The 139,897-nt window shown below is 45.8% G+C and overlaps 3 protein-coding genes and 1 long non-coding RNA gene across 6 annotated transcripts in view; 1 reads left to right on the forward strand and 3 right to left on the reverse strand.

The window, feature by feature from the left end:
- Positions 1-43,495: 43,495 nt before the first annotated feature.
- Positions 43,496-65,953, reverse strand: LEO1 (LEO1 homolog, Paf1/RNA polymerase II complex component). The gene is made up of 12 exons (XM_083412008.1): positions 65,718-65,953; positions 61,550-62,326; positions 60,766-60,870; positions 57,636-57,730; positions 56,232-56,377; positions 55,547-55,631; positions 53,478-53,572; positions 52,259-52,393; positions 50,727-50,862; positions 49,031-49,217; positions 48,628-48,725; positions 43,496-43,779 (listed from the first exon to the last, which is right to left on the reverse strand). Exons 1-12 carry the CDS (start codon positions 65,773-65,775, stop codon positions 43,672-43,674), a joined length of 2,025 nt encoding a protein of 674 aa, XP_083268134.1. The 5' UTR covers positions 65,776-65,953; the 3' UTR covers positions 43,496-43,671.
- Positions 65,954-68,876: 2,923 nt separating this feature from the next.
- Positions 68,877-119,838, reverse strand: LOC310663811 (tropomodulin-3). 2 transcript variants are annotated; one of them, XM_083412244.1, is made up of 10 exons: positions 119,726-119,838; positions 102,420-102,625; positions 101,511-101,667; positions 88,947-89,069; positions 88,460-88,549; positions 84,632-84,762; positions 83,186-83,293; positions 81,849-81,992; positions 79,181-79,325; positions 68,877-73,309 (listed from the first exon to the last, which is right to left on the reverse strand). In XM_083412244.1, the coding sequence occupies exons 2-10, from the start codon at positions 102,543-102,545 to the stop codon at positions 73,275-73,277; spliced, it is 1,059 nt and encodes a 352-aa protein (XP_083268370.1). In that variant the 5' UTR covers positions 102,546-102,625; positions 119,726-119,838; the 3' UTR covers positions 68,877-73,274. The 2 variants fall into 2 exon arrangements, with proteins under 2 accessions (XP_083268370.1, XP_083268371.1); XM_083412245.1 differs by lacking the exon at positions 119,726-119,838 and adding an exon at positions 116,087-116,109.
- On the reverse strand, positions 80,219-81,805 carry LOC310663950. Its single transcript, XR_014504709.1, has 2 exons — positions 80,795-81,805; positions 80,219-80,424 (listed from the first exon to the last, which is right to left on the reverse strand). It is a non-coding gene; the product is annotated as an uncharacterized lncRNA (long non-coding RNA).
- A 10,393-nt stretch (positions 119,839-130,231) lies between the features above and the next one.
- The window catches only part of LOC310663814 (tropomodulin-2), a 58,623-nt gene continuing 48,957 nt past the window's right edge, over positions 130,232-139,897 (forward strand). For both annotated transcript variants that reach the window (XR_014504600.1, XM_083412248.1), the window contains exon 1: positions 130,232-130,432. The gene's annotated coding sequence lies outside the window, so the exon portion shown is untranslated. The remainder of the gene's footprint in view (positions 130,433-139,897) is intronic.

Below are 139,897 nucleotides of genomic sequence, written 5' to 3' on the forward strand. Positions count from 1 at the left end.
TGGTTGGACAGTGTTCTCGAAGCTACCAGCATGAGTTTGACCAAACTGCGGGAGGCAGTGGAAGACAGGAGTGCCTGGCGTGCTCTGGTCCAAGGGGTCATGAAGAGTCAGACACGACTAAACGACTAAACAACAACATTTGTCTGGGGCATTGCAAAATTCAGAGAAGTGCAAATTTCAAAGGATGGCTGTGTTCCTTTTGGCGTTCCATTTCGGAACGTGCAAATTAGTTAGGTTTTGCCTTTAAGTGCAAACTGAATGCAATTTCTCCCTCATCCCTGCTGTGGGAATAGGACTGCTGCAGGCGTATCTCGATTCTTATCTGTGAAATGTTGGGAGGTTGCACCCTTGCCTTTCCAAATCACACGTGAGATACACCACAATAACATTTATTTTGAAACAAGTACTGAACCTCGTTGCTTGGTTTCAGTCTCCCACTTCCTGTGCCTGTGAGACTGTGAGCAAATTGTAATTCACCATACCTCGATTCAGTTTGACCAGGCCGAATCACATTTTGGCAATGGGGATGTGTGAGATGATTGCCCATCTCTGGAATAAGACAAAGATGCCTGGCAGCGGCCCCTGTGTATTGCAGCCTCTGCTAAATATATGCTGAACTTGATTGATTATTGTTCCAGGGCGACCACGCTGGGCTGAAGAGCAGTGTGTCCCTGCTGCAGAAGTAAACAAGAGTTATAGAAGACTCATTAATAAGCTGCGTGTGGCAAGGATGCAGTTTAGGACTGGTGCTCCAAGCTTATGGGACTGCCTAATGACCTATTCATTAGTCTCATTGTAGACGAAAGGTGTTCAAAGGGTGCCAGCCTCATACTGGCGCTTATTGTCCTGGTTACTAAGAGCTCTGGGCATCTGAAAGGAAAGATAAAGCACCATGGCAGGTGGATTCCAGGCAAGTCAACTCACCTGTGATTTGCTCGATTTGGTGACTTGCAGTGTTGAGCAAAGACTACAACACCTGGAGACTTGGCGACACAGGTGCGTTGGCTGCTGGGCTTGGGGTGCTTCAGACTGAAAGGTGGGCAGCATCCATAGATTTTGTATCTAGGGGTCATGATAACTATATAGGACACTTACATAGAACTCCAAGGAGTTCAAGGCGGAGTAAAGGTAAAAAGGTAAAGGACCCCTGGACGATTAAGTCCAGTCAAAGGCTGGGGTTGCAGTGCTCATCTCACTTTCAGGCCAAGGAAACCGGCATTTGTCCACAGACAGCTTTCCAGGTCACGCGGCCAGCAGAACTAAACCGCTTCTGGCGCAATGGGACATCGTGACGGAAACCAGAGCACACGGAAACGCCATTTACCTTCCCGCCGCAGTGGTACCTATTTATCTACTTGCACTGGTGTACTTTCGATCTGCTAGGTTGGCAGGAGCTGGGACAGAGCAACGGGAGCTCACTCCGTCATGGGGATTTGAACCGCCAAGCTTCTGATCGGCAAGCCCAAGAGGCTCAGTGGTTAAACACTCTCTCATGTACCGTACATAATCCCTCACCCCTGCATTGTATCTTTACAAACACTGTGAGGTGAATCAGGCTGGGAGACGGTGAACTGGCCCAAGGCCTCATGGCTGACTCGAGATTTGAACCCTGGTCTCCCAGATCCCAGCTCAGTGCTCTAGCCACTAAACCACCAGTGCAATAGATAACTGGATCTGCTACCCACCCTGAGCCCTTAGGATAGGATGAGATATGAAACAAATGTAATGAATACAGTTCTGTCTGGGCTGGGTCAATATTTTATCTATCATTTTGGCTTTATTTGATTTTTTTTAATTATCTGGTTTCCCTCCACTTTTAACTCTTTGCAACTACAGACTAACAACATTACTTCTTGCAGATCTGTTGGTTCAGGATCTTTGCTCTTTGCTTCTGACAAGGCCAAAGAATGTTTTAAAAGCAAACAAATGATGCTAAGAATACCTTTTGTGAATATTGTTAACACAAGAGAGCCACAACTCTAATCAACTAATTAATTACAACCTATGGTGTATTCAGTATAATTTTTAATTCCATGTACAGGTTTAGGAAATGCAAACCCCCATTTTAAGTGTCAATTCTTGCGAAACCGGCAGATATTATGCCCTCAAACTTTTAATTAAACTGCTCAGCAGGTAAGTAACATTGCTGTTGTTGCCCAGGGCAAAAGTCCTAAATTTATCATAAACACGGAACTTAAATCAGCACAACTGATAAAAGGAAAACATTTTAAGAAGGAAAACAAGTTGATTGTGTGGCATAAATCTTACTGTTTGCCCACAAAGAATGGGGGGCACACACAATGGGTAGCCACTAGTGCAATCCTAGGGTTGCCGTTTTTGCCGGGGGAGAAACAAAAGGTCAACAACTTTCTGTCCAAATTTTCACTGTTTGAAATATGGCAACCCTAGAATAACACAGTCTGTCTTCTCCAAGTGCAATGGTTGCTGATGGTCTAGCCCTGTAAAGGACTGTGGAAAAGGAGAGTTAGCTAAAGGAAATTGACAGACGGTTGCAGATTCACAGCATGTACTGCATAACTCTGTGCATCTTCAGGCCAAAGTGCTCCATGGGGCTCCATGTCTGGTGCTCCCAATGCCATCAGACATCTTGCAGTTTTGGACAGTGACTGGGTGATGCACTGAAAAGGGTGGGGTGCATGAATGACTAGCAGGAAGCCGTGTGAACACCCCACAAGTCAATCCGGATGAATGCTCATTGTATGACTTGTTGGTTCAAGTGGGAAAAAAATAGGTATAAAAGGAGACTTCATGTATGTCAAGATCAAAGTGTGGGGCAACGACTCTTTGGCGAGAGAACCCAAGCAGCGATTTAAAATAACAAAATATGCAGTAAAGCGTGGAAATATAGGCTGTTAGATCTTCAAAATATGCACTTCTAAGTTCCTTCCAAAGTTCCCCACTTCCCCTAGCTTAGAGAAGGACAACACATTTGGCAAGTTAAAAATGGTTTACTTACAAACTCTCCAAAGGTCAGATTAATGTGCTTTTCCAAACAGCATTCAGAAGAGGTTGCACAGGCAATAAAACTTGGCTTCAGGAACTTGGTACAGGAACTCAAGAGTGGCTTGGGAGAGCCATGTGGGTAAACTAAAGCAACCAGCTTAGCCTCTTCACACATTGAGTTCATCAGGTAGACTGGGGGAGAACAATTGGCTTGGTTACCCATTTCCTTCCATGGACATAGCTAAGCTGGGAAGGGCAGCTCACTCTGTGGTATTAACCTCTTTGTGCATTAATTAAACTTAAGCATGTTGGTTATATGAGGCTGGTGATCCCATATAGCCACCTCACACACAAATCAAAATGAGTGTTTGATGAAAACTGAGCATCATGGAACCTCTGAGTAAGCTTTGTGCAAGCAAATAAGGATTTATGATCAATCAACAGGCCATCTGGAGGAGCCTTCAGACAGTTCAAAGCCACTTCCTATGTCCCCATGAAAAGCAGTATACAGTGGTGCCTCGCAAGACGAAATTAATTCGTTCCGCGAGTTTTTTTGTTGTACGAGTTTTTTCGTCTTGCGAAGCACCACTGCATTTAAACACTGACAACGGCGGGGAGGGGCGGGGAGAAGCGGGACAGCTGCTGCAGCCAGTACCTCAGACTCACCCGCGCGTTGTGGCCACCGCGCGACGCGGCTGCTGGAGGGCGGCGGGGCACAGGAGCGCGACTCTGGCTGCAACGCTGGCTGCTGGCGGCAACGGCTCTCTGAGGGGAGCGCGCGACGGCGGTTGGCAGCGGTGCGAGGCAGCCGGAAGGTCGGAGGGAGCCGGAGGAGCGGGGAAGCGAGCATGCGTGCGTGCAGTGACCGTCGCCATGACACGAGAGGCAGGGCCGTTTCGTCTAGCGAAGCAAGCCCTTAGGAAAATCCGTCTTGCAAAGCACCTCAGAAAACGAAAAACCCTTTTGTCTAGCGAGTTTTTCGTCTTCCGAGGCATTCGTCTTGCGGGGTACCACTGTACAAGTACCATCAGTCAATTAAACGTGCCAGGAAACAGAACTGCCCTAGTAAACAAGGATAGTTCAAGGCACAGAATCCTTCCTGCCCCAAGCTAGCCCAATTTAATCGTTCTACCCTGCCAGCCCGCACACCCATGAAGGGATCTGAGCCAATCCCCACACCCCTCAAAGGCAGCCCTTGCTGCAAAAGCCATTAAACACAAGCCGCTGCTTGCTTCATTAAAAGAAGCAACACTTTTCAGCCAAAGTCTGCCGTCGAGCATCACGTTTCACGGGGCTGTGTTTGCTTACCAGGCATGTAGCAGCCTGGCGTGCCTAGGAGCGCTCTCCGGGAGCACATGAAGCTGTTAAGTGCAACGTGACTTTCTCAGGTGCTCAAGGAAATCCATCGCAAGGAGGGGGAAGCACCAGGAGGGAGGATGAGCTGATCAGCTGCAAAAAAGGAGGCCTGAACATTTAATAGCGGTGTTGAAGAGGGAATTTCTGCAGGGAGAGCATGTAAGCAAGCTGGAGGAAAGATGATAATGCTCCTTGATTTATTAAAAAAAGGGGGGGGGGAGAGGAAAAGAAATGAGACACCACACAGACAATTAGCAACTGCAGGAACAGATTCTTATAGTTAATTGCAGGCGTGGACCCTGGTGTATGTGGTAGGGAAGGGTAAGGACTGGGGAGAAATTTGACTCAGTTTGCGCTTAAAGGCAAAGCAACCTAATTTGTACTTTCCAAAACAAGATGAGAACCAAAACACAGCCATCCTTTGACACTCACACTTATTGGAACACTGCAATGCAGGTCTCCAGCCAAGTAATGTCTAAAAAATGCCAAAGTACAGTGGTACCTCTGGTTAAGAACTTAATTCGTTCCGGGGGCCTGTTCTTAACTTGAAATTGTTCTTAACCTGAGGTACCACTTTAACTAATGGGGCCTCCTGCTGCCACTGCGCCGCTGCTGCACGATTTTTGTTCTCATCCTGAGGTAAAGTTCTTGACCCGAGGTACTACTTCCACGATAGCGGAGTCTGTAACCTGAAGCATTTGTAACCCAAAGCGTTTGTAACCCGAGGTACCACTGTACCAGGATATATGCATATATTTCTGTAAATAATATGACCTGGAATTTAACATTCCACAGCTTCCGAGCATGCTCAGTCCCCATCAGGCAGCTCTCTCATCCTGGTTTGTTTTATTCATTCATTCATTCATTCATTCATTCATTCATTCATTTTAGGACTTACACAAACCACAGTGACCTCAAGTTAAATGATAGCACCTCTCCCTGATTTCTCAGGATTTGGCTCCAAATCTACTGGCACTCACCATCTGTGTTTGCTATTAGAGGGAGTGATCAGTAAAATCATAGGGTATCATAGAACTGTAGACATGCAAGGCACCACAAGGGTCATCTAGTCCAGGGGTCAGCAAGCTTACCACGCCTCAGGCCGGTGTCTCCAGCGCCGATTGCGCGGTGGGCTGGAGGGCGAGGGAGCGCGTGCCCATACACGTGCACACATGCTATTTCCTGCACACTACCGGGTCAGAGGAGCACCGGAAATAGCTTGTACACATGTGCACGGGCCTCCTCCGATCCGGATGTGCACCGGAAATAATGCTTGCGCATGCACAAATAACGCTTGCACCATGCGCACAAGCTACTTCCGGTGCTCCTCCAACCTGGAAGTGGGCAGCTGCGCAGTGCTGGTAAGAGCAGGTGGTGGCAGCGGGCAGCGGATATCGCCGCAGGCCGGATAAATGAGTCCCTCAGGCCTTATCCGGTCCGCGGGGCCTTTGTTTGGGGACCCCTGATCTAGTCCAACCTCCTGAAATGCAGGAATCTTTTACCCAACGTGGGGCTCAAACCCACAAGCTTGAGATTAAGAGGCTCATGCTCTACCGACAGAGCAAGGCTCAAGAAAAGCAGGTTAGCTTCATCCGCAGTGCACTTTAAAATGTAGCAAAAGTATACAGTGGTACCTCAGGTTACATACGCTTCAGGTTACAGACTCCGCTAACCAAGAAATAGTGCTTCGGGTTAAGAACTTTGCTTCAGGATGAGAACAGATATCGCGCAGCAGCAGCGTGGCAGCAGCAGGAGGCCCCATTAGCTAAAGTGGTGCTTCAGGTTAAGAACAGTTTCAGGTTAAGAATAGACCTCCAGAACGAATTAAGTTCTTAACCCGAAGTACCACTGTAACAGCAAAATATTAACATTCAATACAGTTTTGTTAATGTATTGCACAGCAGGGACTCAGCTACACTGGCAAAGAAAAAGCGCTTTATATGCATTGTTTACGCATTCTAACACTGTGACACCAGCTGCAAATAAAACATTTGAGGTGTGCTTTAAGTGCAGTATACAATGTGACACTAGATGGTGATGGTTGAGCCTCATGGAAAATTCAATGTATTTTAAAAAAACAGCTTTTAAGAAAAGCATTTTCACAACTTTTTTTTTTAATATGTGTGTAGATTTCACCCCAAAATTTGCATCGCGTTTAAGTGAAATGCTTCCTTGATGTGTCTAGATCCAACCCAGGAGACAGTAGTTTGTAGGCCTGTCTGAATTAGGAATCAACGATAGAATATCTGCAGGACTAATTGTGTGTGAGATCAGGCATATACACCTGTGGTTGTGCATGTGTGTGGTTGTGTAGAAGGGGAGGGAAACAGAGACAGTAGTAGGTAGCCACTTCTGCATAAAGTTGCTCAGGGCTCCCAGGAGACTTAAATTAATTAAGGCCAAGCAGCACTCTCACGCTGGCAGTTCCTTTGTGGCCCATTAATGTGCCTCAGCCAAACAGTTTGGAAACTACTGCACAAGAAACTGATTGACTGCCTGGAAAGATACTCTAAAGGCCAGAGGATGAGAAAAGACTCTTGCAAATAACAGAGACCTATTTACTTGCTCATTTCAGCAAATAATGAGTGACAAAAAAATACAAAACAAAACACTGGAGCTGCAGAGGGGCTTCAAAAAGCAGTGGTTCTCTCTGTTGCAGGAAACCGCCCCCCCCCCCAATAACGTATTTTTCCATCTATAAGATGCCCCCTATTTGGGGGGACTCCAATTTAAGAAAAGGGGAGAGATAGCTCCATGTATAAGACGAGCCACGATTTTGAACATTATTTTAGAGTAAAAAAAAACAAACCCTGGTCTTATACACGGAAAAGTACAGTAATTATTATGGATTTGAAGCACCTAGTTTCAAGTATTGTTGGTTGCTAACTTTGCATCATTCTTTCCCCCAAAGCCTTTATTTCTGCTGATTAAACGGATTCACTCAATCAAGTAGAGGAAACCAAGGAGTGGCTGTTCTTGAGTCATATTCCCTCTTTCTCCTTACGGAGCAGCTCTGGCACACAGTTTGCTTAGTAAGTCCTTTGCCTCTTCCTGCAGCAATTCATCAGAGAGCCCTGGATTCACTTGAAGTGCATGTATTTCTTTTTCTTTTTCACACTCAGGGTCCTTTTGTTGTTTTTAATTCAAACTGCCTGAGAAGCTGAAAACAGAGCAAAGCTTCTGTGCCAAGGAAGGGACATTTCAAGGTTGCCTAAAGTCGAGCTGGTTGGAACACAGTCAATATGAGACAAAAAATAAAATAATCAATGGCATTTGCAATATAGGGTTGCCATTTCTTTTCTTGATGGGAGCTCTTAACAGCTGTGTAGCGGACAAAATCCACCTGGTGGACCAGGGAATGAAGAAATAGTCCTCTTTTACCATTGTCCCCAACATCTTGTGTTTGGAAATGTAGTAGGGTTGAAAATGAAGGCTTTGTTTAGCTATTGTGAGTAATCAGCCCAAGACATGTTGCTGCCTGAAGTGGAGCCCAGATTTCATAAATACACCCTACTGCAGGGCCAAAACTTTGAAGTGAGAGTCTTAGTGGGACAGGTTCCTAAATGTGTCTACTCAAAAGTAAGTGCCATTGAATTTGATGGCACTTACTCCCAGGTAACTTACTCCCAGGGACGCGGGTGGCGCTGTGGGTTAAACCACAGAGCCTAGGACTTGCCAATCAGAAGGTTGGTGGTTCGAATCCCCGCGACGGGGAGAGCTCCCGTTGCTCAGTCCCAGCTTCTGCCAACCTAGCAGTTCAAAAGCACGTCCAGCGGGAAGGTAAACACTGTTTCCGTGCACTGCTCTGGTTCGCCAGAAGCGGCTTAGTCATGCTGGCCACATGACCCGCAAGCTGTATGCCTGCTCCCTCGGCCAGTAAAGCGAGATGAGCAACCCCAGAGTCTACCACGACTGGACCTAATAGTCAGAGGTCCCTTTACCTTTACCTTTACTCCCAGGTAAGTAGGTTAGGAATGCAGCCTTAGTCTGTTTACTTCAAAGTCACTGGTTTGCACACTCTTACAGAAAATCTAGAGAGAAAGCCTAGATCTTTGGCAATCCTATACTTACTTACCTTGAATTCAATGACACTTACTTAATACCCTCCAACATTCCTCCAACAGGCCCAAAGCAGAAAACATGATAACATTATTAATGTAAAGACCTGTCATTGGGGGGGGGGGGAACGAACATGAATTGAATTGTGATTTGTTTTGAGAAATGCAAGAACAATAAACTGGTAGAAAGACCTTTCCTTAACAGATACATATTGCGACAAAACTGACAAAAAAATTACATCCCTACATAGTAATGGGAGTGAAATCTGAATAAATTCCTATTCAGAAGCACTTTCTGAAATATTAGGTGAACGGAAACAACAGCCAACCTTCAAAATTCACACTTCTCCAAATTTGGCAGTCGAGTTCTCTGGTCAAGTAACATGTACTAGGATAAAGTGTACATATCAATGCATATGTTTGTGAAAATAATATAAATAATTGCATTATATTAAAGAAAATGACTGCACATTAGGCAAAATTGCATGTACACATTGAGATTACAGTGGTACCTCGGGTTACATACTCTTCAGGTTACAGACGCTTCAGGTTACAGACTCCGCTAACCCAGAAATTGTGCTCCAGGTTAAGCACTTTGCTTCAGGATGAGAACAGAAATCGTGCTCCGGCGGCGCGGCGGCAGCAGGAGGCCCCATTAGCTAAAGTGGTCTTCAGGTTAAGAACAGTTTCAGGTTAAGAATGGACCTCCGGAATGAATTAAGTACGTAACCAGAGGTACCACTGTACACTAAAATGCTGAAGAATTTTCATGAGGATTTTTTTTTAATGCAAACTGATATGGTAATGTGCAGAACTGAACTTAATATTGGGAGAAAATGAGAAAGGGAGACAAACAGAAATTGATAGATTCACTCATCCCTTGAGTTGCAGTCCAACATGTGGAGAACATCACTGGCTACCCCTGCTATAAATTCTACAAAACCTGCTGCCGTCCATCTTTGCCATCTGCCTGGAAACAAAGCGAAGCAGGATGAAAAGGGTTACACTCAATTGTTAGCCTTTCGGTCAGATGCGAGTGATATATTTGTTCAAACACGCTGACGTGTGTCGCTCCCAGGCAGTGACGACATACGTGTGGCTTTCTGTGTTTTCTTTTTGCTCTTCTGCCTGCGCACTAGAGTGAGCTATTTATGAGGCACCCGGCATTGCAACAGACAGTGTTTGCTGTTACTGAATTAAAAAGGAAAAGTCCATGGAACTGGCGGAAATGACTGGCAAAATCCGAGACCAGGGAGAAGAGTTGGTGGAACAAGACCGGGAAAAGTTTAAAGATTATTTACAGAAACACTGCAAAATTAATGAATGTTAAAATGCTGGAATGAAGTTATATGGCTTTAGTAGAAATGTTATAAGGTTTTAAGTATAAATAGATTAATGGAATTTTAAAAGTAAAATAAGGTTAGAATGTGTTAAGATAATTGTACGACAGATAACAGAGGAAGATGGAAAGGAATTGCTGAAACATTTGACAGAAGTGGAATATAAAAAGGGAGGTGTGAGGAGGTCGGTGAAAGAAGTGAATGAAAGATATGATATTGAAATTGTTTGAGTGTTTTATATTACCTTGTTTGGTTTTGTTTAGTTTAATGTGTTTAGTGTTATGTAGTGTCTTTATATTGTATTGTATTGGTTTTTATTTTTCTGTTTATGTTTGGTTTTGTAATGTTTAAATTGATCAAAAAGTAATAAATATTATAAAAAAATAATAATAAAAAGGAAAAGTCCAGGGTAGGTTTGGACACAGTGGCGTAGCGTGGGGGGTGCAGGGGGGGCTGGCCGCACCGGGCGCAACATCTGGGGGGGGGTGCGCTCGCACTCGCAGCTCTCTGCCCCTACCTGGCTCACTCACTCTCTCTCACTGCAGTGCTGGCTGTGCGAATCCGATCCGAGCCGCCGGGTCGCCGCCCACTGTGGAGGGAAGGGTGCCAGGCGTGCGGTGCGGTGCGGAGAGAGAGCGAGGGACTATCTGGGGGAGGGACAGTGCAGCGGGGGGGGGGGGCGCAAATTACTTGCCTTGCCCCGGGTGCTGACAACCCACGCTACGCCACTGTTTGGACATGTGACTGGGCAGAGAGCATGCTGCTAGCTGACTTGCTGGCGTCTTGCCTGCCCAGGCCGCCTCCTTCCCTGCCCAATAGGAAGAGACATGACCTTGTGAAAACCTGGCACCAGGAATCATGCACATCATTCATTTTATTATTTAGGCCCTATATTTCTATACTGCTTTTCTCCCCAAGCCCTCAAGGCACTTTCACAATTTTTTAAAGGATGGCACTCAAAATGAGAAATGCATACCCAGTGCCAGATTTATGTATAAGCTAAACAAGCTATAGCTTAGGGCCCCACTCTTTTGCCCCCCCCCCAAAGGAACCATATAACACTGGTGCTAAAGGATCTTGGCTGGCTCCCGGTACTTCTCCGAGCACAATTCAAAGTGCTTTTGCTGACCTTTAAAGCCATAAACGGCCTTGCCCAGTAGACCTGAAGGAGCATCTCTGCCCCCATCCTTCAGTCCGGACACTGAGGTCCTCCTCCAAGGGTCTTCTGCTGGTTCCCTCCCTGCAAAAAGCGAAGTTACAGGGAACCAGGGCCTTCTTGGTAGTGGCACCTGCCCTGTGGAATGCCTTCAGATGTCAACAAGAAAAAGAACCACACAACTTTTAGAAGACATCTGAAGTCAACCCCGGATGTTTTACTGTGTTTTTATATATGCTGTAAGTCGCCCAGAGTGGCTGGGGAAACCCAGTCAGATGGGCGGGATATAAATAATAAAATTATTTATTATTATTATTATTATTATTATTATTATTATTATTATTGCCAGCTCAAAGGAATCCCTCCAGTCATCACTGGCATTAATGGAAGGCGAGAAAATACAGCTTCCCACAATGTCAAAATTCTCTTAAATAAATTAATAATACTCCCCTGTTGTGTCTGGAAGGTTGGCTGAAGATAATTGATCATAGGGAGAAACAAACAGGAAATTACTCCGCCTGGTATAACGGATACTTGGTGTCTAGCATAAATTATACATGTGATGAAGCACTTCCTGTCTTCTATTAGAACAACGAATAGCTTCTTCCCCCTCGGCGTTTTCTAGAGACGGCAACTCACATTTCAGCCCACTGTTGTTATTATCTGGGCTTACTTTGGGGCGGGAGCAGGCAGAAAAGAGTTATCCAGGATCAAGACTGTCTTCAAACAGCACCCATTTGATCTGGAAACCCTTTTAAGTGCTCCAAGGTGAACATGAAAGAAGAAAATACCCACAGGATTAGACCAAAGGCCAGCATCCTCTTTTTCAGAACGGACTACCAGATAGTTCTGGAACAGAGGAGGCTCCCAATGGCCGGTCTTTCCAACCATTGACCTCCTCCAATCGCGCACATGATGCGCATTGCCACATGTCCACCGAAGGCCCAGCACTCTGTCACAACCTTTGACAAGCCCAGAGCACCAGTGCCAGACGGCAAGCCGCATGGTCTCATCCGCAGGCTCCTGCCACAGTGCTAGACCTGCCTCACGAGCGGGCCAGCCAGTTGAGGACTGAGTATGCTCATGGGGTGCAGAATACTGACTGTTGGAGAGTGACTGGCATGTGAGGGAGACACACACACACACGCTAGAGCATGGGTAGGCAAACTAAGGCCTGGGGGCCGGATCTGGCCCAATGACCTTCTAAATCTGGCCCGTGGACGGTCTGAGAATCAGCGTGTTTTTACATGAGTAGAATGTGTCCTTTTATTTAAAATACACCTCTGGCTTATTTGTGGGGGGTTGCCTGGTGTTTTTACATGAGTAGAATGTGTGCTTTTATTTAAAATGCATCTCCGGGTGATTTGTGGGACATAGGAATTCGTTCATATTTTTCCTCCAAAATACAGTCTGGCCCCCCACAAGGTCTGAGGGATAGTGGACTGGCCCCCTACTGAAAAAGTTTGCTGACCCCTGCGCTGGAGAGAGAAATGGCACCCTAGGGAATGGAGTAGAGCATGGTTAGGCAAACTAAGGCCCGGGGGCTGGATCCGGCCCGTGGACGGTCTGGGAATCAGCATGGATCGGCATGGATCTTGTCGTTCAGTCTGCGCCAGCGCATGCGTTCGGCGGCACCTTCTCCCTCCCTCCACCCACTCTGCCTAGAGCCGAGAGAAGGGGGCTGGGCTTTGTTGGTGCCAGAAGCAGCAACAGCATTAGCGCTCGAGCGGCCGCCATTGTAAGCAGACTCGATTCGGGCTTTGTTGCTGCCAGCCCCTCTCCAGAGCCCTTTCACGTGCTGCCCATTGTCTCCCCGCTGCCAGCCCCTGCTGCTTCCAAGACACAGGAAAGCAGCCACTGGGGCTTGTCTGGTGGTGTGGAAAAAGGAGGGGAGAGTCGTGGGGTGGGGTGGCTTACTTAAGTACAGGTAGGTAGCAGCGTTGGTCTGCCCTAGTCGAAACAAACAAACAAACAAAAATTCCTTCCAGTAGCACCTTAAAGGTAAAGGTAAAGGGACCCCTGACCATTAGGTCCAGTCGTGGCCGGCTCTGGGGTTGCGGCGCTCATCTCGCTTTATTGGCCGAGGGAGCCGGGGTACAACTTCTGGGTCATGTGGCCAGCATGACTAAGCCGCTTCTGGCGAACCAGAGCAGCGCACGGAAACACCGTCTACCTTCCCGCTGGAGCGGTACCTATTTATCTACTTGCACTTTGATGTATTTTCGAACTGCTAGGTTGGCAGGAGCAGGGACTGAGCAACGGGAGCTCACCCCGTCATGGGGATTCGAACTGCTGACCTTCTGATCGGCAAGTCCTAGGTTCTGTGGTTTAACCCACCCGCAGCACCTTACAGACCAACTAAGTTTGTTTTTGGTATGAGCTTTCGTGTGCATGCACACTTCTTCAGATACCATCAACCTAACAATGAACCAATCTATGCAAGAAATACATTTTTTGGACACTAGTATAAAAATACAGGATGGGCGTATAGACAAGTTACCTAAGTAGAATGTGTCCTTTTATTTAAAATGCATCTCTGGGTTATTTGTGGGGCCTGCCTGGTGCTCTTGCATGGAATGCTGTGTCCTTTTATTTAAAATGCATCTCTGGGTTACTCGTGGGAATTTGTTCATTTTTTTCTTCAAAATATAGTCTGGCCCCCCACAAGGTCTGAGGGGCAGTGGACCGGCCCCCTGCTGAAAAAGTTTGTCGACCCCTGCGCTGGAGAGAGAAATGGCACCCTAGGGAATGGAGTATCCTGGAAATAGGCTAGCTGGCATCCTGTCAGAAGCACTCCACGCTGCGCCTTGTTTCTTCACTGCTACCCTAGCTGTCTTCCAGCACAGCTTTGGGAATTACTGCTTTCACAGTTGCGCAGAGGAGAAAATTCCAGCAGATGCTGTATTTCTCAAGTCTCCATGACAAACGGTGCCTGCCAAAAAAAACCCCATCTTCTCAACATGACTGTGAACAAGGCACTGGGGGCTCCTGCCCACCTTGACATATGGGGAACACTAGGAAGTAAATCCCCTCGTCACAACAATTCGCGCCACCGATGAGAGAAAGTGCTGTTAAAGCAGCATCTGATGTTAAATACCCGCCTGTGCAGAGTTGCTGGGAGAGCCATGTTCCCCTCGCAGATGCCTAGTTGTCAAAGTGCCAAATCCCCCTTTCCAAAGAGCTCTGGGAATGCGAGGGGATGGGGTCTCCTAACAACTCTCAGCACCCTTAACAAACTACAGTTCCTCTCATTTGGGGGAGAGAACCTATGACTTTCTGAGAATTGTAGCAACAGTGGTACTGCGGGATGCGAACGGGATCCGTTCCAGAGCCCCGTTCGCATCCTGAACGCAACATAAGCCACGACGGCGCATCTGCATGGGTCACGTTCTGCCACTTCCGCGCATGCGTGTGACGTCATTTTGAGTGTCTGCGCATGCACGAGCGGTGAAACCCAGAACTAATGCACTCCGTTACTTCCGAGTTGCTGTGGAGCGCAACTCGAATGCGCTCAACCTGAAGCACATTCAACCCGAGGTACGACTGTATTTGATTCTTTGGAGGAAGCTGTAGCCGTTTAAGGCAGCACGATACTGCTTTAAATGTATGGTGCCAATGGGTCTTTGGTTAATTCTGCATCCGCTCAAGGGATTTTCAAAATCACCTTTGTAAAAATTGCCCTTTATTTGTGTCCCCCCCCCCCCCATTTTTTTTTAAAGTTGGTGGGGATGAATAGGGTGTCAAAGAAAAGGGGGGCCCTCTTGGCCCATACAGGAATTGAAACTGTGACTTTGGGCTCATAGGTACCATGCTCTAACCCAGGGAACTACTAACCAGGCCTCATTTCCCTCACAGAGGCCTTATTTTACTACTCTAAACAGGAAGCCTCTGGAGGTGAACCTGTTGCTAGGCAACACAGGCTCATACTGAGCATGTACCACAGCATACCTGATTGCCAAACATAGGTTAGAATAGGCCAATATTATTATTATTGCACTTAGAAAAAAAAGTTTTTATTAAAGGTTTTTTTTGTGTGTGTTACAGAACAAATAGATAAACAGGGAAAGGTACACCTATCACCTCTACTTTCAGTTATAGAGTCTTTTTCACACTTTGTTTACATTTAGTGAGAGACACTTTTGTCATAGGCATCCTGAGGTTGGGGGGAAAGGGAGGAGGGGAGGCCCGTGGTGTGTCTGCAAAAACACAATTAAAAATCATACAGAATTTAGCGCCACATATTACAATTACTGTGAGGCATAAAAAATGATTAAGTTGTCCCCCAAGACCCTCAGCAGTTTTCAAGCAGCACAGGCAGCAAAAAGTTTGAGAACCACTAATTACACGAAGAGCATGTTCACAGGAAACAGAAGTGCAGGAAGAAGATGGAGAGAGGAGCAAGAGGTGGGAAGGCAGAGAAATGCTATTCCGTTTCCATGTCAAGGTGAACCCACCTGAATTGCACATCCCCAAACTGAAACACAGCCAACCCTTCAAAAGTAGCATGTCACTGAATTTTGCAATGCAGTTCTCCAACCAAGCAACATGTACAAAAATGCATCTGCTAAGGTAAAGCGTGCATGAAAATGCATAATATTTTTTTTTTTAGAACGATGTGTAAAATACATAAAAGGTGTTATATTAGGCAAAATTGCTTTGTAAAAAATGAGTATATCATACAAAATTGCTTACTAATGTGTATGTTAGAACAATGGCATAGCATGGGGGGGGGGGCACAAGGGTGGCTGCTATGGGTGCAAAATTGTTAGGGGCCCAGATTTCAACATCCGGTGCTACCTCAATACATTTCCATCGCTGGGCTTCATTGAAAACAGCTTCTCCATTCGAACCAAGAAGTGACCTCTCCACACAACAGAACCACTCTTATTTTCTTATCTCTGTGGCTGCTATCTCCTGGGTGACACTGAAGCCATTAGGCAGTTGAATGCGCTTGTGCATTCTGTCCATTTCCCTCCCTCCCTCCCTCCCACCCACCCCTCCGCACTGCCCTGGGCTCTTGCAACCCATGCGATGCCACTGGGTTAGGATAAATGTTCACTAAAATGTTAATGAATTTTTAGGAATGCAGGCCGATGAGGAAGCACGAAGCACCTATTTTAAGACTGGAGGAAAAAAATAGAAACTGCAAGGAACCAAAGCTGAGAGAGCCACCCATTCCTGAGAAAAGGAGAAATTGCAAGGGTTCTCAGGGATACACACAAATAGAAGCAGGAAGGCTTGGGGAAATGCTCCCTAATTGACTTCAGTGGCCGGACTTAACGTTGCCTTTTTGTGAACACAATAGCGGGTGTGAGATGTGGACATGCAAACAGTTCTCAGCTAATCAAAGCGTCAGCTTTACTTTACCCACTGAAGAAGTTCTAAAATTAAGCCAGCTGGTCCGTTTCCAAAACCATGCTGCGGGCGAGTACATTAGTCGAAGTAGTCAGGAAACGAAGTGGCAGGAAGCAAGTCCGTTGATACTGCAAAGATGGATCAAGAAAGACGTTCTCAAAGAAACAGGAGAGAAGAGTCAGAAGCCCAACAGGGGTTGGTGTGAGAGCCAAACTAGTTATTAAAATGAATGAGTGAATGGTCACATTTAAGGATCCGAGGGGTTGATTCAGTAGACCTTTAAAGGTGACTATCTAATCCACACTTTCAGAAACAATATGAGATCCGACTGAATTTTGCAGGGTGGTTCTCCCCCTACCCCATGTTTACAAAAAAGCATGTATTAGGGGGAAGCATGCATTTAAAAAAAAAATGGGACACGGGTGACGCTGTGGGTTAAACCACAGAGCCTAGGACTTGCCAATCAGAAGGTCGGCAGTTTGAATCCCTGCGATGGGGTGATTTCCCGTTCTTCGGTCCCTGCTCCTGCCAACCTAGCAATCTGAAAGCATGTCAAAGTGCAAGTAGATAAATAGGTACCACTCCAGTGGGAAGGTAAACAGCATTTCCATGTACTGCTCTGGTTCGCCAGAAGCGGCTCAGTCATGCTGGCCACATGACCCGGAAGCTGTATGCCGCCTCCCTCGGCCAGTAAAGCGAGATGAGCGCCACAATCCCAGAGTCAGCCACGACTAGACCTAATGGTCAGGGGACCCTTTACATTTACCTTTATGCATAAAAATGAAGATATAAGCACAAATGACTAGGTAGCCTTTGAGGCCCCTTCAACTAGAGGATTCTCTCTCTCTCTCTTTCAGTCTCCATTCATTCAATGGACTGTTGATCAGTTTCAAAAGCTGCACTCTGGAAAGCTGGAGGGAGCAGCTGGTACCTCAAAGCGATTCACCTGGCCATTACCACACAAAGCTTCCTTAATGTCAAAAGTTCATCCCTCTTGCATGCAAAAAAACTTTTCAACTCCACTTGATATTTAAAGGGCACACACCCAGCTAAATTCATTTATCCCTTGCAGATTGAAAACAACAACAAATGAAAACTTAATCTGCAGGGGGCGGAGGAATAGCTGATGGGGTAACTCTTAGTCATTGCCCAGACACCACTCCTAGCAAAGACCACAGCTTTTGTCTCCATGTGCATCTACACTAACGTGCCCGATTGCTTTCCGGTGAGGCAGCGGCAAGCCACATGACAACTTTCTGTTGCACTGAGCGTCTGAGTTTTTGCCTGGAAAGTTATTTCCCCGTGCAGTTTGCTTTAAGGCATTCGTTTGTTTCTGTGACTTCATTATTCTTGGCATATTTCTGGAGACTAGGTGTGGCAATTATCCTTTCCCTCTCTCAAATCCTGAAAGCAGTTGTTTGGAGAAACTGTCAGTCAATCTTCAGTTCTTTATCCATTGAAAAAAGAGAAAGCTTTGAGCACAAGCTGGATGAGACCAAAGCCTACCTCAGGTGAACCCGAGATCTGAGGCTGTCCTCCACACCTATCTGGCCATTGGGACTCTCCCCAGACCACATCCCGCCTCCACATTGGCCCAGCCCCACAACTACCTTGAGGGTTTCGGCCTAGCTGGAATGTGTCCTTACACCCTGATATTGCCTCCTACTTGCCGAGATGGAGAGGGTATGAAAGTCTGTGTAGAAACCAGCCTGCTATACAGAGGTAAAATTTACATTTGTTGCTCCACCCACTTTTGCTCCTGGCTCCACCCACCACTGACATGTGCACAGCCAATCAGAGTTACCTCCGCAAGGCTCATGGCATTCTGACTAGTTGCTAGGCCACAGCTCCTTGGTTGGCTGTCAACAAAATTAACCCTTAGGATATTAACTGAATGATCCCTGTTGCTGTTCTTTCAACAGACTGCCCTGAGACTTTTAAGTATATAGCAAGATCCCTGTCTGTATTCCAAGCTCATGCCTGACCAATCACCCAAGGTCCTTTCCCTATTTTTTAGCGAGGGGTTGAGTTCAGAAAATAGGACGCCTATTTACCTCATTCAGTCACAGCATGACCTTTGTTACTGGTGTATGCAAGATTGGGGTGGAGAGGTGTAGATAGGAAAACAAGATCAGCTGCAGTGGGAAATGTGACATTTCTGTCAATTGACCTCATCTGGGTTAATGACATCCACTAGCAGCAGTGCTTAAGTATGAATAAATAAAGCCACCTGAGAGCTACTACTCTGGGCTGGTATCCGCCAGTTCAAAACACCATCTATCTTGTTTTTTTAGGGATTCAGAAAGAAACAAGGCAGAACGTTGTTGTCTAAGTTATTACCCACCCATTACCAGCAGATTCCAGAGCAGGCTAACATAATTTAAGGTTCAGTATTAAAAGCAGTGAAAACAAATGAGTCACAAGAATAGGGTGGATGCCTCTTTAGTATTCTGTCCAGGCCGAATCTCCCAACATTCAACATCTTTGGACATCCAACATTATGAGCAGGGCTGGCCCAAGACATTTTGGCACCTCAGGCGATCCAAAAAATGGCATCCGTCCCCGCCACCAGGGAAGGAAGAGCGGAGATCTACACTGGGACAGTGGCATAGCATGGGGGGTGCAGGGGGGGCCCGGCCGCACCGGCCGCAACATCTGGGGGGGGGCGCTCGCACTCGCAGCTCTCTGCCCCTACCTGGCTCACTCACTCTCTCTCACTGCAGTGTTGGCTGTGCAAATCCGATCCAAGCCGCCGGGTCGCCGCCCACTGTGGAGGGGAGGGTGCCAGGTGTGCGGTGCGATGCGGAGAGAGAGTGAGGGACTATCTGGGGGAGGGACAGTGCAGCAGGGGGGGCGCAAATTACTTGCCTTGCCCCGGGTTAGGGGGCACAAATTACTTGCCTTGCCCCGGGTGCTGACAACCCACGCTACGCCACTGCACTGGGAACAAGGGACAGAATCAAATCAACCTCCCCAGACGGTTGAAGTGGGAATCAAAGGCTGCCGCAGCGAGACTGGGAAGGGATCCACTCTGAATTATGCTGGGAAGGTGTATACCCCAGCAGAAGCAGAGCTAGCTCCTTTGGCACCCAGAGCGGTGCACATACTGTGCACCCAGGGGCAGGGCCATGGGGGCGGGATGAGCGTCCCAGGAGGGCACCGTGGCGAGTTTCCCAGGGGGCGAGCCGCCCATGGGGTGGTGGAGTGAGCTGCCCATGGCATGCTGCTTCCTGGGGGGTGGGTGGGGAGTCGCCACTTTGCCAGCAGCCTTCCTCCCTTCCATCTTCCTTTTGACAGCAGGGGGGAGGCCTCCCTCCCAGGAAGCAGCCCGGGAGCGGGGGGCAATGGCACGCTGCCTGCCCACGACTCCCAAGCCTCCCCTGAACTGTCAAAACAAAGGGGGAAGGCTGCTGGCAAGACAGCGCAGCTCTGTCCCTTCCCCCGATGGCTCGGGGTAGGCTTGGGAGTCGTGGGAGGGCGGCACACCGAATGTCACCCCCCTCAGTGATGACACGCGGAGCGGAATGCCCCCACCGCCCCCTTCCTCTGCCCCTGGACCCCAAGAGACCCCAGAAGGAGCTGCTGAGCAGCACACAGATCTGTCCTCCAAGGAGCACATCACAGCCATCACTGTCATCGAGGCAGCATCAGCATCAGTAGGAAATGCATTCCTTGGAGTTTGGATCTGCTGCCCCTGTGGATTCTGCCACCCGAGGCGGTCTTCTCGCCTTACCTCATGGGTGGGCCGGCCCTGATTGTGAGATTAGGGAAGGCAGAACGTTCTTTGTCTTTGTGAAACCTTTAGCGTCTTGTGTCCAGTTCTCTATCCCCGCCATAGCAGGGAAACGTTGGTCTTTTGTTTAAAATGGTTTATATGGAACTCTCCACCTCTCTCCCCCCCACCCTAGTTTTTCCTCAGCCTCAGCAAAGACTATGAAACCTGCCCTTGGCAGATACTGATCTGGGGCGATGCCAGGTTGCTCATGCAGATGGAAGCTGCCTTCACCTCTCAGAAGCTACTGGCTGCCTTCCCTCCTTCTCATGTGCAACAAGGCATAACTCCAGCTGCTGACATCAACTGATTCAAAGGTCCCAGTTTAGACGCAGAGAGGAACGCTGCCAGAGGTGTCGTGGCAAATGTTGAAACGCAGGAGCTCACCATGACAGCTCCTGTTGTCATGTCCCCAAGGAGAATCTATAAATGCAGGCAGCTATGTTCATCCATTTCTGACTCTCCTTCATTATACATACACATCCTGCCAAAGAGAAGTAATACATATCATAATACCCAGTGTGTTAGGATAAGAATGACCACAGTCTCATGCCTAGTTTCCTGGGAGTAGACTCCGTTAACCTCTGTGGCACTTTCTTCTGTTCTGGCTGGAGATATTCCACTTGTAAAACACACCGAGCTTTAGGAAAAGATTTTCAGCCAGCTGAAATACAAACTTTAGAAATGCAAATGACCTTGCAAATAAATGTTCTGTGAAGTCGGACACCCATCAAAGAAAATGAAAGAATTTCCCTGCCTCTGTTTGATTGTTTCTCGCCCGACTTGCACTATGCTAATTTGCCACAAACAGACTTGAAAGTCTCATTATCATCACATTCATTTGACAGATCAAGGAGGAGCCATCAATCACCGTGGAATTCTGCAAAATGATGTCATTACTCACCTGACCCACTCACCTGTTTCTTTTCCACTATACAACTGAACACTGCAAGTTCTTTTTTATTATTATTGATATAGCGAGAAGGAAAAAAGAGAAAACACAGATACAGAATTACACACAGGAATAACAATAAACACAAAAGTTTCTTAAACTATAAAACATAAGTTGGTCTTAACATTATAGACCCGACCTCCCGTCTATTCCTCATTTCAATTTCATATTACTTAATGCCAATACACACTTTTATCATAATTTAACTTTTTCTTAATATATCTTAACTCTTATGTCTAACTTGCAGCTATTACTGAAGTTCCTCAAATGCTGTAACAGAGTTTAAACTACTATACAGTATTTATATTTCAAATATTCTTTGAAAACCTCCCATTTTCAGACAAATTCCTGTTTTGATTTATTCTTTATTTTTTCTATTAGACCATCTAATTCAGTCAGCTTTTGGATCCATTCATGTATAGAGGGAATTTCAATACTCTTCCATTTTGCCGCGATAAGAACTCTCGCTGCCGCCGTGGTGTATAAAAAGATACCCTTCATTTTTTGCGGAATATCCAAATCTGTAACTCCCAGGAGATAGGCCTCTGTTGTTTTTTTTATTAAAGAACACTACAAGTTCAAAGGCTGGTTAGGAATCTATATTAGCCCATCTGTGTGACAAAGAGCTAAAAATTAAAATACAGGTTCCAGGAAATGTGGAGAGATGAATCCAGGATGCTAACAACTAAGAGTGTGCAGCAGTGGTTAAAATTCCTACAACTTGGAGTTTACTTGGAGACGACATAATGCAGGAAGCTGCCTTATACAGAGTCAGACTACCATATTTTTTGCTCTATAGGGCGCACCTGACCATAGGGCGCACCTAGTTTTCAGAGGGGGAAATCAAGGGAAAAAATATGATTCCCCCCAAGCTCTGGGAGCAGCGGACAGGCTCCGTGGGACAGTCAGTCCCTTCTCCCTCCTCGGGAAAAAACCCACAAGAGCAGGCGCTCTTTAAAGGCTGCGCAGCTCCTGCGGGCTTTTCTACGAGGTGGGGGAATTCCCCTGCTTTCCCCCACCACCAGCCTCAAAGACCAGACTCTCCTGGCTTCAGCGAAAGCAACACAAAGCTTCTGGAGCAGAGGCTTCGCATTGCTATCGCTGAAGCCAAGGAGCCTGCATTCGCTCCATAGGACGCACACACATTTCCCCTTAATTTTTGGAGGGGGGAAAGTGCGTCCTATAGAGCGAAAAATACGGTAATTGGTCCATCTAGATCAGTACTGTCTCCACTGACTGGCAGCAGCAATGCAGGTTTTCAGACAGGGTTCTTCCCTAACCCTACCCGGAGATGCTGCGGGTTGACATTAGGAACTTCTGCTTGCAAGGCAGATGTTCTACAGAGCTATGACCTTTCTCCCTCACTAAATCTCACCCCAGCCAAACTCCCAAGGTTGGAAGGATAGAATTGGGTAAATCCATCTACCGTGTGCTGAGCTTCTTGGGAGCAGAGCAGGATATGGATAGATACAAGAAAATCAGGGATAATGCAGATCTTTTGAGATACTCAAGTGGTACCTGCAATGAAATGTCACTTTGTGGAGTGCTTCTATTCAGGATATGTGGGTGGCGCTGTGGTCTAAACCATTGAGCCTCTTGGGCTTGCTGACTGGAAGGTCAGCGGTTCGAATCCCCATGACGGAGTGAGCTCCCGTTGCTCTGTCCCAGTTCCTGCCAACCTAGCAGTTCAAAAGCATGCCAGTGCAAGTAGATAAATAGGCACAGCTGTAGCGGGAAGGTAAACAACGTTTCCATGCACTCTGGTTTCCATCATGGTGTTCCATTGCGCCAGAAATGGTTTAGTCATGCTGGCCACATGACCCAGAAAGCTGTCTGTGGACAAACGCCAGCTCCCTCGGCCTGAAGCGATATGAGCGCCGCAACCCCATAGTCGCCTTTGACTGGACTTAACTGTCCAGGGGTCCTTTACCTTTACCTATTCAGGATATTATACAGGATATTCCATTCCACCCCAAAATCCAATTTTCCATGGCTCCCTCTGAACAACCAGTTAGCACTCGGTGGCCACTGAGCATGCTGCTCAGTCCTCAATAAATGGATTCCGAGGGCATTGTTGTATATCACAAAAAACCCAGCTCATTGAAATCACAGTGCGATATTCTAATACAGTGTGCCTACTGAAATCACATCCAAAATGTATGCACATAAAACATATGCAAGACTCCATCTGCCATCAGACCCAGCCAGCATGGCCAATGTTTGAGAATGGTAGGAAATGTAGAATAGAAACATCTAGAGAGCCACAGGTTCTTCACCCCTTATTTAAAAATTATTTCCAAATTTTAGTCTAGTGTATGGAGATTTTTGGAAATTAGCGCTCTCCTTTTCTGTAAACCATTTTGTATTTTCTTGGCAATGCCTATGACAGGCATCCCCAACCTGTGCCCTAATATGTTTTGGCCTACAACTCCCATGATCCCTAGCTAACAGGACCAGTGGTCAGGGATGATGGGAATTGTAGTCCAAAACATCTGGAGGGCCAAAGGTTGGGGATGCCTGGCCTATGTGGCCAGCCTGTAACCATTCACCTCAAAGAGGGCCTAAACATTGGAAACCAGTGCGGTCAGTATCACAAGATAGTTACCTGCTTAAGAAAACCCGCCACCCTTGTCCCCAGCCCCAAATTCTTGCTGCTGCAGTCGTATGTGACACTGCCCCAGTTATCTTGACATATTTGCTTTATGATCTAAGACGAGAACTTGGAGTGAATCTGAGGGCAGGGAAAGAGAAGATCAAATGCTGAGCAATGAAGAAGTCCTGGGGAGAGAGGAACACAAGTCAGTTTCGCCTACGGGGAAAAACAGATTAAGGATTGGAAAACAATATTCAGAGAGTTGGCAGGGATTCCACCCATGGTGGAAAACAAACACATTCTCAGGGATGGAGGCTAGAGATAGAGCTGGCCCCATCCTGCCTCCTCGGAATGATGACTCGCAGAATTGGGCCGGTGGAAGCAGCTTAGGAAACACGCTTCAAAGGACTGACCTACTAAGCAAGGTGTGCATTTCCAAGTGGGTTAGATTTGCATTTCGGTTGCGTTCCAAAGGGAGCTGCCCAGGCTTCGAAGTTGGGAAATCGGAACGGTTTCAGAAGAATGGGAGCAGTCATAGAGGCTTAACCAACCAACCAGCATCCCCAAGTGACTCAACGGTTGTTGGCATCCATCTGTCTCGAGAGACAATGGAGTGCACCTCCGAGGGTGAAGTCAAACTGCTGCATTAGCAGCACTGAAGTGCCCTCCTTGGGGCACAAACCTGGGCAGTGTGTCTGGAGGTCCTGGGTTGCCCAGACAACAAGGCCCCCCTCTCGGCTTCACTGATGTGGTCAAAAGGAAAGAAGAGCGATACTTATGGCACCAGTTTGGCTGCAGGAGTTGCCAGAAAGAGGCGTATCAGGCGCCACCCAACCATTTTAGGAAATCTATTCCAGATTTATGCAGGGTTTAGTCCTTAGCCTGCTCTTAAAGATAGCCCACAAGGCAGCGGGAGCACAACTCAAGGGCAGGGAATCTCATTTTTCCAATATTAAGTTCAGTTCTTCACATTTCAACGTCAGTTTGTGATTTGTTTTTTTAATGTCCTCATGAAAACCAGCATCTCCTCATATACACATTTTGTGTGCAACATTGCCCAATACAGTGGTACCTCGGGTTACATACGCTTCAGGTTACAGACTCCGCTAACCCAAAAATTGTGCTTCAGGTTAAGCACTTTGCTTCAGGATGAGAACAGAAATCGTGCTCCGGCGGCGCGGCAGCAGCAGGAGGCCCCATTAGCTAAAGTGGTGCTTCAGGTGAAGAACAGTTTCAGGTTAAGTACGGACCTCCGGAACGAATTAAGTACTTAAGAAGAAGAGTTTGGATTTGATATCCCGCTTTATCACTACCCGAAGGAGTCTCAAAGCGGCTAACATTCTCCTTTCCCTTCCTCCCCCACAACAAACACTCTGTGAGGTGAGTGGGGCTGAGAGACTTCAGAGAAGTGTGACTGGCCCAAGGTCACCCAGCAGCTGCATGTGGAGGAGTGGAGATGCGAACCCGGTTCACCAGATTACGAGTCTACCACTCTTAACCACTACACCACACTGGCTCTACTTAACCTGAGGTACCACTGTATACACAATTTTTACAAAAAAAAACCCTCTCCTATAATGGATTTTTGCATGCTGCTTTCACCCATATATGTATTTTTCTACACATTGCTTGGCCTTGCAGAATTCAGAGAAGCATATGGGCAACACCTGGATCACAAGAGTGATTTTGCTCACCCATTGGACTAAATGAGCAGCGTGACTTTAGAGCAGGGGTCTGCAACCTTTAAGACAAAAAGAGCCACTTGGACCCGTTTCCAAAGAAAAAAAAACTGGGAGCCGCAAAACTCGTCATTATAAAAATAACTTTTTTGTCACTTTTTTATTATTTCTTTGTTTGACCCCTCAGAATTACTCCTCCTCATAGAAATAAACGTTAAATTAACAAGTTAACTTTTTGTGTGTGTGTTCTTCACTCCCCTTCAAAACAGTGACCAGCGTACATGCCCCCTTTCAATGCAGTGACCAGCGTACATGCCCCTTACAATGTAGCGGGCGGGCGGGAAGGTGACGTTGGGACGGTGCGTGACTAACGCACGCACCGCCCCCATGCGACGTCACAGCCAGTACAGCGCCCGCCACAGTGGGGAGTGTCGGGGCGCACAATGCACCTCCTCCCCTCGCTAGTATCCGCCCCGGAGCCGCGGCAAAGGTGTAAAAGAGCCACATGCGGCTCCGGAGCCGCGGGTTGCAGACCCCTGCTTTAGAGCATTACAGTGGCTACTTCTCTGAGTGGAGCTTTTCGTTCCCTTATTTTTCAGTTATTTCTACCCCACCCATAAAACAAGCTTCCCCAGATCTCCTTCACAATAAAAATAGAGACACAACGAAACAAAACAAGGATAATAAAATTCATGCAGCTAAACAAGATCTGTAACGAAAGCAGAGCATCTTAAATACCAATCAACAGAGACTTTAGAAAGCCTCACAGTTAAAATGTCTGAGGAGAACAAAAGCAGCCCTTGGCACTGAAATAACCTCACGGCGCGACAGGTGTTATGCAAGTTTCACCAGGAGGCCTGTTCCGCAACAGGGGGCCATCGTTCTCTTTCCAAGACTCTCTTCATCTGCGACAGAGGGGGCAAGAAAATCTCAGTGAAGAATAGAGATATATATTGGCTTCCAGCGCTTCCTGCTCAGAGAAGTATTCCCTGGCAGTCTTCCACGAGCGCCTTCTCTGATACTGACATTAGTCAAAATATCAGTGAATACCTTTAAAAGACCCCAATAGCTTGGTTTCAGGGTACCCGAAGGATTCCATTCTGCCTGCTCCCTAAGATCAAGAAAAGTCTTTTTCTGTGTTTCTCCCTAGGGTGGAGGCCAATTGTTAAGTTGTGGGTGAACATATCAGACGACACAGCGATTCTTCAAACAGCTCTTGTTTATTTACAGGCCAGAACACAACTGAACTGAAGGGTTCAGTCAGCCTGCTTATATAGAGCTCCAGTACAACGTAACTGTAACAATTTTCTTAAACTATCCAATCACTGAACGTCACTTTCGATACCTTATTTGCATAACTATCTACAGTATCCCCCTGCTGGCCCAGGGTGAGAACTTCAGTACATAACACCAATGATGATTAGTAACGCCTGAACCTAGTGGGAGTGGCCTGTGGCCAATGAGTTCCTGTGGATTCCTGTCTCTGCTCTGTGCTCTGTGTCTGTTTCTTCCTCTTCATCATTCATCATGCTCCCAGCCTCCAGTACCTCCCAGCTCATTCCGTCCTCTGGGGTGCAGCCAGTTTCCCACCACTAGGAGCCCAAGTCCAGATCTTCTTTTTTAAAAAATAATATTTATTAAATGTTTTATAGTTATAAAAAGAAGAAACATAGAGAAACACAATACATAAATTCAACAGACAATACATCAACAATAAAAAAGATACAATACAACAAGAAAACAAGAAAACAAAAACATTTAAACACACATCCAAGTTTCATATCCATATCTTTCATTTACTTATTTCCTCGACTTCCTCGCACCTCCCTTTTTTGTATTCTAGTTCGAATTAGCTGGTTCAACAAATCCTTTCCCTCTTCTTCAGTTTTCATTCTCTGATTTATCCTAACACGATTTAACCTTAAATTTTCCACATTGGCACATTGAAAATTAATTTTCATATAATTCTTAATAACACTTCTGCTAAAACCATGTAACTTCATTCCAATATTCTTCTAACATTCATTAATTTTACAATATTTCTGTAAATATACTTTAATTTTTTTCCAATCTTCCTCCATCGACTCTTCTCCCTGGTCTCGAATTCTGCCAGTCATTTCCGCCATTTCCATATAGTCCATCAGCTTCATCTGCCATTCTTCCCGGGTGGGTAACTCTTGTGTCTTCCAATACTTTGCGATCAGTATTCTTGCTGCTGTTGTGGCGTACATGAAAAAAGTTCTATCTTTCTTTAACACCAATTGGCCGACCATGCCCAGGAGAAAGGCCTATCCTGGGTCCAGATCTTCTCCCTCTGAGCTTTCCCAGTAAAGTCACATGGGTGGGACCAAGGAGATCACATGGGTGCAGCCAATTTGCTCTGATTTTCTTCCCCTCCTCCCTTGCAAAGGGGTTGACTCTTTGACACCATCTGCATTGTGCTCCGAACAGTCATGGCTTCACCCAAAGAATCATGGGAACTGTAGTTTAAGGGTTTTGAGGGTAAATCAATCTCTCTTTCCAGGGAACTCGGATATTGTAGCTCCGGGAGGAAAACAGCCGTCTCCTGACAGCTCTCAGCTCCCTTAACAAGCAACAGTTCCCAAGATGTTTCGACTGTTCATGTGATATAGGTAAAGGGTAAAGGGATCCCTGACCATTAGGTCCAGTCGTGGCCGACTCTGGGGTTGCGGCGCTCATCTCGCTTTATTGGCCGAGGGAACCAGCATACAGCTTCCGGGTCATGTGGCCAGCATGACTAAGCTGCTTCTGGCGAACCAGAGCAGCGCACGGAAACACTGTTTAGCTTCCCGCCGGAGTGGCACCTATTTATCTACTTGCACTTTGACGTGCTTTCAAACTGCTAGGTTGGCAGGAGCAGGGACCGAGCAACGGGAGCTCACCCCGTCGCGGGGATTTGAACCGCCAACCTTCTGATCGGCAAGTCCTAGGTTCTGGGTTTAACCCACAGCGCCACCCGCATCCCTTCATGTGATATAATACTGCTTTAAATGTATGGTGCAGATACGACCTCTGTTATTCAAGCAAATGAAGCTTAGCCATCAAAAGATTGGACTCAGGGATAGGTCCAAATAGAAATAAGATTAGTATCATTTGTCTGTTTCTTTCCCTGTAATGTCAGGTCAGTATTGAAAGAGAGAAGGTCAGACAAGGATGGTCAGCCAAACACCAATTCATTCACAAGACAAGAAAGCATCCTTTTAAAACCCGAATATATTTTGTTCAATAAAAATAAAATAAAAATCCCTTTTAATTTGTCTGGCTTAGCCTTTGCTTTCACTAAGATTACTACATAACCCTTGTTATTTTCATTCAACTTTTCCAACTGTTACATAAATGGAGCCTGAGAAAATCCTGCGTGAAAGCAGCCAAGCCAAACTATGTATATATTGGCCAAAGGATTAGCCCTGTGCTCAGCAAAGGCTTACATTTTAAAGCTGGAATAACTGATTGCATAAAACGTTTTTCTTCCATCCAATCCGGTGAGAGGCGGAATTAAGGGCATTTGACGGAACAGACAAACAAACTGAAGCAAAACCCCAGTCATTGAGGATTCCAATATTTCCTGGGCTCAGGCCTTTTTGTCATTCAGGGGTCGAAGACAAGGTCACTCGAGTTGAAACAAATAAAATAAAATAAGAATCCACCACTTCCAGCAGCCGGGGTTATTTTCTAAATTATTATTATTAGCTGCAAAACGGCTAGGTCAGCTTGGAGCAGCTGTACCTGAATAAAGGAGATGTTCTGTAGTTCAAGATCCCTGACTTCAGCATCTTAGGCTGAAAAGTAGGACATCAAATTAGCAAGCAGAGGTTTTGGGGGAACTGGGTGTCGAAATGCTCTTCATTTCAAACAAAACACTCTCTGCACCTACAAACCTTTGCCTATAAGTGAAAAACCTAATCTAGAACCTATATGTTTGTTTTTATATGGAATAGTAGATGATCCCTCCTCCCCAAATTCAGAATGCAGCAATAACTGCACCACCCCACTCTGCAAAATCCCGACTGTAGATTTCCATTTTCGTTTTCTGATGCTTTGGGACATGACAGCAATGAAAAGCTCTAGCAAACATCAGGTCTTGATCACGGCTGAGATGCTGCAGAGTCAAAATGCCTCAAGGATATCCTGCCACGGTGGCAAGTCTAAGCAGCTGGGGCAGAAATGCGACCAGCTGCCAGGAGTTCCTATTTGGAGAAGAGAGTTTAATGGGTTTTTGGTTTGCCAGTACTGCTTAAAAACAAAAACCAGACCCAAAAGGTGCTGTGTGTTTGCTGCAGGAAGCTTCCCTGCTCTGCTGCCACTCATTACGATACACTGAGAGTCCCTGCACACTTTCTCTCTGTACTCTGAACATAATGTTCTATTGTTAGATCAGATATGAGCAAGTTAAACCCTATCTGGGCCATTTTAAACAAGCTCCCCTCTCTCGCTGTTCAGAACAAACCTTTCCCATGTGGAGCAAGGCCAAGCCGATTTGTAATCATGTGAGACAGAAGCAAGTTTTCTAACTTCCCAACAGCCGGCCTGCGACCCTCTTTCGCCTTCCAGAGGCTGTCAGCTCCACCTGCAGTGCAAGGTAGAGCAAGAGGACCATCTGCTCTGGGATTGGTGGTATCAACCCCACCTGCTGCAGTTGGAGTGGCAAGAAGTCAAAGACTCGCCCTGTAAGATTCACAATTTCCAGGTGCATTGCAATCACATCCAGAAAGGCATATTTCTCAGGAACCCACCCAAACCTGTTTTTGTTATTGTTTAATAAGGAGCAGTCCATTTCCATCTAATCTAGGTGTTATAAGAACCTTGAAACATTAAGGATTGACACCCTAGTTTGCTTTCTTTCTTCTTCCCTCCCCATCCCTTTTTCCTTTTCTGCTGTGTCTTTTTATTTTGTAAGCCCAAGAAAAGCGATACTGTTATTTTCATGGATCTTTTTCGCTGGCTGAAAAAGCGTTTATTGCCCCTTCTGCCGAGTCACGTACACCCCACTTGACTGTTGATATGCTTACAATGGTTTACATTTTTAGTGAATCATGCTGCAGGAATTATGTATGTCTAGACTGACCTTCCCCCTCCCCAAATGCTATTTTCATGGAGGCTTAATCTCAAACCTGAAACTGAGCAATGCCTCATGTGGCTTCGAAGTCTAATTTGCAACAATTAAATTAAAGCCCTTGGAAAGTATGCATAACCTGAAATTGCTGTGCAATTAACTTTCTACATTCTCCCGGTAATGCAGAGTTATCTGTGGCCCAGTTACAGGAGAGAGAAAAGGGAAATGGGTTCAATTAAAACCTATTTTGAAAACAGCCTCAGCGGTTTCCCAAGAACGCACACCTTCTGAATGACAAAAAGAAAAGAAAAAAGTCATGAACGCTTTAGGAATCTCATGAGATCAGGTCTGCTTAAGCTCTCTCAACATTCAGTTGTACGTTTTCAAGAAAACATTTGGTCCTATTTCCAGTGCAGGGGGAGATTTAAAATTATGGTCTGCCAAAAGGTGCTGTTACAAAAGCCCCCAGCTTGGAAATGAGCATCATTATGTGCCAATATCAATTAAGAACAGAAACACTTAAGAACATGGAAAGCTGTTTTATATCACATCAGATGCTTGGTCCATGTAGCTCAGTACTGTCATAAGAGGAGCCCTGCTGGATCAGACCAGAGACCCATCGAGTCCACAATCCTGTTCTCACTGTAGCCGAACAGATGGCTACGGGCAACTCAAAAGCAGAGCCTCAGCACAAAAGCACTTTCTCCACCTGCAACTAGTATTCAAAGGCACAGTGCTGTCTCCAACAGCGAAGGCAGAACACAGTCTCATCCACACTGACTTCTGTTGTCCAATAAAAATTGGCCCAGTATACCTGAAGGAGCGTCTCCACTCCCATCATTCTGCCCGGACACTGAGGTCCAGCACCGAGGGCCTTCTGGCAGTTCCCTCCCTGCGAGAAGCCAAGTTGCAGGGAATCAGGCAGAGGGCCTTCTCGGTAGTGGCACCCGCCCAGTGGAACGCCCTCCCACCAGATGTCAAAGAGAAAAGTAACTACCAAACTTTTAGAAGACATCTGAAGGCAGCCCTGTTTAGGGAAGCTTTTAATGTTTAATAGGTTATTGTATTTTAGTGTTCTGTTGGAAGCCGCCCAGAGTGGCTGGGGAAACCCAGCCAGATGAGCGGGTATAAATAATAAATTATTATTATTTCGCTTTAATACTAACACAAAAACTTCCAGGGCCAGATCATGTGTTTTGCATGATTCCCCAAGAACCATTGTTTGGGGGTGACTGATATACAGAACAAATATTTATCAGATTGGCCTTCTGCAATCCTGCTTTCTGCAAGTCTGCTGCCAGCTGCTTCTGGTGAAGGGACTGCAGAGTTGCAGATTCCTGCTTGAATACCTTGCGATTTCTCGAGAAGGAATCATAAAAGCAGGGCCATCTTACACATATCCGGTGCAGTGGTGCAAAGCTCCTTCTGCCACCACCCCCCCTCGTTTCCCAGAGTCTTTTTAGGGAGGACGGCGCTGCCAGCAGGGCTGGAGGAGGCGGGCAGCGGCTGGAGGGCGGCTCCTCCGGCGGGGAAGAGGTGGAGAAGGCTCTAGGCGCAGCGCTGCTTCGGTGCGGGCGGCATGGCGGAGGCAGGTGAGGGCGGCGAGCTGATGCCAGCTTCCGCCTCTTCCTTGGCACCCTCCAGGCCCTGGCACCCTGGCGCCACTAGCCTCTATGGGTAAGATGGGTAAGACACCCCTTCATAAAAGGGACTCCACCACTTCTGCCTGAAGTTGACCGGATCAACTTGCTGTCCTACAGTCACTTGATGGGAAGGGGCCATAGTTCAGGGGTTGAGCATCTGCTTTGCACCAAGGAGGTCCCAGGTTAAATCCCTGGGATCTCCAGGTAAGGCTGGGAGAGATTCCTGCCTGAAACCCTGACAAGTATCCAAACAAACCCGTGTTGCAAAAGAGAACGTCAACAGTGTTTAGGCAACACGATGACCGTATACATACGTAATAGACAATCTTCATAGAATTCCTTCAAACAATAACAAGTTCAAAATGAAATCTTAGACTTAAAGTCTCTGAAAGTCTTTGAATGAAGGGAGGTACCAAACTTTGTACGACGAAAGATAAGCTGTGAAGCTTTGTGTGTTCAGCAAATACAATGTCCAACACTGGACAGAGATTCCGGATATTGACTGCTGTTTTGTAGATCTTCCTCAGCATGGTGGGAGAATATAGAATTGTTTCATGAACCCATCTTATTTTGAATGAATATATGTGAATGAAAATATCAAATGCTGTGGAGCAGTGCTCATGTAATAATGTACCATGCTGACAGAGATCTACTTGGGCTGCAGGTAACCGACTCTGCCACTGTCTCATGCCTGATTTTCAGCCCATGCCTCCTCTAGAGCACGCCCAAGTCCTCCACAGTCTTGCGGCCCAATGGGGAAGATCAATAGTGGCAGGCAGGCTGACTTTCAGGAAAGCTCACCTGCCATTAGTGATCTCATGGAGGAATCTCCAGTCTTCTTCTTTCTTCTTTGGCGATCACTCGTAGCTGAGTAAGATTGTCTTCCATAAACACGGTTTTAACAATGAGTCCATAAGTGACTGTGGAGGCCAATTCTGGATCCACACATCCTTCCACAGTGGGGACATTGGTTTCCAGGCGGGAGTTGATCATGGTGTGGATTTGTCAAGCGTGCCTTCCTCTTAGCATGTTTCTCCCTTTCGTCCTGTGTTTGAGTGTCTTCAAAGCCCATGACACCTTTGGTAAAGGCTGTTCTCCAACTCCAGTAGGCTTCTGAGGAACACCACGTTTGCTCATTTAAAGAAAACCACATACAGGTGGAAAACTGTATTTTATATGAAAGAAAACTGTAAACATTTGAAAACGTTTGTAGGTTTGAGTTGAAACGTTTGGTAATGTGAAAATAAGGAGCTGATTTACATATAAGGAGGTGAATGTCAAAAGAAGATATTGGGTAAAAAAAGTGGCTATAGAAATGTGAAGAATTTGTAAAAGATGTTTGGATGTCAGAAAGAGGGAGGGAAGGAGGTTGATGCTTTGTTTGAGCAATGCTTTAAGTTATGGGTTTGTGTATGAAAATGTAATGAAATATGGAAAAATCAATTAAAAATAGGTGGTTTTTTTTTAAAAAAGGAAAACCAGTGTGTTAGAACATGTCGTCCAATCTTTTCCCAATTGCTCACATCAGTACAGAGCTCCTGTGAGTTGAAAGATTCGTGAAAGAGTCGCTAGTGTCTTTTTCAGCTCTACAAAAGGCATACATGCTTGTGCGGAAATGGAAAACATCCTTATTGGGTTGTGTTATGTACTGAGTTGAATAGGATCCAAACTGCAGCAGTCTGATTGGGCCTAGAACAATGCAGCAGTATGGTCGGCAGGAGCCACCCAATCCAGCTCCAGATAGAAGTGAATCCACAACCTGATTGGCCTACAGGAGAATTCCGGAATTAGCCAATCACGTGCAGCCCATTGTGTAAATAATGTATATAAAGCAGATACTTTGAGGGGACTTTCATTCATTCCTCCTCACCACTATGAGCTGAATAAAGAGCATGAAATCACTTTGCGACTCTGAGTATATTTCAGGTTGACGACCTGGAATTCATGCAGCTGAGCTCCCCAGAGTAAGTTTTGCTTTGGCATTTGCTCTTTTTCTCCCATCCCAAGCGATCATACAAAGGGGGAGGGGGACAGGGAAGCTGGGCAGGGCAGGGGGAGGCGGAGAGAATTGCCATAGTTAAGTTGGCTTGTCAGCACCTTTCTTTCTCCAAAGACGCACAACTCCTTGTTCAAAATGCAACATGACCCATTGGAATCTGAACAATACAGGGAGGAAAATGGCACCTTTGTACACTTCTTAATGGCAAGCATCGCACGGTTGGGACCAAGGTGCCAAGACAGAGGGAGCGTTGAACTTGTCTGGCGCTGAAATTCAACCCGATTCAGTGGGGCTCAGAGATTACATACTCCAGCAGCCTTAAGCAAATAAGCTTCCTGGAGACTTTTTATCTTATCACTGCAGAAAGCATCATAGATGGCTAATCATTATGCTTTAATTTAGATAGGATGTTCTGCCATCCAAATGTCTTGGACAAAGTGCAGATTTCTTCACTTTAAGGAAGTTACCTTGATTTTTCTTATCAAAAACAATGCTGTTGGAACTTCTGATATGATACCCCCAGCCATCCTCTGTCCCATCAAGGTGCATCACCTTTGTACAATCACCTGACAGGCCTTCTGGGCAAATGCACACCTTTAGTGAATCCCTACACTGGTTTGTTGGCCACTTCAAAATCCTGCATTAGGGGATTGTGTCCAATACGGGGATGGAAGGATCAATCAGTTTCAGTTTTCTCAGTTTCTCATTTTTCCAGTCATGATTTCAGTTGTGCAGGATTTCTGCAGCAATTCACTATTATTATTATTATTATTATTATTATTATTATTATTATTATTATCCTCATGGAAACTCATCAGTGTTTTGGTCAAATTTCTGCAAATAAACACATTTTTGTATGCAGTTTTGACTAACGTACACATTTTTACAAGCAATTTTCTTAATGTGATGCATTTTTGTATGTTATTTTCACTACTACATTCATTTCCATGCACCCTTTCCCCTAAATACATGCATTTTTTGTAAACAATGGTTGGTTGGAGAACTAGATCGCTAAAGTTGGGTGACGGTGAATTTTGAAGAGTGGCTGTGTTTCAGTTCTCATGTCCGAAAGTGCGAAGTTGATAGATTTACCTTTAAATGTGAACTAATCCATCCACCTGGATAGCTCAGTTGGTTAGAGTATGGTGCTGATAATGCCAAGGTTGCAGGTTTTGATCCCTGTACGGGACAGCTGCATATTCCTGCATTGCAGGGGGTTGGACTAGATGATCCTCAGGGTCCCTTGCAACTCTATGATTCTATGCTCTATCATGCGCTACTCCTCTGTTAGTCCTACTTAGATTAAAGGTAAAGGGACCCCTGACCATTAGGTCCAGTCGCGGCCGACTCTGGGGTTGTGGTGCTCATCTCGCTTTATTGGCAGAGGGAGCCGGCGTACAGCTTCCAGGTCATGTGGCCAGCATGACTGAGCCACTTCTGGTGAACCAGAGCAGCGCACGGAAACGCCGTTTACCTTCCCGCCGGAGCGGTACCTATTTATCTACTTGCACTTTGCCGTGCTTTCGAACTGCTAGGTTGGCAGGAGCAGGGACCGAGCAATGGGAGCTCACCCCGTCATGGGGATTCGAACCACCGACCTTCTGATCGGCAAGTCCTAGGCTCTGTGGTTTAACCCATAGCGCCACCCGCATCCTACTTAGATTAGACACACTTAAATTAAAGGACTCAACTAACCTAGATTTTAATTTCACTTGGTCAACACTGCCCAGGACTTATTGGCATACAACCCAAGCTCCTCACCCTTCATTCATCCTTAACAGATAGCGACTGAACGAGGGCACTCGTTTGCATGCAAAACATGTACTCCACCTAGGGATGCTCAAGGATTTTGTTCCGTCTGTATTTTTAAAGCAAACTGACCCGATTTGTCCTTCCCGAACAAATGCACGGATTGGAACGCAGTTGTTATCCTTCAGTCCTCCAAATTTCACAATATCATCATTGGCTCCAAAATGCATACGAAAACGTGAACCAAAAATGCACGCTCTAGGACAAAATGCATATGAAGGTGTGTATTTCAGAATGAAAAGCATTAATAAATAATGCAAATTTTCTTATTTTTAAAAGAAATATACACCCACCCTTGAGAAGGACGTATGCATGACGTCGGCTGGACTTATAAATACATGTGGAAACCCATCAAGCCCTACCTTCAATGTCTTTCCTCTACCCAATGTGCAGCGTCACTCCCCCAGCTGAATTCGAAGGCTGAATAGTGGGTTGCCTCCCATGTTAACTCCTGCTCAGAGAATGGATGGATAGTTGGAAGTCACTTCTATAGATCTTTCTCTCTCTCTCTGTTTTGTTATTATTCTTATCTTTCCAACCTTGGTATTCTATTATCATTTCTATTATCATTTTATCTTACTGTATTTGGGTAAGAATTGCAAGCAGATGAAGGGGATGTACAGACCCTGTGTGAGAGACAGGGAAGGGGAGATATCTCAGTGCAGGAGGCCGGGAGATGAGAGAGAGGTTCCCAGGTGAGAGCTGGGAAGACACTCTGTGTGGGACAAAAGTTAAGATTTATTGTTAGAGACGATCCCTGGATTCTTCTATCTTTTTCCTTTTCTTTTTTCTGATTCTTTGTGTCAATTAGCTTGTCTTTTATAATAATAATAATAATAATAATAATAATAATAATAATAATAATAATAATAAATTTATTTGTACCCCACTCTCCCCGGCCAGAGCTGGGCTCAGGGAGGCTAACACCAATAAAATCACAGTAAAAACGTAATAGGGGGAAAAGGGGGGGGGACCAATTTAAAATACAGGTTAAAATGCAATTTGAAATGCAGCCTCACTTTAAAGTAGCCGATAAATCAAGGGGAAGGAAACATTAGGGTCAGACCAAGTCCAAACCAAAGGCCAGGCAGAACAGCTCTGTCTTGCAGGCCCTGCGGAAAGATGTCAAGTCCTGCAGGGCCTTGGTCTCTTGTGACAGAGCGTTCCGCCACGTTGGGGCCAGTGCTGAAAAGGCCCTGGCCCTAGTTGAGATCAATCTAACCACCTTGAGGCTCGGGACCTCCAAAGTGTTGTTCTTTGTGGACCTTAAGGTCCTCCGCGGAGCATACCAGGAGAGGCGGTCCCGTAGGTCCGTGGGCCCCATAGGTAGGGTGGGTCCTTTTGTATTCTGAAAAGTGTTAATAAAACTTTATCAAAAGAAACAGGGAAAGGGAAAGGAGAGAGAGAAGTCCTGCTCAAAGAAGATCCGCTGAAAAGAATGGGCATTAGAAGCTCAGCTCCTTTGGGTTGCATTCGACAAAGACATCCCGTTTACACCACAACTTCTACCTGAGCTTCCCCTTCTCCTCCCCCTGCAAGCCTGCCCCCCAAATCTGCTCCAGAAGGTTGGGGGAACCCCCAGAACAGATCTGGGTGGTGCACAGAGGGAGGAGAATTTCGGCTGTACAAGCAAAACCTTTGCGCAGATGGGAGAGTTTCACGGGCTACAACCCAGTGCCATGAACGAACGGACTGGGAACCTTACATTGCGCCCCAGAATCACCTGCAATGCGCAGGGTTCCATCGCAAGGAAGCATTCGCTGAAACTATAAAATGATTACCTGCTATAAACCAGGCAAGCCAAATACTTTGAGAGAAAAGGGAGTTTCTACCCCCACACCAGCTCAGCTTATATAAGTGTTCAGAACGCCCAAGCGTTGGCAAACGAGAGCGATCGCTACCCTACTGACCAAGACTGGTCTGCAGCTTTCCGTAAGCTTTTCATGTTCAGGCAAGTGTGAAGAAATGTGGCCTGGAATAAACTAGGAAAACATGTTCCTTGGCCTTTCCGCCAGGGATTAGGGAAAGAAAGCAACAGTTAGAAGCTCCTGCCACTCGAGGGGAGAGAGAGAAAGAGATGGAAAAATGATTGCTCGAGTCTTAGAGTAAGTTCTCTGCTAAGCAACAGCGGTGGCAGCAGCCAGAGCCTCTTTTAAATTCTCCAGATTATTCCACTGTTTATTTCTTCAGCCGTGCCTAGGCAACTTCATTTTAAAGGCACATTATCTAGACACCAGGGACGCGAGTGGTGCTGTGGGTTAAACCACAGAGCTTAGGACTTGCCGATCAGAAGGTTGGCGGTTCGAATCCACGTGATGGGGTGAGTTCCCATTGCTCTGTCCCAGCTCCTGCCAACGTCAAAGTGCAAGTAGATAAATAGGTACCACTCCGGCGGGAAGGTAAAGGGCGTTTCCGTGCACTGCTCTGGTTCGCCAGAAGCAGCTTAGTCATGCTGGCCACATGACCTGGAAGCTGTACTCCGGCTCCCTCGGCCAATAAAGCGAGATGAGCGCCACAACCCGAGTTGGTCACGACTGGACCTAATGGTCAGGGGTCCCTTTACCTTTACCTAGACACAGGTGCCACATATCACCCATTTTGCATTTGCTAGAACTCAATCTTTTTAGTGCAGTTAGCACCTAAACTGCGGAACTCCCTGCCGATTGATGTCAGGCAAGGCCCCTTCACAGAAAGTGGATGCGAGTTTTAATCTGTTTTAAGTTTATTGCTATTTTAACTTTTCAAAAGTTAAGGGGTGGACTGTCTTTCCTTGGAGGTTTTTAAGCAGAGTTTGGGTGGCCATCTGTCATAGATGCTGAGATTCCTGCATTGCAGGGGGTTGGACTAGATAACCCTCAGGGTCTCTTCCAATTCTATGAAATTATTGTCGCTAATCCTTATTGATAATTGTATTGTTTTATCCTTTTTGTAAACTGCTTTGAGTGCCCCTCCCCCAACAAGCAGTGTGTGAAATTTGTGAAATTACAGAAATGGCAAAAACCCAGGTTTGCCACTGAAAGGACACATAACTGGAAGGTATCACTATGATCCATCTTTATGCAAACACAGGGATGCCCCCCACAACTTGTCCATATTTTACATATACTAGTATACATTTACTATTATTATTTTATTATTATCATCATCAAAGTGTAAAATCAGGGCCTACGCAATTGCGAGACACAGGGTGGCACTTTTGTGTTCAATTGTGTATGCAGCAGTCGATTCAATTTAATGTGAAGCTTAAAATTGGAGCAGGATTAAATCTGTAATAATCAGAACCTATTGCTACCTTTGAATTCCTAATTTGCTGCCACTTGAAAAGAACCTCAGATTCACTGATTTACCAATGTGTTTTGTGTAAGCAACTGTAAGTCATCTTCCTGTATTTTTATTAACAATTGTATTTTATTTTTTTAAGAAAAGCTAAACAATGTTAACACTGCGGTTTTCAACTGATGGAAACACACCACTGGCAGATTTGTCTATTTTATTTTATTTTTAAAAAGAGAGAGAGATGAGAAAGATTTGGGGAGGGAAGGAACACTGCAGAGAAGAGTTTGGATTTGATATCCCGCTTTATCACTACCCTAAGGAGCCTCAAAGCAGCTACCATTCTCCTTTCCCTTCCTCCCCCACAACAAACACTCTGTGAGGTGAGTGAGGCTGAGAGACTTCAGAGAAGTGTGACTGGCCCAAGGTCACCCAGCAGCTGAATGTGGAGGAGCGGAGACGTGAACCCAGTTCACCAGATTACGAGTCTACTGCTCTTAACCATTACACCACACTGGCTCTCTTATAACTTATAATTATAACTTATAATTATATATAATCTTATAATTATAACTGCAATGTTATAATGGTTTGCTATGGGTAGATCTGCACATGGAGGGAAATGCAATAAGTAAGTCAGAAATTAAATCGTCGTAACAGAAGAAGAAAAATGCTATGGAAAATAGCATTTATTTATTTTTACGCTCTAGCGCATACTTGGTGTTGCATGTTTATAACGCATTCTAATGTAGCTGCGTCCTAAGTCAACTGTCAGGGCTTGCGATGAATCGGTCAATAAGCTTAGTGCAGGTGTGGAAAACCCTGCTTTAGAAGATCCCTACAACTACATACCACACACGGTGTGTACAATTGTCAGGAATCCTTAAAAGGCAAAATAATGGCTATTAAACCAGTATGTCTGCTGTGACGAGATGCCCTGAGAAAAACAGGAGGAAAGCAGAGAGGAGGAGAAAGAGGGGCACTTGAATTTGAAGAAAGTTAAAGGGGAGCCCATTGATTCACTGGGGCTAGAGAGCGTCTGGCTTGTAATGCGCTTGGGAGCTTACTTGTACACCAGAAAGAGAGAATAAGTAGCAGACTCAGCATCACCTTGATATGTTGTGCCATATTAATATAGCCTCACCTGTTGTAAGAATTGCATCCAGGTGATTAGGCAAGAGCTGGTTCTGTTTTCTTTTTCTTCTGAGTCACAGTTGGCAAACATTGGAATACATGGAGAGATGCAAATAAAAAGAAGACACGTGTGGGTGACTCCCGGGTCCTGCTGCTGCTATCACCATCTTCTGTTATTATGGTTACAGCCCCCTCTGTGTCTGTACTGCTTTATGGAGCACTGCATAGAAAAAGTGTATCTCTGCACCCAAAGTACAGTGGTACCTCAGTTTAAGTACTTAATTCGTTCTGGAGGTCCGTTCTTAACCTGAAACACCACTTTAGCTAATGGGGCCTCCTGCTGCCGCTGCACCGCTTCTGTGCGATTTCTGTTCTCATCCTGAAGCAAAGTTCTTAACCTGAAGCACTATTTCTGGGTTAGCGGAGGCTGTAACCTGAAGCGTATGTAACCCGAGGTACCACTGTACTGACAATCTCAATTTAGAAATGGCAGTTGGGAGGTGTTAAAGAGGACAACGGATTTTTTAAAACTTACAGTACAGTCGTACCTCTTAAGTCAAACAGAATCTGTTCTGGAAGTCCTTTCGACTTCCAAAACGTTCAGAAACCAAGGCGCGGCTTCCGATTGGCTGCAGAAAGCTCCTGCAGCCAATTGGAAGCTGCGGAACCCGCGGTGGACGTTTGAGTTCCAAAGAACGTTCGCAAACCGGAACACTCACTTTGCAGCGTTCGAGAGCCAAAATGTTCATATTGCAAGGTGTTCAGAATCCAAGGTACGACTGTAATTTTTTCCCCCTCTAGTGGCAGTAGTCTAGAACTCAGATGGCTCTAGGGAGGAAAATTAAGAGAGTATTCTATGAATCTAAAATAAGTATAGAGTTTTGCTGTTAGGCACGGTACTCCCTGTCGTGACAGTCAGAGTGTAAACAAAAACGGGAGAGAGAGAAGTTTCTGGTCCTCATGGTCCTGAAAGTGTGTGGGAAATGTCTACTGAAATCACAGTAACCAGAGTTCAAGGGTTTGAGAAACCGAAAATTTCCAATTGTCCTGCATAGGTTGAACAGTGTCCTGTGAACATACACAAACAAAACGAACAAGAAAACGTTATTCAAAGTTAAAATCCTGAGAGATCATAGGATTGGACTCTGCAGTCCAATCAAGTGTGCAGGGCAACTGTAATATTCCACTGAGGTCAAGAGCTTCCCCTCCACACTCCCAGCACAATTTCAACACGGATATGCGCTGGGGTTCCTCTACGAACATAGCAAAAAGGCTACATTAAATCTGTATTACATAATGAAGCATCAGCCTCTTCTGAGCTGGCTTCTGTTATGTGAAAAGACCAAAGTAATACCTAAGTAACCTCACTAAGGGGATCAGTGCCTCTGCTGATGTCACACTGCTAAGAAGATTAACAGGTCAAAATTCCAGCAAGTTATAAAGCAGCATTATTTTTGAGGGAGGGGGGAATAAAACCCTAGTGGAAAACGCATGAATTTTATTAGATGGCATTACAATTACACAGAGGGACGTCATAAGGAGAGCTTCTCAGGTTTCAACTGATCACAAGTTTAGGGTAAATTAACAATATAGGTAAAGGGACCCCTGACCATTAGGTCCAATCATGGCCGACTCTGGGGTTGCGGCGCTCATTTTGCTTTACTGGCCGACAGAGCTGGCATTCAGCTTCCAGGTCATGTGGCCAGCATGACTAAGCCGCTTCTGGCGAACCAGAGCAGCGCACGGAAACGCTGTTTACCTTCCTGCTGCAGCGGTACCTATTTATCTACTTGCACTTTGACGTGCTTTCGAACTGCTAGTTTGGCATATATTTTCCCCCAAAACTAAAGGAAATAAGGTATGTGGAACCACCCAGCTTTGATGCAGCGGGTGTGTGTGTGGAATAAAGAAAAAACAGGCAACAGGTGGAAACAAAGATTTGGGAAGCCTTACACGGGATGGTGAAAATCTCAAGAAAAGTCATGGAGCTGACCATGATGTGGCCTAGAGACGATGAAGTTGAAGGAGCTGGAAATTTTTGGATGGACAGAGAGGGACGGGCCTTAAATGGGAATCTCCTTGATAGGCTGAGGCCACATCCTCACCAAATATTTACAACAAGACTATACCACTTTACAGATTCATGGCTTTTCCCGCAAAGAATTCTGGGAGCTGTAGTTTAAGTGTGCTGAGATCCATGGTCCCCTTATAGAGCTACAATTCCCAGTGGTTTAACAATAAATCCCGCTTCACCAGAAACTCTGGAAATTCTAGCTCTCTGAGGGGACTAGGGGTCTCCCAAGAACTCTTAGCACTTTTAACAAACTACAGCTCCCATAATTATCTGGGGGAAGCCATGACTGTGCTGTATGGTGTGAATGTGGATTGAGGTTCTTTTGCCTGTAAGACCAAGCAAAGTTTTCTTCATAGCTAAGACAGCAGCCTTTCATCCTTCCAGACCAGAACTCACATTTAAACCCAACATGTGTCCTACTTTTAAACAAATTCTGTCTTATTTTGGTCTGTTTCTATATCTAGACCAGTGGCGATCAGCAACGAAAGGTCTTCGTGGCTAAACAGGAAGAAGAACCCAGGTCTCCCCAGGTCTAGTAAGACACAACTGACCACCTACACAACATCCACTCGTGTGTGTCTGCAATACAGGATCCAGCCATTTGATTAATGTAGCTATTTTTTAAAGTGCTAATCCTTAAATCACTTCTTCACCAGGAACAGGGGCCTGCCATAAGGAAGCAGAATCTATAAGGCACCCACATACCCTGTCGGCATAGTAGCTTGTGACTTATTTAATTCAGATTTGTGTGTGCAGGTGTGTGTATATGTATGTGCTTGTATATACGTGTTTCCATGTGTGCACATGCTTGCACATGTGTCTGTTTCATCTGCACCAAGGGTGGTACATGTTATGCCTGCCACCCTCGCAGCAGCCTCGCATCTCTACCTCCAGTTCTTCTCCACTGTAGATATGCAAAACATATGATACAGCAGCAGCAAGTTGCAAGTTTTCCTGTCCCTACGAGCAGCAGCCAGCAGGTTATGGAAGGGGCAGGGAACCTTACGGCGCAATGGCATCGTGCCACACACTTTACCCAACTGAACATTACAAGGGGGAAGAGGAGATGCTGGATCGCTGCTTCTTTTGGTGGCAAGATGTGACCCGTAACATTTCGTTCCGGCTTCATAAAAGTCAATGATCCAGCAACAACTTAGCATTTGCAGAGCACAGTGTTTGATGATGAAACGGGTACAGATCTAAAACAAACCTGCCGCAACATATTCCAGCGGAACAAAGCAATCACCTTTTAAAAGAAAAGGAATTTAAAAGGGTCCAACAAAAATCTTTATTCATTTTAAGACTACAGATCTGAATGCAAGTTTCTTTTGTAAAAATAAAATAAAAATCCTCATTAGGTTTACTTACATCCTGGCTGCAAAAAGAACAGTGCAGTCATTATATATATTTACATGAGTCTTGTAGACTTTCAGGCTTGCATTATGCATCCTCGTCCTCGTCTTCCTCATCACTGATCACATACTTCTTGTGCTTCTTGCTCGCCTTCTCATCATCTTCTGCTTTTCTTTTACCAGATGGCTCACCCTCCTACAGGAAAGCAGATCGATTTTAAGCCAAAATGAGCATTTCTCTAGGTGTAAGTGACTAAAACTGCAATTTGGATCATCCACGCACTAAGAAACAGGCATTTAATGCTCCCAAAGAAAATGATGCTCCCTCCTTGGTTAATAGAGGCAACATTTAATAATAATAATAATAAATTTTATTTATACCCCGCCCTCCCCAGCCAAAAAGGGCTCAGGGAGGCTAAAGCCAGGTATAAAAACAATTGACTGAAATACAATGTAGAGGGGAAAGAGCCTATGGAAACAGAGGTTGGGCTAAGGAAGAACGAATCTTGCAACTGTTTACGCTCAGCTATCTAAAGATGCAAACAGGACAGAGGACAGCTGAAAAAACCAGCCACATCAACAGTACCCGAATCACGTTTACTCAAAAGTTAAATTCCCCAGAGCTAAACGCACCAGGAGTGACAACTCAAGGCCTTCCATATGTGCTGTGCCAGGAAGATTTTGGGCATAACACAGCGACAGAATCTCAAACCAGCCCACATTCCCAGCATGTTCACACACTTGTCTCAGAGACGACTACGCTGGCTTGGTCATGTGCACAGAACCGGAGATGGCAGGAATCCCGAGGATGCGCTCCACGGGGAACTGGCTTCAGGCAACAGGCCCACTGGCAGACCAACTCCGCGTTACGAAAATGTCTGCAAACAGGACACGAAGGCTGGCAAAATAGACCCTGCCGTGTGGGAATTCCTTGCAGGCACCTGGAGACAGTCAGGTCATGAATCCATAGCGGTGACCAGAGGAAAAATGACGGCTGGGAGGAACGTAGAGAGAAGAAATGCCATGGTCCACCTGTCCCAATGAAACAGGACATCGCCATCTGCAGTAAAACATGCCTCTCCCATCTCTACAGTCACAGCAGGCACTTAATGTGTTTAGGATTGCAGCTTTGTTGGGGCTTCCAAAAAAGGGACAGGAAGCAAGTATCCGAATGCTCCCTGCATAAAATCTCCTGCAAGTCCCCCAAACTAGGCACCATTCATTGTTGTGGGAATTCACATAGTTTCATGATGTCAAGACATGAGTGTCACTACACATCACAGAAGGTGTGAACTCAACACAGCGATGCCCTTTTAAGTGGCAGCCTTACATCCCGCAGAGACTCTGGCCCTGCCTGATGGGCATATTACAGTAGTTATGATTTCAGGCTAGATCTCAGCTAACTGCTTGTTGTTAGCAAAAGGTAATGCATCTTGTTTGTTTTGCCAAAACATAGACACTGTGCAAAATCTGGGGGGAAAGCAAACAATGTGATAATTATAATTTGCTCTTAATTTTCAGGTAAGTATCCTGTTCTAATTTACAATGAAACCACTTCCCATTTTAAGACAGAATGCATTAACAGTGATGAGCTTAAAGATTTCTCTTTTTCCCCCCAGAGAAGATCTTGTATCCTAGTACAAAATACTTCAGCAAATGGCACCACCTACCCGCAAAAAAACAAAACCGACCCAAATGCATTCAAGTTTAATGTTTTTCCTTTAGCTATAAGAAGCCAGAAGTGCTACTGGGTGATTTGGGACTTTGGGTGAAAGCTAATTGCCATCCCCTACTCCCTGACTATTAACACACATCCAGGTTTTGTGCAAATGAAAGATCAAAATGAAGTCCTTGAGAATTTCGAAGTCAGCCTCTGCAACACATGCTTCAAAAGAGGCTGGTGGTTATTTTAATGAAGTAATCCATAATGTGTGTGTCTCTCGCAGTTAAGTAGAATTTCAACAGCTTTCTACCAACTGGAAAATTACTTGCTTTTTTATTAATGAACCCAATTACTTGATTCATTTTTCACTATAAAGCTTAACATAATGGAACCTAGGACACCCATTCAACATGGGTCCGGGTTCAGGGAAGTGCCTGGGGTGCTAGATTTTTTTTTGAGGGGGGGGGGAGCAGGAGTGGCTCCTGGGTCAAGGGCGGCTGATTCAACCATCTACTCAGAAGCTGAAACAAACAGTGCAAACAGTTCATAAGGCATGGACAAAAGTTGAGTTCATGCATGCAAACTGAGCATCCATGTCGTGAAATGATATGACCACAATAAAAAAGGCTTTTAAAAGAGGGACAAATTGAGGGGATGCCGAAAATGTTTCCTTGCCTGTAGGGCTGCTTGGTCTGGGTCAGGGATGAGGAATCTCAGGTGCAGGGTGTGAGAGTGTGTGTAGAAACTAGCCTACCATTCAAGATAAACTTTCCATGCATTGCCCCTCCCACTTTTGTCTCTGGCTCCACCCACCACCAGCATGTGGCCCTCAGAAGGTGGGGCAGAAGAGAATTGCGGCCTGTGGGCTCACAACAGTTCCCACCTCTGGTCTAGGCACAAATTAAATGCTGACCGTAATAAGACTGACCTCCTAAATAATGATGAACTTCTACCGATTGAATTCAGCCAAGGTTCCCGCCCCCCCCCCCCCCATGCACATCAACTGATCTCGATGCAGTACAGAATTCTTCTTTTGGACTTCTACCCTAATTCACTTCTCCACCTCTTTCTGAGAAGTTCTGCTGAACTCCAACATCGCTAGCGCAAAGAGAGCGGTCCTCTGGATCATTTTTGGAGAGCAAGGGCAGGAAAATGGTTGCAATGAGATGCATACCAAAGTACAAGTCTGTGCAGCCCATAATTTGTGGTCCATGCAGATGTGCTACTCTCTTAAATACTTTTTTTAATGCTTAAGCGCCACCATGTGGTGAAGTTGAACGTTAGCAAACTAAATTGCTTTTAAAATGGGGGGGGGGGGGGAGTAAGCAGAAGTCATGGTTTCGTTGTCTTTCACAGAAATGAGAAATTTGCACTGGCAGGATCCAAGACCAGGGGGAAGAGTTGGTGGAAGAAGATTGGAAAAAATTCAAAGCATATTTACAGACATATTGCAAAATTAATGAATGTTAGAAGAATGCTGGAATGAAGTTATATGGTTTTAGCAGAAATGTTATAAAGAATTAAACAAAAGCTGATTGTTAATGGGCCAAAGTGGAAAATTTAAGGTTAGATTGTGTTAAGATAAATTATAGAACAAAAAATTGAGAAAGATGGAAAGGATTTGCTGAAATAGCTAATTGAACTAGAATACAAAAAAGGGAGGTGTGAGGAGGTCGATGAACCACTAAATGAAAAGTAAAGATGTGGAAATATTGGATGTGTTTTTAAATGTTTTTGTTTTTCTTGTTGTTTTGCTGTATTGTTTTTTGTTTTGTTTCCCCCCCCCCCCGATGTATTGTAAGGTATTGTTTTGTTCTGTTAAACTCTTTATTGTTTCTTTCTTCTTTTTTCTGTAACTATTAAACCTCTAATAAATATTATTTTTTAAAAAAAAAAACAGAAATGAGAAATTTGTGGCACCAGACAGAATTCCACTTGTAGAATCCCTTTGATTGGAGAAGGCTTGGAGAAGGCTTTTCTTTGATTGGAGGCTCCCTTCTTCAATGCCATGTCACCAACCACTTTTGAAACACAAGACCAAAGCCTCTTTGGGCACGCGGGATACTGAGCCACTTAAGTAAAAACATGCAGGCGTCTAAAATTACAGCATTAAACAGATGCTTTCCAGTTACGATCTTAAGAGACAACAATGTTTTCAGACTAGAATCTGTGCGAGCCTGAAGGATGCTAGCAGGCTTTGTGAAGCAACTTTTTATCTCAGTCCATTACCCTCAAGTAGTTGAGCCCTGACTCCCAAGTTCCAGTCCAACACTGTAAACCACTGCACTACACTGGTTTTAAAATGACATTAAAGTCAGAGCATTCTGGGTAAAACAGTAAAAAGAAAAGAAAAGAGTATGACAAGTCTCAAGAAACATCAGGTCATAGAAGAAGTCCAAGGTAAGAGAGCTTGACTAGTCTTCAGGATTTCAAACTAACATGTACAGCAGAGACAGATGTTGTAGGATATCACCATCCCTGACCTTTGGCCTTGATAGCTGGGGATTCTGGGAGCTGGAGTCCAACAACCTCTGGAGGCCTTTGGTTCTCCACCCCAATGTACAGAGTGGTCTATACTTCAAACCAATTATAGTAAGCCTGGGAGTCATTCTGGACTCACAGCTGTCCATGGACGCGCAGGTCAATTATGTGTCCAGGGCAGCTGTTTATCAGCTCCATCTGGTACGCAGGCTGAGACCCTACCTGCCCGCAGACTGTCTCGCCAGAGTGCAGTTATCTCTCGCCTGGACTACTGCAATGCGCTCTATGTGGGGCTACCTTTGAAGGTGACCCGGAAACTACAACTAATCCAGAATGCAGCAGCTAGACTGGTGACTGGGAGTGGCCGCTGAGACCACATAACACCGGTCTTGAAAGACCTACACAGGCTCCCAGTACGTTTCTGAGCACAATTCAAAGTGTTGGTGCTGACCTTTAAAGCCCTAAATGGCCTTGCCTAGTATACCTGAAGGAGTGTCTCCACCTCCATCGTTCAGCCCGGACACTGAGGTCCAGCTCCGAGGGCCTTCTGGTGGTTCCCTCGCTGCGAGAAGCCAAGTTACAAGGAACCAGGCAGAGGGCCTTTTCGGCAGTGGCACCCGCCCTGTGGAACGCCCTCCCACCAGATGTCAAAGAGAAAAATAATTACCAAACTTTTAGAAGACATCTGAAGGCAGCCCTGTTTAGGGAAGCTTTTAATGTTTAATAGGTTATTGTATTTTCGTGTTCTGTTGGAAGCCGCCCAGAGTGGCTGGGGAAACCCAGCCAGATGGGTGGGGTATAAATAATAAATTTATTTATTTTATTATTATTATTATTATTATTATTATTATTATTAACACCTGAGCCACTCAAAATAGACCCCTTCACCATTTCTCTCACCTCGTCACTGTTGAGTTTCTTTGCTTTCAGTAATCTCTGCGTTTTATCTTCATCTGAGCCCTCATCGCTGTCTGAAGAATAAATCCTAGCGCGCTCCTCTGAAAGGGAAAAATATATACAGTGTATATGCATTTCTCTCCAAGAGCTAATCTAGAAAAACTGACCGTAACTTAGAAACTGGCCGCTTAGAAGTGACAATCCTTTCCCTCCACGAAGCACTATCAGCGTTCTTTATTTGCTTGTCATCACTGGCCATTGCAAAACGAAACAAACAAAATAATCACATATTATTTCCAAAAGGATTTCCCGCCATCCTCCTCTTTTCCTTTGTGTGAGAAGCCTGAAGCAGCTCCCTGGACTTAAAACCAGATAAATCCAAGACTCCGCGCTAAGCCGACCATACCTCTTATTCCACCTTTATATCTGTTTTTAATTGCTGCCAGGCTGATGGCTTCTTCTCCTTCGTCCTCTTCATCGTAGCGGTCAGGCTCCAAGTAGCTGGCGCTCAGTCCCCGCTGGTGCTGCTTCTCTCGCATTCTCCTCTGCTGGGACTCCCTGCGAATGGAAGCTCGCAGCCTCTCCTCCTCTTTCTGCAGGGGGAAATGGCAACAACATAGGGGTGTGCCAAGGATTTCTCAAAACAGGGCTCAGACTGTGCGCTGCCCTGCACATCACCCATCACTAATTTACACCCCTCTTATCGCCCAAGCAGAATTCAAAGTGGTTTTCAAGGTACACCAGTTACATGAATATTAGAATAGAAGCATCCATAATTAAAACACCCAATAAAACAATCCTATTAAACAAAACATTAAAACAGGTCAAGATCGTAGGGGTGCCTGTGTAAACAGGTGCATCTTCAGAAGCCGGTGGAATGCCAATGCAGATGAGGCTTTGGCATTCTTGCAGCAGTTAAGTCTAGTTCTACTTTTATTCCAGGTTCTTTTTCTGCTACATGCTGCAGCAGAGAGCAATGTGGCACAGGTTTCATGTGCTCTGTTTCATGACTTGCTCTGGCCTGGATTACACACCTAATAGATTAGAGAGGGAGGAAGAAGGATCCAAGTAAGGTTTTTTTGTTTTGCTTCAGACTAAATTAACTTGAATGGGATGCGGGTGGCGCTGTGGTCTAAACCACTGAGCCTAGGGCTTGCCAATCGGAAGGTCAGCGGTTCGAATCCCAGTGATAGGGTGAGCTCCCATTGCTCTGTCCCAGCTCTTGATAATAATAATAATAATAATAATTTATTATTTGTACCCCGCCCATCTGGCTGGGTTTCCCCAGCCACTCTGGGCGGCTTCCATAGAAACAAAAAATACAGTAAAATATCACAGATTAAAAACTTCCCTGAACAGGAAGATTGGTCTTGCCAACCTAGCAGTTCGAAAGCACGTCAAAGTGCAAGTAGATAAATAGGTACTGCTCTGACAGGAAGGTAAACAGCGTTCCCATGCGCTGCTCTGGTTTCGCCAGAAGCGGCTTAGTCATGCTGGCCACATGACCCAGAAAAACCATCTGTGGACAAAACGTTGACTCCCTTGGCCAGTAAAGGGAGATGAGCGCCACAACCCCAGAGTCATTTGCGACTGGACTTAACTGTCAGGGCTCCTTTACCTTTTTATGTTAACTTGGCTCCCAACTCAGCTCCACCATTTCAACAAATAGGGGGGGAAATGTGTTTTAGTCCACTGGCAACATAGCAGCGAGGCACTGCCCATTTTACCTAGCAGTGCTGGTGATACCATAAAATGATTGCCAGATTCCAATGCTGAGTTTTGCAGGATATGGCAAATAGGAAGTTACTCTTATCTCTTCTGCTCCTCCCCTCTTGTTCTTTTCTCCTCCCCCTTTTCAACTGTTTGCAGGCTCAAAAAAGCCCCCTGGCCACCCACAGAGATGCCAAGGTAGGTAAGGTTGTTTTCTATGGCAAGTCAGACTCCTGTCGAGCAAGAGGCTTGCTGCATTGAGGGCAGTAAGTCTAAAGATGCTGCTGAGTCATGCATACAAACAATATTTTAAGATTTGCATATAAGGGACAAATTTAATAACGGCTTAGAAGGCAAATTTTGATTCCAGCTACCCCACCCCAAAACTATACCTTAATCATTTCTGTTCGCTGGGACTCTGGATCACGGCCAGCCATGGGCAAGATACGAATTTTTTGTGTCTTGGAACATCTGTCTGCGAGCGAGAGAGTCATCTTTCTGTGTGTGGCACTGTCTGTTGAGTGAGGCCTGCGGTAAAATTGTTACTGGGTTAAAAAGCAATTCTTTCAGGGAACTGCAGGTTTGAGAAAACAATTGCACATGACTGAGCTGATTCACACAACACGCTATGCCAACCAATAGCCAAGACCATCTTGTGGGTTGATCATCGGTTGCAGCAACCTCCTTCGAAGAAGCCTTTTCAGTGCCACGGGCACTAGGAGGTTGCCTTCACAGAGGCTCCCTGTGAGCAATGATCAGTTGATTCTCAGTTACAGGGAGCCCCTTTGGAATCTCTGCAGAGGGGGAAGTGCTCCTAAAGGTAGAACATTTCTCCCTCTGCAGAGAAAGCACTTCGTATCCCTGGAAAGAACAAAATCTCCATTTTAAATTTCCGCAATTTTCTCTCTCTCTTGAGAAAGTGGTTGCATCAGGTACTTCCTAAAGGACAACTGATTCCAGCTGACTGCCAGGCCTTTGGCTGTGCAGCGCTCTCTTAAAGCCAGGCATTCAGCTGATTTGGCTCCTGGGCCTGAGGTTCCCTACCTGACACTGTTAGAAACTGAGATATAAAAGCTATTCAGCATATGGCCCCTTAAAGCTAGGTTACAGGCACTCTAACAGAATGTTTGGATGCATATATTTTTTAAAACAAGATCACAAAGCTGAAAATGAATTGTGTATATTCTCAGCTCCAGCGAAAATCTGACTCGCGCCATAGCATGGCAACAAAAAACCAACAAACACTACTGTCCACCAGCCAGTCAGATGGTGATGTCAGGTGCCATCCTGGCGCCCAGGCATCTTCACTTGGTTGCAAGTGACTGATAGCCAGGTGCAAAATGTGCCTGGCTAATTCCGAATACTGCTACCTGCTATAGGCCATAGACAACAGTGACCATAATAAAATGATTTAAGAGTTTTGTGGCACATTAAAGACTAACATATTTAGTATAACATAAGCTTCTGTAGACTAGAGTCCAAATCATCAGATGCATTACATATTTTCCTGAATTGGAAGGTAGACAGAGACAGAGAGAAATAGATAGATAGATGATAGATAGATGATAGATAGATAGATAGATAGATAGATAGATAGATAGATAGATAGATATGGTTGAGGGTGGGTGGGAATTGTAAGAAGTGAAATTAAAAGGGCAGAGAAGTAGATTCTGAGCATTATGTTAAAGTTTAAAAGGTATGTAAAATCGTCAGTGACCACAACAGCACTGATGAGAATAATCTAAACATCCTGATGCTGGTCAGTTAATTAATGCCTGTAGATGAGGCAAGTTTCTATGTTCCTGCTTCAACATGGCTACCCCCCTTGGAAATAATTAGGCAAACCACCTTGTATCCTCTTTCACATTCACTATGATGCTATTACTTGTAAATATTTTCAACTCAATGGGATCCACATGCTTACCTGAAGGTTAGCTTTGTTTTGAACACAGCTTGCCCCTGAAGACCTGTTCCTTGTCTGATGAAGAGATGGTTGTGATCCCCCTGCAATGGTGCTTTGTACACATCGAATACTTCATTCCCCAAATGTAGTGACATGCTTCAAAAGGAAGGAGGATTGCTTTGATTAGCACACAAGCCAAGAGCCTTATTTGCTTTGCTCATACAAGTACATTAAGCCAACTGAATACTTCTACTTCCTTGCTCCCATTTTACTTAGGCAGGAAGCCTTATTGCAGCAGCAGCCTTTGAGTTATTTTTCTGTTTAATGGAAGGCGCCCAGTTGATACAAGTGAACTAGATATAGGATGTTATTATCTGTTTACAGAGCAGTGAAGAAAGAGTTATCCCACAAAATTCTGACGACTCCTTACATCATGGATTATTATTTTTTTACAGGTGTTACAGAATTTGTCAATGCCTGTGTGAAACTTGCTAATTCTCCCAATATATAATTATGCTCTCCTTGGTTCTGTTCCTAGCCTGTCTTTTATCATGTTTATTGTCAGCTTTCTTTAACGTGCTATATGGATATGTTTTTCTATGTATTCTTGCCTACTGCCTCCAGGCCCTCCTGCCATAACACAGGTGCCCTAACAAAATTGGAAATAGCAAAGGAGAGGGATATGGGGCTTCTTAAGCTTCACTGACGGCACCTTGCACTTTCCTCTCCCTGTGGGTTTTTATATGGGTAGCGACATCAACCATTGAGCAGCACATCCACCAAGGTGTCTACCACTGGAACCTTCTCTGTTCCAAAGAGGGTGGGAGGCATTAGTTATTTTGAGCTACCTTGGTAGCTTTTCTGACCTTTAGTGGGGCAGCTCATTCAGCCTGGATCATAGCAACAAAAGCAGCTGCAATACGAACAGCGGTATATACATATTTAAATAAATAAAATGAAAGGCGTCCAGAAAGGTGAGATGCAATGAGGCTGAATGAAGGGATAGGGCAGAGCTCTGTCCCAGGTAAGGAACTGAATTGCTTAAAAGCTGGCCGCATGATTCCTTGCAGGAAGACTCAGCCCCTTCATGGATGCGTGCCCTCTTTCACTCAACTCAGAAAACAGAACAATAATAGTAATAACTGGGTGAACGAGACCCGAGATAGAACTCTATGCAACACAACATGTTTCCTTCTACAGTTCAGAAGCATGGGTCAAGCGGGATCAGGCACAAACTGACCTCCCATCAGACCATTTGACTATCCGCGCGTTGCTTTCTCGAACCTCGCTCCCTTCTTCATCTCGGCGAGTTCGCCAGCGTATCGTGTTCTCCACCTGTGGGGACACAAAGTTGCAGGAGGTATTTCTTGAGAGAAATGTCACAACGCTTGCAAGAAATAGAGTGTGGGGAGTGGGGGAATAATGCTGGTGGGAATGTCATACACTGGTATTCTGAATTGCTGAATTCATGTTTAACTATTAACTGGCTTAACGTATTAGTGTTGTGAATCAATGAGCAGAAAGACAGCTCAGTGTACCATGAGGGATTCAGCAGGGGGGCGGGGAGGAGAGGCCACCACTGCAAGCTCAGACCTTTTCTGCTAAAACTTTAGCATAACATTTTAGTCCTCACATATAACATGCATGCAAACCTGAAATTAACTTTCTCTCCTCTCCATTCCTCTCCACTCCCACTGTTGCTTCCCATGTGCCCCATTTTAGAAAGTAAGCTCCTTCAGGAAGGAACCTATCTCCCTCCCTGTTATGCTGAAAAGTAATAATCCATGTACACTGGTACCTTGGTTTCCGAACTTAATCCGTTCTGGGACTCCCAACACAGTTCAAAAATGGAGACGCGGCTTCTGATTGGCTGCAGAAGCTTTGTGCACTCAATTGGAAGCCATGGAAGCCGTGTCGGATGTTCAGCTTCCGAAAAATGTTTGCAAACTGGAACACTTACTGCTGGGTTTGTTGTGTTCGGGAGCCGATTTGTTCAACAACTAAGCCGTTTGGGAACCAAGGTACCATTGTACATTGATGGAGATATAAATAAACAAAAACCAAGGAATAAACCCCAGGTGCTCTAACTGGCACAGAGAATGTTATCGTGCATATACTATGGTGGTGCTCTGGAGTCAGCCCTATTGATGTTCCATAGAATGTCATATTTTGTGTTTAAATAGTAATTTGATCACTTTCAAGAACTTCACATAAGTCATCGTGGTCATCATCATTTATTTATTTCATTTACAAATCACTTCCCAGAGCGACGGATGTTTTCCTAACAATGGCGTTGTAAGGTGGGTCAGTATTCTTGTCCCCCTATTGCAGATGGGGACCCACAATTGGCTGGGGTGGGTAGAGAAGGCTTGCTTAGGGCCACCTACTCACTGCTCTTCCAGGGAAGAAGTTTCTTGCAATGCTCAGCTTCATCTGAACCCTCCTGTAACTTAAGCCCATTTAATCTAATGGGCATCAGTTACGGTAGGGTACCTTTCAGCTGAACGTTCTGAGAAACCTCTTGATGGAAACAGGAGTTGGACCATGAAACCAATTGCCTGGCCTCTTCGAGAAGAGTCTGGGCAGCTGCCTGTCGGAAATGCTCAAGTTGTGGGTTTCCTGCATTGAGCAGGGGTTGGAATAGATTACTTAAAAGCTTCCCCTTCCAACTTTAGGGTTTGATGGGACTTCACCGCAACAGTGGATTTGAGCTGACTTCTTGGTGCACTGCTCCATCTCTCAGAACTATGCTACACAAGCTCTCAATGTTTAAAGAAGGGATGGGGAACCTCTGGCCCTCCCAATTCAGCTGGACCACAGCACTCACCATCCCTGACCATTGGCCGTTCAGACTGGGGTTCAAGGGAGATGGGAGTCCAACAACGGCTGGTTCCCCAACCCTGATCCAAAGCATGAGGCTTGACAGAACTGTGTTCCAAGACAGAGCAAGGAGTGTTTAATAATAATAATAATAATAATAATAATAATAATAATAATAATAATAATTTTTATTTATACCCCACCCTCCCCAGCCAAAGCCGGGCTCAGGGTGGCTAACACCAATAAAATCACAGTAAAAACATAATGGGGGGGGGGGGGAGACCAATTTAAAATACAGGTTAAAATGCAATTTAAAATGCAGCCTCATTTTAAAAGTAGCCGATAAATCAAAACCACAAGGGGAGGGAAACATAAGGGTCAGACTGAGTCCAAACCAAAGGCCAGGCGGAACAGCTCCGTCTTGCAGGCCCTGCGGAAAGATGTCAAGTTTGCATGTTGTGTGGAGGCAGAATTTAAGGTATACGGTACCTTCAGTTTTAACCTTGTTCTACCTTCTTCATCCAGCATCTCCTCATCTTCAAATTCATCCTCATAATACTGTGGATCAAAAGGCCTGCAATAAACCGGAATATGGGTTACCATGGATGTCATCCTTTCCTTGCAAAACAATTTGGTACCAGGACTGGAATTCTCACACAAAATCCCAATTATGGGTTTGTGGCCGCAGTTCCTTTGTACACATGGTAGGGGGTGGGAGAGAGAACAGAGAAGGCGAATGAATATTGGAGAAGGGCTGTAGAACATCTGCCTTGCATGCAGAAGGTTCCAAGTTCAGTCCCTGGCATCTCCAACTTGTGTTTTTTTACATACAGTGGTACCTCGGGTTAAGTACTTAATTCGTTCTGGAGGTCCAGTCTTAACCTGAAACTGTTCTTAAGCTGAAGCACCACTTTAGCTATTGGGGCCTCCTACTGCCGCCATGCCACCGGAGCACAATTTCTGTTCTCATCCTGAAGCAAAGTTCTTAACCTGAAGTGCTATTTCTGGGTTAGCGGAGTCTGTAACTTGAAGCGTATGTAACCTGAAGCGTATGTAACCCAAGGTACCACTGTAGTTGCAACTCACCTGTGGATAGCACTACAGATTGGTTTTCTGTTTCTGTTTTTTAAGACCCTGGAACACTTGTTTCTCAGACTGAGCCTGTGACTTTTACCTGGGCTCCACACTGAGGAAGTTGGGAAGCTTCACAAAATATAAGTCATTTCCCAAGTCTGTGTTGACTTTAGGAATTTCGACTTCTATCCGCGTTTCAGGAATCGGTTCCTCCTCCTGTTGATCCTCGTTCAATCCATTCTCGTCCTATTCAGTGGGGAGGGGAGAGAAAATCAATTAGGAAATGTAAATATACAGTGGTGCCTCGCAAGATGAAAAGAATCCGTTCCGTGAGTCTCTTCGTCTAGCGGTTTTTTCGTCTTGCGAAGCAAGCCCATTAGCGGATTAGCGCTATTAGCGGTTTAGCGGCTATTAGCGGCTATTAGCGGCTATTAAAGGCTTAAGGGATTAGCTGCTAAAAGGCTATTAGCAGCTTAGTGCCTTAGAAAAAGGGGTTGGGGAGCGAAAAAAAGCCCCCAGGAATCGCAAGACATTTTCGTCTTGTGAAGCAAGCCCATAGAGAAATTCGTCCTGCGAAGCACCTCCAAAACGGAAAACCCTTTCGTCTAGTGGGTTTTCCGTCTTGCGAGGCATTCGTCTTGCGGGGCACCACTGTATAAATATAATTCCATCTCTTCCATTTATGCATATGTGTGATTTAACCATACAGAGAACATACATTTTATCAACATTATGCCTGCTCAGGACATCAGCATAAGGCAAGCGTGGGGAACTTTTGGCCCTTCAGATGCTGCTGAACCACAACTCCCATCATATCCAGCCGTTGACCATGCTTGCTGGGGCTGATGGGAGTTGTAGTTCAGGAACTTCCGGAGGACCTAAAGTTCCCCAATCCTGGCATCAGGATAGAGGGGGAAAGAGACCTTCAACTTTCAAAAGTCCCGAATGGAATACACTTATCTGCAACCCCTTCTAAAAGGATCACAAATCATGATCCCACTTTTTCCTAATGCAATTTGAGAATACAAATCTTAACATACATGTAAGCATTAAAATATTAGTGGTCATAAAAGGTAAAGGTACCCCTGCCTGTACGGGCCAGTCTTGACAGACTCTAGGGTTGTGCGCCCATCTCACTCAAGAGGCCGGGGGCCAGCGCTGTCCGGAGACACTTCCAGGTCACGTGGCCAGCGTGACATCGCTGCTCTGGTGAGCCAGAGCCGCACACGGAAACACCGTTTACCTTCCCGCTAGTAAGCGGTCCCTATTTATCTACTTGCACCCGAAAGTGCTTTCGAACTGCTAGGTTGGCAGGCGCTGGGACCGAACAACGGGAGCGCACCCCGCCGCGGGGATTCGAACCGCCGACCTTTCGATCAGCAAGCCCTAGGCACTGAGGCTTTTACCCACAGCGCCACCCACGTCCCTATTAGTGGTCATGTTGTCAGGTTAAATCCAACACTGATGCAAAAGCAGGACCTAACAGACCAACAAAGGTACTTACAATAGGTTGCCCTGGAGTTGGGGGCTTGTCTTCCCCATCGCTCCCCGAAGATATGTCATCTGCTCCTCCAAACAGATCCATTGCATCTTTATTACCTTGCCCAGAAAATAAGAAACAGAAATCATACTTAGAAGGTTGGAAACTGGAGGTGGGGAAGGACTGGCTTTGTTTTTAAGAGACACCTTATTTATAGAAAATATACTCCACAAGGGGCATAAAAATATATATTAAAAATAAAATAAAATTGTCCAGTAGCACCTTAGAGACCAACTAAGTTTGTTCTTGGTATGAGCTTTCGTGTGCATGCACACTTCTTCAGTTTCTTCGTTGAATGTAGAGAGCTGGTTTATACCTGGCGTTCCCTGTGACGAGAGATTGGTTGTTAAACAGAGCTGCAAATTGCAGCTCTGTGAGGGGAATGGGGGTCTCCTGACAATTCTCAGAACCTTTGACAATCTGCAGTTCCTGGGATACTTTGTGGGAAGTCATGACGGTTAAAGTGGCACAATAGTGCTTTAAATGGATGGCTCAGGATGCGGCCCGAGAGGGTGGCAAGCGGAGAATGACATTCAAACTCCCAGCCAGCCATAAAGCTTATGAGGCTTGGTGTGACTATTTTCCACCTCGTCATTTTGAGACTTTGGCACACCCTATATGCAAAATTTGACAATTCCAAAACACAGACAAGCTTTCACTTTTGCAAGATTGAATATACTGCCTTCGGCTGTACTTGAGGGTCGATTTCAAAAAATCCCACTGGAAAAATGGTTATGTCCTTATGGAGATGGCAGTATAGAGTCAGTGGCTCAGGTGCTTCTGGCTTGCACTCTTTATAAAGATTTGAGGACTGAGGTTATGACCCCTTTATTACTGTCCATGCCGGGTTGCTCAACCATTCCTACTGTGTCCTTTCTTTTAGCAGGTCAAGATGATCAGGTGACAGCAAAAAGTGCAAGGTTTTTAGCAGGGGCAATTAGAAAAGATCTATTATTTGATTATTGATGTAAACCCCCAAAATGTATTTTCTATAGTTAAGTTTTTACCTCTATCTTCAGCACATTTTACTTTCTTGCCACGGCTTCTGGCTGATGCAAATAAAGATTCTTCTAATTCTGATTCTTTTCTCCTCTCAGACAGGGCTGTTGTGAGGATTTATTTAAAAGGGTGGGGAAATCAAGATTCCCCTCTTTTTAATCTTAATATTTTGATAATTTTATGACATTGACTTCTTTTTAAAATCTGTTGGTTTTATTGGCATTTTCTTATGAGTATTTTATATTATTTCATGTAAAGTTTTATTTTATTTCATGTAAACCATTCATTATTAAATTGTTATTTCTTTATCATATGTGTTAAAGTCACTTTTCTTACAAGGTGGCCCAAAGTGCCTTACATCCTTGTTTATCCCTTCCTTACAAACAAAAACAAAGCATTTTAAAAAAAACAAAAAACTAACTACCAAGTTTGCCCTCCAGCATACCTGGAGAGATGGAGGCAGGCAAAGACTTTCTCAGAGCCTCCTGCTCCAGCTGGACTCCTTTGCCCTACACAGAAACCTTCTTCCTACAACTGGCCTGTGGGAAGGTGTAACAAAGTTATCAGGTAGACTTGGCAGATGGACGTGAGGTGTGCATCTAAAGCAGCCAGTTCTCTGGCAGTTGGAACTTTGTCAGTTGGGAAAAGACAGTTAGATCTCCGGGGCAAAGAGTCACAGAAACCGAGAGAGTGTCAGAGAGGGAGTGAAAGCGAAACTAGGTGATCTCAGCTAAGCCTGCCCACCCGGTCATAAAGATGACCTGTCCTTTAAATGAGAGTTATTCCACCTTGGGGGTCCCCACCTGTTGCTGCGCAAGACCCATCGTTATCAGCCAGTGTGGTCAATGGAGAGGGCATGATGGGAGTTGTAGTCAAATGGGGACCCAAGGTTGAAGAACATTGCTTTAAAGGACTTTAGTGATAAGGAACGTGTAGCTAGACCGGAAGCAAGTTTCTTACTTCTTAGTCTTTAAGGTGCCACAAGAATCTTTGCCATTTCAGTAGCAGGCATGTATCTTTTGGTTTTGAGACTTTGCTCTGTATGCCTTGCCCTTGTTTTATTTCTTGCTTATCAATGACGTAAACCCTTCCAGGTATTTAGTGGCGTGCTTCAGATGCCTGAAGCATCTACTGGGGATTTTCTTTTGAAACTTAAGGGTGGTCCATTCTGAACTGGTCTGGCAAAAATTGACCTTATCTCCTAAACTGCTCTTACAATGAGACCTAGAAAATTATATGCACCACAGAAGGATACCAGGAGAGGGTGATCACTTTGGCAGCACAGATACTAAAATTGGTTTCCAGGAGAGGGAGCCAAACATTGTTAACACTAGGTACCTGGGGTTGGATTATTGCAAATTGTTCAACTTGGTTTTAATACTGTAATTCTAAATGTTTATACCCAATTTTAATTTTGTCTTTCTGTAGTGTTATAACTTGCAAGTGTAATGAAAGCCAGTGTAAACTGTTTTAACTCATTCTAACAATGTACATTTATTTTGTTGTAACCCACCCTGGGACCTTATGATGAAGGGTGGAAAAAAATCCGTAAATAATAGTATTATTTTTTTTTGGGGGGGGGGGGGGAGAATAAGTAAGTATTAGGTAGCTCTAGACCAGATGAAATTGTCTCAGGTGCCAGAGCCAGTCCATGGAGCAACATGGAGCCAATCCTGGTTTATAGGAACTTTCTCACTGAAGCACTTGACCTCCTTTGAACCCTATAAAACAGGGACAGAGGAAATGTGGACTTCCAGCTGCTGTTGGGGCTAAAACCCCCTTAATCCCTGGCCACTGGCCTGCTGGCTGGGGGGGTGATGGGAATCCAACAGTATCTGGAGGTCTACAGGTTCTACATCCCTGCTCTAAAGCAAGTGACAAGAGATGACCCAAAATACTGAAGTCAGAGCTACCGTGAAAATAATCAAACATGTAGATTTGTTGTTAAACAGTTGCTTAAATAAACTGTTGCAGTGACAACTTTTGATCTATTGCAGTGGAGGATGTGAAGGGGAGCTTGGCACTGCAAACTGCTCAGATGAGTTTTGGCTTTTGGTTTTTTTACTCCCAAATGACAGGAAGAGGGGCTGCTTACCTTTTTGTCCTTCCACATCACTATCCATTTCAGAATCTGAGGCAATTTGTTTCTTACGCTTCGTTTGCATGACTTCTTCATCACTGTCACTGCCTCTTGCCGATTCTGCAAAAGCAAATATCAATCTTGAAGCCCCCTCATAACTGTCTATTATTATACTGTATATATTTCCATTAATGTATTTCCATTAATATATTATTATATATTACACAATCCAGACACCCTGAATAAAACACAGCGGAGAAATGTCACTTTGAAGAATGGCATTCGTACCAGTACTGTTGATGAAACCACACGGGTGCTAAAATAAAAATGACCGAGCAATGCAGTGGGCATATATAAATGGAAGATACTCAAATCCCTACTTGGCCTTGGAGCTCCCTGGGTAGGCATTCAGCAAATTTTTCAGCCTTACTGCTATCAAAGGTTCATAGTGAAAAACAAACAAACCCCCCAAAACATTACAACCTATCCTGAAATTTTGGGGGAGTTTAATTTTTTTATAAAAAGGTAAGTGGAAAAAAGTGTGAGCAACTATTAAACCCAAATTCCAAGAGATATTCTAAAGGGACAACTGCTCTGCAAACTAAAGATGGATTGTGCTAGACTTGTTGATTTGGGGAGGATGAAAAAGAGTAATCGTAGCCTTCAAGATATGAGTACTAAGCCAAAGCTCAGTGGTAAAGCACATGCTTTGCATGTAGAAGGCTGGGAAAGAATCTTGCCCAGACCTAAGGTTTCCCCAGCCCTGTGTCTAGACATTTGCACCCTCAATTTTCCATACCCGATTTATGTTCATGCTCCTCTTCATCCTCCGAGAGCCTCCGCTCTTCATCATCGGAATGCTGGGGCCTCTCTTCGTCAGAGTTCTGCATCTTTTCCTCGTCTGAATGCTGCAGCCTTTCGTAGTCATCATCCGAGTTCTGCATATTCTCCTCGTCAGAGTTTTGGGGTCTTTCCTCTTCATCAGAAACCTGCAACCTCTCTTCGTCATCATCCGAGTTGTGCATTTTCTCCTCGTCGGAGTTCTGCAGCCTCTCTTTGTCATCAGAAGCCAGAGGTCTCTCCTCGTCGTCCGAGTTCTTCTCATCGTCATCCAAGTGCTGTGGCCTTTCTTCGTCATCCGAGTTCTGGAGCTTCTCCTCATCGTCTGACTGATCACTTCTGTCTTCCCTTTCCCACTTTTCATCCTCAGAGTGTGCTTTGTCAGAGCCTTCTGCCTCAGAGTGGTGGCTGCCTTCCTCTGACCTGTGATCCTCTTCATCCTCATCCTCCTCATGAGCAGCTTCAGAGCCACTGTGCTGGTCCATATCTGACTGGTCATTATCCTCATGTTCAGAATGCCCTGAGCCTTCCGAGCGATTGTAGGATCGCTCAGACCGGTTATCGCTCCCACTGTGGTGAGAGGCGCCATCATCCTCGCTGTCGTCACCAAACAATTCTTTGTTACTGGGTTTCAAAGCCTCTCGGTCGTCATCTCTGTCACTCTCGCTACCAGAAATATTACTGATGGAGCCAACAGGCTCCTGGTCAGAGTCTGAATCTGACCCAGAATCAGAATCTGTGAAAACCAAACAAACATAAAAGGACAATGTTAGCAAGAGGAAAAGGGTCAGATAACATATATAAAAATCAACTGACCAATACCATTTTACAGTGGTACCTCGGGTTACATACGCTTCAGGTTACAGACTTTGTAATTTCGTTGTAAGTAATTTCGTTGTCCCCGAAGGGGGCAATGACAATAAAGATATTATTATTATTATTATTATTATTATTATTACTTTGCTACCCAGAAATAGTACCTCGGGTTAAAAACTTTGCTTCAGGATGAGAACAGAAATCGCGTGGTGGCAGTGCGGCAGCAGCGGGAGGCCCCCATTAGCTAAAGTGGTGCTTCAGGTTAAGAACAGTTTCAGGTTAAGAACGGACCTCCGGAACGAATTAAGTACGTAACCAGAGGTACCACTGTATTTATGTTCACCTAGTCAGAAGGAAGCAAATCCATCAGATATATGCAATTTGAAGAACTAGTCACTTTGCTGAAAACACTGACAGCAGTGAAAAATCATAATTAAGTAGTAGTCCAGGAACAATCCTGACTGAAGTACTATACATATACAGAAGTAAAGCAAATGTTGACTGAAAATGGGCAAAACAGTAAAAACAGGTTCAAGTGGATAGCTGTGTTGATCTGTCAGAGTCATAATAAATAACAAGATGAAAGATGAAAAAATCTTTTTTTAATAATTCCAGTGGCACCTTTAAGATCAACTAAATATAAGCTTTCAAGGTATGCGCTTTCATGTGTAATACACACTTTGTCAGATACTCCGATGCAGAGGTCGCTTCAACCTTATAACTGCTGATGGCTGTTACGGCAGTTGGTTCCATAGGGAAGAACGAGGGATTTTTAAAGGGTGATTTTTAAAGATGACCAAAATTAGCTTTATCATGTATAATGGGACATGAATCCAATATCTCTGTTCAGACCAGGTCTCTCCCATAGTTTTTAGTTTGGTAATGAGTTGTAATTCAGCAACTTCTCTTTCAAGTGTATTTCTAAAATTCTTTTGCAGTAAGACAGCTACTTTAAGATCTTATATAGAATGTCCTGGGAGATTGAAGTAAAAACAGGATAGCCTGAACCCTTATATCCCAGCTTGATCACTAAGATCACCTGCTGGAGCGTCACTTTTAAATTGTCAACTTTAAATTCTCTATACAGGCAATTAAGACTGCATCTTTCCACAATGGTTAATTAACGTCCATTTTAACTTTTTAAATATGATTTTTATTGTATGTTGTATGTATTATTGCTGTAAACTACTTGGGTATTTTTCTTTTTACCGTATAGTGTATAAATATTTTTAGAAATAAATAAAACAATATTTAAGGCGCTGCTATGCCATTGTTTCAGAAACACTGCTATGAACTGGCCCATAAATAGCAGCTCTCATGGTCATCTGTGCAAAGCAAGAATCACCACCAGGTGACCACATAAGAAAAATATTATCCAAGCTGGCTTACCCCCAGCTTTTAAGCCACGTATGACTGGCATCAGAATGCGACAGATAGGTAAACTGGCAATTACTGTATTGGTTAGTAACTTTTGTGGGTTTATGAGGATGCTATAGGCTGACTCGAAAACAACCGACACGGCCACAGCATTTTGGTGCTGGCGAGGGCTGACAATAGTTGTAGTATAAAACACCTGTAGGGAATCAGTTTGAGGACGGGTGACTTAATGATATTTGCATTTGGGCAGAGATTACATTTTTTATCTTGCACTGCACCACTCTGCTTGCCAATATGACAACCACCACACATCGAACCCTAAACAGCCTGTCTAAAAAAAGATCTCCCTTGCCCATTTTCTTCTTCTTTCTTTCTTCTTTAAAAGACACCAAGACCTTAGATCCAGTGCACAGAACCAGGTACTGAACAGCTTGGAGATCACCACAATAAAAATCCCTTGCTTGATAGCGGCCTCTAGTTTAATAGATGGTGGGTCTGCCCAAAGATTTTCATCACCAGATTTGAAAGAGTAGGAAGACACACACATCTGTTTCTGAGAAAACCTGATTCAAGGTCCACAAGTGCTTCATGGAGAACACCAGTCTCCTGTGAGCTGAGAAAAACCCCCACAGCAAACCACTATGTAAAACAATATACGCTAGCAGCATTGTTTAAGATGTTCTTGCAGGGTACCTAAAATGAGGAAGAATTTCAGAATAGATGTGCATGGGTGAGAAGGGGGATGGAGACGAATGAACAGACAGAGACCACAACATTGTGACCAGATGAAAAGGAAATTACAGTCATACATTGGATCCTGAACGCCTTGGTACTCAGATGTTTTGGCTCCCAATTGCTACAAACCTGGAAGTGAGTGTTCCAGTTTGCAAACAGTCTTTGGAACCCTAATGTCCAAAGTGGCTTCCAATTGGCTGCAGGAGCTTCCTGAAGCCAATCAGAAGCTGTGCTTTGGCTTCTGTTTTGGAAGTCGAACAGATTCGACTTCCAAGGTACAACTGTATTGTACCTTTAACAGTGGCACATAAGGATTGCAGTGTTTCTCAAACTTCAGTCCCCAGCTGTTGTTGGACTGCAAATCCCATCACCCCTGACCCTTGGTCCTGCTAGCTAGGCATGATGGGAGTTGTAGCTCAACAACAGTTGGGGACCCAACTTTGAGACACACTGGATTATAGTAACCATAGCTTGTGACAAAAGCATGAGAAACATTCACCCCATTGTCACACAGCTGTTAAAAGGTACAGAAACCGTGCCTTCCTTTGCACTTGCCCCATTCACATGTTGCGAGTTTTGATGTTTCAAACCCAGCGGTGCCTGGAAGCAGTCTCACAAGCCCCAACTTCCAGAACGATGAAAAGATGAAACTGGGAAGGGGGGGGGGGGGACAACTGAAATCTGATTGCAGGTAAATCTGCGCTCAGAGGTGTGTCTGGGGAGAGACACTCTGGTAGGATTCACCCCATCGCTCACTGTCAGCCTAGCCTCCCTCACAGGGTTGCAAAATGCAACACACCACCCTGAGCAACTTGGAAGCATCCAGTCCCCTTCTCCCACCTTATCCCAGCTGCGTTGCGAATATGGCACTTTGTTCATGCTCAGAGGAACTCTTTTCCTGCATGGCACTTTGCTCATGTTCAGAGGAACTCTTTTTGTGCATGGCACTTTGCTCATGCTCAGAGGAACTCTTTTTCTGCATGGCCGCCTCTCGTGCACTCTGGTACCAAAACAAGGCTTGGGGCTGAGCTCCGGGCGCGAACAAGAAAGCGAGGAGAGAATTTCCAAGGAATCAAAAGGCGGCGGGGGGGTGTGGGGAGGTTAAGAGCAAAGGCCTCCTTCCGCGCATGCGTGATGACACAATGCGATATGCCCCCCCCCCCACGGCGTCCGTGTCCCCCGCCCCCCTCCCCCGTTACCTTTTTGCTCCGGCTCGGTGTCAGCATCGCTGCCGAACAGCTCCTCCATGTCCGCCATGGCGAGGGGGAGCCCAATTTCCTCAGGCCACCTCAGCGGACCCGGCGGCAGGGCTAGCGGAAGAGGGCGCCTTCTCGTGACGTAAAACAACTGCGACTCAGGGGGGAGGAGTCGTGCCTAGATTTACAATAGAAGATGACAGATAGAACGGTGCAGGGCCTGCACTTCCGGTTTAAAATGAAAACCTGTACAGTATCCACTTGCGTTAAACCGGAAGTGTCCGCGTGGGCGGGCGGTAGTGGTTCGCATAGAGATAGAAAATAAACAGAGTCATCTCAATCTATATAGAGATAAAAATCTGTGCTGCAATGGGTCAGGGCGTCTGGCTGTTAACCAGAAGGCTGGTGGTTCGAGCCTACCCAGGGATGGCTGTGGGAAGGATTCCTGCATTGCAGGAGATTGGACTACATGACCCTTAGGCAGTGCCAGATTTACGTATAAGCTAAACAAGCTATAAGTTTAGGCCCCACTCTCTTGGTGGCCCCCCAAAAAAATTAAAGGGAAAAAAACCTGGATGTACATTTCCAAAATATAAGATAAAAAACAAATAAAATAAAACCTACATACAGCAACAGTGTTTTGTGTTGTGTAGGCTCTTATTTCTTATGTGCAAATGGCTTTAGATGCCTATTAGGTCCATGAATTTTGTTGTTGTCGTTTAGTTGTGTCCGACTCTTCGTGACCCCATGGACCAGAGCATGCCAGGCACTCCTGTCTTCCACTGCCTTCTGCAGTTTGGTCAAACGTATGCTGGTAGCTTCAAGAACACTATCCAACCATCTCGTCCTCTGTCGTCCCCTTCTCCTCGTGCCCTCCATCTTTCCCAACATCAGGGTCTTTTCCAGGGAGTCTTCTCTCCATAAATTACCATATAGCATATATTCAACACAAAAAACAGCAGCAATTTGCTGTTGACAAAGGACAGCTGGACTTATAAAGGGCCCCATTACCTTCAGTAGCTTAAGGCCTCATCAAACCTAAATCCAGCCTTGTCTCTGCTACCTGAGAACGTGTGAAATGTAATTGTTTGATTGCACACTGAAATGGAGAAATGCCTGTGTGTGTACTGCTGAAGCGTTTAACATTGGAAAACTCCACTGGAGTATACTAAGCTAGAAGAGAGCTCTTTCGGATCTAGCTGGGGTGATCCTTAACTGTTGTTGTTCTCTGCTAGCTTTCACGTGGTGTTTAATTTTAGATTATGTGAAGATATTGGAAATCTGTGGCTTGAAGGCAGTTGCCTATTAGCCTTCCTCTGGACGCCACAGAGACAAGGATGTGGTAATGAAGCCTCTCAAGATAGGGTTGCCATATGTCCGGAATTTCCCACACATAAACGCTATACTGCTGTCTGTTGCATTGCCTGAGTGGAAATTGGTAGTTATCCGGGAAAATCCGTATGTATGGCAGGCCCATGTCGGCAGTGCCAATTTTCCATAAACAACTTTGGGCAAAGCTCAACAACTTTTCTGTCCGGATTTTCACTCTTTGAAATATGGCAACCCTATCTCAAGGAGCTAGATGCAGGCTAATGCAAGCTAAAGGGAGAGAGATTTGATTTTTACTCTGACCATAATTATGCTATGTACGTATATTTAAGAAGAACATATGCTCGAATATGCATATGCCTTATACATCTTTTTGGATGCATCATTTATGTTTTTGTATCTGTTTTTTTAAAGAAGTCCTGGTTAGTAAAGCTTTGAATCGTAATTATGGGTCTGGACAATATTTTCTTCCAAAAGGAGTCAGCTTTTATGCATCCATGCTGCACAATATTAATACCTGCAATAGAACCACGCTGCTAGATCAAGCCAATGGCCCATCTATTCCAACATCCTGCTTTCATGGTGCCAACCAGAAGCCTACAGGCAGCTCACAAGCATGGCCAGCGGGCAAGCACCACCTGTGGTTCCCAGCAACTCAAGGCCTATTCAGAGCTTTATTGCCATTATTATTTATTAAATTTCTATAACGCCCTTCATCCGAGGATCACGGGGTGGTTTATAATATAAAAACACAAAAATACATAACATAGTAACAGAGAGCAATAACTCCCTGCCCCAGTTTAAAAGGCCATATTTCTTCTATTAGTCTTTCTAGTAGTCAAAAGCCTGGGAGAAGACCAACAGATGTCTCCAACATCTGGAGGGCAACATGTTGACTGCCCCTACCCTGATGCCTTAAAAATATACCAGTCCTACCGTCTTCCCTCTTGTCTGATAGCCCAATGCAACTCATGTGCTTGGTAGCTGTGAATGCAGCCCCATGGAGTAAAAGGAAAGGAAAGCTTTGATAGCTGGTTAGAGCATGGCGCTGATAATGCCAAGGTTGTAGGTTCGATCCCAAATGGGACAACTGCATATTCCTGCATTTCAGGGCGTTAGACTTGATGATCCTCAAGGTCTGTTCAAATTCTATGATAAAGGGGGAATGTATGTCTTCTTTCTGCATGGTGAGGAAGGGGAATCCCAATGGTTGGTTATGAAAGTTTTGTCTGACTTTATAGATGCTGAATATCTCCCTTAGCAATTTAATAACAAAGCGGTAGTGGGGTTGGAACGCAAGACGATCCACAAGGTCTATGTGCTTCTTTTTTGACCCATCCAATCCCCAACTGAACCAAGTTGGTCACCAGAGTGACATGTACACGAAGCATTTCAGGGTGAGAAAACCACTGCAGTGACTACCGTACTTTTTGCTTTATAAGACTCACTTTTTCCCTCCTAAAAAGTAAGGGGAAATGTGTGTGCGTCTTATGGAGCGAATGCAGGCTGCGCAGCTATCACAGAAGCCAGAACAGCAAGAGGGATTGCTGCTTTCACTGCGCAGCAATCCCTCTTGCTGTTCTGGCTTCTGAAATTCACAATATTTTTTTTCTTGTTTTCCTCCTCCAAAAACTAGGTGCGTCTTGTGGTCTGGTGCGTCTTATAGAGCGAAAAATACGGTACTTGGGAAACACAAAGATGCAGACCATGGACCTCAATTTCTTTCTTTCTTCCTTACTTGTACCTCAGTTTCTGATATAAAGGAATGCCTTCTGAATCACATGAAACAATAAACCTACTTAAAGCGGGAGAAAAACCACCTTGTAATAATACTTTGAAAAAATCATTTGGATATTTTTATTACAATAACAGCAGCATACAGCGCTGGCATTCCTATATATTCCCATTCATGTTTTTTCCCCACAGAAACTTTGCCCAAAGATTCGAGAAAGTTTATAGCTTACAAACAGTATTATCTGTATCAAAAATAGTAAGAGAAGATAACATTTGTAAACAGTATTAAGTGGAAACACATTATTTTGTCATATAGTATGAAAACATTCTGTTCAAGATAAGTGGAGCCTAAAGCCAAGGGTTGTTTGTTGTTGTTGTTGTTTTAAAAAAAGGGTAAGTGCATATATTTTAAAACATAAAGCAGTCTCTCACCTCAGCAAGAACCATTAGACTAAAAATGCACAAAACCTTCACCTTTTCGGGAAATGGCCCAGTTCTACAGTCATTTCTGAACCATCGTTGTATGTAGACTTTCACGATATGTGCCCTTAACACTAAGCTTTGTGAACCGGAATGAAGTATGAAAAGTCAGACAATTGCACTGTATTATAGTGTGCAACTCAGAAAGCTTTACGTTCCAAGGAGTAGAAACAGGAATGCATACAGAACTAGAAAGAGTTAAAGTATCCTCAGAAGTCCTATCTCAAAAGGACAATTTGATGGCTTAGACCAAGTTCCCTGCCTCTTTTCTCTACGCATAGATTGCTTGGCATTAAAAGGATGCCTGCTTCTACTCCACTAGGACAATGATCACTGGACTCTCAGGCTGGCTACCAGCTCACACAGACCTCTAAATTTAGGTGCTGCTAAATGCTCATATCACCATAATACTGATGGTTCATCTGGGCCAAAGGGAGCCAAGGTGATTCTCTCCAGGTGCTTCTTAACTCCTGCCACCTCCAGCCAGGGTGGTCAATGGTCATCTTGGATGGTCAACGGCCATCAATGGGAGGTGCTACCCAAAGCATCTACAGGGCACCCCACTGACCACTCCTGGTCCGAAGCACAAGAGAGCTTCACACTTTACTAGCTTCCTTCATCTTTAATTGAACATTTTCTGACGGTCATCGAGGCACCAGTGAACTCTGCACCTGATCTGACAAATATGAAACCAGCTCAGAACCCTCCCTGTAACAGAAAAACAGAGAAACATTTACTCTCTCTCTCTGTGTATGTGTGTTTTGACAACTTGTATATTGTATTAGGCACTACAGAAATGGAAAACCATCCACTCCACAACACCTCTCGATCCTAATATGATGTAGGCAAACTCCCATGCAAGGCCTATTGAATTGAATGGAGGTCATGCAGTAGCAGTGCTTTCTGCACCCCATCCCTCGAGTTTCAGACAGTGCAATACTGTACAAGTATTTATTATGTTTTGGTCAACTTAGTATAGCACCACTTGTTGAAACACACCCATGGAACATTCCTGCCCACGCAGTGTGGCTTGTGTGAGCCAAGTACCCAAGTAAGTGCAGGGCTGCAGTCTCAATAGATAGATACGTATTTTTTTAATGCATGCAGATGATTTGAGTTCATTCTTTAAGATGATTTGAGTTCATTCTTTAAGGGGGCGAGAAACACCTCTAAAAAAAGCCCGCCAGTTTGCAGTCTCAGCTCTCTTATAAAAAGCCATTCCTGTTTTGTGGCTCTTCATATGTCTGAAGCAGGCTGTTTTGGAAGCCCCCCCAAAACTAAACTGGGTGTATCAGCCGCCTGGCAGGCTGTAAACCTGACAGGCATTTTGTCAAAAGAGAAAAAATAAGGGGGAGAGAAAGCTACTTAATCTTTGATTTTTCAGAACAAATCTACACTAGCTTCTAAATAGGTGCATTGTATTTACACACTGAAACTTTTAAAATGCATGTATTTATACGGAGGCAACTACCTTCTCTCCCGCCCCCACCCCCCATTTTTTTCTTGTTGTTGGGACTGTTTTAAAGCTTTGCAAGTGAGAAAAGAGATTTGGATTTGTTTTCCAAAATTGTTTTTAAAAATGCACGTTTCTGTTTTACACACCTAAGTGCCAATAGGAAAAAACATGTTAATATGGTTTCTTTAATGCAGTCTTTGCATACAATGCAAAAACGAACAAAAAAACCCACCTCTACCCTATAGCACCCTCCAGGTAGTATGTACTACAACTCCCATCAGCCCTTCACTATCATGGATGATGGGAGTTTTAGTCCTAACATCTGGAAGACACCTGTTTTAGGATGACTGCCCTACAGAAACACACAACTTTAGCTTTGGTATTCTCAGTGCACTGACTTGGAAAAACGTACCACTGATTTCAACACAATTTCCTTTAAGTTAAAATGTTTGCAGTTACGGTCCATATTCAAAGAGACAATGATGTGAAAAATAGCACATCAGAGTTGGGCAACTTTAATCAAAATGCTTTCATCCTGGCCTGATGCTCTGCTCTGTGCCATTTAGTTTTGCACTCAACAAATCAAAGAGCCAAAAGATGTCAGAAAAATGAAGGAAAAACAAGATTGAACCTGGCCAGAGTTGTTTCCTAGTTTTTCTGAAGATAGAACCCTGAACTAAAAAATGAACCTAAAATCCTATTCTATATACTACTACTGCTTGTACTCCATTGATCTTTATCATGGTTTGCATAGGAGAAGCCTGACGGATTGTGTCCAATATGCATGATTATTCCCTGTACCACGTGAAACTGGAGATGTAAGTCTGCAGCAGGCATTAACATAGTGGCATTAAAACGGTCCTTATTTCACAGTGGGAACCAAGCTCAGGTCATAAAACCATCCTGTTAGTTGTAGCTGTTGTAAGGTTAAAAGTATGTGTTTTTATTAACAGATGTTTGAAAACTGTGGGTTTTCCTTGCCAGCTGCACCAGAATTGTGAAAGAATAAAAATTTTCCTATGCACATGACGGATGTAGCAGAGTAAGGGCTGGAGCCAGGGTTGAGGGGGGGCCCTTAGTAAAAGACCATTGGCATTTTAAGTCAGCAAACCCCTAGTGGCAAGGTTGGACAACTGAGAAGCAGCCATTAAAAAATCCCCACAGCATCTCAGAGCAGCCAATGTTTTGCCCCACAGCATCGTGGGAAACTAAAAGTGGTGGCGCCCAACTGGAAGCCATTTTAATTCCTCACAATGCCCAAGTGATGCTCCGCTGGCTGCCCTGGGGCATTGTGGGTAATTTAAAATGGTGGCCCATGGGAGGCACTGGTGAAAGTGGGCCCTGTTGAGATGCTCAGAGGCTGCAAGGCCGCAGCAACTGTCTGTGGGTGCTGGTAAGTACAGAAAGCCTGAAGTTTCTAAAAACGTGCCATGTCACACTGGTCAGAACTCACAGCCAAAGAGCATAAAACTTGGTTGCCATGTGTTTTGGCCTATACAAAACAGCATACCAGCGGACTGCTACTTGATGCTGTGCTATGACTCAGATGCCGTTTGTGTAGGTTTGGCATGCTGCCACTGAAGAGTGTGTGTGTGTGTGTGTGTGTGCACACATGCATACACACACACATATATATACTTACACACAGAGAGAGATTCCAAGGAATATAACTCAAGACGACGCGGATGAAACAAAAACACCAAAAGGTCCATAAATACATCCAGTTCAGACATAACAGAACAAAGGTGCCGAAACGTCATGTTCTGTAAGTTGACAGAAAAGGAAGCCAACCAAACACCAGATATTGCAAAGGCCGTGGGCTTAAAATACCAATCTCCATTTCTGTCGGCTTCACTTACCTCCAATGAGGTAAGAGAGTAGAAGCAGCCCTTAAAAGTGGGATAATAATCTCTTATAAAAAGAAGTTTCAAGCTTAAATCTCCATATCAAGAAAGCATTCTACATGGTCAAAGCACGTTAAGAACCAGAGGAGTAACTGCGGCAGCAGTGATTTATCCGCATCCCATACAAAGTTGAAGTAAGTGGTCAAAGCCCTTTGTTTTTTCTTGGAAGGGTCTCTTTCCCTCCCCCACCCCCACCCCACCCGAAACATTTGTTTTCTAAAAATATGGAGTCCGTATTTTAAATAAGGACTCCGGGTTTCCTGCCTGAAAACTTGCTCCCTGCGGGTTTAAAACCGTCTGCCGATCCTTGACTGCCTGTCATGAAGATACTCCGTAGATGCTAGAATTGGTACTTATCTTTGTGGAAGACACACACCCAAGTTCTGAAATGAAAGGCTGTTCAAGAACTGATCTTGGGCAGATGTAGTTACAGGGCTTTGAACATACATGTGTTGGATATCACACATACAAATATACATTTACAAGACAGACACACAAAAACAGAACACCCGACAACAGGAGGAATGGCGATTCCAGTCTTTTCCCTTCTACCCAGCTAAGAAGTAATCTTGAGGTTGCCGAAGAAACCATCTCAGCAGATGCACCTGGAGGAGCTCCAAATTCTCCATGCCACACACATCTGGAAGCCGCGAAGGTTTATTGATGGTCTCCTTCCACTCTTCTTTTGCGAACTGTGCCCAGAGAGGTGGGGGAAGAGAAACAAGACATGAGACAACGCTGGTGTAAGGCTATCATGTGACGTCTATTAACAGCCAAGAACTAGGAGGACTAATTGCAGCATCTGTCATGCACATTAAAAATGGTGACCATGACTGAATTCTCCTACCCTTTAGCGATTTTTTAAAATTTCCTTCGTTTATTATGGGTTGGATCCAAAATTCCCTTGAGTGAGCACAAAGGCACCTCTGCTTACACAACTAGTCTCCATTTCACATTCCATCCATCCAGTGGCGTAGCGTGGGTTGTCGGCACCCGGGGCAAGGCAAGTAATTTGCGCCCCCTAACCCAGGGCAAGGCAAGTAATTTGCGCCCCCCGCTGCACTGTCCCTCCCCCAGATAGTCCCTCGCTCTCTCTCCGCACCGCACACCTGGCACCCCCCCTCCACAGTGGGCGGCGACCTGGCAGCTCGGATCGGATTCGCACAGCATGTGTGAGAGAGTGAGTGAGCCAGGTAGGGGCAGAGAGCTGCGAGTGCGAGCGCGCGCCCCCCCCCCAGATGTTGCGCCCGGTGCGGCCGGCCCCCCCCTGCACCCCCCACGCTACGCCACTGCATCCATCGCTCTCTCTCCCACTGCGCTGCTCCAGGCCACATCCTATGTCATTCCAAAGCATCCATGACTGATGGATGGTCCATTCTCAACATCCAGCAAGGCAAATTTTAAAAGCCCCAGCGAACCTGAAGGACAGCTTGTAATGTGGCAGTGGCTATGCGATGTAGTTAACAGAACAAAACCACATCCGTGCTGCAGCGCATTGGGACTGCGGAGCTGTTGCTGCAATTACTCTTCCTGTGCCTTTTGCCTGCATAGCAAAGATACTTGATGTTATTCAGCACTTTTTAAAACGGGTCTGGAGTCTTTGCTGTACCAACAGAAGCACAGCACAAAAACACAATTCTTAGCAAGCAGGTCATGTTGCCCTGAATTGGTAAGAGATTAAAAACACAGCATATTATGGAACAGTTCAAGGAGGTCTCCTACTGCAAACCTTGTTTTGTTTTTTCAAACCAGGCAGGGAGATATTCATTCCAAAACAGTTAATTTGATAAGCCAAAGATTTAACTGGTCAATTTTGCACACACAATTCTCTGGCCTTTTTGTTAGGTTAAGAAAACACGTTAGTCCATCAAGTCAACAGTGGAGAGAGTCCAAACAGTTTTGTAAATATTTCCAGAAGGTTACTGAACATGTATATTAAGCAAGGAGGAAAAAATATGTATCAGCCCGGTATTTTGAAAGGAAACAGTTCTTCAAAACTTCTAAGTTTAAATGTACTGAAAACTCATTTTTTGTAAGAATTGGTAACTAAGAAGCTCCCTCCATTGGTGCCGGTCAGACCTAGGCTTTGAAGAATCCAATTTGCTTTTTCTAGAACCAGCTGGAGTGCAAAGCAGCAGCTCAGAGGCACAGACACACTTATTAATTTAATGAAATTTATATAGCACATAAGACATTAACTACATATCTGTGCCTTTTAACTGCAGCTGCTGGTTTGATTCCACAACTTGCAGGCCTAGGGAAAGCAGAAGAAGGTAAAGAGTTGTTGAAGCCCGTTTATACTAGGATCCTCCTGGACATCCTGAACAGGCAATTCATGTTTTTAAAAAGCCCTTCATTTTAACCAATGCGGAATGCAATGGCGCAGTTGATCCCAGTTGGCTTGCGCAGCTGATTGGTGGAGGCAGCAAGCACAATTGCGAGTGATGTTATGGGACATCTGGAGAGAGCATTTGTGGGAAACAGCCTTGCAGGCCAAAGTGGGACCTGTGCTGGGTCCAGTTAGGTTTGTGGAACAAATGTGCCCCCGTCCCCGACTTAAAGGCAATGATAAGCCATTATCATTGTGTAGCTGGGCCCAAAGAATTAAGGAACAAGGAGCCTCTGAGCACATGGCCCAGTACGTTTTTTAATTCGGTACTGGAAATAAGCTCACAGTCCTTTCACCTCAAAATCTGATGCCCCTCTCCACCTTTCTTCATTGCAGCGTCCGAACTGGGAAAGAACAAAATAGCCCAAAGATTGGATTATTGGAACACGTTCCACTTTGGAGACGACTTGAAAACCTCCACTGGTCCAAAATGCAGTGGCCAGATAGATTACCGCCAGCGGTTCTGTTCAGATCTTACCTAACGTGTTTTAATACAAGCGCACTGGTTGCTGAGTTTATTTCCAGGCCCAATTCAAGGTGCCCATGTTAGTGTTTAAAGCCCTACAGACCGCTTTGGGTGTTAAGATTGAAGAGGAGACCCTATTGGTTGGTTTCCCATCCTCAGAAGCTTGGGGCTGAGGTGGCTCGGAAAACGGCCTTCTCTGTGGCAGCCCCAAAATTGTGAAATTCTCTCCCAAAAAGGGTGCCCCAGGCTTCTCCATTGTACAGGTTTCAGTAAATACCAAACACGCATCTCCACCCTGGCTTTTGACATATATTTAGGACCCACCTCATTCTGTGTTTGCAAGATGGTTTGAACTGTTTTTAACATTGTGTTTTAATTGCTGTAACCTGCCCTAAGACCTTAGGGTGAAGGGTGGGTAATAAATACATAATAACACCGTATTTTTGGTGGTGAATGTAACCATGAATTATGGGAATTACCCTAGAACTTAGTCTAATGTTGATTTTATTTAACTGGATCAAGGAGGGTATCCCAAAGGAAGTGAAATCTTTTAATAATAAATTATTATTTTATATCTTTAAAAGACATCTGAAGGCAGCCCTGTTTAGGGAAGATTTTAATATTTAACGCTGTATTGTTTTTAACACTCGATTGGAAGCCGCCCAGAGTGGCTGGGGAAACTCAGCCAGATGGGCGGGGTATAAATAATAAATTATTATTAAATTATTATTATTAACAACAACCTTGTTAACAGCAGCACCCAAACGTGTTGACATGCAAGTGGAAAAGTCCACTTGTTACATTTATTTTGTATTTTTCTCTATTCCGCACCCTATGCTTTTGAGCCCAACCAGCTCTGAGCCTGTTCTTTAAAAACAGCGACCCATTGTGACACTATATATTGCAACCCATTGCTGCATGAAACTGCCTCAAGAACAGAATTGTACAGTGGTGCCCCGCAAGACGAATGCCTCGCAAGATGGAAAACCCGCTAGACGAAAGGGTTTTCCGTTTTGGAGGTGCTTCGAAAAACGAATTTCCTATGGGCTTGCTTCGCAAGACGAAAATGTCTTGCGAGTTGCTGCAATTTTTTTTCGCTCCCCACCCCCTTTTTCTAAGGCACTAAGCTGCTAATAGCCTTTTAGCAGCTAATCCGCTAATCCCTTAAGCCTTTAATAGCCGCTAAACTGCTACTAGCGCTAATCCGCTAATGGGGTTGCTTCGCAAGATGAAAAAACCGCTAGACGAAGAGACTCACTGAACGGATTCTTTTCGTCTTGCGAGGCACCACTGTACAGGATTTCATTTACGCCTCCCTAATTAATCATGCTATTAGAAAGGAATTCCAGAGCCTCCACAAAATGAAAAAAAGCATGCAGAAGAGTGTGATGGAAACATGGAGCAACAGTGTGCACACAAAGAGCTGTTAGGAGACTCATACAGAGACAAGGAGAAGTTTTAAGAGAGTTTCTCTTGCAGTGTTCAGCACCCAATTGGGCGTTTGCAATAACCTGTCTCAGAAGCTTCAGGGCTGAAGAGATGAAAGGGGATTTGATGACATTTTTACTCCTATACGCCAGACTAGGAAAGCAAAATAAAAAAGCAAGATATAAATAGATGAGAAAAGATAGACCATCCAGCAATGACATATCACAGCTGGAATTTGGGGCAGCGGTGGAAAACAGTGAAGTTTACAATGTGCTGAGCGGCTTTTTGAAAATGAAAGTAAGAAGAGGCCAAGTTATATTTCCTTAGAAGCATAGAGTCTTTTCCTGCAGTGTTGAGGGCACCTTTTGCCCTCCATCCCACAGGTGCTTTGCCTGTACAGTGGTACTTCGGGTTACATACACTTCAGGTTACAGACTTCGCTAACCCAGAAATAGTACCTCGGGTGAAGAACTTTGCTTCAGGATGAGAACAGAAATCGTGCTCCGGCAGCACAGTGGCAGCAGGAGGCCCCACTAGCTAAAGTGGTGCTTCAGGTTAAGAACAGTTTCAGGTTAAGAACGGACCTCCGGAACGAATTAAGTACTTAACCCGAGGTACCACTGTACTCTTTCTTAGTAGCTGTTCAAGCAACTCTTAAGCTCAGTCAGTAGAGCATGAGACACTTCATCTCAGTACAGGGTCATGGCTTTGAGTCCCACATTGGGCAAAAAGATTCTCGCACTGCAAAATGCCCTCAGCCAGCTCTCTGCCCAACCACCTTCCTGTTTACAAACAGCTGGTCAGCTCCGCCTTAGCCTCAGTGCTGCCCTTTCTAGAACTCAGCGGGGAAGAGGACGGGGCCAAAACTAGAATGGGGTTGGCTCTCCCTGTCAGTGGCTCAGGCACAACAGACTGTTTGGCCTTTGGCCCTGCCACTCCCAATGGGCAACATCTACTACCCAGGACACTTGTGGTTAAACCTGCTTGCTTTCCTCCCCATTTCCTCCAATTCCTCTTCCCTTGGGTTTGTTATAAGTCTCAGGGGAGCCACTCTGGAAAACTTTACAGTTAAATAGCAGCATTTTGTGGAAGGAGGCATTTCTTGTTCAGTTCTGTTTTATTACATACAGTGGTATCTCGGTTCTCGAACATAATCCGGAAAACCGTTTGACTTCCGTAATGTTCAGAAATCGAGGCGCAAAGGGCAGTCTGCAAATCACATTGAGAAAATCGAAAACAACCAACCCTGGAAGTCAAATACAACAATAATATTTCGTTCGTACAGTAACAAACAGCATTTAAGGTTACATGTTGTTAATTCTCACTACATGATTGAAATTTGTTTTTTTGGTATTATTTTATGCTCTTCCTGTGCTCATTGTACAAGTAACAAGAACTGTATTACTGCTTGTTAACTGTATTTATTTTGTTAACTAATAAAGCATTATTTTTTAAAAAAGAGAGAAAATTGAAAAACACGCAGGGGAAGCTGTTTAACTTCTGAGGTGTGTTCGAAAATGGAAGCATTTTCTTCTGGGTTTTCGGTGTTCAGGTTCCGAAACGTTCGTCAATGCAGATGTTCGAGAACCGAGGTACCACTGTATTTTGTGTTCGCATTTTGTATTTTTCTCTTGTGAACTGCCTTGGGGTCTTTGGATGAAGGGCAGAATATATTATTATTATTATTATTATTATTATTATTATTATTATTATCCTTTAACTAGGTAAATCAATCTGGTTGGCCATGATGAGAAGCTAGATGCAGGATTAAATAGGCCAGAGGTGGGGAACATTTTGCAGGCAGAAGGCCACATTCCACAGCAGGCAACCTTCTGAGGACTACACACGAGTAGTATGTGGGGTCCTAAGGCAACTGAGGGATGGAGCAATGCACGTGACTCTTAACCTTTGTTCGGCAGGTTATATTCCAATTATACAAATCCAGCAGTTTCACACCCACCTTCATCCAGGAAAGTAAGAGGCATGATCAGAGTTGAAAGACACTTTCCAGTCAGGCAAAAGCAGAAGGAGGCAAGATAAGAGCAACCTAGAGGGCCACATTTAGTTTGAGGTTCCCCACCCCTGAGACAGGCCTTAGGCCTGATCCAACGAGGCTCTTGAAGAGGAATCAATGTGTAGGGGGAGGATACCAGCTGGAGGGGCTGAACTTTTGGTGTCAGTTTTCCTTACAGGCATATTCTTACACAAATTATGCCAAGTAGCCGCCACCACACTCAGTGTGACTGAGGCCTGCTCGTTCTGCAGCAGAAAACGCCTTACCCAAATCGTTGTTTTTCGTAATTGCATCCGCTCCTCTGGCTCGCGGTCCCTGCTGCGTGAAGTGATATCCGAACTTGAGGATCTTTGTGTTCTCCTCAAGCATCTTCACGATCTCCGTTTCTACAGGGGTCCCCAACTGCTGCCTCTGGTGGAATCAGCAAAGCATTAGAAATTCAGCAAGCGTCGGTCCAGGGTTGCCCAAAATAAAGACTCTAAGCACCTTGGGATTTTTAGATCAGTAGATTTTTAGATCACACTGAGATGGGTGATTTGACCCTAAAAGGGTCAGTTAAGAGGAGTTATGTTTCGAATTCAGAAACTATTAAACTTTCAGGCACCAAATTAAACCTCGAGGCAAATCATCTCTTGCTTTCACTAAGAGTCAGATACAGTAAAAATAAAATTATTACTATCATTATTAATGCTTTGATACTGCCTTGGCAGCCTCACAACTCACAGTAAGAGCTGTTTGGCAGTCAAACAGACTCCCACGAGAGGTGGTGGACTCTCCTTCCTAGGAGTTTTTTAAGCAGAGGTTGGATGGCCATCTGTCATGGATGCTTTAGCTGAGATTCCTGAATTGCAGGGGGTTGGACTAGATGACCCTCTGGGATCCCTTCCAATTCTATGATTCTATGAACTGACACTGCTTGGGAATTTTAAAAGACTAATAAAAACTCCAGCAATTTTAAGAAGTCAGTGCCATTTTGAAAGGATCGGTCTGTCATCTTGATTCAGAATGGTGCTCAGTTTTATCCAAACATAGATGAAAACCAGCTTTCAGAAACCATCATGGTTACGGTATCTTAAGAGGTGTCCATATGCACAGAGAGAAGAACTGACAAACCATTTTGTAAAATATAAGATATCAGAGCATGTCTAATTATTTTTTTAAAATGTAAGCACAGGACAGATATGGACTATGTGTGTGCAGAGATTGCAAACCGCATGTTAAAAACAATAACCACAACATCCCTATCTCAACTGTCAAAACTAATTTGTTTAATAACTAGTATGTAAGGAGTAGCTAACATTAAAAAAAAAACCACAGCTATTTTTAGTCTCAGCAATTAAAGTTATAGGGCAATTACTGTCATTGGAAGGCGGCTGTTCAAGACCAACACAGAACTAAGCGGGGGGGAGAGAATTAAATTCATGTTGTAGATTAAAAAATGTTACAGGTAGGTAGCCGTGTTGGTCTGCTGTAGTCGAAACAAAATTTTAAAAAATCCCTCCAGTAGCACCTTAAAGGTAAAGGTACCCCTGCCCGTACGGGCCAGTCTTGACAGACTCTATGGTTGTGCGCCCATCTCACTCAAGAGGCCGGGGGCCAGCGCTGTCCGGAGACACTTCTGGGTCACGTGGCCAGCGTGACAAGCTGCATCTAGCGAGCCAGCGCAGCACACGGAAACGCCGTTTACCTTCCCGCCGGTAAGCGGTCCCTATTTATCTACTTGCACCCGGGGGTGCTTTCGAACTGCTAGGTTGGCAGGCGCTGGGACCGAGCGACGGGAGCGCACCCCGCCGTGGGGATTCGAACCGCCGACCTTTCGATCGGCAAGCCCTAGGCGCTGAGGCTTTTACCCACAGCGCCACCCGCGTCCCTGGTAGCACCTTAGTGACCAACTAAGTTTGTTATTGGTATGAGCTTTCATGTGCATGCACACTGTTGCCCAGATGTATAGCTTCAACTTCTGTAGGGATCCTCACACAAGAACCAACTGCACTGCTGTCTCTCTATTTCCATCTGTCTGCCAACTGCTTTCCCAACTGCTTTAATCAACCAACCAACCTACCAACCAACCAACCAACCAACCAACCAAACCTCGGGCTAACCCCTTTTATAAACAGGTAGGCTCCGCCTCTGGCTTTCTATTGGTCTACCTATTAACTCTTTCTTTCCCCCTGTACAGACATTTTCAAAAGAACGGGCAAACGCCACATCCCTCCCAGATTAAAGAAGTTTGATCAGTAGGGATAACTGAACAGAGGAAAAATTACTAACTGTCCATGGTTAACCTTCATCATCAGGTCTGATCAAACTTCTTTAAGGGGGGAGGGAGCCAGGATAAAAGTTAGAGCCGGGATAAAATAAGACTAAGAGGGTAAAGGGTAACAGCGTTTTGAATGCATTTAAAGTTTATTTCTACCTCCCCTCACACAAGAATCATCGGGTCTTCTTGATAAAGCATCGGCCACAATGTTTAGTTAGTTGGTTGGGAAGAAGCAGTTGGGAAAGCAGATGGTAGACAAATGGAAATAGTGTGCGTGCACACGAAAGCTCATACCAATAACAAACTTAGCTGGTCTCTAAGGTGCTACTGGAAGGAATTTTTTAATTTTAAAAATTCTTCAGGAAAGGATTAATTACTCCAAAGGCATCACTCTTCTGAAGAATAAATCTGCCTAATTTGTCCCACTACAACATTCAGGCTGAGAGGAGACTTTCAATCTCTCAGCCCTCTGAGTGCTCAGTAGAAGGTCTGAATGCAGAATCTATGCAGTTACAGCTTCCACCAAACAGTGTCATTTGAAAGGTGGACCAATAGCTCAACCTTCAGCCTCACCCCCACCAATCTAGATTTATTCATTTTTCACAACAAAGCCTTGGATCCTGGCTAGCCTGCACTTTGACAGTTAACGTTGCATAAGAAGCAGCTGAAGTTACCTGGTTATCGATCTTTATTTCGGTCAGGGTTTCGTTCTCCTTGAGTGCTTCGACCAATGCCAATATGCCCACACCGGTGATGAAGTTGGATTCAATGTTTAGACTCTTCAGTGTTTTGTTCACCCTCAGCATGTCGGCAAAAGCCTTGAAATACAAGAGAGGTCAATGAAAGAAGCCCATATGGAAAACCAAGGCAGAGTGCGACCATGTCAGGCATGAATGAAAGCCTACACCATAACGGTCAATACCCAAAAGGCGATGAGAGTGACAGTGTCCTTGTTCAAGACTTCCCTTCCACCAACATCTTACAACCTGGCTAAATTCTACAGCGCAACAGTATCACCTAGGCTTCAGAAACTACCGGAACACTGTCAGCTGACCAACCCCTGGCCAATCAGAGCCCACCAGGCCCTATAAAAACCCTAACATCCAAGTCAATTTCTCAGTTTGAACAACTCATTATTGTGAAAAGCTGCTGAAGGGACTAGTCTTGCCTCATCTCCCCCTCATTATCATTTTATCATTTTTCATTTGTATACCACCTTTCTATCTCACAATACTCAAGGCGGTTTACAAGCTGAAGAAACAAAAAATGTACATCTTATAACAATCTAATGCAATACAAAAATGTGATAATAAACCATAACTTTAAAATAGGCAACCTCCATCAAAAAAGTAACATTCAACAATTATTGGAATACAGTGGTGCCCCGCAAGACGAATGCCTCGCAAGACGGAAAACCCGCTAGACGAAAGGGTTTTCCGTTTTGGAGGTGCTTCGCAGGATGAATTTCTCTAGGGGCTTGCTTCGCAAGACGAAAATGTCTTGCGATTCCTGGGGGGTTTTTTTCGCTCCCCACCCCCTTTTTCTAAGGCACTAAGATGCTAATAGCCTTTTAGCAGCTAATCCGCTAATCCCTTAAGCCTTTAATAGCCGCTAATAGCGCTAATCCGCTAATGGGCTTGCTTTGCAAGACGAAAAAACCGCTAGACGAAGAGACTCACGGAACAGATTCTTTTCGTCTTGCGAGGCACCACTGTAGTATAAAATAATAATATCAACATATAAAAGTTAAACAGAAATCCACTCAACAGTTACAATAATATCTAAACTATAATCAATAAAACAACCTTCTCGTGCCCCTTCTAACTATGTCCTCTGGTTCTTGCACCAGAATGAGACCCCTAGTGTCAGCCTTAGTCTGAGCTTATCCAAGGCACAACAGGTTTTGAAAGCATCTCTCCCTCATGCACCACCTTTTACCTTAACTCAATTGTTTTGAGTGCCTCGTGTCAAGACAACACCCTAGATTAGCGAACCCTGGAATCTCACTTACGACAGCAACAGGGTCGTTGCTCCGAGTAGCCGCAAGGCTGAAGCTCTTCACGTAAGTATTTGTTTCCAATGCCTTGGCAAATTCTTTCAGTGTTGGAATGGGAATGTTCTTCAATCAAAATGAAAAGAGAATAAGACACAATTAATATTTTGATGGCAGTTCCCTCCTTCCTTCAACTTGGGAGAGGTGGGGCCCTCGGTCTATTTTCACGAGGGAGGAAAACGAGGGGAGAGGGTGGCAGAAAGAGAGATGCCCCATCTGCACTAAACATATAAATAATAATAATAATAATAATAATAATAATAATAATAATAATAATACCCCACCCATCTGGCTGGGTTTCCCCAGCCACTCTGGGCAGCTTCCAACTTTAAACAGTCATGGCCTCCAGCAAGTAATCTTGGGAGCTGTAGTTTTGTTAAGGGTGCTGAGAGTTGTTAGGGGGTTCCTTTTCCCTTTCAGAGAGCTAAAATTCCCAGAGTGGTTCACAGTGTATCCTTCTTCCCAGGGAACTCTGGGAACAGCGGTTTCCTAACAACTCTCAGCAAGGACAGCATGTGCCACTGTAAATATCCACAGGTAAAAAAACCAAAATAAAAACAATACAGTCATACCTTGGATCCCGAATGCCCTAGAACTCGTACGCTTTGGCTCCCAAATGCCGCAAACCCGGAAGTGATTGTTCTGGTTTGCGAATGCTCTTTTGGAACCCAAACGTCCAACAGGGCTTCCGCAGCTTCTGATTGGTTGCAGGAGCTTCCTGCAGCCAATCAAAAGCCGCAATTTGGTTTTGGAAGTCGAACGGAATCCAAGGTACAACTACAGTGGTGCCTCGCAAGACGAAAAGAATCCGTTCTGCGGGTCTTTTCGTCTTGCGAAGCAAGCCCATTGACAGAGTAGCGCTATTAGCGCTATTGGCGATTTAAGGGCTAAAAACTGCTTTTTAAGGGGTGGGGGATTAGCGGTTTTGCTGCTAAAATGCTTTTAGCAGCTTAGCGATTCAAAATAAGGGGTTTTGGAGCAAAAAAAAAAAATTCAATTTTTTCCATCATTTTTCATCTTGCGAAGCAAGCCCATAGGGAAATTCGTCCTGCGAAGCGCCTCTGCAAACGGAAAACCCTTTCATCTTGCGGGTTTTCCATCTTGCGAGGCATTCGTCTTGCAGGGCACCACTGTAATTAAATAACAATTTGCATTGTAGTTAGTTAAGCACACTATTAGCCATCATAAAACACTGGAGCCACATTGCCACGGACACAGAAATTCCAGTCATTTTGAAAGCTACATTTCTGGACTCCAGGAACAGGCACCTGTACCCCACCGGATGCTGTTAAGACTCCCATCAGCCTTGGCCAACGTGGTTGAGTCAGGGATCATGGGAGTTGTAGTCCAGCAACATCTGGAGAGCCACTGGATTTCCATCCCTGCTGTTCTCTTCACAGTTACCTTTATGTTGTTCAAGTTGACTTCAACAAGGCGCGAATCGTTGTCTTTAATCCTTTGCAAACTCTCCTCTACGTTTGTGGGATTTGGTGGCTCATTGAAGACGGGCATGATCTTTTCGCCTTTGACCACATCTGAATCGGAGATAGGAAATGTGAGAAACACGAACATTGAATTTTTCAATCACACCCCCCCCCAAACAGTGCTGGTACTAGTTTTAAAATGCAGGTTCAGGTGTTGCAACATTTTTCTGTCAGGGCAAAATGTCAACTACAGTGGTGCCCCGCAAGACGAATGCCTCGCAAGACGGAAAACCCGCAAGACGAAAGGGTGTTTCCGTTTGCAGAGGCGCTTCGCAAGACAAATTTCCCTATGGGCTTGCTTCGCAAGACGAAAAATGACGAAAAATTTTGAATTTTTTTTGCCGCTCCAAAACCCCTTTTTCTGAAGCGCTAAGCTGCTAAAAGCATTTTAGCAGCTAATCCGCTAATCCCTTAAGCCTTTAATAGGCGTTAATAGCCTTTAAACTGTCAACAGCGCTAATAGCGCTAATCCGCCAATGGGCTTGCTTCGCAAGACGAAAAAACCGCAAGACGAAAAGAATCGCGGAACGGATTGTTTTCGTCTTGCGAGGCACCACTGTACCATCAACAAAATTCCACAGGGAGAAGTCTGTAGTATGGAAACATAGGGATAAACCAAAATACACAACCCAGCCTCCCATATCTTGAGTTCTTTAAAAAATATATTGCCCATGCCAATGCAATGCAGAAGGAAACTCAATTCTATTCCAAATCAATTGTAAAAAAAAACTAATGGCTAAAATGTTTTCATTTGAAAAACAGTTACATTGATTAATTTACTCCTTGATGGTATCTGATGGGTGCTTATTTTATATGTTTTATTACAAATATTGTGTGTGTGTGTTTTAAATTTTCCTTCTCTGATTATTTGTGGGAGGTTATTGAGGTTTTCTTGTTATTATTTTAATTATGTATTTTGCGTTTTTATATTGTGATTTTACCTTGTGAACCGCCCTGAGACCTGTGGGTATAGGACGGTATATAAATTTTAATAATAATAGTAATGGAAACGCTTCACTGGAAAACCAAATTCTTAACAATGCTCTACCGCTTCCTCAAGATGTCATGTGTTACTGATATTGGGAGAACTTTAAATGAAAAATCTGGAATGGTAAAAAGATAAATTACAGGTTGTATCCCACTAAATTGCACTCGTGGTAGACCAGCTGAAATTAGGGGGGATCTGCTCTGAATGAGTCCGATACAACCATACAAACAAATTGTTACATCCCTTTATGTGTACTATGTTGGACTGCCAATAGGCTGGCAATCCCAAAAAATCCTTCCTCCAGCAGAAAGGATCTTGAGCAGAGTTCCCTGGGAAGAAGGACTGACTGTTAAATCACGCTGAGCTCTGTTGCATTGTGGTGGGGAAGCCATGACTATTTAAAGTGGTATGACACTGCTTTAAATGTATAGTGTTTGGGGGGGGGGAAGGGTGATTGAAAAATTCAAAGTGTTGGTGCTGACCTTTAAATCCCTAAATGGCCTCGGCCCGATATACTTGAAGGAGCGTCTCCGCCCCCATCTTTCAGCCCAGACACTGAGGTCCAGCGCCGAGGGCCTTCTAGTGGTTCCCTCACTGCGAGGTGAGGTTGCAGGGAACCAGGCAGAGGGCCTTCTCGGTAGTGGCGCCCACCCTGTGGAACGCCCTCCCATCAGATATCAAGGAACTAAAACAACTATCTAACTTTTAGAAGACATCTGAAGGCTGCCTTGTTTAGGAAAGTTTTTAAATGTCTGATGTTTTATTCCAGGCTTCCTCAACCTCAGCCCTCCAGATGTTTTGAGACTACAATTCCCATCATCCCTGACCACTGGTCCTGGTAGCTGCGGATCATGGGAGTTGTAGGACAACAACATCTGGAGGGCCGAGGTTGAGCAAGCCTGTTTTATTGTGTTTTAATATTCTGTTGGGAGCTGCCCAGAGTGGCCGGGGAAACCCAGCCCGATGGGCGGGGTATAAGTAAACTATTCTTATTCTTGTTCTTGTTCAGTTGCTGGGAATTGCAACTGTGAGAGGTAAACTTCAGTGCCCAGGATTCTCTGAGGGAAAGAAGGAGGGTCAGACTCTTGGCAGCTGCCTGAGGTTGCCCAGTGGTGCCCTGGGCCTGGCAGAGAGAGTGTTCCTGGAGCCCAGAGCCCATTGGCTCCCGTCCTTGGCCAGGCTCTGACCTCACAACCAGCTGTGGAATCCTGGGGAATGTTTTGTTTCCTAGGAGGCCAGGTGAGTTGCTTGAAAGGATCCCTGGCTAAGCTGAAAGCCAGTTGGACCAGTTAGCAGCCCATAAAGCAGCGGTCCTTCTTTTGTGGTCTTGAAAGCTGTTTGACTGACTTTCTGGACCTTTTTAGTTCTGAAGATCTTTTGCATGATGTGCTGCTGGTGGAGTAAAAGGTAAAAGTTATGGGAAAGAGGGGAGGCACAGTGGCGGAGGAAAGGGGTGGGAGTGTCATCACTTGGGGGGGGGTGTGGACAATTTTTTATTTTTTTTTAAAGGGCTCACAAAACTTTTTAGGAGTGATGTGGTGGCTTAGGTACCTGCAGGTTCCGCGCTGCCTGAAACAGCAGAGTGGGACTAGCGTCTGCCTACTGCCTCTCCCTCAGCCGCCTTACAGCTGTGGAATCCTGGGGAATGTTTTGTTTCCTAGGAGACCAGGTGAGTTCTTTGAAACGATCCCTGGCTGAAAGCCCAGTCAGTTGGATCAGTTGGCAGCCATTCAGATCCCTTCTTCTGTTCTTGTCTTGTCTTGAAAGCTGTTCAGATGGATTGACTGACTTTCTGGACCTTTTCGGTTTTGTTCCCCCCATGGCACAATGTGCCGCTAGTTGTGCAGAAGGTAAAGTCATGGGAAAGAGGGGAGACATCCTGAAGATTTGTGCCCCCACCACATGCCCAGTTTTTAAAGATGCTCCTTGGACCAATGTTAATGTTTTATCACTTTAAAGGTAAAGGTAAAGGTACACCTGCCCGTACGGGCCAGTCTTGCCAGACTCTAGGGTTGTGCGCTCATCTCACTCTATAGGCCGGGAGCCAGCGCTGTCCGCAGACACTTCCGGGTCACGTGGCCAGCGTGACAAGCTGCATCTGGCGAGCCAGAGCAGCACACGGAACGCCGTTTACCTTCCTGCTGGTAAGCGGTCCCTATTTATCTACTTGCACCCGGAGGTGCTTTCGAACTGCTAGGTTGGCAGGCGCTGGGACCGAACGACGGGAGCGCACCCCGCCGCGGGGATTCGAACCGCCGACCATGTGATCTGCAAGTCCTAGGCGCTGAGGTTTTACCCACAGCGCCACCCGCGTCCCACTTTATCACTTTAGTTTTTTATTATTATTATTATAATTCTGTTGAGAGCTGCCCAGGGTGGCTGGGGAAACCCAGCCAGATGGGCAGGATATACATAATAAATAGTTGTTGTTGTGCAGACGGGGCATAAAACTGCAATTAAGCCTCACAGGAATCTTATGACGCGAAGAGTCTATTGGACCTCCTTAACAAAGGCATAAGAGACCCGCCAAGTCACCTCTCACAACAGAGTAGCCTTGGGACTCCGAAGGAATCCTATTAAGCTGCTGCCTTGTCCAGGACAATAGCTTAGGACACTTTAAAATAAAAATGGCACACAAAAATAATCCACCATGCGTCTGCATGTGCTCAATTGCATTAGGAAACCCCAATGCAATCAGCGAGGCTCACTTTCAGTCGAACCCACAATGTTGCATTTCTGGACTTTCAGCATGAAACTCACTTGAGAAACTTTCATTGGCGACACCGTTGCTACTTCCCACAATATCGCAAAACTGAGAGTTGCTTATCAAGTTGTGCATTCCCAGGATAGCTGTTCAGGAGAAAGGAGAAACCAACAGCGGTTAGGTTTTGCAGCTGGGGGCGACGGAAACATGAATCTGCAGCAGAATTTCCCAAAGACCAAAGTCATTCTTACGACTCCATGTACAGCGCCACTAACATGCATGCACTGCTTCTGAGATATGGCTCACACCATCATCATCTATGCCAGAGACTGGAACCTGTAGCTCTCCTGATATTGTTGGGACTTCCCACTCCCATCAGCCCCAGCCAACATGGCGAATGGTTAGGGATGATGGGAGTTGTAGTCCAACCATTTGTGGCTTCCCATCCCTGTTGTAGGAAGAAGCCTTAAGAATACGTATATGCAGGAGCATGCTTTTAGAAAAGCTAAATCAAACTCAACACACACATACACACCAACCAACCTGCAATGTCACATAGTTCAGTGTCTGTAGCACTTGTCAATGCTTCCTCCAGTTCTGGATCAAGACTCACTTTTTCTTCTGTGTAAGACTGTACTGGCTTTGGCTTTGGAATAAATACTTTCCCTGTTCAAAAGAGGAGGACAGTTGTTTTAGGATATTATCGGTGCTCAGCTTTCGACAACCTTGCAGGATCTTGAAATCACATTGCATGACGATCAGTAGCTTACAAAGTCAATACAGTGGTACCTCAGGTTACAGACGCTTCAGGTTACAGACTCCGCCAACCCAGAAATATTACCTCAGGTTAAGAACTTTGCTTCAGGATGAGAACAGAAATCGTGCAGCGACGGCGCAGCAGCAGCAGGAGGCCCCATTAGCTAAAGTGGTGCTTCAGGTTAAGAACAGTTTCAGGTTAAGAACAGACCTCCGGAACGAATTAAGTTCTTAATCCAAGGTACCACTGTACTCACCAAACCAAACCACATCGCTAAAGGGGTAATGCCTCAGTCCTGTATACCTGGAGTGTCTCCACCCCCATCACTCAGCCCAGACACTGAGATCTAGCATGCAGGGCCTTCTGGTGGTTCCCTAACTGAGAGACGCAAGGTTACAGGGAACCAGACAGAGGGCCTTCTTGGTAGTGGCGCCCGCCTTGTGGAACGCCCTCCCATCAGATGGCAAGGAAATAAACAACTATTCGGCTTTTAGAAGACATCTGAAGGCAGCCCTCTGTAGGGAAGTTTTTAATGTTTGATGTTTTGTTATGTTTCATATGTGCTGGAAGCCACCCAGAGTGGCTGTGGCAACGCAGCCTGATGGGAAGGATACAAACAACAAAATTATTGTAATGATTATTATTGAATTAGGTAAAGCTAAAGGGACCCCTGACCGTTAGGTCCAGTCGTGGCCGACTCTGGGGTTGCGGCGCTCATCTCGCTTTATTGGCTGAGGGAGCCGGTGTACAGCTTCCGGGTAATGTGGCCAGCATGACTAAGCCACTTCTGGCGAACCAGAGCAGTGCATGGAAACGCCGTTCACCTTCCCGCTGGAACAGTATCTATTTATCTACTTGCAGTTCGTGCTTTCGAACTGCTAGGTTGGCAGGAGCAGGGACCGAGCAACGGGAGCTCACCCTGTCGTGGGGATTCGAACCGTCGACCTTCTGATCAGCAAGTCCTAGGCTCTGTGGTTTAACCCGCAGCGCCACCCATGTCTCTATTTTCATCAGAGGAATGTTGGAGGGTATGCGCTCAGGGAGGATGAAAGAATGAGGAGCGTGTGTGGCTCTGGGAGAGTCCCAAGGGCACATACAGAGCAGCCTAGAGGGTGACATTAAACACCTCCACCCCAGGCCAGAAATTTCCCACTGCTAATATACTACCCCAAAGGTATTTCCTTGGACCCTGGCCTAGATCATTATCACCGTTACCGTGCATCATAAAGGGTGCATTCCACAACAAACGTGTCAGCCTGTCTGCCAGTTCGATATAGACTGCATTTGCCAAATTGAACATGAAAATCCAGCTCTTCCATCAAGATAGAGCTCAGTGAGTAGCTCAGTAATCCAACAACATAATTGGCTTCAGTCTTTTGATTGCAATGCATCGGAGCGATTTCCAGCCCACTTTAAATTGCAGGCAAAACTTAAATCAGCATTTGCCAGATGTTCTGTATGGATGCCTGATGGCACCAGGTTGGCACAGCCAGGCTTGATGGGGGCTGATGGGTTGTCAAATTCCAGGACGTCAGATTGGGAAAGACTGCTGGAAATGGTGCTTCAGATATCTCTCTGATGGATTCCTGACAGCAGCACTTGAATTATTTCTCTGCTAAGGCATTCTGAGTAATTCAGTAGATGGCACTCAAACACTGGAGCTGAATATATGTATTCAGTATGAGAAAGTTGTGAATCCACATAGATGCAAAAAACCTGTGCAACAGGAAAACCCAGAGGAGGGGTGGGTAACCTTTGGCTTGCCAAATGTTGCTGAACTACAACTCCCATCATCCCCAGCAAGCATGGTAGATGGCGATGGGAGTTGTAGTTCAGCAACATCTGGAGGGCCAAGTTTTCCTACCCTTGAGCCAGAGGATTGAGAGACGTGCAGGAACCTAAGAAGCAGCCTTAAGCCAGCTCAGACTAATGCCCATCTAGCCCAATATAGCAGACTCTGACTGGCAACAGCTCTCCTGGCAGAAAGGGTCTTCTTTCCCTTCGCCCTGCTACCTGATCCCCATTACTGTCGAATGAAGCCTTGAACCGTCTGCATGCAAAGCACATAGTCTACCAATGAGCTATCAAAACAGGAGCTTCTAACTCCAATTCCCATCAGCCCCAGTTGCCACGGCCAATAGTCACGGATAATGGGAGTTGTAGAGCACTTCACTAGAGCAGACTGGACCATACCTGCAGACCATAGTCAAGGCCCCTGCTCTGTGTTTGCCCACCATACAGAGAGTGGCAACCCTGGCACCGAGATTATGGGACTCGCTTGCTCTGGGACCAATACTCTGCTCCATCCCTTCTTGGCTTTCAGATCCCAGAAAATGCTGTGATTCTGAGGGCTTCTGCAGATCCTGAAGGAGACTCCAGAAGGTTCTGAAAGCCTGTCTCCACCCAAGGTCATCGGAGGGGGCTCTGTCAGTAGTTCCATCACTCCCATAAGTGTGGGAAATGGCGGTATGGGAAAGGGCTTTCTCTGTGGCAGCCCCTAATTTGTAGAAATCCCTCTTCACAGAAGCATCTTCACCCTATACGCTGAAGACACACTTATTTATTTACTTGAGAGTTAAGGTATTTTGTTTTGTGGGACCAATCCTTTTTGATGAATCTATACTTCTTATAGGGACGCTGGTGGCGCTGTGGGTAAAAGCCTCAGCGCCTAGGGCTTGCCGATCGAAAGGTCGGCGGTTCGAATCCCCGCAGCGGGGTGCGCTCCCGTTCGGTCCCAGCGCCTGCCAACCTAGCAGTTCGAAAGCACTCTCGGGTGCAAGTAGATAAATAGGGACCGCTTACTAGCGGGAAGGTAAACGGCGTTTCCGTGTGCGGCTCTGGCTCGCCAGAGCAGCGTTGTCACGCTGGCCACATGACCCGGAAGTGTCTTCGGACAGCACTGGCCCCGGCCTCTTTGAGTGAGATGGGCGCACAACCCTAGTCTGTCAAGACTGGCCCGTACGGGCAGGGGTACCTTTACCTTTTATACTTCTTATGTTTGATACTTATTCATGTTTTTAATTTGTAGAAAGCCACCCAGAGTGGCTGGGGCAACTCAGTCAGATGGGTGACATACAATTATTATTATTATCATCATCTTCATCATCAACTCGGTTGGAATTTGACTTTTTAAAAATAATTCTACTCTTTTAAAATTACTATATGGCTACCGTGCTGCAACCCGTCCTGACACCATATGGAGGGCAGACCAGAAATCTTATAAGTAAACATAGATAAGTAATTTCTGCTTCTCCTAGCCATTTTACTTGGACCAAGCGCTTTTATTTTACGTTGTGGATTCTGTATATTTTCAAAAACAAGACAGACAACAAGATACAGCAGCCTTTCTCAATCTTGGGTCTGTAGATGTTGTTGGACTACAACTCCCATTATCCCTAGCGTGCAGGACGAGTGGTCAGGAATGATGGGAGTTGTTGTCCAACAACATCTGTGGACCCAAGGCTGAGAAAGGCTGGGATACAGGCATAATAACGAAGCAAGAAAGGGGAGCATCTTTTGCTGAAAAGTGAATCTCGCCAAACAGTATCCAGCCTCCTTTTCCAGCTCATCACCATCTGGTTCTGTTTTCCTTGAATTCACTTTCACGTTGTCACAAGTCTTGGCAAGAGCCAACTCTGATCTTCAAGATAAAAGGAAATGAAACGGGGTGGGGGGAATCAAATATGTCTGGAATCCATCTTAGCAATATTACAAGCAATGGAAGACTAAAGGGTCGGAGTTTTATGGCACAGAAAACTTGGACGTAGATCTGACGGGATGACTCAAGACCCACTTTTGCCCTGGACTCGTTTTACAGTCTTTAGAGGTCCATGTCGAAACAAATATGACTGATATTGAACTTCATTCTGCAAGGCCTCCAAGACACCATGTACAATAGGGCCTGTGGGTTGCAGCCTATTAAATCCTACTTAAGGGTAAGCGCATCGAAATCAACGGACAATAGCCAGTCGTGCCCATTAATTGCAATGGGTGTGCTCTGAATAGGCCTGACAATGGGTTCAATCCTATGAACCAAAAGTTTTCAGAACCAAAATGGGAGACAGAAGATTTATCACAACTATTTGAGAGCTGCTTTCTTCATACACAGTGGTACCTCGGTTTAAGAACTTAATTCGTTCTGGAGGTCTGTTCTTAACCTGAAATTGTTCTTAACCTGAGGTACCACTTTAGCTAATGGGGCCTCCCACTGCCGCCAGAGCACGATTTCTGTTCTCATCCTGAAGCAAAGTTCTTAACCTGAGGTACTATTTCTGGGTTAGCGGAGTCTGTAACCTGAAGCGTCTGTAACCTGAGGTACCACTGTACAGGGAGGATCTCATCAACGATGGATTATATCATCATCTTCAGCTGATAGACTGGAACACATAACTGGGCCACTACGCAGCCTACAGTGGTTTGCAGCAATGGCAACATCACTATTTAGAGGTGCGTTGTTGTTTTTAATGGCTTGCTGCCTTCTTTTTTAAAAAGACGATAGGAAAACAAGTGCTGAAAAGTAAACACGTACAGTGGTGCCTCGCAAGACGAAATTAATTCGTTCTGTGAGTTTTTTCGTCTTGCGAAGCACAGTTTCCTATAGTAAATGCATTTATGGTTTCCCATAGGAATGCATTGACGGTTTTAAGAAAAAGGCGCAAGACGTTTTCGTCTTGCGAAGCAAGCCCATAGGGAAATTCGTCTTGCGAAGCAACTCAAAAAACAAAAAACTCTTTCGTCTTGCGAGTTTTTCATCTTGCGAGGCATTTGTCTTGCGAGGTACCACTGTACATTTAAAATCAGACCTCTTGCTGTGGTTGGATATGATAGCACACAGGAACATGTGAAGTTGTCTCATGCCACAGATCTATCCACCTGATGCCCTCCAGATAACAAGATAGGATGAGGCTGCTAGATCAGGGCATTGGTCCACCTAGTTTAGCATCCTGTCCTCACCACGGCCAGCAAGATGCCTGCAAGCTGAGCATGAATACAACTGCCCTCTGCCTGCCTGCGATTCCTAGAAATTGAGATTGAAAGACATTTGACAATGGAGGAGGTAGAACAGGGGTAGGCAAACTAAGCCCCAGGGGCCGGATGCAGCCCAATCGCCTTCTCAATCCGGCCCGCGGACAGTCTGGGAATCAGCGTGTTTTTACATGAGTAGAATGTGTCCTTTTATTTAAAATGCACCTCTGGGTTATTTGTGGGGCCTGCCTGGTGTTTTTACATGAGTAGAATGTGTCCTTTCATTTAAAATGCATCTCTGGGTTATTTGTGGGGCATAGGAATTCGTTCATTTCCCCCCAAAAAATATACAGTGGTACCTCGGGTTAAGAACTTAATTCATTCTGGAGGTCCGTTCTTAACTGGAAACTGTTCTTAACCTGAGGTACCACTTTAGCTAAGGAGGCCTCCCGCTGCCGCCGTAGCACGATTTCTGTTCTCATCCTGAAGCAAAGTTCTTCACCCGAGGTACAATTTCTGGGTTAGCGGAGTCCGTAACCTGAAGCGTCTGTAACTTGAGGTACCACTGTAGTCCGGCCCACCACATGGTCTGAGGGACAGTAGACCGGCCCACGGCTGAAAAAGTTTGCTGACCCCTGAGGTAGAATATCATAGCTAGCAGCCGTTGACAGCCTTCCCCTCTAAGAAATTCTCTCACCCTCTTTGGAAACCTTCCAAGTTAGTGGCCATCACTGCCTCCCGTGCTGAGGACTCAATTTGGGACTTTCTGCACACAAGGACAGTGCTCTACCAGAGAGTTATGAATGCTCCCCAATTATATAGCAAGTCTGAAAAAGCTGAAAGCAATGGATATACATTACATGCTCCCTTCTCTCATTTACTTTTCTCTGCCTGTTATAGCCTTCACAATTGCATTTCTGTTCCTTCTGATTAGCATTATTCTTCATGGTATGCAACAGGAAAAGAACCCAGTTATTAAAAACAGAATTGGCTTCACAAAAGAGGGCTCTGAGGCAATCTGCCGAAAACGCAAAAGCTGCCACCCCCCTCGGCAACACGGCAAGCGCGCAACTGGGGAAAAGCACCTCCCTCCTGGTTTTTTTCCAGGGGAAAAGCTGCCAGTTCCCATTCTTGTGCCTTTCCTGTCCATTTGTTTCCATTATTAAACCTAGCACTGCAGAGCTGCACGTTAAGAACTGAGGCGGCTCAGCCGTCTCCCACAGCTGCAAAGCATTCTGGGTTCTGCAAAGGCCGCAACACTACAGAGGCGATGAAATCTCTATGAAAAGCACAAAATGGGTACTGTCCAAAGTTCACTGTGAGCACCTAACCTGGATTCCCTTTGCAGACTCCGCAGAACAGCCATAAACGTACTCCTTTGAGAACGTAAAGGAAAGACCTGCTAGTCCAGGCCTACAACTCATCTACCTGTAGTTCAACACAGCCTCTGAGAGTGGAGGTAGACTATGAATATTAGCATACTTGTGACAGAGGAAGCCTGGACGGCCAGGCATGCCCTCTTTTTATTTATTGAGTTTATATACCACTGTATAAGGGGCGCGGGTGGCACTGTGGGTTAAACCACAAAGCCTAGGACTTGCCGATCAGAAGGTCGGCGGTTCGAATCCCCGCAACGGGGTGAGCTCCCGTTGCTCGGTCCCAGCTCCTGCCAACCTAGCAGTTTGAAAGCACGTCAAAGTGCAAGTAGATAAATCGGTACCGCTCCAGCGGGAAGGTAAACGCGTTTCCGTGCGCTGCTCCGGTTCACCAGAAGCAGCTTAGTCATGCTGGCCACATGACCCGGAAGCTGTATGCCGGCTCCTTCGGCCAATAAAGCGAGATGAGCGCCGCAACCCCAGAGTCAGTCACGACTGGACCTAATGGTCAGGGGTCCCTTTACCTTTTACCTTTATACCACCCTATACCTGGAGGTCTTGGGGCAGTTCACAGAAAAGATCACAACATATATAATCGGAATAGAAACAACCACCCAATAACACCCCCCAAAGGAAAGAGTCACATTTTAAAAGGGTATAGGATGTCAAACAGATCAACCAAAGGCCTGGTTGAAAAGGAACACTTTTGCCTGGGGCCTAAAGGTGTATAATGAAGGTGCCAGGTGAACTTCTCCGGGGAGAGCATTCCACAGACGGGGAGCCACTGCAGAGAAGGCCCCGTTCTTGTGTTGCCACCCTCCGGACCTCTCAAGGAGGCGGCACACAAAGAAGGCCTTCAGAAGGTGATCTCAGGGTCCAGGTAGGTTCATATGGAAAGAGGTGGTCCTTGAGGTATGGCGGTCCTGAGCCACTGGAGCAGAGCACAGTTTGTGCTATTTCCCTTCCATTGCAGCTCCAGGGGTGCACTTTGGCCAAAGCACACAGACAGAAACTTTCTCACACAGCTCTGAAGAACTTTTGAAGTACTCAAAGATAAGGAGTGTGAGAGTGACCGGACGGCAACTCCCCACAGACCATTGGCTGTGTTGGCTGAGGCTGAGGGAGTCCCCACAACCGACCCAAATTTAAACACTGCTGTGTGATCAATGCCACAGTTCAGCTGCTCCCTCGTGCAATCAACAACAACAAAAAAGACCCTCACACAAATGCAAACTTGGTCTCACTGGAGCTCCCAGCGAGTCTCGTCTTGCTCAGACCCACCCTTATTTCTGTTCTGAGAAAACTCCTGAGATTCCTTTCCAGGTAATGAGCAAATACGCTCAAAACTCAAGCTCATTGTTCAGTCACTGTGAGGGCAAAACTCTGCACAGCCTTTGGAAACAATGACATAACTATACAGGCAGAGAGCCAAGTGAGAGCTTTTCGAGATTCCTCTCGCTCGACACGCACCAACACAAACGTTATCAAAAGGACACATCTGCATTTGAGCTTGCAAGGGCCACAGGAGTGTTTCTGCTGATAATCTGGGAACATTTCATTTAGTTAAGGAGGAGATCACATAGTAGAGTGGTTTTTTTGGGGAGGGAGAATGCACATATCAAAACCCACAAGACGACCCGGATTGTCACCAGATTCTGCACACAGATCTGTAGGTGCAGACCATTCCCCAATTCAATCTAGTTTGTTAAGAAAATTCCCAAACTCGGATCCACGGGCGACTCTGGGTCATTTCTCTAAGGTTGCCTATCTTATAAGTTTTTATGTGCTTATATGCCTATCACACTTTTAAACTTAAAATCCATTGTTGTATATTGTTTTAAATGTTTGTTTTGCTAGTGGGATTGTAGTTCCATTTGTGTTTCTCAAGCTGGTCTCTGATCGCAATAAATTTCATGTTTCATATCAAAACGCCAACAACTTGGCATAAGAGTGTCAGAACGGTTATGTGTGCTGAGTATCACTGAAGTGTGTACAAACCAGGGTGGGAAAACTATGGTTTTCCAGGCACTGGCAGACTCCAGCTCTGATACAAAAAACTGAATGAAATCAAGGCTAAGATGAACATGATGCATTTATGTAACAGAAATCATAGAGAGCCGTCGTGGTGCAGTGGTTAGAATGTTGGGCTAGGACCTGGGAGACCAGGGTTCAAATCCCCATGCAGCCTTGACACTCATTGGGTGACCTGGGGCCAGTCACGGCCTCACAGTCTAACCTTCCTCACAGGGTTGCTGTGGGGATTAACTGAGGAGAGGGAGAAGCACCTTGAGCTCCCTGGAGAAAAGGCAGAATATAAACACAATCAGCTCAATCAATTTATTTCACATACTTGTGCAAGGAAAAAAAAACCTGTGCCAAAAATGAAACACAACATCTGGTAGCTGATTGAATTACGTGGAATTGTAATGCAATAAAATACAACAGATCCGAAATAACAGAGGCAATAGAGAATCATATAGCATCTAGCACAGTGCATTACATTTGCTACAACAGGCAGAAGAATCATTAAGTGGTTCTTCATGACCTTCAGCAGTTTTTGACTGGGCTGTGCAGGGGGAAAGTCTAGGAACCCATTGCCTGGCTTACAACGGACTGGCTTGCAGCTGAGCAATCCTGGGTTGTGAAACAAGGCAATCAAAGCAAGATGCACTGCATCCCCCTGTGGATGTCCATAGGTGATTTCCATTCTAAAGGTAAAGGTACCCCTGACCGTTAGGTCCAGTTGCGGACGACTCTGGGGTTGCGGCGCTCATCTCGCTTTACTGGCCGAGGGAGTCGGCGTTTTGTCCGCAGATAGTTTTTCCAGGTCATGTGGCCAGCATGACTAAGTCGCTTCTAGCGAAGCAGAGCAGCGCACAGAAACACTGTTTACCTTCCCGCCGGAGCGGTACCTATTTATCTACTTGCACTTTGACGTGTTTTTGAACTGCCAGGTGGGCAGGAGCAGGGACCGAGCAACCGGAGCTCACCCCATCACAGGGATTCGAACCGCCGACCTTCTGATCGGCAAGCCGTAGGCTCTGTGGTTTAGACCACAGCGCCACCAGCGTCCCCTGATTTCCACTCTAGTTGAGTCTAAATACACCCTCAGTGATTTGACCAAGGTAGGATAGGAAGCCAAAACTGGCCAAGTAGACGTCAAGCCACAAAGGCTTGGGGTTCTCAGGCAGGTGAAATCAGATGAATCAAATCATATGGGCAAACAAAGAACGGTTTGCAAGCGCTGACAGTCAGCTGCAAAACCACACTTCCTTTACCAGTGCCTGTAAAGCCGGCTTCTGGCAAGGAGTAACATCTTTCTTTATCTGCCTTACACCCAGGGACGAATTTAGGTTTGATGAGGCCCTGAGCTACTGAAGGTAATGGGGCCCTTTATATGTCTAGCTGTCGTTTGTCAACAACAAATTGTCACTGTTTTTTGTGTTGAATATATGCCATATGGTACTTTATGGTCCTAATAGGTATCTAAAGCCATTTGCACATAACAAAATGTATTTTATCAAAGTGATTGTTGAACTTATATTTTAGAAATTTATATCCAGGTTTTTCCTCCTTTATTTTTTTTCGGGGGCCTCCCAAGAGAATGGGGCCATACGCTATAGCTTGTTTAGCTTATACCTACATCTGGCACTGCTTACACCTGACAGCATATATATAGGGCAGATGGGTGTGGCTTCAGGAAAACAGGCTTGTGGGTCTATTTAGGACTCCCGCTTGGCCCAAGCTCACCACCTCTGAAGTAGGGAATCAATTCCCCAACCTTTCTGGGTCCTCGAGCTGTACGCTTGCAGCAGACAACGATTGTTTGCATGCCTTCTTGATAGTCACAATGCTTTTTGCCACAAAGCTCCCATTGTTACGTGGATGAAATCTGTATTTTCTTTCCAAATGTCATTCCGCGAAAGAAAGTTTTCTTGCATCAGCCCTCTCCACCAGCAACAGTGGCTCATTGTATGTTGGCCAACAGCTGGGACAGGGTGAGGCTTTCAAGTTTTAGCAACCGCTTATGACAGGGGAGTGCTCTATTCATTTTGGAGAAGCAGCCCTCTCCACTTCAATACTGAAAAGCAGAATTTTCTGAGGACCTCAAATTCATGCAGGCAAGTGCACATCTGAGGCCCAGTTCATACATATGAAGGAATCAACCAAAATGGTCAAAGGCCTGGAAACGATGCCTTATGAGGAACGGCTAAGGGAGCTGGGCATGTTTAGCCTGGAGAAGAGGAGGTTAAGGGGTGATATGATAGCCGTGTTCAAATATATAAAAGGATGTCACATAGAGGAGGGAGAAAGGTTGTTTTCTGCTGCTCCAGAGAAGCGGACACGGAGCAATGGATCCAAACTACAAGAAAGAAGATTCCACCTAAACATTAGGAAGAACTTCCTGACAGTAAGAGCTGTCCATCAGTGGAATTTGCTGCCAAGGAGTGTGGTGGAGTCTCCTTCTTTGGAGGTCTTTAAGCAGAGCCTTGACAACCATATGTCAGGAGTGCTCTGATGGTGTTTCCTGCTTGGCAGGGGGTTGGACTCGATGGCCCTTGTGGTCTCTTCCAACTCTATGATTCTATGATTCTATCACGTGTTGGCGCAAGAAAATGCAAATCCACCCACAGTGTTATGATTCAACACACACACACTACTTTCTCTCTGTTACAGAGTAGGTCCTTCGTCTCATTCCTCGGAAGACAGACGGGACTATAAGGTTTAAACTGGATCTTTACAAATGTTTAAAATAACTTTTTCTAAAAACAAAACAAAACCCAGAAGCCTTTCTTTTAGGACTTCTAGGTGCCGAAATCCCAAGGGAGCAGAAAATACTATTTACGTATGTGAGTACAGCTGTGCAGATGCTACTAGCCCAGAGATGGAAAGAAGATAAAATCCCTGTCAGAGAAGAATGTCAGATCAAGTTGATGGACTATGCCGAAATGGCAAAAATGACCGGAAGAATCAGAAATGTAAAGTATCTGAGGGAAGGTCAATTAGTAAGGAAAGATAATAAGAATATATAGAAGATTTGAGAAGATTGTAAATGCAAAGATAAATGTAATCTCAGAATGTAGAGGAAATTGAGGGGGGGTGGAGGGAAGCGGGGGGGGGACAAAAGAATATTTGGTTTGATTGATGGATATATGGGGAGATGGGGAGGATGTGGTGATGGCTTTTATTTATATTGTGATGTAATATGGAAAAAACCAATAAAATATTGTATTGGAAAATATAATAATAATAATAATAATAATAATAATGAAATCAGGAAGACCATCATTTTAATAAGGGGGGATTAATAATCTATCTTAAAAACCATTGTAAACAGCTAAAATTGTTAGTGGGATTGGCATAACACTTGTAGTTTAATGGTGAATTTGGGATATAATGGAGATGCGAAAGTTTTGGATTATTATAAAAGATGCAGGGGGAAGTCCAGGAGATTCTGAGGATTCTTGTTTTTATATTGTACAGTGGTGCCCCGCAAGACGAATGCCTCGCAAGACGGAAAACCCGCTAGACGAAAGGGTTTTCCGTTTTCAGAGGTGCTTCGCAGGGCGAATTTCTCTATGGGCTTGCTTCGCAAGACGAAAATGTCTTGCGATTCTTGAGGGTTTTTTTCGCTCCCCACCCACCCCCTTTTTCTAAGCCACTAAGCTGCTAATAGCCTTTTAGCAGCTAATCCGCTAATCCCTTAAGCCTTTAATAGCTGCTAATAGCCTTTAATAAGAACCGCTAGACGAAGAGACTCGCAGAACGGATTAATTTCGTCTTGCGAGGCACCACTGTATGTTGATATGTGATTGTAAAATTTTAATTTGAAAAACCTAATAAATAAATTCATTTTAAATATGTAACTAAATAAACTGCCAAGCCAAGTATTACCAGTTACGAGGAAGAAAGGTGAGGAAGCAAACTCACACCAGTTAGCTCTCAGGGCGAGTTTGTGCAAACCATTGTGCCCGGTGTGGCGGTGGGGCTGGGAAGAGGCACCCTTACCTTTCTTTTCTCCCGTGAACGGGACAAAATCTTCAACGTCTTTATGCTCCAGCGCTTGCTTCTCCAGATACGAAAGGAGTTTCTCTCTGTCGAAAGCACCGGAGGGCTTTTTGGAAGTCTGGTCCTTTTGCCGGAACCCTGCGGGCAACAGTGCATTCTGCAAAACGAAAACGACAAAGCTTCTACTGCTCTTATTCGTCAAAAAACAACAAACCGCAGAAGCGGTCCATTAAAATACACGCAGGTATCTAGGAAGGGGTCGAAAAGGCAAAATCCTCCTGGCTCCTGTCTCGGGAGCAGAGCCATCACCGCCACCATGTTTCCTTGCATCAGCCCTATCTCCCGGGACAGGATGAGACTTGCAAGTTTGAGGACAGTTTTAACACAATGATAATATCTGCATTTATTCATCACTTCCTACTTCTGGTGTACGTACTTTTAGACCCCTCCCTGTGCACACGCATACATAAGACTCTCTTCCACTTGGCAGGAACTGGGATACATCCCGATTCTGATACTTATTTATTAAATTTTATTTATACCCCGCCCTACCCCGACATCTAAAGGCAGCCCTGTTTAGGGAAGCTTTTAATGTTTAATAGGTTATTGTATTTTAGTGTTTTGTTGGAAGCCGCCCAGAGTGGCTGGGGAAACCCAGCCAGATGGGCGGGGTATAAATAATATATTATTATTATTATTATTATTATTATTATTATTATTATTAGGACTTGCAGTTCGTGCAACAGCACTAACACATCGACTCATTCCATTCAGGCTTCTTGTAGTGTCAAGCCACTGTTTTTTGCACTCTCTTGCAGCATTAGCTACCCTGAATGTTTATACAAGAGAAGGCAGGATAAGCACTTTTTTGAACACTTTTTTGAATTGTCCCGCTGACCCAAAACACACCTCTGGATCGAGATCATCCAGGACGGTTTCCAGTTGTTTCAACTCCTCTTCCGATAACTTGCCCAGGATTTCATCCTCATCGAGGTCCTTGTATTTGTCCAAGTCTTTTCGGAAGGGGAGAGCCATCACTTCAGCTTGCGAGGGGGCAAGCAGCTTTGTCAAGTGTACAGCAAGGCTGGCAACCTGGGTTTTATTTTTAACAGGAACTGTGGAAAGAGGGACAAAGAACTCATCAACAAGGGCACTTTGCTGTGTAGTGGTGTGTGCAAACAGAAGGCAGTTCAAGAGAGTTAGGATGGTGCAGAGCAGCCGTTCCAACTGCAATGGCAGAATATAAACTACAGGCAACAAGCAATTTAGGCAGGTCCGAATGGCGCACATGAGTTTAACCCAGACGTAGCCCTCAAACGTCATAAATACATTAGGAAAAAGGGCGGAACAGGGCAGAACGGGGGCGTGGCAGGCACGGAACCGGGCAGGCTTATGCGCACTCTTATGCCAATGAGCGAGGGAGTCCGGAACATAACCCCTGTGCAAAAAGAGCATTGCCTGTATTGCTGTTAGGTAAAGGTAAAGGGACCCCTGACCATTAGGTCCAGTCGTGGCCGATTCTGGGGTTGCGGCGCTCATCTCACTTTATTGGCTGAGGGAGCTGGCGTACAGCTTCCGGGTCATGTGGCCAGCATGACTAAGCCGCTTCTGGCGAACCAGAGCAGCGCACGGAAACGCCGTTTACCTTCCGGCCGGAGTGGTACCTATTTATCTACCTGCACTTTGACTAGCTTTCGAACCGCTAGGTGGGCAGGAGCAGGGACCGAGCAATGGGAGCTCACCCCGTCATGGGGATTCGAGCTACCGACCTTCTGATCGGCAAGTCCTAGGCTCTGTGGTTTAACCCACAGCGCCATCCGCGTCCCTCACGTATTGCTATTACTAATACCTATTGTTGTTGTGGTTGTTGTTGTTGTGGTTGTTGTTGTTGTTGCTGCTGCTGCTGCTGCTGCACTGGCTGCCAGTGAGATAATGGAGCATATTCAAGGTGTTAGCGCTAGCATGAAAAGTCCTAAATGGCATGAGACCCAAGCACCGTAAAGTGTGCCGCCCCACCACCCAAATATCAACCATCTCAGGTCCTACATTTGGCTGGGGAGGACATCCTGAACAAGGAAATTCAGAGTCAATCAAGGACTTTACAGGAGGAGATGCTGAAGACCTGTTTCGACCTCGGCATCATCATCATCATCATGATCATCATTTAAAAAGATTAATTACCGCCACGTACCCTCTTCCCCTGGGACGCAGGTGGCGCTGTGGGTTAAACCACAGCGCCTTGGGCTTGCCAGTCAGAAGGTCGCGGTTTGAATCCCCGCAATGGGATGAGCTCCCGTTGCTCGGTCCCTGTTCCTGCCAACCTAGCAGTTCAAAAGCACGTCAAAGTGCAAGTAGATAAATAGGTACCGCTCCGGCGGGAAGGTAAACGGCATTTCCGTGTGCTGCTGTGGTTCGCCAGAAGCAGCTTAGTCATGCTGGCCACATGACCCGGAAGCCAATAAAGCAGCCAATAAAGCGAGATGAGTTCTGCAACCCCAGAGTGGGCCACGACTGGACCTAATGGTCAGGGGTCCCTTTACCTTTACCTTTTTACCCTCCTCACAACTTAGATCTGGACTGCAGCACTAAGGAGAGGCAATTAGACCTTTCTTTGCACATCACTGTCCTAACTGAAACCTCTCTACATCCCCCAAGCTGTGAACCTGAAAGATGCTGGTTCAGGCTTGATATCTGCACTTTCTGCTTCGTGGTGCAAACAGAAGCTTGAGAGGGGCAGCTTCAAGCAGCAAAACAAGGCCCAGGGCAGGGGGAGAATCAGGACCTCCATAGTCTGGTGTGCATGCGCGCGCGCCCCCACCTTCTGCACATCAATGCACCTGCTATTAATGCTGCTTGAAAGTGCCAGGGGAGACCCCAAACACACCTCTCTTACAGCATATTACATTTTATTTTAAATCTACACCTCTGCCTCCTCTCCTGCCTTTTGCCCTTTAATTTCAAATCAGAACTGGGGAAAAATAAAGGGAAATAGTTTTCATCAGCAGAGTTATTGTTATGGTTCTTATTCTTATTCTGTTGAATAAGGTGAGGATGTCCAATCCCTTCCCAACTACGGTGTCGTAATATTTTAAATCCACACACTTTAAAGACATGTATTTAAATGTGCCCATTTGTAAGTATTTTCATATGCTGTTTAGGATCTCTTTGCTTTACTGATTGTTCTTTGCCATCCAATGATCCTTTGGGAGGAAGAGCAAGTTATTTTTTTCTTTAATCTAATAAACGCAAAACTCAACAAACTGATGTTACGTTCATCCTGCTTTGCAGTAAATTTCTTTGAACAGGATGATATACAAGGAAAAGCAGTACATGTATATTGATAAAACGCCAGCAAGAAGTGCACATTTCGCTTGAGAGCCTCATGCATTTTGTATTCAGACATCCATACTCTCGAGTGCAGAAGGTCAAGTGAGAAATGACCCTAAGGAAGCTTAAGGCTAAAGTTTGAGATCTGCTGTCCGAGTTTAAGTCAGGTCGCATCTCAGATTTCTGTTTAAAATCTAGCGCCTATCTGCATTGCTGGGCATGCATTGCCCAGAAAACGCACAAACCCCTTTCCCCTACCATATCATACTGCTGCATTGAAGAAGAAGAAGAAGAAGAAGAAGAAGAAGAAGAAGAAGAAGAAGAAGAAGAAGAAGAAAACCTTTGGCTTAAGACAGTAACTGAATACACAACTTTCATTGTTAGAACAGCAATGGAAACTCCAGAGACACTATACTAGGCAAAAACAGGGAGGAGATAATTTATCTACTCTTCAAACACTAGTTACAAATCCCAGGACCTTGGAGTCAGCTGCGCATACAGAAACTTTGTGAAACCATTTATTAATTTTGTTCACGCTCAAGGTCACCTTCACAGTCTGAATCTGGAACGCGCACAAAGGAAACCTTGGCTGCATTCAAAGCGGATCGCACACAAGCACAGGTGCACGAGTCAGCAAAAACGGCAAAACATTTTCCCCGCTGAGTCGCTTGCATCCCAGTGCTAGCTACTGGTTCTATCAGCCTCTCCCAACTCCTGTATGTTTTGGACTTCAACTGCCATCAGCTGCAGCCAGCATGGCCAATGCCCAGGATGATGGAGGTTGTAGCCCAACATTTGGAGGGCGGCAGGTTGGCTGTAAGATGGCAGGCAGATGGCAGCTGGCTGGGGCAAATGGAGGTTGGTGGGGCAGTGCCCCCCTTTGTCTGAATGGACCAGTCTCTACTGCTAACCAAGGGAGGGAAGAGATGAACTACTCCCCAGAGACAGCTCAGTCGCTAGAGCATCTTAATCTCAGGATCATGGGTCACACTGGGCAAAAGATTTCTGCATGGCAGAAGGTTGGACTAGATGACTCTGGATGCCCCTTCCCATTCTACACTTCTATAATCCTAGAAACCTTTATAGGGAGAGGTGGGGAGATCTATGGGCCTCCCAATGCTGCCGGTCTACTTCTCCTATCATGCCTGATCATGGGCCTTGCTGGCTGCAGCTGATGGGAATCCGAGTCCCAACAGCACTCGTAGGATAACTGGTTCTCCATGTCTGCCTTATGACAAGGATGGACAGCTGAGAACTTGGGGTTAGATGTGGTCTCCAAAACACATCTGGGGGGGATGTTCCTCAGCTCAGTAGTAGACAATACAGCCAGGTTCTTATACTGTACAGTGGTACCTTGGGTTACATACACTTCAGGTTACATACGCTTCAGGTTACAGACTCCGCTAACCCAGATATAGTGCTTTAGGTTAAGAACTTTGCTTCAGGATAAGAACAGAAATCAGGCTCTGGTGGCGCGGCGGCAGCAGGAGGCCCCATTAGCTAAAGTGGTGTTTAAGGTTAAGAACAGTTTCAGGTTAAGTACGGACTTCCGGAACGAATTAAGTACTTAACCCGAGGTACCACTGTATAGCCCTCAAGAACTTCTTCATATAATTTGTGTTGCCTATTTGAAATACAGTGGCCGCCGCGCAATTTCTGTTCTCATCCTGAAGCAAAGCCGAGGTACTATTTCTGGGTTAGCGGAGTCTGTAACCTGAAGCATCTGTAACCTGAAGTGCCTGTAACCCGAGGTACCACTGTAAACAAACCAGCTTGTTCTTTTCTGCACCACGTTCCACATCTTTTTCTACTACAACCCTTTTCGCTGCAGCTGAAGTAAGGAGTGGTTCCTTGCATGCCACAGCGTAGGAGTAGCCACTTGTCTTTCCCTTCCACTGTTTTCCTTTGCAACCCAAAGAGTCAATTCAGCTATCAAGAGCAAGCACACTTTATCATAGTTTCCCTTATCTGCCAAGATGGATCCCTTTGATTTTGGGGTGACTTGGAGAATGCAGAATTCAAGCCATTCAGAAACAGGATCCTAAGCTAAAGGAAGGGGATCTTAAGCCACCAGACAAGGAGACTTCATTCGGAAAGAATATTCCTTCCATCTATTACAGGATGTGGGGAATCTCTGGCCTGCCAGGCGCTGCTGAACTACAACTCCCATCCTCCCTGGCCATTGGTCATGCTTGATGGTGCTGTTGCAACATCTGGTGGGCCAAAAGCTCCCCACCACCATAGATAAGTTACCCAATTTGACTTCACTTGACTTTTTTCAAACAAAACAAAACAAAACTCAACACACCTGCTGTAAATAACCTCCAGCTTCATTAAAAGCTGCCTACCTTCTTTTTGGGACGTGGGTGGCGCTGTGGGTAAAAGCCTCAGCGCCTAGGACTTGCCGATCGAAAGGTCGGCGGTTCGAATCCCCGCGATGGGGTGAGCTCCCGTTGTTCGGTTCCAGCGCCTGCCAACCTAGCAGTTCGAAAGCACTCCCGGGTGCAAGTAGATAAATAGGGACCGCTTACTAGCGGGAAGGTAAACGGCGTTTCCGTGTGCGGCTCTGGCTCGCCAGAGCAGCGATGTCACGCTGGCCACGTGACCCGGAAGTGTCTCCGGACAGCGCTGGCCCCCAGCCTCTTTGAGTGAGATGGGCGCACAACCCTAGAGTCTGTCAAGACTGGCCCGTACGGGCAAGGGTACCTTTACCTTTTTTACCTTCTTTTTATTCCTGTTTTTCACCTACAAAAGAACCTGTGCATTTAACCTAAGGATGGAGATGAATCTGGGTAACAGCTAGCGGTGATTGTCCCCAATGCTAGTCCTGCTCAGAACAGACCCACTGAAATGAGTGGACACAACTAACTAAGACCCATTCATTTCAGTGGGTCTGCTCCAAGTAGGACTTAGTTTGGGTACAACACCTGGAATTTATTATATGTTCAAAGATGGTGGATCAAGCGCTGTGTGTTTCTCCTCCCCAGACATCCCAGGTACAACCTGAAACTTGCACAGCACTTAATAGTGCTACGGGCAAGACTCCATTGCTCTAACCCCGCCCATTTTAATTACTCTTGATTAAGAGTCCTGGAGAACTCAAAAGCTTGCAAATCATTCTGTGGCATTTTGATTGGCCTAATGAAGGCATTGCCCTAATGTGAATCTGGGAGCATTTCATCATTTTATCACTTTGCTCTTATTTGATTACACAGTTTCCCTTACAGCCTGCTCACTCAAGTCCAAAGCTGCTTTCTCACTCGATTCCATTAGAGCTCGGCTTACAGATTTCTTTGAACGTCATTGTTTACTTTAAAGGAAGTGCCTAACTATTTGATCTTGGCAATATGTCACCCACTGGGCCATGTTCTCTTTGACTCCAGGAATCAAATGTCAGAGATTTCATTCCCTTGCTCCAAAATGTAAGATTTCATATCAACGTATCATACATAAAGTAAATATCCAAAACTGCGTCAGTTGCCGGTAAATTCTGTATATTTTGGGAAGGGGGCAGGAAACATCAAGATTGTGACATCTGCTTGCAAGTCAAGGACCAGTTAAGAACGTAAGCCAACGATCAGCATTAACCTAACATCTATGTTACAGACATGTGCTTACTCACATCCTGCTATTTTTCCATTAGCAGCAAAAATAAATCACTGCTGCGTCCAACTTCTATACAAAGTGAAAGTCGGCAGCTCTCTAAATAAGGTGTCAGGTATACAAACAAGAATTTGAGTGCCGCTGGCATACAAACAGGTCTGAAACCAGAGACAGCTGTTGAGTGGGAAGCAGAGGTCTAGGCAGGGAGAAAGAGCTGTGAGCATGGCCAGTCAAAGTGATAATTGCTCAGGCAACACCCTAGCCTGAACAGGAAGCTGTTACAGCATTTCCTGTTAGGGAGAACCAATGGCCAGTGTGGTTGGGCAGAGTCACTCCAGCAGCTGATCATCATCATCATCATCATCATCATTTATTTATACCCTGCCCATCTGGCTGGGTTACCCCAGCCACTCTGGGTGGCTTCCAACCAAACATTAAAACAATACAGCATCAGACATTAAAAACTTCCCTAAACAGGGCCGCCTTCAGTTGTCTTTTTAAAGTAAAATAGTTGCTTATTTTTGCCTTGACATCTGCTGGGAGGGAGTTCCACAGGGCAGGCGCCACTACCGAGAAGGCCCTCTGCAACCTCACTTCTTTCAGGGAGGGAACTACCAGAAGGCCCTAGGTGCTGGACCTCAGTGTCCGGGTAGAACGATAGAGGTGGAGGCGCTCCTTCAGGTATACTGGGCCGAGGCCATTTAGGGCTTTAAAGGTCAGCACCAACACTTTGAATTGTGCTCGGAAACGTACTGGGAGCCAATGTTATGTGGTCCCGGCGGCCACTCCCAGTCACCAGTCTGGCTGCCGCACTCTGGATTAATTGCAGTTTCTGGGTCACCTTCAAAGGTAGCCCCACGTAGAGCGCATTGCAGTAGTCCAAGCGGGAGATAACTAGAGCATGCACCACTCTGGCAAGACAGTCCGCGGGCAGGGAGGGTCTCAGCCTAAGTACCAGATGGAGCTGGTAGACAGCTGCCCTGGACACAGAATTGACCTGTGCCTCCATGGACAGCTGTGAGTCCAAAATGACTCCAGGCTGCGCACCTGGCCCTTCAGGGGCACAGTTACCCCATTCAGGACCAGGGAGTCCTCCACACCCGCCCGCCTCCTGTCCCCCCAAAAGAGTACTTCTGTCTTGTCAGGATTTAACCTCAATCCTTTACTGCCTTTGGAGATGCCTCAACCCAGGGGTAGCCAACAAGGCACCCTGCAGATACTGTTGGGGCTACGACTCCCATCATCCTTTACCACTGGCCATGATGCCCGGGGCTAAAGGGAACTGTAGACAAACATTATCTACAGGGCCACAGGTCCCCCATCCCTGCTTTGCATTTCCATCACCTTCCATGTTTGCTAGGTATCGCCTCTTTCCACCCAGTCAGTGGCGTAGCGTGGGGGGTGCAGGGGGGCCGGCCGCACCGGCCGCAACATCTGGGGGGGGGGCCGCGCTCGCACTCGCAGCTCTCTGCCCCTACCTGGCTCACTCACTCTCTCTCACTGCAGTGCTGGCTGTGCAAATCCGATCCGAGCCGCCGGGTCGCCGCCCACTGTGGAGGGGAGGGTGCCAGGCATGCGGTGCGGTGCAGTGCGGAGAGAGCGAGGGACTATCTGGGGGAGGGACAGTGCAGCGGAGGGGGGGGGCGCAAATTACTTGCCTTGCCCCGGGTGCTGACAACCCACGCTACGCCACTGCACTCAGTGGAGATTCTGAGATGAACGACAGGTCTAAAGTCAAGGCATCCACGTGATTCCTCTCTTAGGAACATGCGGTACCTTTTTCAGATCAGTGAGACTCGGAATTATTTCTTTCGATCTCCCTGTATTCCTTCCCACCATCTTCTTAAAACTTTGCAGCTGTGGGGACTGGGTTATACACTTAAACATCGCCACTGAGTCCCACGCCACCTTACTTTGTCTCCCTCTCCAGGATGCGGCACTGCAAGGCACCCGTTTGCATGGTGACTTTTACCCAGCCTAACCGACCTACCTCACAGGATTGTTGTAAGGATAACAGTGGGAGCGGGGGAAATCCCCCAAACCACCCAGAGCCCCCTGGATGCAAAGGATAGAAATATAATAAGATATTGTGGGAGGAATGGAAATTCTATTCTGTATTGGAAATGGGCTTGAATTGGGCCAGGTTAGTCTGGAATGGTTCGCCTCGTGAAGGATGGAGAGTGCATTAATAATAATAATAATCATCATCATCATCATCATCATCATCCGCCTTTCACCATAAGGTCTGAGCATGTTTTTACATGAGTAGAATGTGTGCTTTTATTTAAAATGCATCTCTGGGTTATTTGTGGGTCATAGGAATTTGTTCATTCCCCCCCTCCCAAGGTCTGAGGGACAGTGGACCAGCCCCCTGCTGAAAAAGTTTGCTGACCCCTGGTCTACACTGACAGGCAGCAGTTGCCTCCAGATTTCTGGGACTTTCTGCATGCAAAGTAGATGCCCTAACCACTGGGCCACAGTTGTTCTCCATGAGCGCTGCAGCACTGTGCTACTGCTGCCATTGCAACATCCCTGTCGGATTTGGGGGGGGGGGGGTGAGAAAAGCTTAGAAAGCAAACAAAAGTTCCTGCTCCCAACAGAGGAAGGGCCTCTCCCCACCTCCCAAACCCCCATTCCAATGTGAGCCAGCATCTTAAAAGGGAAATGGCTTCCTGCGGCTAATGACCACAGCACCGCTGGCTGCCAAGCTGCCTATCCATTTGCCAAGTCAACACTAGGCTCTGTTTTTGTTCCTTCTCCCAGCGTAGTGCAAATCTGTTTATAATCAGACCAGACCACAATACTCTGGGAGGAGAAGGGAACCTTTTCCAATACGAGTGCTGGGGACTAGAGACAAACAGCCAACGTTTCATTTTTAAAGGAAGGTTGGCACAAAGGCCTCCTTATTCTCTCTTATCAAGCATTGGTCCAGCTGGCCAAACTGTCACAGGAGGACCTAGTTTGTTTCTGAGCTCCATCACAATCTTACACCTGCATCATTCTATTCCAAAGAATCACTAAACGTCCCAAAGTGAGTAATGGTCCCCATTTTTTTTATATATCTGGAAACATATGGAAAAACAGCATCTCTTGCGCTACAATGTGATCTGGTTATCAGTGCTGCCATCATTTTTGCTCCTCGTCTGTCAGCATCCCCTATCCTATGAGATTTTGAGCAGTTTGAACACACTGCAAACACTAGACTGGTTCAGGATGCATGTCACACTGAGATGCAGCCGACAGCACCCCCCCCCCCCAAAGAAAACCCTGATCAGGTGATGCTTTGCTTACAATGTTCTCTTGCGGGAACTTAGGGCTCCTCTGCACTATAAGCAGTACAGTGGTACCTCAGGTTAAGAACTTAATTCGTTCTTGAGGTCCGTTCTTAACCTGAAACTGCTCTTAACCTGAAACAACACTTTAGCTAATGGGGCCTCCCGCTGCCGCTGTGCTGCCGCCGCACGATTTCTGTTCTCATCCTGAAGCAAAGTTCTTAACCGGAGATACTATTTCTGGGTTAGCAGAGTCTGTAACCTGAAGCGTATGTAACCCGCGGTACCACTGTATTAGTCATGGCTTCTCCACCCCCAAGAATCCAGGGACCTACATTTAGCAGGAAAGGGACTGACTGTTAAACCACTCTAGAAATTGTACCTCTTAGCATCAGTGACTTCATTGTTAAAACACTATGGGAAGCAATGCATCAATGAAAATGCTAATAACCAAGTATGCCAGGATTCGAACCTAGGGCCCCTGGCGTGAAAAGCATGTGATTCACCTGTGGCTTTTCATCCAAAAGCTGAAGATACCAGGGATTCAAACGGCGGCCTGCATGCATAGCACATTCAAGTTTTTCCTCTGCAACGATGAGGGATAGAACCTTGCTTTAGATAAACATTTTTGTCTTATACCAGGCCTGAGTCATTAGTCCATCTAACTCATGTAGAGTGAACTTAGACTGGCAGCAATGTTCCAGTTTCTCGGTCCCCTGCCTGAAAACTTTGGAGCTATCTACCTGCAGCAACGGAAATGCTATTTGTCCTGAATTAAGACCTAAATAAATGTTTTAGCAGAGGCATGCAAAATACATGCACTCAGGACCCCTTGACCTCAGGCACTAACAAGGCTACAAAGAGGTTACTGGAGACGAGTGACCTGCAAAGTTACAGAGTCCTAATTGTTTTCTCTTTACAAGGCGGGCAGGGCTTCCAAATTTACTGAGGATCTTTGCAAAACAAAGCCCCATCGCTGAAGTTTTAAAATAGAAAATGACATCAGAGGCAAATAAACAAGAGCTGGTTTGGAACTAAGAAGCCTTTAAACATTGTCCTTATTTTTGGTCCGCCTCTTATTCCAATCAGCCTCTGGATGAACCTCAACAGGAGAAGGGAGGGCCTTTTGTAGGCAAAGTTTATCAGTTTTCCGCCATCAATCACAGGCTTGAAAAGGTTCCAGCTGCTTAAGGGAGACCAATTCCAACCTTCTCACCAAAGAACCCTCGCGTTAACTCTTCACCAGCCGGGAAACCAGTTCGGACATCCCTGCTCCAGTTGTGCCATAAAAATATGTCTTATTGATTCAGCAAAAACGTTCTCCTCATCAGTCTTCCAGCCAGCCAGCCATCCCCTTCCCAGGACACTCCATTGCACTCCATTGCATCTTCCGGAGCTTTGGGCTGGGCTGTCACCAATATGCTGATGACACTCAGCTCTATCTGTTGATGGATGGCCACACCGACTCGGCCCCGAACACACTGACCAGATGTTTGGAAGCTGTGGCTGGATGGTTTCGTGGGAGCCGATTGAAACTAAATCCTTCGAAGACAGAGGTCCTATGGCTAGGTCGGGATGGCATGGGGATGAGGGACCAACTCCCTTCTCTTGCGGGGGCCCAGTTAGTGCCATTGCCTTCCGTTAAGAGTTTGGGTGTAATCCTTGACGCCTCCCTTTCCATGGAGGCGCAAGTTACAGCAACAGCCAAGGCGACATTTTTCCACCTTCGCCGCATCAAGCAGTTGGTCCCTTACCTTTCCCGCCCCGACCTGGCCACAGTGATCCATGCGACGGTCATCTCCAGGCTTGACTACTGTAATTTGCTCTACGCGGGGCTGCCCTTGAAGCTGTCCCAGAAACTCCAGCGGGTACAGAATGCTGCAGCGAGGCTCCTCACGGGGTCTCTGCCATGGGAGCATATTCACCCAGTGCTTTTCAAGCTGCACTGGCTCCCGGTGGAGTACAGGGTCAGATTTAAGGTGCTGCTTTTGACCTTTAAAGCCCTTCACGGCCTAGGACCCTCGTACCTACGGGACCGCCTCTCCTGGTATGCCCCACGGAGAGCCTCAAGGTCCATAAATAACAACACGCTAGTGGTCCCAGGCCCTAAGGAAGTTAGATTGGCTTCAACCAGAGCTAGGGCCTTTTCAGCTCTGGCTCCGGCCTGGTGGAACGCTCTGCCTCATGAGACCAGGGCTCTGCAGGATCTGATTTCTTTCCGCAGGGCCTGTAAGACAGAGTTGTTCCGCCTGGCCTTTGGCTTGGAGCCAATTTGACTCCCTCCCTCCCTCTCTTTCTTTTTTCTTTTCCTTCTCCTCCTACGATGAGGCTACATTTTAATATTTTAATGTTCCATTATTTTAATGTATTTTACTTTTGTTTTTCTGTTGTAATCATTCATCTTGTTTTTATTATTGCTTGTAAGCCGCTCTGAGCCCGGCCTTGGCTGGGGAGGGCGGGGTATAAATAAAAATTATTATTATTATTATTATTATTATTATTATTATTTTGGAGGAGATAAAAGAATAAAGAGGGAATGTTTTATAATGGCGAAGGCAGTAACTGGAGAATCTTAGCCAGTGTGGTGTAGTGGTTAAGAGCGGTAGTCTCGTAATCTGGGGAACCGGGTTCGCTTCCCCGCTCCTCCACATGCAGCTGCTGGGTGACCTTGGGCCAGTCACACTTCCTTGAAGTCTCTCAGCCCCACTCACCTCACAGAGTGTTTGTTGTGGGGGAGGAAGGGAAAGGAGAATGTGAGCCGCTTTGAGACTCCTTAAAGGGAGTGAAAGGCGGGATATCAAATCCAAACTCTTCTTCTTCTTTAAACTTTTGTAAACGAACTGGACAGCACTGGGTGGAAGGTTGAAAAAACAACTTCCAATAAAAAAAGGAACAATCGAATAACCTAGATTGAGCATTTGACGATTTGGAAGAAATATTGCATACACAACTGACAGGTGGCTCTAGCTGGACGTCTTTTATTTTTCCCTCTATTTTCCTTTCCCTTGGTAGTTGTCTGTTTGTTGTTGTTGTTGTCTCTCTCGTATTTCTGTTCTTATCCTGAAGCAAAGTTCTTAACCTGAAGCACTATTTTTGGGTTAGCGGAGCGTGTAACCTGAAGAGTATGTAACCTGAAGCGTATGTAACCTGAGGTACCACTGTAAAATGAAGTATTATCAGGGTTCAGAGATGCATTCCAACTAGAGGGAAAGAATTTGCCGAGTGTGCAAACGGGTGCATGACAGGTCCATGGAGTGTCACGAGCAGGAATCGGCAAAGTTTTTGTGGCTTGGGCCGGTTCACGGTCCCGCAGAAGCCGCGGTGGGCCAGAGTGCGCGCACACACATGCGCAAATGCCATTTCCTGCGCTGGAGAAGGCATATGCAGCTTCCCATTGGCTGCAGGAGCTTCCTGCAGCCAATAGGAACCCGGCCAGCGTTGCGGAAGGCGGTCCCCACTTTGCTCCGCGCCAGTTTAGCTCGGCGCACAGGACCTGACAGAGCGGACGGTGGAGGTCCATGGGCCGGTTAAACGACCCCCATGAGCCGCTTGTGGCCCACGGGCCTTAGGTTGCCAACCCCTGGTCACGAGGGCCAGGCTGAAAGGGCTCGAGGGCCACATTTTGGTCCCTGAACTTGAGGTGACACATCCGTGGTGTGGGCTGAGCCATCAGTAGATTGGGGGAGAGTGTAAGCCTAATTGACATTTCTGGTTGATCATGGTTCCCTCTCAACTCAGCGATTCTAGGTATCCCAAGCCAGATTTATTTATTTTTTAATTTGCATTTTGGCCTGAACTGCTTTTTCCCTCTTCCCTTTCCTCCAGCAGCGACAACTTGTCTCCTTTGGGAATCAGCTCCCAACTCCTCACATCTGGTTTTGCTATAAGATTTCCCAAGCACGCACCACTCAAAAAAAGTCTTGTGAGGGACACATCCAGTATCACGAGGACTAAGGTTGGGGTACTGTGCCTGCCACCCCGTTCTCTTCCCACTGTTTGTTTATCTTTAAAAGAAGAAAGACAATCGCTCTGGTTGTTTCCACAACTGAACTTTATATCCCGGAGGCCAAAGCAAACAAACTGGTCTAGGAGATGCCCCAAGCATTATGGAAACATTTCGAGTATGTACACATTTACATAGCAAACAGAGCCTAGAGACCGAAGGGAGCCCTGCCATTCAAAGTACCATTTCTAGAAGCCAAACATACCTTTCGAATGCTCTTATTTCCTGTTTCTACTCAGCTACGCCACTCAGCACCGGAACTGCTTTGCATTAATAAGAGTGACAGCGGCGCACACCTAACATTTTATTAGGCACACCACATCAGGTGAGCATTCCTGAGTCGAGATACCTGGGGGGGACGGGACACATACCTGTGCAGCTTTTTTAAAAGTCCCATGGAAGGTAAAACGGCTCGTTTGAAACTGTAGCACAATAATACAAGCAGAAGAAAAGAATAAGTAGGAGATCTCGAGGTTGTATCAAACCAAGTTCTGCTCATAGTACACCCAGTGAAATTCCTGGACCTCAGTTAGTCATCTGCTTAAACAGAAGTTAGTCATGTTCATTAACTTTGGTCCCATCTGTACAATACTTGGAGGAGTGTCACAGCACTTCAAATTTAGTTTGTCAAAGGTGCTGAGAGTTAGGAGACGCCTTTTCCCCTCAAGGAGCTACAATCCCCAGAGTTCCCTGGGAAGAGGGACAGACTGTTAAACCCCTCAGAGTTACAGCTCTGTGAAGGGAATTGGGGTCTCCTAGCCGCTCTCATCACCCATAACAAACTACAGTTCCCAAGACTGGAGGAAGCCATGACTGTTTCAAGTAGCATAATACTGCTTTAAATGTTTAGTGCGGATGGGGTCTGGACTAAAAAAGGTAAAGGTAAAGGCACCCCTGCCCGTACGGGCCAGTCTTGCCAGACTCTAGGGTTGTGCGCTCATCTCACTCTATAGGCCGGGAGCCAGCGCTGTCCGCAGACACATCCGTGTCATGTGGCCAGTGTGACAAGCTGCATCTGACGAGCCAGCGCAGCACACGGAACGCCGTTTACCTTCCCGCTGGTAAGCGGTCCCTATTTATCTACTTGCACCCAGAGGTGCTTTCGAACTGCTAGGTTGGCAGGCGCTGGGACCGAACGACGGGAGCGCACCCCGCCGCGGGGATTCAAACTGCCGACCATGCTATCGGCAAGTCCTAGGCGCTGAGGCTTTTACCCACAGCACCACCCGCATCCCCTAGGGGTCTGGACTAGCATTGGATATAACCCCAACTTCTGAAAGCAACACCTTACAAATATGGGAATACTTTAATAGACACTGTTGACATTCTTTGAACTCTTCTAGTCCACTAAACAGATGCCAATGACAACTCCATCAGCAGAGCGTGGGACTATTAATCTCAGGGTTGCGAGTTCGAGGCGCGGCTTGGGCAAAAGAAGCCTGCATTGCAGGGGGCTGGACTAAATGACCCGCATGGTCCCTTCCAGCTCCAGAATTTTGTGATTCTATTATTCTAGGACGTTTGTTTGTTTGTTTAACTGCCACCGTGATAGACCAGTCTTTTATTTAAGCACAGGCCTGATAGCCATAGGCTCGGATTGCTTATTTGCTGTATTTTCAGTCGCCTCATGCAAGGAGCCCCTAGCCTTCCTCAGCCCGGTGAGCTGTTTGAGAAAGGTCTGATGCCAACGAGGCATACATGATGGGTTTCCATGGCACATTTCCCTTTAAGACCACCTGACCATATTTCAAAGAAACACTCTTTATGAAGATTATCATGGAACATCAGTACTATTTTCACTTCTAGCACCCTACTCTCCCCAAAGCATTTTCAACAGCATGCCAGCACAAAGCCAATCCAAACATTCAGACAGCCATGTAGGACAGCCCTCCTTCACCCAATGGGAAATGAAATAAAAATAAATATAATGTACTTCTTTGAGAGGGGCAGGGGCAGCTCCTCGTCTTTAACCTCACACCCCCAGATGGGCATGTCAATCCATACCTACAGATGTGCCCAGAAAATTTGGTGGGATCCGAATGACCATTATAGGGTGGAGATATAGGAGCATCAGCTGCACAAGGTGTTCCAAACCAAGGCTATGCAGACATCGCACCTTTAAAGCACAATCATAGAATCATAGAGTTGGAAGAGACCACAAGGGCCATCGAGTCCAACCCCCTGCCAAGCAGGAAACACCATCAGAGCACTCCTGACATATGGTTGTCAAGCCTCTGCTTAAAGACCTCCAAAGAAGGAGACTCCACCACACTCCTTGGCAGCAAATTCCACTGTCAAACAGCTCTTACTGTCAGGAAGTTCTTCCTAATGTTTAGGTGGAATCTTCTTTCTTGTAGTTTGGATCCATTGCTCCGTGTCCGCTTCTCTGGAGCAGCAGAAAACAACCTTTCTCCCTCCTCTATGTGACATCCTTTTATATATTTGAACATGGCTATCATATCACCTCCTCTTCTCCAGGCTAAACATGCCCAGCTCCCTTAGCCGTTCCTCATAAGGCATCGTTTCCAGGCCTTTGACCATTTTGGTTGCCCTCCTCTGGACACGTTCCAGTTTGTCAGTGTCCTTCTTGAACTGTGGTGCCCAGAACTGGACACAGTATTCCAGGTGAGGTCTGACCAGAGCAGAATACAGTGGCACTATTACTTCCCTTGATCTAGATGCTATACTTCTATTGATGCAGCCCAATCGGAGCACATGCTTTCCCTTAAAGGATTCTGGGCCCTGTAGTTTACCCCTCGCAGAGTTGCAGTTCCCAGCAGCCCTTTGCGAACTGCAGTGCCCAGAATTCTTTGAGGGAAAGAATGTGTTTCAAAGATATAGTGTGAGTCACTTCCTAGTTCCTACATTACCACCTCAGCCGGCACTGGGGAAACAGGAAGGGCATTAAGGTTAGTAAGTCCAGAGTCTAAATTAAAAGTTGCTCACACTCTGGACCGTGGTGAGAAAGGATTCCCTTTCCATTCACCCTGCACACCTAGAACAGATGTAAAGCAAAGAGCGATCTTTCGTTGCATGCAACAGGAATGGAAACACCGAAAAGCAAAAGAGGACTCGCTTGTACCAAGATGTTGGGCGTAGTACAAAACGTTCCACAGCCAAGGGGAGGCAGGCACCATGGCAAAACAAGGCTCACTCTCACCTGCCATTAAACTCTTGGCCATTTTTTAATCAGCTGCGGAACAAAAGTGACACATCTGTCCACTTTATGGGGAAATCATATTGGTGACAAAAAACCACACACACCCCAAAGCTCTGCACGCTGCAGTCCTGAGCAGAAATGCCCAAGGTGGGGTGGGGAGACAAAAGCATCCAACAGAACACCAAACCCCACTTGCAAAACATCCCCCCCCCTTTCTTCCCCAGAGAGAGAGAGAGAGAGAGAGAGAGAGAGGAAGTAAGTTTCCTTGAGTTGGGGAGCCGGCATGTAGTCAGAGAGAGAGGAAATCCTTGCAGAGCAGACGGAGAAGGGGGGGGGGTGGATAAGATTCACGATGCGACAAGGGGTGGAGTTGAGCTTCCTGGGTGTGAGTTTGTCAAGTTTGCAGAGGAAAAGAGCTGTGGGGAAGGGAGGCACGGGGGAAGAACTGAAGCGGGTGTGGAAGTGGAGCGACTCCGGATCCTACTCCGCGTTGCTGGATCTGCACAGCAACTGCTCCCCCAGAAGAGAGCTTCAACTGACTCTTTGTCCTTGTGCATACCACCCTTTTAAATAATCAATCATCATCATCATCATCATCTACGCCTGCTTTCCCACAGCGGCAGCTAGCTCCCTCCTCTTTCCGCCTCACCTAGAGCTCTGCAGTTGGAAGGGGTCCCCCGCGGTCATCTAGTCCAACCCCGGCAAGGCAGGAATCTTTCCCCCCAACTTTTCCCAAAGTGCGGCCAAAGTGACAGAAATCCCCTCCAGGTGCAAGAGCCTCGCCCGGGTCCGGCTAATTCCGCCCCGCCCTTCCCGCTCCGACCCCCCTCGTCGCCCCTGGAGGACTCACCCAGCCAGGCGGCGAACTTCTCCCAACCTTTTCGAAGAAGGAGAGGAAACGTAGAAGGCTGCGGCTGCCGAGTCTCCGCCCGGCCACTGCGCCTGCGCTCCCCTCCCAGGACGGGCTCCGAGGAGGCGCTCGCGTGGGATCATGGGAGGCGTAGTCCGCCATTGATTTGGGCTGTAGTCCGGAAGCCTCTAGCTCGAGGGATGGAGCGGGAGGGGAGAATCCCGGGGATGACGCCGCCGCCCCATCTTCCATTGCACACGCAGACCTGGGATTCCCCCAAAGAAGGAATCATAGAATTGTAGAGTTGGAAGGGACCACAGGGGTCATCTAGTCCAACCCCCTGCGATGCAGGAATCTTTTGCCCAACGTGGGGCTCGAACCCCCTACCCAGACATTAAGGGTCTCGCGCTCCACCGAATGAACTACCCTCAGCATTCCACTTCTGCGAGCCATTAATTATAATTAATATTAATAATATAATATAATATAATATAATATAATATAATATAATATAATATAATATAATATAATATAATATAATATAATATAATATAATATAATTTGTTTGCTTGCTCCATTAAAAATAAACCACTAAACCAGATTCATAAAGCAATTTATATACTTAATGATAATAATACTGACATTTTGTCTGCAAATTTTGAGTGCCTGTGTTTATTGTTATTTTTAAAATAAATTGTTTCTTGAAATTGATGAGGAGGGGATGTATTCTTCCTGGCTGGGAAGGTGTTGGTGTAATCAGGTCAATTCAAAATAAATAGCAGCAGCAGCAACAACATCGTCAACCAATATACGTAAAAAACACACAATACGTTTGTATAAAACATTACAAATAAAACAATTTAACAGCTTAAAACTAGATGGGAGAGAAAATACTGCCTAATGCAGAAATTAAGCAGTAGTATGCTAAATATCAACATGCTCCAGATGATGTACTATATCTTATTTCCAGTAATTTGGATCCAAGACTCAACCTTCAAGCACCCATGTCTCACCTAGGGTACTGCAGACACTCCCATTCCAGTTCTTACCCAGAGTGGCCTTATGGACACTCTTATCATGGGCACACACTCCACCCAGAGGCCAGTAATTTCTTTTCCACATTCTCCCACCAATTCATCCAGGGTTGGGGTGGGGGTGTAAACAAAGGTTTTTTGAGTGGCAGGGATGGGGGGACAGGACCCTTGGCCTTGTAACCTACAAAGCAATGACTTTTACAGCACTTTCTCTGAATTAAAGTTCATAGAATCAGAATTGTAGAGTTGGAAGGGAGGCCATGCAAGTCATCTAGTCCCAACTCCTGCAATGCAGGAAACTTACCGTATTTTTTGCTCCATAAGACACACTTTTTCCCTCCTAAAATGTAAGGGGAAATGTGTGTGCGTCTTATGGAGCAAATGCAGGGGGGAGGCAGGCTGAAAAAGCCCCCGCGGCTCTTGCGGGCTTTTCCCCAGGAGGGAGAAGGGATTAATGCGGCCAGTCGGTCCCTTCTCCCTCCTCGTAGAAAAGCCCGCAGGAGCCGTGCACTCCTTAAAGGGTGTGCGGCTCCTGTGGGCTTTTCTACTAGGTGGGGGAATTCCCCTACCTCGTAGAAAAGCCAGCAGAAGTCGCACACCCATTAAAGAGCGCACGGCTTTTGCAGGAGGTGGGGGAATTCTAGGTGCGCCCTATGGTCAGGTGCGCCTTATGGAGCGAAAAATACGGTACCTAACCTAGAGCTCAAATTCATGAGCCTGAGATTAAGTGCCTCATGCTCTACTGACTATCTGAGCTGACATAAGGGGAACAGGGAAGAAACATACATTTCAACGTGCATGTTTCTTAAAGAAAAATAAACAGTTTCTAATGATCAAGTGGGCTTTAGATATTGGGAAAACCATTAACTTAACAGCATGGGAAGAACTATGGGGAAAGAACTGGAAATTTACAGCCTGTGAAGTATTGAGGGAAAACATAATCAAGATGTTTTATAGATGGTACTTAACACCTACCAAAATAGCTAAAATGTAGAAGAGAAAAACAAATCTGTGCAGAAGGTGTGGTAAAACAGAGGGGACACTTATACATCTTTGGTGGACCTGTGAAAAAATCAAAAGCTTCTGGAACACAGTGTATTTTTAAAAATGTTTAAGTATAACTTTATGAAAAGTTTTTTTACTAGGGATAACGGACACAGGCATAGCAAGAGAAGATCAGAAAATATTCCTCTATGCCACAGGAGCGGCAAGGATCCTAGCTGCTAAAAACTGGAAAAAAGAAACTGTACCAACAGAAAAGGAATGGCAAGATAAACTGTCAGAGTATATTGAACTGGCTAGATTAAGAGAGGCAATTAGAGACCACACTAGACAAGAGTTTCAAAAAGCATGGGGGAAATGCAGAGAATACTTCACAAAACAGTGCCCTAAAATATATACCTGGACTTGTTTCGATTAATGTCTGCAGGAGACTTTGTGGATATTTAAGTTATAATTAGAAAAATCTTAATAATTATTCATAAAGGACACAGTTTATAAGAAGTAAATAAGGAGGCCAGATACAGGATTAAGAAAGTCTTTTATTTGGTTGGTTGTATTGTTGTATGTTATGTTCACTGTATGTTATGTTCACGTTTAATGTGTATTGGGGGTGGGGGTTGTGTTCTGTTGTAAATAAAATTCCAATAAAAATTTAAAAGAAAAAAAAGAAAAGAAAAAAAAAATAGTTTCAGCTCAGTTCTCATAGGGTAAAGGGGCCCCTGACCATTAGGTCCAGTCGTGACCGACTCTGGGGTTGCGGCGCTCATCTCGCTTTATTGCCCAAGGGAGCCAGCGTACAACTTCCGGGTCATGTGGCCAGCATGACTAAGCCGCTTCTGGTGAACCAGAGCAGCGCACGGAAACACCGTTTACCTTTCCAACGGAGTGGTACCTATTTATCTACTTGCACTTTGACGTGCTTTCAAACTGCTAGGTTGGCAGGAGCAGGGATCGAGCAACGGGAGATCACTCCGTCGCAGGGATTCGAACCGCCGACCTTCTGATCGGCAAGCCCTAGGCTCTGTGATTTAACCCACAGCGCCACCCGCGTCCCTTAGTACTCATACTATGCTCTAAAAAGAAGCAAGCCATCATCCCCCACCCCTTTTGCTTAACTTGCAAGTTAGAAACAGAAATTTTGGAACTCGTGTAGCAAAGCAATAAAGCAGCATCTTCGACTTAACAGTCAGAAATGCCTCTGCCACTGAAATGCCAGGTTTTCTGTATCCACCCAGAACACTGCCAACTTCAGTTCACACTACCACCATCCACAACAGTGGATAAAAACAGGATCATCATTTTTACTACCTCTCTCAAACCAGGTTCAGTTTTGAGCAACCACTCACCTTAGCACATGAATCAATCTGTTTATAGTGGTGGCAGGACAAGAGTTTGCCCAGAGATGGAAGGCCTTTGATATCATTTGCCATCAAAGCACAGGATGATCAGGAAGGCACACCTGAAAGACTTGTTCAGGGATGCACAAAGGAAAGGATCTGGTCCCGAACTGATCTATTACTAAGAACTGCACAATGCATGGAAGAACCTATTACATTTTTGATAGAGAATGGTGCCCAGAATAAGCAGAAGCACCACATGCGAAACAGAGTTCTGCATACCTAGGTGGTCCATTGCCAAGACAGCAGGGCACAACCTATTTTGCCATAGGTCTTAACATGGGGAGGAAAAACCCTAATAACTTTCAAACTGCTGATCAGAACTTCATTAGGCCAATGAAAAGGTTAGGTCGACTACAAGCCTGAATAAAATGCACCAGTGCCCCCCCCCCAAAAATTGGAAATAAATAAATGATAAAGGTAAAAAAGGTAAAGGACCCCTGACAGTTAAATCCAATCGCAGACGACTCTGGGGTTGCGGCGCTCATCTCGCTTTACAGGCCGAGAGAGCCGGCGTTTGTCCGCAGACAGTTTTTCCGGGTTATGTGGCCAGCATGACTAAGCCGCTTCTGGCGTAACGGAACACCGAAACCAGAGCAGCGCACGGAAACGCCATTTACCTTCCTGCCAGAGCAGTACCTATTTATCTACTTGCACTTTTTTTTTTGCATGCTTTCAAACTGCTAGGTTGCAGGAGCTGGGACAGAGCAATGGGAGCTCACCCCATTGCAGGGATTTGAACCGCCGACCTTCAGATCGGCAAGCCCAAGAGACTCTGTGGTTTAGACCACAGTGCCACCCGCGTCCCCTAAATAAATGATATGCTTTCTTAAAGGGAAAACAAGGCCAGAGTGTCGCTTCGGTGGCAATTATTATCAAATCAATTTGGAATCTGGCACTTTTTCAGACCTCATGTGAACATCAGGTAGTTCACATACGCCGCATTTTGTGTTGTTAGCCCAACTAATGTCGTTTTTGTAAGCTGCAGAATCTTACAAGGCTTTTCCATGACGTAGCCTTGCTTTTACCGCCTGCTTTAACTATACTTATGGTCCATTGTCATTTCCCCACTTCTTCGGGGCTCGGGATAGGAGAGTCCCACATGAAAGACAATGCTATCTTAGAGCTCTTTGTTCCATCCCATGAAAAGCACCCTCTATGCTAAACCGGGAGTTTTCTGCTACTGATCTGCTTGAGTTGTATAATGGCTGTGACAGTTTCCTCTGAGTGTGATAGGCGGGAAGGGGGTTGGCGCTGAGAGATGCCACCAAGCCAAGTTGAGTACTTCTGGCACCCTGCCCATGGTTTGGATGAAGAGAGGCTTTTGTATGCTCAAGAGTATGCCTGCCATTGAGCAGAGGTCTATTATAATTCTGCAGTGCTCCTTAGAAAGCGTGTCTTTCCCCAAACTTGCAACTACATGCTTGAGCAAGGGAGATTTTTTAAAAAATATATAGTAATAGTAAAACTTCCTTTTCAGAGGAGTAGCCTAACTTCTGACATCTACCATGAAACAGAAATTTAAACTGTACCAGCTCTCGGGGAAACACAAAATGTTTAAAACACACACAGAAGAGATGAGTAGTTGGCGGTGCTTATGTCTTTAAGAAATATAAAGAGAGAAAGAAAGAAAGACGAACAAAGACAGAAAGAAGCTCTTTTTGCAGAAACTCAAGTAAAGAGCCCAATGAAAGATTGCAAGAGGGAATCTGTGATTTGTTAATTAGAACAAGCGGGACCTGCTGCAACAAAACGCAGCGGTGCACAGTGTTCCTGTTCACATTCCAGCCAGCAAGTCACACCCCTTTCCAGAACACTCCATTCCACCATTTATTTATTTACTAGATTTATATCCCACCATTCCTCCATAGAGCTCAAGGTGGAGTACATGTTTCCCCCTGTCATTTCCCCCAATACTTTTAATTGTCAACGCACATTTGTGCAGGTTTAACAGATGAATAAAGTTGCATAGGATTAATTGACTAAGATTTCTGTAAATGGGGGGGGGGAGAGAGGAGGAGTCCACATTGATCCAATAAATTGTTTGATTGACACAATAAGTGTGTGTGCAGCAGCAGTCCTATCCCATCCTTGCCATTGCTTCCAATATCTCTGGGCCATTTTCCTTTTTAGGAGGACAGAAGTGTTTGCTCCACAGAGCTGTGACAGCATCCCCTTACCTGGGCTACTGCTCTCAGGTGTAGTGAAGGATGCAATTCTATCGCAAAGTTGAAGAGTCGGCTGTCAATCCAGTAGGCTTCTATTTATGGCAGTTGGTGGGGAGGAACGACCTCATCCTTGGCCTCCACATGTCTTGAACTAGCCCTGATTGTCTAACCTGGAATTCCCATCATAGAATGGCTTGAGCTTGGGAGAGGAAAAGAGAAAAAAATAATATGCCTTGGCAGATGTAGGTCTACAGCTTCCTCATATGTCATTGAGCATTCATCCTGATTTGCTTGCACAAAGCTTATGCAGAGGTTAGACTACGCCTGGTCTTTGCTGAGCATTCATCCCAATTTATTTGTGGGAACTTATACAACAAAGAACATTCATCCCGATTTGCCTGTGTGTTGTTTAGATGTCTTCCTATTAATCATTAGCTCATCCTTCATGTTTGAATTAATTTCCCCAGTGTGGTGCAGTGGTTAAGAGCAGTAGACTTGTAATCTGGTGAACCGGTTTCGATTCCCCGCTCCTCCACATACAGCTCCTGGGTGACCTTGGGCCAGTCACACTTCTCTGAATTCTCTCAGCCCCACTCACCTCACAGAGTGTTTGTTGTGAGGGTGGAAGGGACAGGAGAATGTTAGCTGCTTTGAGACTCCTTAGGGTAGTGATAAAGCGGGATATCAAATCCAAACTCTCCTTTTTCTTCTTCTTCCCCAACTCTTTCCTAACTGCAAAAAGTCTGTTTTTTTTTAAAGATGGACTTGTTAAACTACAGCAATCAACACAGTGTTTTAATCCACTAATTGTGCAAACCTACATTTGTTGGAGTACACTTGCACCCTTCCTGGGAAGAATTATCATTATCATCATCATCATCATCATTATTATTATTATTATTATATCATCACAGGGTATTTTACCATATACAAGCACAGAAAATACATACCATAGTAACAATAAACCCCACAATACCCCCTCCTCCAGTTTAAAACACCATTGATTGTTTAATTAGCCAAAGGCCTGGGAGAAATAAAATATCAACCAAACAATGTTAAAAACACTTCAATGGCTTTGCTAGGTGAACAGATGCACAATCACGATCTGAACCTTGGTGCCGTTTCAGTATCAGGAATAAGGTGCACCGAAAGAGTGCATTTTTGAGTGGGGGGGCAGCCCCAGACATGCATGTCCTTTGATGAGTGCATATCTTCACGGGTGGTGACAGAAATGAGCTAAGCATCTTGGGATGACATGTTCCAATTCCTTCCTCATAATTAAGTCATCTATATTGTGTCACTGCAAAGAGGCACACTGTTTAATTAAATGAGCGCATGGTTCATTATACATCAATGATAGGGGAAGATTTCTTTGATGCTTAGCAGACTGGCTTTTCTGGTGGTTCCAGTTTAGGAATCAAGATTGCTGCTTATGGTTACGTTCCTCTTTAACAAGCGCTTCCACATGAACCTGGAAGGATGGTGCTCTGCTATAATTAGAACTTGTGATCAAGATAATTTCTAAGATTGCCCCCAAGGAAAGGCTGGGACAGGCAGGTGTGTCGTTCAGGGAGGAAGAGAGGCAGTCCCCACCTTTCAGTCTCGGTGAGTTAGGATATTACTATTCCTCCAGAGGGGACGCGGGTGGCGCTGTAGGTTAAACCACGGAGCCTAGGACTTGCCAATCAGAAGGTCGGCGGTTCGAATCAGCGCGACAGGGTGAGCTCCCGTTGCTCGATCCCTGCTCCTGCCAACCTAGCAGTTCGAAAGCACATCAAAGTGCAAGTAGATAAATAGGTACCGCTCCGGCGGGAAGGTAAATGGTGTTTCCGTGCGCTGCTCTGGTTTGCCAGAAGCGGATTAGTCATGCTGGCCACATGACCTGGAAGCTGTATGCCAGCTCCCTCGGCCAATAAAGCGAGATGAGCGCCGCAACCCCAGAGTCTGCCATGACTGGACCTAATGGTCAGGGGTCCCTTTACCTTTACCTTTATTCCTCCAGAAGGACCCAGTTCTCTGGTTATGATGAGATAATAAAAAGTTAACAATCAAAAATTCTCTGAGGCAGGGGAAATCTACGGTGCTTTATGCGAATTTACTTGTAAGTAATCTGCCCCACTCCCACTCGAGATCACTCTTCTGGGAGCTAGGAGGACTGAGATCTATCTACATGATCCAAGCTTAGGGTTTCTTATGCCCAGTGAAGGATCTGCTAAACATTCTGTTTTAAAACTTAAAGATAGGTTCGCCCATTAGGAACCACCGCCCCCCTGCAAAAACCCACAGTTGGGCAATACTTTGATATTGGGGCTAACCAGAATGTCACAAAAGAGTGAGCAAGCTTTCTGAGTTTTCCATAACTCTTGCCAGGCAACAAACCAAGGGATTGAGGGGAAGGGAACAGCAACAAAAATTAGGCTGGATGTTGTAGGCATGAGGTCTGGATTTTGACTCACTGTAGGGGGAGAGCCATAGCTTAGCGGTCGAGCATCTGCTCTGCACACAGAAGGCACCAGGTTCAATCCCTAGAATTGTAGAGTTGGGACCCAAAGGGTCATCTAGTCAAACCCCCTACCGTGCAGGAATGCCCTGGCAGCTCCAAGTAGGGATGGCAATTTCCCAATGTGACCTTCAGCCCAAATCATGATGGGCTGAATGAGAGCCATGCCTCGTCCTCCTGAACATCAGATTCAACCTCGGAACTTGTGTGCCAGAATTTGGGCACATGCCTCTGAGCATATGCAGAATGTTGTTCTGCTAACCACTGAAAAATAATCCCCAGTTGCAAGGCTACAAATAGGTGTAGAGGAAAAGAACGGTGGAAATGGAGGCATCCTGACCTGTTAACACAAATTGAAGTAACGCGAGGAAATCAGATTCTGTTACGCGTTGCAGTAAATCTATGTTTTATTATTTTAAAAGTTTATGTTGTGGTGTAGTGGTTGAGAGCGGTAGTCTTGTAATCTGGGGAACAGGGTTCGCGTCTCTGCTCCACCACCTGCAGCTGCTGGGTGACCTTGGGCTAGTCACACTTCTCTGAAGTCTCTCAGCCCCACTCACCTCACAGAGTGTTTGTTGTGGGGGAGGAAGGGAAAGGAGAATGTTAGCCGCTTTGAGACTCCTTAAAGGGAGTGAAAGGCGGGATATCAAAAACTCTTCTTCTTCTTCTTCTTCTTCTTCTTCTTCTTCTTCTTCTTCTTCTTCTTGAATTGTTTTGATTTTGAATTACATATGGGGGGGGGGAGGTACCATAATCTTTTCAGAGCTTGGGGCCTTTAAAGGCCTTAATCTGGCCCTTCACCAATGGTCAGGGATGATGGGAGTTCACATGCTGAGTTCACAAAGTTGGCTGCCCCTGGGCTGGATTGTCAAGATGAGGAGCTGGGAGGCAAGGGTTCAAACCCCTTCTCAGCCAGGGAAGGCCCCCAGGTGACCGTGGGCCATTGACCTTAACCTACCTCACAAGGTGTTTTTATATTGTTATAAGGATGAAACGGAGAGGTGGGAGGAAGCCTGTACACTCTTTGGAGCAAAAGGTGTAATGCAAATGGAGTAAATAAATATACTGCTGCATTGCAGGGTGTTGGACTAGATAACTCTTTGGGTCCCTTCCAATCCTATGATTTTTCTATACAACTAAAACAAACATTTAAAAACCCATTAGGTGCGCTTCCCCAGCCCATCAGGCATATAGAGGTAGCAATGTGGACACCCACACCCACCCTGCCTTTGATGCACATACCAAAGGCAAAGGAGCTTGGGGAGCCGGACAAAGTTGGACACCCCAACCTACATCACAGAGTGAAGTAGACAGGCAAACTAATGCCAGTGTACTGGAAGAAGCAAAGATCACCAGTGTCAAAGCGATGATTCTTCAACATCAACTTCGTTGGACTGGTCATGTTGTGCGGATGCCTGATTACCGTCTTCCAAAGCAACTACAGTGGTACCTCGGGTTAAGAACTTAATTCGTTCTGGAGGTCCGTTCTTAACCTGAAACTGTTCTTAACCTGAGGTACCACTTTAGCTAAGGGGGCCTCCTGCCGCCGCCATGCCACCGCCGCGCAATTTCTGTTCTCATCTTGAAGCAAAGTTCTTAACCCGAGGTACTATGTTTCTGGGTTAGCGGAGTCTGTAACCTGAAGCGTCTGTAACCCGAGGTGCAGTGTACTCTATTCCAAACTTAAAAATGGAAAGCGTAATGATGGTGGTCAACTAAAGAGATTCAAAGACTCTCTCCAGGCAAATCTAAAAAAAATGTAGTATAAACAACGACAACTGGGAAACAGTGGCCTGCGAGTGCTCCAATTGGAGAACAGCTTTTATCAAAGGTGACGCGGGTTTTAAAGACACTCGAACTCAGGACGAAAGGGAGAAACATGCTAAGAGGAAGGCACTCTTGTCAAACTCTCACTATGATCAACTCCCGCCCAGAAACCTATGTCCCCACTGTGGAATGACGTGTGGATCCAGAATTGACCTCCACAGTCACTTATGGACTCACTGTTAAAACCGTGTCCATGGAAGACAATCTTACTCGGCTACGAGTGATCGCCAAAGAAGCTGTGAGGATGAAATGGAGAGGGGGAAGGAAGCCTGTGTTGTGCGCATAGCTGTCAACTTTTCCCTTTTCTTGCGAGGAATCCTATTCGGATTAAGGGAATTTCCCTTTCAAAAAGGGAAAAGTTGACAGCTATGGCTGTGCGCCCCACCTTCAGCTCCTTGGAGGAAAAGATGGGGTGCAAATGCAATAGGTTAATATACTCCTGCATTGCAATTCCCCCCCCCCCCCAAATGCATTAGGTGCGGTTCTGGACCGGGCAGACCCCGGCCAGGCAAGGGATGCGTCGGAGTCCCAAGAACTACGAGTCCCAGAGTGCTCAGCAGCGGCGCTGAGGCTGCGCAACCGCCTTGCCTGGCTTGGCTGCAGAGAAGGAGGGAGCGCCTTGCCTGTTGACAGCCCTCTGGGGTGGGCTTTTCTCTTTTTTGGTGGGTGGGTGGGAGCGCGCGGGCGAGAGAGGAGCGCACCATGCAGAGAAAGGCCGGCAGGCGGACGGGATAAATCGTGCGTCCGCCCAGGAGCAGCGGGCAACGGTGCAGCAGCTGGTAAGCCTGCGGTCGTCACCCCCCCCCCATCCCGACCCCCGGATCTCTCCCATCTCGGGATGCGTGCATGCATGCACGCTCGCCCGCTGCCACCCCACCCGCCCTGCCCTGAAAGGATGGAGCCGAGCATCCTTCACCAGCCAAACTCCCTTCTGCAAGCAGAGCCCGGAGATGATGGCATGGGGTGCAGAGCAGCCATCTCCTGGGAGCCGAGGTCCCTTGGCCCCCCCCCCCCATAAAATATTTGAGGGGGCCAGGGATCTCCAAAGTTGATGGGCATTGCCATCCAAATGGTATGTGCGCCCCGCATCTTGTGATCGATTACGCGGCGCTTCCTTCCCGCCACCAATATTTTATTCAGGTTGGCACCCCTAATGGGGTGCAATGGTGCATTCTCACCCCACCTCTCCTGGATCTGCCTGGGGGTGAAGCCACTCCTATATTTGAGCCGCGGGGGGGACAGAATGGTCCCCGCATTACATCTCCTAAAGATGTACTGTGCAATGATGCTCCGTTGAGGCTCAGCCGCCTCTGTTGCCAGGCGGTGCGGGCCGTGTGTGTGGGTTGGGTTGGGAGGGGACGGCGCTATGGGGAGGGGCGATGTATTGGATGTGGGGCTTTCTCGGGTCTTTTCCCAGGGGGAACCCGCCCGGGAAGCAGAGGTGGGGCACGGAGGAGCGGTTTCCAATAATACAGCAGATCTTTGTCAAAGGGAGCCACTCGCCTGGGAAATGGGTAAAGGGGCAGAGGCGAGCGGGTTCAAGGCGAGCAGGACCAGGGATGCCAATCTGAATAAAATATATGGGGGGGGGAGTCCCCCAGGTAAGCCTCGCCCCTGCATAATCGATCGCAAGATGCAGCATGCACACACCATTTGTTGGCAATGCCCATTAACTTGGGGGGGAGGCAGGCCCCCTCAATTATTTTATTGGGGGGGGTGAGAAGGCCCCTATGAGCAGGAATCCGGATTAGAGCTTTGCCAAAGGGGACTCGGTCAGAAAAGTGCAGAGGGAATGGGTACACATACAAATAATAGTAAAAAAATGAATAATAATTGCAATAATTCTCCTCATCCCAAAGAGGTTTCACTTTGATCTTGCAGCACTCGGTTCCTTGGTGTTTGGGTGTGTTTTAGGATAATAATGGATTGCTGTTGCTATCGTGTGTGTGTGTGTGTGTTTTAAAATGCTTCTATCATGAGAAGTGGGTGTTGTCAGGTGGTCTGTGGGAGAGCAAGGGGCTGCTCGAACTCTGAACTTCCAGCCCTGACCAGGATGGGGCTGGACTAGATGACACCTGGAGAGCCCTCTCTCTGACTCTTACGATTCTGTGGCATGTGGTGGTTCTTTAATAGGTGTGTGTGCACTTAAGAGATTTATAAAGCCCTTTGCTAGTGGTCCTCGATAAACGGCTCACATAGAAATGCTAAAACAGTAGGCACCTGTTTAAAAATAGTATAAAAATAGCAAACACAAGCTACAAAGGACAGGGTGGGGGCTTTTAAAAAAATCTCTCTTTCTCCTCTGCTCAGGGCAAGATGGTTCTTGAGTAGGCTCTCCGGTGGCGTGGGAGAGGCAGAACTAGATGATGGAAAGAGGCTGTTCTGCCTCTTCTTTCCCCTCCCCCTTTAAGCATTTTAAGGTGTCCTAGGGATGCTGGTGGCGCTGTGGGTTAAACCACAGAGCCTAGGACTTGCTGATCAGAAGGTCGGCGGTTCGAATCCCCGCAACGGGGTGAGCTCCCATTGCTCTGTCCCAGCTCCTGCCAACCTAGCAGTTCGAAAGCACGTCAAAGTGCAAGTAGATAAATAGGTACCGCTCCGGCGGGAAGGTAAACGGCGTTTCCGTGTGCTGCTCTGGTTCGCCAGAAGCGGCTTAGTCATGCTGGCCACATGACCCAGAAGCTGTATGCTGGCTCCCTTGGCCAATAAAGCGAGATGAGTGCCAGAGTCAGTCATGACTGGACCTAATGGTCAGGGGTCCCTTTACCTTTACCTAGGATTCTTTAGGTGGGTTTCTATAAAGCTGCCTTATACTGAGTCAGACCACTGGTCCATCTAGTTCAGTATTGTCTTCACTGACTGGCAGCTGCTCTCCAGGGTTTCAGGCTGTGAAAAATTCCCAGCCCTTATTTGGAGAGGATGGAACCTGGGACCTCATTCCTGCAAAGCAAACTAGATGAATTTATTGACCCTTGGGGTCCATTCCGACTCCACAATTCTGTGATTCAAACTGAGCTGCAGCCCCCTCCCCAGCTGCTGCAAGAGATGAACAGCACAACCCTGTGTGTGTTTCCTCAGAAGTAAAGTCCCATTGTGCTGAATGGCGCTTACACACCCTAGTCAGTGTGTTTGGAATTTCAACCTAGCATAGTTAACCTTTCAGAATTGCCTTAATTCTCCCCAGCGCCACAGATGTAATAGATAAGAAGAAAGGGAGGTGGTTGTGCTACTTAGTTCTGAATGGGTGGGGCACTGAAAAGAAGAGCAATTTAAAATATTACTTTAAGTGTCCTGTATATTTTTTATATATAGATTTGACAGGGATTTTTTCAATAAGATAAATGCATAACATAAAACAGTACCTGGAGACAAGGTGGGGCATTAAGTAAAAAATATGAACGAATAAATAAAATAGGTTATTGTATGCTAGCAGATAAAATGCACAGATTCCTTCTGTGAATATTTCACAGTGCTCCTAACACTGTGGGTGGATTTGCATTTTCTTGTGCCAACACGTGATAGAAAGACCCAATTTTCCAACAAAAATGACTGCAGGGTTGCTGACCCTTTCCCCTTAATATGCATTTTTTAAAATGCAACAATAACAACAAAAAAACAACCAGATAACATCCTTAAGATAAAGGTAAAGGTAAAGGTACCCCTGCCCGTACGGGCCAGTCTTGACAGACTCTAGGGTTGTGCGCCCATCTCACTTAAGAGGCCAGGGGCCAGCGCTGTCCGGAGACACTTCCGGGTCACGTGGCCAGCGTGACATCGCTGCTCTGGCGAGCCAGAGCCGCACATGGAACGCCATTTACCTTCCCGCTAGTAAGCGGTCCCTATTTATCTACTTGCACCCGGGAGTGCTTTCGAACTGCTAGGTTGGCAGGCGCTGGGACCGAGCAACGGGAGCGCACCCCGCCGCAGGGATTCGAACCGCCGACCTTTCGATCGGCAAGCCCTAGGCACTGAGGCTTTTACCCACAGCCCCACCCGCGTCCCCTAACATCCTTAAGATAGTTCATTTTTAAAAAGAGAGATTAAAATGGACCCAGCTGCCCGAGTCAAACAGCTTTTCTCCCGCATTATCTCTGACTGAGCATCCCCTGCAGGGGACCTCCCCATAATCCAGCTGTGGTTGTGTAATCAGCAGAGGCTAAGAACAAGGAAAGTCATCTTGCCAAATGTTCGTGCCAAAAGAAGCACAATAAGGGGGAAAATTACAACAAACCATTTCACATCTTTGCTTCAGGACAAAGCAAGAAGCTTTTAGGATCGTCGGCCACTGCACCCAAGAGCTAAATCTCCTTTCTCTCTCTTTCCCCACAAATCCAAAACATGGCAACCAGCTGGATCCTTAGAATGGAACTGTCAAGCAGGGGTGGTGAGCCTCAGACCTGGGGGTTGTGGCCCCCCAGGCATCTCTGCCTGGCCCTCGGGACTCTGCTGACCCCATGCTGCCCCTCCCCCACAGGTCACACCCAGCACAGATCCTGTTCCCCGCCTTCCTCTAGTGATTTTTACTTGGCCGAAATGTGTCCTTGAACTGTGACAATTCCTCTTGTTTGCCTGGGCATAGGATGGAAAATGGTTGTGTGTTTGCCAACCCCAGCCTTTCCCAACACTTGCCAGTGGCTTGCGGCCCCCCGGATAGGGGCTTCCCCACCGCTGCTGCTGAGCCTTACCTAACAAAACCCCCTTTTTCTTGAGAAGTGATGTGCAGATGAGATGACCTGAGTGCTAAGTAGTGCTGAATTATCTTCGTTCTATATGCTTTGAAGCTGTAGTCCAGGGGTCAGCAAACTTACCGCGCCTCGGGCCGGTGTCTCCAGCGCCGATCGCGCGACGGGCCAGAGGGCGGGGAGGCAGGTGCCCATATGTGTGCACACACGCTATTTCCGACGCTCTTCCGGGTCAGAGGAGCACTGGAAATAGCTTGTGCGCATGTGCACGGGCCTCCTCCGACCCTGATGTGCACCGCATAATGCTTAAAGCAAAGGTAAAGGTACCCCTGCCCGTACAGGCCAGTCGTGTCCGACTCTAGGGTTGCGCGCTCATCTCCCTTAAGAGGCCGGGAGCCAGCGCTGTCCAAAGACACTTCCAGGTCACGTGGCCAGCGTGACGAAGCTGCTCTGGCTAGCCAGCACCAGCGCAGCACACAGAAACGCCGTTTACCTTCCCACTATAAAGCGGTACCTATTTATCTACTTGCACTTAAGTGTGCTTTTGAACTGCTAGGTGGGCAGGAGCTGGGACCGAAAGACGGGAGCTCACCCCGCCGCGGGGATTCGAACCGCCGACCATGCAATCGGCAAGTCCTAGGCACTGAGGTTTTACCCACAGCGCCACCCGCGTCCCAACCGGATAATGCTTGCGCATGCGCAAATAACACTTGTGCATGCGCAAAATAACGCTTGCGCATGAGCACAAGCTATTTCCGGTGCTCCTCCAATAAGAGTGGGTGGCAGGGGGTCACTGTGGGCCAGATAAACGAGTCCCTTGGGCCTTATCCGGCCCGCGGACCCTAGTTTGGGGACCCTTGCTATAGTCGCATTTCAGGTCCCAGCTAGCAGAGACTGGGAAATCAGCCCTGTGGGAGTAAGCTGGGGTAGCTCAATCCACAGAGCATGAGGCTCTTAATCTCCGGATTGTGGGTCCGAGAGCCCCGTGTTGGGCAAAAGATTCCTGCATTGCAGGGGGTTGGAATAGATAATTCTTGCGGTCTCTTCCAACTCTATGATTCTACAAGACGCCCTGAAGAGATGCTGCCCTTCAGAATATACATGACTTTTGATCAATGAGGAACTTGACTCAATATGTGGGCTCCTGCAGATAATCCCGTTTACTGAGTGTTTGTCCTGATTTGTTGGCCCAAAGCTTACAGAATCATAGAACTGCAGAGTTGGAAGGGACCCTTAGGATCATCTAGTCCACCCTCCGGCAATGCAGGAATATGCAGCTGTCCCATATGGGGATTGAACCTGCAACCTTGGCGTTATGAGCACCACGCTCTAACCAACTGAGCTATCCGCCCCCTCTGTGGAGCTTAGACTATGTCTGGTCTTTGTTGAGCATTTGTTCTGATTTGCTGGTGGGGAGGTTATACAATAATGAGCACTCAAGCAGACTTGCCTCTGGGGTGTTTATGTGCCTTGCTGTTCATCATGTGTTCATCCTGAGCTCTCCACTGTATTTTCCTAAGAGCGAAAACACTGGGTGTGTTGCAACATAGCACTTTCATCTTCTTCAGTTGCGCAAACCTAAATTTCCGGTATGCGCTTGGATCTCTCACATGAAATGCTGGCGGGCTGGAGGTGACCTAAGTTAGTTCCACATGTTGGCAGGTGATGTTTGGAGAGCTTTTTAGCACCGCTTTTGGCACAGAGCAGGACATCATGTGCCAGACTTTTCATTATGTATTAAGATCTGGAACTGGCTGGAAGGCAGATTTATATTTCCAGCTCATGAGTGATGTGTCTTTGAGAGCACCTTTAATACATGACCTCTTTTGGACGTGCATCATCCATTATCCAACCTGCATCTTTCTTCTTTTTCTTCTTTGGCGATCACGCATAGCCGAGTAAGATTGTCTTCCATAAACACAGTTTTAGCAGTGAGTCCGTAAGTGACTGTGGAGGTCAATTCTGGATCCACACGTCCTTCCACGGTGGAGACATTGGTTTCCGGGCAGGAGTTGATCATAGTGAGAGTTTGCCAAGAGTTTGCCACTTAGCACGTTTCTCCCTTTCATCCTGAGTTCAAGCATCTTCAAAGCCCATGACACCTTTGGTAAAAATTGTTCTCTAATTGGAGCACTCGCAGGCCAGTGTTTCCCAGTTGTTGGTGTTTATACTACATTTTTTAAAGATTTGCCTTGAGAGAGTCTTTGAACCTCTTTTGTTGACCACCAGCATTACGCTTTCCATTTTTAAGTTCAGAATAGAGTAGTTGCTGTGGAAGACTATAATCAGGCATCCGCACAACATGACCAGTCCCACAAAATTGCTGTTGAAGAATCATTGCTTCAACACTGGTGATCTTTGCTTCTTCCAGTACACTGGCATTAGTTCACCTGTCTTCCCAAGTGATGTGTAAAATTTTTTGGAGACACCGTTGATGGAATCTTTTGAGGAGTTGGAGATGTATGTATGGTGCCTGTGTCAATGGTCATTGTCCTAGTTAGAGGCTGTGATGGGGTTTTTTTCTTTCCAGTAGCACCTTATAGACCAACTAAGTTTGTTATTGGTGTGAGCTCTCATACCAATTTATTTTATTTTGCTTTGACTATGGCAGAGCAACACGGCTACCTACCTGTAACTGGTCCCACAAAGTTGATGTTGAAGAATCATCACTTTAACACTGGTGATCTTTGCTTCCTCCAGTACACTGGCATTAGTTCACCCGTCTTCCCAGGTGATATGTAAAATTTTTCGGAGACACCATTGATGGAATCTCTTGAGGAGTGGGGGATGACATTTATAAGTGGTCCACATTTCACAACCAGCTTTCTCCAGACTGAAGTGCAGAGTGTTTGAAGACCAGGACATTTGCAGGGAAACCAAAATGCTTGTTTACAAAGCATTACTGTATCCCACATGCTATCCTTAGAGTGTACAGGCAATGGCCGATTAATACGCACCCAAAAGATGCATGACCACGCACTCACACACAGATCCGAACCTGAAAGGGACTGAAAATGTGACATAATAATAATAATAATAATAATAATAATAATAAGAAGAAGAAGAAGAAGTGCAGAACTGGGATGGGGTTGTGTGGAATGGGGTGGGTCATGCTTTTATGCGCTCCACTGATGTGGGGGGGGGGGGGGCGGAAATCGAACCCCTGCACAAAATTGTAATCAACTGTATTTGTGCATAGTAGCCACGAAGGGATGTGGGTGGCGCTGTGGATAAAACCACAGAGCCTAGAACTTGCCAATCAGAAGGTTGGCGGTTCGAATCCCCGCAACGGGGTGAGCTCCCATTGCTCGGTCCCTGCTCCTGCCAACCTAGCAGTTCGGAAGCATGTCAAAGTGCAAGTAGATAAATAGGTACCGCTCCGGTGGGAAGGTAAACGGCGCTTCCACGCGCTGCTCTGGTTCGCCAGAAGTGGCTTAGTCATGCTGGCCACATGACCCGGAAGCTGTACACCGGCTCCCTCGGCCAGTAAAGCGAGATGAGCACCACAACCCCAGAGTTAGCCATGACTGGACCTAATAGTCAGGGGTCCCTTTACCTTTAGCCATGATGGATGCAGGTGGGCATGGTGAATCATTTGAGCCTGAGTGCCTGATCTGGAACTATATGGTGTAGTGATTAGTGTGTCAGACATGTACAGTGGTACCTCGGGATGTGAACGGGATCTGTTCCGGAGCCCTAATCGCATCCTGAATAGAACATAAGATGCGACTGCACGTCTGCGCGTGCATGGGTTGTGTTTCGCCGCTTCCAAGCATGTGCGTGACATCATTTTGACCTTCTGTGCATCTGCATGTGTGAGCAGCGAAACCCGGAAGTAATGCGCTCCGTTACTTCCGGGTCGCCGCGGAGCACAACCTGAAAATACTTATTCTGAAGCATATTTATTCCGAGGTATGACTGTACCTGGGAGACCAGGGCCCCAATCCCCACTCGACCCACTGGGTAACCTTGGGCCAGTCACTGACTCTCAGCCCTACCTACCTCACAGGCTTGTTGTGGGGGTTAAACGAGGAAGGGGAGAACCAGGTATGCCCCCTTGAGCTCCTTGGAGAAAAAGCTGGGATATAAATGGAATAAAGGAATAAATAAAATACAGCGTTGCCTGATCACTGAGATTACGGGGGAAATCTCTGTTGGCGGTCCCCCGTGGCTCAGTGTAGCTATTAGGTAAGCCGTGCATTCAGTGTTGTGGCCCAAGGATGGATTTACACATGGGGGTGGGGGGATCGCTATAAATAAGTCAGAAATTAAATTGTTATAGAATAATAATAATAATAATAATAATAATAATAATAATAATTTATTTATACCCCACCCTCCCCAGCCAAGACTGGGCTCAGGGCAGCTAACAACCAATAATAAAAACAAGTTTAGTAAAATACAACTTAAAAAACAAGATTAAAATACGGCATTAAAACATTAAGATGCAGCCTCATCACAGGAGGAGAAAGGAAAAAAGAAAGAGGGGGAGGGAATCAAATTGATTCTAAGCCAAAGGCCAGGCGGAACAACTCTGTCTTACAGGTCCTGCGGAAAGAAATCAGATCCTGCAGGGCCCTGGTCTCATGAGGCAGAGCGTTCCACCAGGCCGGAGCCAGTGTTGAAAAGGCCCTGGCACTGGTTGAGGCTAATCTAACTTCCTTAGGGCCTGGGACCTCTAGGTGTTGCTATTTATGGACCTTAAGGTCCTCCGTGAAGGGCTTTAAAGATCAAAATCAGCACCTTAAATCTGACCCTGTACTCCACTGGGAGCCAGTGCAGCTGGAAAAGCACTGGGTGAATATGCTCCCATGGCAGAAATCCTGTGATGAGCCTTGCTGCAGCATTCTGCACCCGCTGGAGTTTCTGGGACAGCTTCAAGGGCAGCCCCGCGCAGAGCGAATTACAGTAGTCAAGCCTGGAGGTGACCGTCGCATGGATCACTGTGGCCAGGTTGGGGCAGGAAAGATAAGGGACCAACTGCTTGATGCGGTGAAGGTGGAAAAATGTCACCAAAAAGGGGGGAGGGGGTTAACGCTATGTAAAAAGCGCATTGAAATTTCTTTTGCTCTCCAGCGCCATCTGGTGTTACATGTTTATAACGCATTCAAGGCATTGTGTTTTGTGGGGTTTTTTTTGCTAATATAGCTGAGCCCCTAGTTTGTGGAAATCCCTCCCAGCCGAGATCTGACAGGCACCCTCCTTGCTTAACTTCTGGTGCATGACAAAGACTTTCTTATTCCAGCAGGCACTTCCGTGTAGTGTCGGATCTGATGATGTCTTATTGGTTCATTCTCTGCATTTTTATGTACAGTGCTGAGAAATGCTAATAACTGAAAGGATTATAAATACCTTAAATCAATAAATGAAATAAAAATGAGTGTTGTGATAAAGTATTCACTGTGGGACAGGATACCTGCCAGTCTTGACGGCACCATCAAGCATTATTGAATAACTAATAAAGTGGGTTTTCTGCTTTTATGAAAACATCCATCACTGGATTTTCTAGATGTTGTTCAGAGGATAAAAGCTATTTTTAGGCATTTTAATCCTCAAGTTGCA

This window comes from Podarcis tiliguerta, assembly GCF_965153285.1.
Source record: "Podarcis tiliguerta genome assembly, chromosome: 14".
NCBI classification, from domain to species: Eukaryota; Metazoa; Chordata; class Lepidosauria; order Squamata; family Lacertidae; genus Podarcis; species Podarcis tiliguerta.

Bases quoted from the DNA above. Each gene is read 5' to 3' on its own strand.
- LEO1 (XM_083412008.1), bottom strand. From the start codon at position 65,775: ATGGCGGACATGGAGGAGCTGTTCGGCAGCGATGCTGACACCGAGCCG. The intron at 56,378-57,635 runs GTAAGTACCTTT...CCCACTGAATAG, and splicing joins CAACTCCAGGGCAACCTATT to GACGAGAATGGATTGAACGA. The intron at 48,726-49,030 runs GTATGGTCGGCT...TTTCCCTTTCAG, and splicing joins ATATAAAGGTGGAATAAGAG to AGGAGCGCGCTAGGATTTAT.
- LOC310663811 (XM_083412244.1), bottom strand. From the start codon at position 102,545: ATGGCTCTCCCCTTCCGAAAAGACTTGGACAAATACAAGGACCTCGAT. The intron at 83,294-84,631 runs GTAACTGTGAAG...TTTTGATTGAAG, and splicing joins TCAACTTGAACAACATAAAG to AACATTCCCATTCCAACACT. The intron at 79,326-81,848 runs GTAACTTCAGCT...TGATTCCACCAG, and splicing joins AAATAAAGATCGATAACCAG to AGGCAGCAGTTGGGGACCCC.